Source organism: Talpa occidentalis, unplaced genomic scaffold, assembly GCF_014898055.3.
Source record: "Talpa occidentalis isolate TD23 unplaced genomic scaffold, MPIMG_talOcc4v2.1 talOcc4.7, whole genome shotgun sequence".
NCBI lineage: Eukaryota > Metazoa > Chordata > Mammalia > Eulipotyphla > Talpidae > Talpa > Talpa occidentalis.
The window spans coordinates 99638956-99777636 of NW_023605083.1; the positions used below are offsets into that span (position 1 = coordinate 99638956).

Here is a 138681-nt window from a genome sequence, read left to right on the forward strand (position 1 = left end):
CCTCTCCTTCTGGAATTCCTATAACTCTTATATTTCCTTTCCTCATGGAGTCAGATAGTTCCCGAAGTCTTTCTTCATTCTTTTTCCTTCGTACTTCTCTTTCCTTTTCTGTTTTGGTTCTTTTTATTTCTGTGTCTTCAAGATTACTTATTCGTTCTTCCATTTCATCTATTCTGCTTTCATTGCTTTTCCCAGAGTTCTTTAGTTCCTCCATTAATTCTTTGATCTCCTGCATTTCTCTTACTTCCCTCTTTAGGGACTCAATTTCCTTCTTCTGATCTATCACTTTTTTAATCATGGCAATTTTAAATTCTCTTTCTGGAAGGCTCAGAAGTTCTTCCAAGTTGCTGTCGTTGCAATCTGGGGAGTGGTTTTCTTTTTGTGGTGTGCTTCTTTCCTGAGGAGTTTTTAGGTTGCGTGTGGTTCTTCTACTCCCTACTGTCTGTTTTCTAATTTGTCGTATGCGTTGGGACACTGTGTTGCTCGGACTGACTGACATCTTGGGTGAACTTCTCCGCTCCCCTCTGGCTCTTCCAGGAGCCATCTCTGTCTTCTGGGGAGCTTTCTGCTGGTTTTAGGCAGTTTTTACTGAAGAAATGTCCCTGTTCTCAAATGGCGAAGCGGGATGCAGTCCCTGCGCCTCCGGTTTCAGGCACACTCTTCTGCGCACCCGGTCTGCCCCGGACGTGGGTGCCTGCTCCCTCTGTGGGCTCAGACTGCTGGTCGGAAGGGGCCTGGCGTGGAATAACTTCCCGGCTGGCCACTGGGTCCTCCAGAAACCTTCTGCCCTTTTCAAGCAGTCTTAAGAAGTGTCCTGTTTTATAGGGTGTTAGTGACTTTTTTTTTCCTGGTCGCTAGGTGGCGCTAGAGATCTCTCCTATTGTCCTTGGGGGGCTGTTTTTCGCCTCCCCCCACCCCGTGGGACAGAGAACAGAGCGGGAATGGTAGGGTACACCTCAACAGCTTTGGGGTGCTGTGTCTGCCTTGTGCCCCACCGTCGTGGAGAAACCACGCCCCGAATTTTCGTGCCCCGGGTCTCAGTTCAAAGCCCTCAGTTCCAGGACGCCGGCTGTAGCCCAGTTCAGTGGCGCGGGAATGGCGCCTTTTGCACCGCTCCCGTGCCTGGGCGCCTGGATCCTGCTCACTCAGGGAGGGATCTTCACCTCAGTGAGGACCTCCGCGCGTCTCCCCGCAAGCCTAGGTCGTCTCCCCGCAAGCCTAGGTCGCAGGCGCGGGGACCTGGGCAGCCGCGATCCAGGTCTGCACTTGCTTTTCAAGCGCGCCAAGCACTCCGCGTTTCCGCGCCAGCTTACCGGCAGCCCGGGCTGTGTGCGCGTCTCCCGGGGTCTTTGTTCTTCTCTAATGGCGCCGGGAGCCGTTCGGAGCCGTTCGCTCACCGCCGCGGCGGATCCTGCAGGGTTCGCCTCAGCTCCCGTTCACGGGGTGTGGTGGCTGCAATAGTTCCTTTCCGCTCACAGTCCCGCTTGCTGCCTCGTTTGTTCTTGTGGGCCGTTTTGGTTTGTTGTTTCCTCCTCTCTGCGGGTCGGAGAGTGCCGCCTCTGTGGGCGGGGGAGGGGAGCAGGGTTCTGCGCTTCCCTCCCTTCTAGTCCTCTTTTATGGCCACTTTCTTCTTCGGGTAGTTTGCTGGCGTCACCCGTTTATCTTCCGTGTCCCAGTTCTCACTGGGACCTGCCGCTTTTCCTCCCTATTCACTTTTTTTAATGGGAGATCTTACTCGCAGCGTCTCCTCGCCGCCATGTTCGCTAATACCAAGGGATGTTCTTTTATAATGTTCTCTGATAGAATTATTGTGGAAAGTATCACCTTGGGTCCAGATTAGGTTGGTCTAAGATCACTGATCCTTTCTAACCCCACTTCTAGCTGATAATCTTTTCTGACCCCACCTCAGATTCCTGGAAAATTCCATAGTCGTTTAATTCATTAATCATTAATATTCATGGCCTCCCTGGTGGCACATGGAGTTAAATCTCAGCACTATGAAGCTATCAGCAGCCACTGCAGCAAGAGTTCAATTCCTGCCAGAGGGCTGGCCCACATGGCTTAGCAGACCTCTCCTGTCTTGCCCACTGCTCCACTCAGCAGTGTATTCCAGCAGATCTGTCTTTCCTTCTCCCTCACTCTATCTCTGGTGAATCCTCTCACCTCCCCACACCTCTGGCCTACACCCCAGTTTTTGTATGCATAAATAAGTAAATCTTTAAAAAAAAATCATTAAAATTCATTAACTATCACTAACCCCCCCACCTCTGGTGTTTGTTCTTGTGAGACCTTCTATCCTGAATTTTTCTACTCTAAGGTTCTATCTACTCTAAGGTGTTGGTTTCTTCAGTATCCTTGCTTAGCTCTGTCTGATGCTTGTTTAAAGCTTGCTAGGGCAGATGTAGGTTAATTTTCAATTCCAGGGGTAGTTTAGACTTATTACTAATGTATGTCTCCTCTGGGTGCCCTGAATCCCCACTGAGGAATCTACGTTGGTTGCTTAGAGCTTACACATATTTCTGGGAATTTTTTAGCTTGCAATTCCCTGACTATTTTATATCTTTGTGGAATTTTACTCTATATATACAGGTCACACACTCGACAAAGAAGTGGACTTAGACTTCTGGAGGTCTTTTCTGCATAAACCATGCCCTCAGCTGCCACAGACTTCCCTGCCCTGATCTGCACCTCCTTTGCCCCATCAAGCCCACCAGCCTGTGTATGAGCCCCTCCTCTGCACACAGGACCCACAGATGCATCCATGAGTCCAGCAGGAGCAGTCCCAGTTCTTGCCATGTCATTTCCCTTTCCTCACAGCCTTGCCCTCTGCCACTGTTGCCCAATGTCTGCAAAAAGTTATATGTTTTGCCCAGTTTTCTAGTTGTTTCTCAAGGAAGATTAAGTCCAGTCCTTTCTACTATATCATGACTGGAAGTCCTTTCTACTATATAATGATAAACTTTTATCATTCTGGGAATAATGCTTTTTTACATGATAACAAGGGAAGTGATGATAGTGGAGTTTGATGTGGTTTTTGTTTATTTGTTAAGTTTTGCTGAGCAGTTAAAAGACAAAGACACAGCTGGAGCAGTGGACATCTCCTGTCTTGCTCACTGCTTCTCTTAGCAGTGTATTTCAATAAATCCATATTTGCTGTTCTCAAAAAAAAAAAAAGGGGGGAGGGCAGGCTGGTATCAGGGATGAAATAACACAAATGCCAACCATGCCTGCCTGTACCACTGCCCCTTGCCATTTTTTTCTGGAGAACTCAGAGCTGTGATTCAAGACACAGCTCACACGAGCCTGATGCAGTGCAGGTGTCCTGCCTCTCACAGGTAGTTAGTGAATTTAGAGTTAGTGAGTCTTCATTGCCACCCAGCTCTGCCCACCTTGCTTCCCAACCCCGGGATTAGTCTCTCGTTCTCTTCAATACTTGCCACACTTCCCAAGGTGGTGAACTCCGCCCTGGGACTGGACAAGTTGTTCTGGGGAGGTGTCTCGGGAGAACAAAGACCACAGATGGAGTCTAGAGAGTTTAAAGCCTAGAGGAAGACAGAGGAAGAGAGGAGCCCAAAGTGAACTTGATAAAAACTCAGACAGATCAAGCGACTTACTAAAGGCCACACAATGAATTCATTTCTCATGCCTCTTTGTTGCAAAATCAAGGCCAATATTAAGTCAGTTTGCACTGATTCGGCCATTCTTGTTTCTAGCTGGTGTCCACACTCCCTGACTTATGCGCCATCCTCTAATCGGCTAGTATCCACTACATACAGGTGATTAAACTACCATACTCCTGGGCAAGATAATATTTTGATATACTTACTAATGAGTGTTCTCCATCCCCAATACTTGCAGTGACTCCTATGCCCCCTCTACTACAGTGTCAATGGAAAGAGCAAGGAAATTTGTTACTTCTTGATTTTTAGGTCATTTGGGGATCTCCTCAAAGAGCAAATGGTTTGTGAGAAAGGGTTTTTGAGTTGCAAAAGGAGAGGAATTTAGAGCTACAAAGGTCTTTGCCTGGTGACAACTCACCAAATTCTCTGGTGAGCCAGAGATGATTTCCCATCTCATCTCAGCCCTTAAAATGAGAGGTTTCTCTAGACTGCAAAAGACGTCTGAGGGGAATAGTCATAGATGTCGGGTGCCCGGGAGGGGGTCTGCTTCTTGTGAGTGCGACTGGCAGGTGTGTTTGGGGGGGGTGGGGGGGGTAAATAGGGATGTCCAACAGGATAGAACAACCTGGAAGTGAGCAGGGGATCTGAGCTCAGGGAAAGGGTAAGACTCCGCACTCTGTTCAGCCTGTGGGGGAGAAAGTCAGGTGCTGTGACACAGCACAGCTGAGGTCTTCTCATCCACTAGCCTAGCACTGAGGGGTTGCGCACAAAATTCCCTAACACCTGTTTGGAGCACAGAGGAGACAAGGGGTGCCACGAAGCAGAAGTTGACTAGCACAGGGTACAGAGTGGACGATGGATGAAGGCCAGGGACAAGTCAAGAATGTGCTGTGGAGGGCCTCCCTGGTGGCTCAGCGGTTGAGGGCAGTGCTGTGAAGCTGTTACGCAGCCTCTGCAGCACGGGTTCGATTCCCGGCCAGCGAGGGAGATCCCCACATGGTGTGGTAGACCTCTTCTGTCTCGCCTGCTGCTCCCCTCAGCAATGTGCTTCGGCAATCGGCCTGTTCTGTTCCCCACTCTGTCTCTGATGAATCCTTGCACTCTCCCGCGCCTCTGACCTGTACCCCAGCTCTTATATAAATAAATCTTTAAAAAAAAAAAAAAAAAAGAATGTGCTGTGGATATGAATGTGCTTGGAAGTAGACATGGAGGCCCTCTCACCCCAGTCCATGCTGGCACTGTAACAGGGTGGTCCCCAGGAAAGGGGGAGGTTCCCTGCCCCACCCAAGGAAGGGTGGAGCTGAGCAGGGAGAGATGAAGCTGAAGAAGAGACTGAGGAAGGAAGCAGGATGGAGCCAGAAGGAGACCTGGAGGAGGCGCATGGAGCCTAGAGACACGTAAAGAAACTGCTTGTCTTTTGGTCGTGGACTGGGTGACACAGATGTGGGTGAGACCCGTGGGGAGGTGACAATGGCAGTTTTTATCTTGATGTTGATTTTGCTCTTTTCCTTCCGGGCTTGTCCAGTTGTTTGTGACCCTTTTCTGTGGGTCCCCACTGGAAGGTGCTTTAGTCTTGTGGCAGGCTTTGGGGCCTTGTTCTGGGCCGATCCCATATGGATGGACTTTTACCCACGAGGGGATAGGTAACTTTGGGTGCTTCATTTAGAAACTAGACTCTTTGCCTTACCTGTATTGTTTCCTAGTTTTATTAAAGTTCCTTCCCATTAAAGTCTCATGTGTTTTGTGTTGATGCGGCGGATGGCAGAACCCATTTAGAATAGGCAGGTTTGCGGGGCTTGGGCTGCCCCTCTCCCTGTCCTATAACAGCACCATGTAACCCTGGGAACTTAGAGGTAACATCAAGAATGGTGGGGGGATACCACAATTAACTGACAGCAAGCTCAAGAGGCTTGACAAAACAAAGGCTTAAAATGATTAGGTAGGGGCCTCCCTGGTGGCGCAAGGGATTAAGCATCAGCACTATGAAGCTATCCGCAGCCACTGCAGCACGAGTTCGATCCCCAGCCAGGGAGCTACCCACACGACACAGCAGACCTCTCCTGTCTCATCCGCTACTCCCCTCAGCAGTGTATTTCAGTCAATCCGCTTGTTCTGCTCCCCACTCTGTCTCTGGTCAATCTTCTCACCTCCCTGCACCTCTGGCATACACCACAGCTTTTGTATGCATACATAAATAAATCTTTTTTAAAAAATGATCAGGTATCAAAAAAGAACCAACACTACATTTTCCATGCATAGCAGGTCACATGACATTCAAGTTCACTGAATTCCTGCTCTAACACAAGTCCACCTGTGAGACAGCGGGGTTCAGGTCCAAAACAGTGCAACAAAGCAGCCTGAAATAAAGTGAGTGATACTCCATTTTTTGTTTCCCAATGCATATAAAAGTTATATTTACACTATAGTGTGATCTATTAAGTGTGCAACAGCATTATCCTTAAAATTACAATGTACATACCTTAATTTTACAATACCCTATTGCTAAGAAAATCATTAACTAGCATCTGAGCCTTCAAGTGAATTGTAATCTTTTTGTTGGTGGAGGGTCTTGTAAAAAAAAATGCAATAAAGTGAAGCATAATAAATTGAGTTCTGCCTGTATTCAAACTGTTTTTCTTTTGCACCTTTTTTGTCTTGTTCCTCTCCAGGGTGGCTACCTCATTTGCAACCAACACATGGTGATCACAGCCCCAGCTTCCAAAACATAAATTTGAATCCATTCTCCATCACACTATTTGCACAATTATGGGATGCCCAAGTCTTGATTTCCTCATCTATCAATGAAGCTAGTGACCAATTTTGTTGGGGAAATATAACTAAAACTGTTAGGGGGAAAAGATGTCCTGAGCTAATCCCATACAGGCTTTGTGGACTCCACTCCCACTCCAGACTAAAGCCATCAAGACATTGGGAAAGACAAATCCCATCACCACCAAAGGGAAGGTGGCTGGGACCTGAGGGTGGAGTTAAGCAGCCAGGTTGGGTATAAAAACCAAACACGTGGGCCTTGGGCTGGCTCACTGTCGCTCGCCTCCTGTCTACACAGCTCCTGGCTGGCTGCCAGCTCTCAGAGTGCCATTTGGGATTCCAGATCAGCGGATTGGGTAGGACTCATTTAAAACTTTGTCTCCCACTTTTCTCCCTGAGCTGTACATTTCCTCATTTCCCCTTCCCTTGTAAATAAACCTTTTATTAACCTTTCACGTGTGCCTGCAGTAGAGCATTGATAAGTCCTTTTAAGCGCGCAGGTGAGGACCCACAGTCAGGCACCCCGTTTTGTATTGGGGCTGCCCTATAACAAAACCACAATCTCCCAGTTAAGAAATCTCCACAAAGATAGTGAGAAAGAAAACACTTTTGTTACTGAAGAGGTATTAAACCAGAATGTAATGAACATCACAGAGGATCTGCTAAGAGATCTCTTAGCAGAAACAGAAAGGAATCTCACCCTCTTATGAAACCAAGCCAAACAACCCATTACAAGTTCTCAGGATAAACAGTGACTTGCCCTCAGGCAAGACTGACAGACTGCGCCACTGTCACACACGGTCCATCCTGACTTTACCTGTGTAAACACAATCTGTGTTAGCTAACTGGCTCTATGCAGAGGAAGAACAAACTGGAGGTAGTTTTGCAACTTGGAAGGAGGCATCTCCCTCAGAAACTGGGTACTTGCTCATCGATGTTTCTATTTTGAAAACATTTATTTATTTATGCATACGAGAACTGGGGTACAGGCCAGAGGTGCGGGGGGTGAGAGGGTTCACCAGAGACAGAGTGGGGAACAGAATAGGCAGATTGACTGAAATACACTGCTGAGGGGAGCAGTAGATGAGTCAGGAGAGGTCTGCTGAGTCATGTGGGTAGCTCCCTGGCGGGGGACAGAAATCGTGCCGCAGTGGATGTGGACAGCTTCTTCATAGGTTGCATCCTAACCCCTTACCCCACCAGGGAGGCCCAATGTTTCTATTTTGAAGAGATGGTGCCAAGGTCTTTGAAAAAGAAAAAAATATTCCTAGGCCATAAAGTTGACAAAAGACTTATCTATTCTTAAAAAGGATTTATATACATTTCCAAGAGAGAAGAAAGTATACACACATTTTCTAAAGTAAATACCTAAAGAAAACAAAGGGGAAGGAAATCTTTTAAATGGGGAATATGAGACCTTTTTCAATTTGTATTTGTTTTTGCAATCTACCTCCTGCTTGATGCTCTAAATTCCAAAAATCCATGGGGGAAGAGGGGTACAGAGATGAAGGTAGTCTCTAGGTTAAAAAAAAAAAAAAAACTATTCCACAAAGTCATTTAAAATATTTTTTCTTTTTTTGACAAAATAAGTTTGAGTCCTATATATAGTATACTACATATATATATATAGTATACCACATATATATAGTACTCAAAATTATATATATATAATTATATAATATATATAAATTATATATATAATATATAATATATTATATAATATATAATAATATAATATATATAATATAATATATATAATATATAAATAAATTACATATATATATATATATATATATATATATATATATATATATGGTAGTGTGAGGCTCATCTGGAAATAACAGTTCCTCTCTGACTTCTTAGGGGTCCGGAATCATTGTCTTTCTCTGGACCTTTCTGGATCTGTTTTGAACCAATTAACTGTCACACCAGGCACATTTGTTACACTTTTGAAAATGCTTGGTAGTGTAGTAGGTAAATTGTTGCAGTAAGCTGAGCAGTGAAAGATTAGGAGGTGTTAAAGGAAAAAACTGTTTAATGGCACAGTAAGATTTTATTCAAGGGAGGGGGGCTGTTTTAACAACATAGGGATTTCAGTTATGAAAACTTGCAAGGGGAAAGAGAAACTGAGCTCATCTGTGAACATGATATGGGTTGGTGATAATTTTAGCCATAGGGCAGGGTGGATGTATGTGGACAGAACACTACTGACAGCAAACATCAGGGCTAAGGGGGGATTCTGTCTAAATTGACCAGGCCAGGGAGATCATATATCACAGGGTGACGGTGGAAAATGAGGAGTCCAATTAGATTTGGAGGGTGTGTTTGTTAGGGAGTGTGTTCTGGTTAAATTGACTTTAGCAGGATTCTTGCTAAAATTGGATAACGCAAAGATAAACAAGGAAGTCCAAAGCCACGGGTTTAGCAGAGCTGGAGTTGAGTTTGGCCACGGACAGAATCTTTGCCAGTCCTTTCCCTTACATTATTCAGCCCTTGGTTTTTATTATTCTTAACAATGGTAATATTCATCGAGCTCTTATTAGATGCCAGGTGCAATGTTAACTGTTTTTTGATCTGCCTATTATCTTCCCGACAGCCCTGCCAGACAGAAATTATTTTCAAATACCAAACCCAAAGGGAAGAAACTTGAACTCAAAAAAATGGAGTGACTGGTCTAGGCTTCCTTATGCACAGAGTACTAGCGTGGGAGTTCGAACCCGCATTTGTCCTATTTAAACTTGGTCACTGTGCTAAACAATGTAAAAGTAAAATAAAAAAAATAATAAAATATTATTTTATTAATAACTTATTTTATTAATAAGTTATTATTAAAAAAATAACTAAAAAAGTAAAAGTTAAATACAAGGAACAAATCTCACCCCTAATCCCAGGCGGACCCAAGTTATCCGGGCTCCCTCCGCTGTCTCCCCATAAACCTCGCCACTCTGGCGTGGGGCAGGTGCCCGGCGGGCCTGCTGTCGGCAAGCGGAGCTGAGCCCTGCACCACGCGGTCTCCGCGAGTCTGGGGAGCCCGACCGTCCCCCTGCCTCACTGCAGCCAATGGCGCCGGCGCATTTCGGGGGGCGGGCTGCCGGCCTGAGCGCTCTGGTTGGGCGCCCCCGGGGGCGGGGCGGGCCTGGGCGCGGGCGCGCGGAGCTCGCCGAGTGGAGAGCGCACCGCCGCGCCAAGTTCAGGGCTCGGGGCTCCAGCTGCGGGTCACGCGGGCGGGCGCGCTGCAGGGCCGGGATCGGCGGCTCGTGGACTCTGGTCTCGCCCGCTCGGCTGGTGCACGGGACTCCGTTCTGGTAAGTGGGCGATTTCGGGGCCCAGGGCCTGCAGGTGCCGGTCGCTCGCGGGGCCGGCCGCGCTGTCCTCGCGCCTCTGGGAAGCCGAACTGGATGAAGGGACCCTTTATTAGCGCTTGGGGTGAGTGATCTGCAGGCGGCGAACCCAGAGCGCTCGGCGCCTGGTGCAGATCGGAGCGCCTGGTGCAGATGCGGGTGGTGGCCTCGGCCTTTGACACAGAGGCGAGGTTTATGGCTGCTCGACTAGCAGCCCTGTGCTCAACACTTTCCGCGTTGAGCATTTGAAATTTAAATGCAGCTCACCTCCTCCTCCCACGCCCTAAAGTCATGACAAAGCGACAGGTCGAGTGCAATCATCACTCCCACTTCACAAGTGAGGGAGTTGAGGCTCTGAGAGCAGAGCCTACCAGGTGCGACTGCAGCTGGCAAGTGGCACAGCCCCACACCAGCGCTCTGAACCTGTGCGGTTGTGGTGTCTCCACTTTCGGCGCGTGCGATCCGGGGAGGGGCCGTGCTTGTCTGCACACTGTTACCCTCTGTTCTAGGAAACAACTGTGGGGTTCTTGGCTCTGTGCCCTGTGTTTCTCGAGGTTCTGGAAGTTAAATGACCCCAACTCTTCGGTTAGGCAGTTGCTGGACTGGAAACACCGGTTCGGCTCTTATGGAATCATATTTTTAATTTCCTACTTGAGGGAACGTGCAGGGTAGTTGGTATCGCGCTTTTATTTTGTGTGGTGTTTTTAGTATAGTATCATAGGAAAGGGCTTTGGAGCTAACGGTAAACAAGAACTGAGATTCTGGTGATCTTGGCAAGTGGATTCACTTTTTCCGTCTATTTCCCAGGGGCTGTAGTGAGGGTCATGCCACAAGTGGGTGACATTTACCCCACAGAAAGATCCAGCATTGTAATGACTGTAACCAGTAGCTTGAGCTGTGAACCCCCTGGGGACTCAGTGGGGTAGCACTGAATGGTGATTAAGGTGCCCCTAAAGCCCCCAGATCCTCTAACAATAATAGTTGATAATTTTCAAGTACTTTGTGGCTAGCATAATTTGGGCACTCTGTCTGATACCCCTCATAACCAGCTTCAGAACTGTCACCACCTCTGGGTTATGTGAGGGGCCTCAGACATCGGAGTCAGTGACTGGGCTTGCACTTTAGGGTGTGAAAAGTAGACTTTGAACCCCGAGGTCTGGCTCTGTGGTGAATTTCTACACCATTGCATCTGCTGTGGCCTTCACCTTGAAAGTGGGAGAATCAGGCGTCCAATGTCCACCCGCTCTTTTACATGAGGAGCTTTAACATCCTCCAGTTGGGTTTCTCTAATTGTTACTTTCTGTTCAGAGATGGGTTTAAAAATAGTTTAAGACAAATGCTTCCAGGAAATAGTTTCAAACTTGTAAAATGCTTACTGTCGAGGTGAAAATCTCATCTCCCATCCGTGTCCTTTTTTTATTTTTAAAAAGTTATTTATTTATTCATGCATACAAGAACTGGGGTACAGGCCGGAGGTGTGGGGGGTGAGATGATTCACCAGAGACCGAGTGGGGAGCACAACAGGGATATGGGCTGAAATACACTGCTGAGGGGTGCAGCGGGCGAGACAGGAGAGGTCTGCTGCGCCATGTGGGTCACTTCCCTGGCCAGGGATCGAACTCGTGCTGCAGTGGGTGCGGATAGCTTCATAGTGCTGTGTCTAAACCCCTTGTGCCACCAGGGAGGCCCTCCCATCCGTGTTCTTACCCTTGGGACTTCGAGTCTCATTTGATGTGCCTCTGCTTTCTTCAGCCACAGACGCCCAATTTCTGACCCTTGAGATCAAAGTTTTTTCCCATGTTAGGAACATTTGCACTTGCTTGCTATCTGCCTGGAACACTTTAGATGTCATAGACTTGGTGCCTTTCCACTGTTCAGATCCCAGCTCAGACACCTCGCATTTAGTATGCTCATAGCAATTGTCACCTCCTAAAATTACCTGACCTGGGTCATAGGAGTTACACAATAAGTATTTGTTGAAGGAATGAATGAATTCATTGTAGGGTGCTAGCAGTGGAATAAAACTCTTCAATATCAAAATCTTATTTTGAATTAAACAATATTACTATGATCCAGCAATTCCACTCTTGGGTGTATTACCAAAATAATTGAAAGCAGTGACTTGATGTTTGCACACACATGTTCATATCTGCATTATTCATAGTAGCCAAAAGGTTGAAGTAACGTGTGTCCATGGACAAGTGAATGAATAAACAAAATATGGTATTACATACAGTGGAATATTATCCAGTGTTGAAAAGGAAATTGATATCCACATTAACATGGTGAATTTTGAAGAATTATTATGCTAAGTGAAATAAGCCAGACACAAAGGGACAAATATTATATGATTTACACGTGGTACCTGAAATAGTCGAATTCATAGAAATGGGAAGTATATTTGTTACCGGGATGGGGGAGAAAGGATTGGAGAATTGTTTAATGGATAAGCAGAATTACAGTTTGAGAAAATGAAAAACTTTGGAGATGGCTGGTCGTAATGGTTGCACACAAATGTCGATGTATTTAATGCCCCTGAATTGCGCACTCAGAAATGGACAGTTTTATGTTGGGCGTATTTTATCACAGTTCTGAAAAAAGTGAGAGAGAAGTTCAAGATGTGTTATTTTCCAGACAACATCCAGACCTGAACAAAAGATATGAAGTATGTCTCTCTTAGATAGAATATTAAACATGAATCTCTACCCTCAGTATCTTGAAAAGTACATAGTTTCAGGACCTTTGTCTTGACTGTTTCTTGTTCTATCAGAACTTCCCTAAGCCCAGGCAAGATGTGTAAATTAACCATTACAGTCAGGATTTTTGCCTTTTCTTTCTTTAATTCAGAACACCCTAGGATATGTTATGATAGCTATTGTTGACCCAGTAGACATAATAAATTACATCTGTAATTAATATAATCTATTTCATTGAAACAAGACAAAGAATCTTGAACTTTGCTTGAATAAAGAATTCATGGTTAAAAGGGAAAAAACATGACTTGGACTCAAGTTGGGATTTAATAAGGGTATGGATTAAGTACTACATTTGGCGGTGACTTGATCCTAAATGGTAATAGGATACAGGGTAGGAAACTCCACCAAGTGGGTAGGCAGTGAGAGCAGGAAGGCACTGCTGGCCTGGGAAGAGGGGCGACAGCAACTGACATGGGGGTGAAGAAGCAACTGACTCGGAATCAGCATCTTGGATAAGAAAATGGTTGGCAAGGGGTGGCAGGGGATGTGAGATGAGTGAGTCGCTGGCGAAGGGAGAGGTTTAATTCTTTTTCCTGAGCAGAGTAAACAGAATGCCTTTCACAGAATACTGTAGATTCCACTGTCCTTCAAGAGTGGGGTTCCAACTGGACTTTAATTATTTGGTGGTTAGGAAAGGAATATTTGTGTGTTGCTTGCCACCTTTGAATTGTCTTTAACCTCAACTAGTCAATATTTAAAAGAAGCTGTTTTTTTCCTTCATGATTCTAGGACCCAAGGGCCTATATTTTGATTTCATGCTTTTTTGTGGTTTACCACCTGCCAGGGACATATGGTTGGCCAATACAGAGGTCCTTGACTTGCACTGGCCATTCTTGAACATGGAGATCTATGTGGAGAAGCTATTGGGCACAATGCCCAGTCCGTGGACACAACTGGCCACGTTCAAGGTCACTGCCCTCGGCAGAGTGGTACTGCTTTTGCTGCACAAGTGTTCCTGGCATATAACTTAAAGTGCTTCCAATGTTACTTTGCATTTTGCAGGCATGGCTGCAAACTAATGATGTAGTTCTAATCATGTGCTTGTGTTAATATAATGGTTGCTTTGAAAACTCCAATTAGGAATTTTCTCATTAAAGGTTATTGATAGTTTCTTTTTATTAGCGCTACCAGAGATTAAGGAAGACTGTGATTTGGGGCTATTAGGCTATTTTATTTAAAAGTATATTTGGCTAGCAAATTATACTGTGTGCACTTGTACAGGGAAAAACTACACTCTTCCTGCTGTGTCTCTCCTTTACTCTCACAGCACTACCACACTTACACTGTTCTCACACCAGATGTGGGGGTTTTCCACATATCAAGCAGTTCTTTGACCCTGCTGGATGTCCTATTATTCAGCTCAGTTCTGACACTAACCAGAATTAGCATAGACCTCACAGGTTAAGGGTCAATCCTGCAAGATTACCTTCCACTTTGTTTTTCTTTTTAATCCCATGGTTTTTATTTTTATTTTTTTAAAGATTTATTTATTTATTTATACAAGCACTGGGTATGGTCAGAAGCGTGGGAGGGCAAGAGAATTCACGAGAGCCAGAGTGGGGAACAGAACAGGCAGACCGAGGAAATACACTGCTGAGGGGAGCAGCGGGTGGCAGGAAAGGTCTGCGCGCCATGTGGGACCCTTGCCAGCGGCCAGGGATTGAACCGGCGCTGCAGAGGCTGCGGGCAGCTTCACAACCCAGCGCTCAACCGCTACGCCGCTGGGGAGGCCCCAATCCCATGGTTTTTTTAAAAAAATATTTGTTTTTTATTTATGCATACAAGAATGGGAGTGTAGGCCAGAGGTACAGGGGGTGAGAGAATTCACCAGAGACAGAGTGGGGAACAGAACAGGCAGATATACTGAAAAACATGACTGAGGGGAGCAGTGGGTGAGACAGGAGAGGTCTGCAGCACCATGTGTGTCACCTCCCTGGCTGGGGATCGAACTCTTGCTGCAGTGGCTGGCGATAGCTTAATAATGCTGAGACTTAATCCCTCTTGCCACTAGGGAGGCTCTGGATGCCAGTCACAGGTATTAGGACCCCCAGGCTCTCCACATCTTCTGCCCAACTTGGCTACAAATCAGAGGTTCCTATATTCTCCTCTCCCTTGAACTGATTATTTGCTAGAGAAGCTCACAGACTTCAGGGAAACACTTAGTAATATTGACCAGTTAATTAGAGGATGTGATAAAGGATGCAGCTGTATAGCTAAATGAAGTACATGGCTGGAGATCCAGGGTGGGGGGTGGGGGGTGTGCGGGGTGGGTCGCATGGGAACTTCTGTCTCTGTGGAGTTGAGTTGTGTTGTCCTCCCAGTAAGTGGATTCATTCACCCATCTGGGGAGTCTCTGAACCCCTTACTAGTTTAGCTGAGTATTGCTCACGTAGGCATGATGAATCATTAACTCCATTTCCACCCCTCTCCAGAGAGTGGGACATGTGATTGAAAATTCCAAGCTTCTAATCATGGCCTGGTCTTTCTGGTGACCAAATCCATTCCACAGTCACCCAGGACCCACCAAGAGTCACCTCATTAGAACAAAAGACTCTGCTGTCCCCCAGGAAGTTCCAAGGGATTCAGGAGCCCTATATGAGGAGTCGGGGGTAGAGAACCAATACTAGAACAAGAGCTGTTCCTAGTTCCTTTATCATTTGAGAAATTACAAGGGTTTCAAGAACAGAAACCAATATATATTTCTTATTATTTCTCTGTATTCTTGAGAACTGTTTGTCTCCCTGTGATTGATTCTTTAGTGAGCCCTGCCCGGTCCCCCAACACCTTCTTCCTGTCCTCAATGGCACTTTGCTGTTTAGACTACTGCACTCAGTACATTTGTTTGTTTGCTGCTTAACTTCTTCCCCAGAAGGGCAGGACTTACTTTGTTTCACTCTCCACTGTATTCCCAGCACCATCTCCATGTCTGGCACAGGGGAGGACCTCAATAAATAGTTGTGGAATTAATGGATTTTAAATGAAAACTTAATTGAATTAATGGAAAATTACTGAAAAGCTGCAAGTGGTTGATTAAGGGAGATTCATTCCTGTAAATAAATATTTAAACTTTCACACTAGGGAAGGTGGCGCTGATCACAAATTCTTGTTCTTTGTGGAAGCCTATTTTAAGAAACATCATATTTCCATTGTATTTTAATGGTTGCAGTTTCTGATGAAAAAAAAGACATGCAAATTTGACCTATAATTATTTGTAATTTCAATCAAGCCTGTTCTTTCTCTCACTCTTTGTGCAGGAACTCTGTGGGCTGCTCAGGGCATGTCTGTTGGAGTTTTGAGTGTGACCTTCATGGCCAACTTACTATGCAGCCCTGGGGGTAACATAATACTTGACTTTTTAAAAGTTTCTTTAGAAATATTTATTGATCAAGATCACATTGGTTTCCAACACTGTGTAATGCTTTACTAAGGCCCATTTTCTTTACTTGAAAAGTAGAAAAACTAAGGCTGGTCCGCAATTCATTTGTTCAGTCATTTGGCAACTCTTCATGGATTGCCGTGCTGGGCGCTCCATGTCACCTCTATGTGTGGGAAATTTGAAAAAGGAAAATGATGCTTGGTCCTTAGCTCCAGGGAAGTTAGTTTAGTTAGGGAAATGAACTATCAACAGGAAAAGCTTTGTTGAGAAAGGGTGGTGCAGGAGTCCCCACACCGTGGGTCTCACGGAGGGTGACTCTCCTTCCTAGCACACTCAGCCTGAAGTTTCACACTGTGGTTTTGCAATAGAGTATCGTCCTGCTTATCAGGTAGTGCTGGGGAGATGAGCGGGAGATGAGCTTTGACTAAATTTAATGGTGGGCATTTTCCCATTTTCAGACGACTTCGAACCCGCACAATGGCAGTTCCAGTCAACGGGGCTCACAAGGATGCTGACCTGTGGTCCTCCCACAATAAGATGTTGGCGCAGCCCCTGCAAGACAATGACATTGAGGTGAGATGTGTGGGGACTTCACAGAGGTGCCTAAATCAAAGGTGCTGTTGCAATCTCTGGTTCTAATCCTGAATCAACTTCACTCAGGACAGCCTTGCCAATAGAAGAAATGTGACCAATTCAGTGCAGTGGCTGGCAAAGTGGCTAAAAGTCCTTTGAGGGTAAATTTGCATATTCCTTTTTTTTTTTAATAAAGATTTATTTATTTTTTTATTTATTTATACAAGCACTGGGTACAGTCAGAAGCGCGGGAGGGTGAGAGAATTCACCAGAGCCAGAGCGGGGAGCAGAGCAGGCAGAAGGACCGAAGTACACTGCTGAGGGGAGCAGCGGGCGGCAGGAGAGGCCTGCGCGCCATGTGGGACCCTCCTCCGGTGGCTGGGGAGCAGCCGGGGATTGAACCATTGCTGCAGAGGCTGTGGGCAGCTTCGCAACCCAGCGCTCAACCGCTGTGCCACCGGGGAGGCCCAATTTGCATATTCCTGATTCTCTACAAAGTGCAGAGCCCTGGGCTGGTGACCTGGAGGGTCGTTGAGATTGGAGCATCTTTATTTTTTAATTTATTTTTTTAAGATTTATTTTTATTTATTTATGCGTACAAGAACTGGGATGTAGGCCAGACATTTAGGGTGTGCAAGGATTCACCAGAGAGAGTGGGGAGCAAAACAGGCAGATCTACTGAAATACACTGCTGAGGGGAGCAGCGGGGGAGGTAGGAGAGGTCTGCTACACCATGTGGGTTGCTCCCTGGCCAGCCAGGAATAAAACTTGTGCTAGAGTGGCTGGCAATAGCTTGATAGCTCTGTCTTTAACACCTGCACCACCAGGGAGGCCCATAGCTGTCTTCTTGGTTTGGTTATTTGGGTTATGAGGTTCTTCTGAGGGCAAAATATGAATCTGTGATAGTGACTCTTCTCTTTACTAGGCTATCACTTTGGTCAGAGATAAATGTTAACCTAAAATGTCTAATGTTTGTTTTCTTCTCATCAGGTTTATAACCTCATTAAGAAGGAGAGTAACCGGCAGAAGGTTGGATTGGAGCTCATTGCCTCAGAGAATTTCGCCAGCCGAGCAGTTTTGGAAGCCCTTGGCTCGTGCTTAAATAACAAATATTCTGAGGGGTACCCAGGCCAGAGGTATGCAAGGGTTGGCAACAGCCTGCTTCTGACATAGTGATGTGAGGTACTGAATCAATATGAGATCTAAACATTTGAGATTTCTGTTCTGTTCCTGCTCTTTGACAGAACTCTTTTACGATGCCCAGCATGTGATACCACTAATATACTAGAGCAAATATTCTCAGTCCCACTGGGTCTTTCTAGAATAGCAGCTCAGTCCATCAGGAGTTTGAAGCTGCTGGACTGTTGACCCAGACCCTCTAGAAAATGGCTAGTCCTCTGAGTGATCCATTTATGAAAGGTTGTCATTGTCATGGGAAAAATCAAATCTATATCAGAAGAGCAAACTGAATCCAGGGTACTGGGGACCAGGGTTGGTTACAAGGCAGTGATTTCAACCTGAGAACCTCGAGAAGTTATATTTCATTTTTGTCCATAAAGCCAGGTAAAGATGATCACGGAACTTGCCTTTAAGCTTTTTCACACATGCATACATTTGTGTCCAAAGAACACAGAAAAAAGAAGGGTCACTTTTGGAGTTGAACTGTATTCTGTCCTGCGAGGCCCCTGAGGTTCTCTGGGGAAGGACTGAGAACAAGTGGAAGAGGTGGTCTTTTTCCTGCCCTGAATAACTCATGGTGGCATCATGCCTTGTAATGTTTCCACAGCTAGTATTTCATTTGATCTTGGCAGCAACCAAATGGAAGAGGGGGTGCTGGTTTCCACATTTTTTTCAAAGATTTATTTATTTATGCATATAAGAGCTGGGGTACAGGCCAGAGATGCGGGAGGGGTGAGAGGATTCACCAGAGACAGAGCAGGGAACAGAACAAGCAGACTGACTGAAACACACTGCTGAGGGAAGCAGCGGGTGAGACAGGAGAGGTCTGTTGCGCCATGTGGGTTGTTCCCTGGCCAGCCGGGGATCGAACTCATGCCACAGAGGCTGCGGATTGCTTCATAGTGCAGTGCTTAGCCCCTTGTGCCACCAGGGAGGCCCTGGTTTCCACATTTTAAAAAAGGGGGGCTCTGGTTCATTGACTCTTTAGTTTGCACACAAATAGCCCAGCTGGGAGTCATCCAGAGGCTCCCACACCCTGTTATAGCTGAAAGTCAATATCTGGTCCTTGTTGCTGGTTCCCAGCATTGTGCTCCTAAGGCCACTGGGATTTCACGGTGATAGGAGTGTCTCCTGTTATTTGTAGTGGGCCCTTTCGCCCACATCTGATTTTATGCTAATAAGGTAATTCAGAATGGGACCCCTAGATGGCTTCAGGATGGAGGCTGGTCACCAGAAAAAGACCAAATATGATTAGAGAGTCAGAATTTTTAGCCCCCAGGCCCTCACATCCAGAAGGGGAAAGAAACTGGCCAGGGGCTTGGACCACTCAAAGTGCTGGAGGGTGGCATACCTCCCCACATCGCTCTGTATGACTCTTCAATTTGGCAGCTCCTGAGTTGAATCTTTTATAATAGATGAATAATCATAAGTAAAGCACTTTCTGAGTTCTATGAGTTATTCTAGTGAATTACCAAACTTGGGAGGTGACTGTGGGGACCCCCATGTTTGTAGCCAAGTTAATCAGAAGTGCAGGTAGACTGGAGGCTGGGGACTTAGACTTGAGACTGGCATTTGAACCCTTCACCTGAGTGGGGTTTGTGTTCGCTCTGGGTACTTAGTGTAGAATTGAATGGAGTCATTGGAGACCCAGTTGTCAGAGAATTGGTTGTCCCCAGCTGTCTCAGAGGTTCTAAAATTTCTACTAACCTTGCAGAAAATCCTTTGATGATTCCTGGACTTTTTGTCCTTATCTAGTGAATTTTCTATGTCTGAAGAGAGATGAGGCAGATGATTTCTGGCCCTGTGAGGTGACAGAGTTTCATTGTATGTACTGTTGTGGTTTGAGGGTGCCCAGCAATCATTGGTGGTGTTTCTCCTCCTCTAAGAGTTTTGTTGAATGATTTGATGGCAAATTGTAATTGAATTGAAAATGCATTTTTCTTTCTGAGTGACTAATAGGGTAGCAGTCATCTTATAATTAAGGGTGTGTAAAGTGGAAGAAATGTAGCACTGTAGTCTAGTCACTGGACTAAGCATGATGATCCGTTCTTATTTATTCTACAGCCTTATTGCAAAGTCAGCACTGTCACCTGCCTTTTGAAGATAAGGAATTAGGCTTGGGTAGGTGAAGGAGGCTGCTACAAGTCCCATTGCTGGTAAAGAGCAGAACCAGGACCTGACTTGGCCATTTGCACTGCACACTGTCCACAGCTCCCTGCAAGCCCCAGCTTGCCTGTGTGAAGCAGGGCAGGTGGGGGCACTGGAGCCTCAGTGGGATCATGAATCCCCATCCTGTCTTTGCTCCCCAGGAAAATGGTTAATTGCTCTGGTAGTCCTGACATCCTGAGAGTCTATAATTCTGTTCGAGGCCTGCCTGCTTTAGGCTTGGGCAGACCACGTCCTTCTTTGGTCACAGAACAAAGGATGTGAGCCTGGAAGGTGTTTCTTAGCAATCAGCAGGTGTTCATTTCTTTTCTTTTTTTTTTTTTAAGATTGATTTATTTGTAGAAGAACTGGGGTGTATGCCAGAGGTGAGGTGTGTTTGAGAGGATTCACCAGAGACAGAGTGGGGAGCAGAACAGGCAGAATTACTGAAATACACAGCTAAGAGGAGCAGTGGGCAAGACAGGGGAAGTCTGCTGTGCCATGTGTCGGTTAGCTCCCTGACCAGGGATTGAACTCAGGCCTCGGTGGTGATAGCACTGAGACTTAACTCCTAGGCCACCAGGTAGGCCCCAGAAGGTGTTTGTTTCTGATTCCACTGTCAACTTCCAAGAGGCACAGAGAATTTTATTGGGGATGTAACACAATCAGTTTCCCAAGAATGGAGCCAGTTAACGGGAATAAAAGGTGGTTAGCGTTTAATTCCACTTATTCCTAATTTTTAGTTTAGGGGAGTTTTTTTGTTGTAAGATGGAGGGGATCTGGCTACAGTTGTGCAGCCACGCCCATAGTTCATCTCCAGAATGTTTTCATATTGCAGAAACAAAGCTCTTATTCATTAAGCAACAACTCACAGCACAAGCATATGAGAAGATGCGCAAATCATTAATCATTAGGAAAATGCAAATCAATACCACTTTGAGATATCCCCTCACATTCGTTAGGGTAGCGCCTCTAGAAAACAGACTATAACAAGCAGAGGTGAGGATGTGGAGAAACTGGAACCTTTGTGCACAGAGGTTGGAGCCAGCTGTGGATCACAGCTACCTCTTGTCCTCCCACAGGTATTATGGCGGGACCGAGTTCGTTGATGAACTGGAGGTGCTCTGTCAGAAGCGAGCACTGCAGGTCTATGGTCTGGACCCCCAGAGCTGGGGGGTCAACGTCCAGCCCTATTCAGGTAATTGTCACATCCCTACAGGCCTGTGCAGCCCCCTTTCTGCCAGTCTCCCATGGCTGGTTGATATTCCCTGGGAGGACTGTAAGGACTGCCCATAAATGAAAGTAAAGAAGTCAACTTGGCCCTCCTGATCTGTGCCGCTTTCTTCACCGCCCCTGATTTACAGCTGTTCTCACTTCTTCCAGGTAGTGCCATGTCTCTGAGTGTCCCCCTTACTCTCAAAGGGGGCGGGGAACTTCTGGGGGCTTGGAGAATGCATAACAGTGTCCAGCTTCGTTCTGGCTACTCCTGAAGGGTGGCCTCATGACCACACTCTGGGCAGAAGTAATGAAACCTCTGGTCTGCCCGTTCCAGGCTCCCCTGCAAACTTCGCAGTATACACAGCCCTGGTGGAACCCCATGGGCGCATCATGGGCCTGGACCTGCCTGATGGGGGTCACCTGACTCATGGGTTCATGACAGACAAGAAGAAAATCTCTGCTACGTCCATCTTCTTTGAATCTATGCCCTATAAGGTAAGAGAGTGCATCTCTGTATTTCCGTAGTCGGAACCTCAGAAAGCCTGCAGCATTTGGCTGTGCCTATAGGACTGAGTAGTTTTATTCATGTGGCACTACAGGAATTCCCCATCTTCCACCATTTGTCACTTCCCTCCCTGTAGACTCCTTCAGTATCTGGGGCATGCAGGAGGCAGCCAGGATGGAGAACTGAGGGACTAAGCTAAGTCGGGGAGGCAAAGACTGAGGTTTCCCCCATAGCAGGGCTGATATCTGCTTCAGAGCTATAGGGCAATGCTGGCTAGGGTAACTACTCCCAGAAACCAGTTTAGCTACAGCCAGACCTGGTGACAGTCCTGCTAGGGACCCCCAAGGCTAGCCACTGCTATAAGGACAGCCAGCAGCTCCTCTGTCAGCACCTAGCCCTCCATAGCCGAGTCAGCTGGCTTCTGCGGCCACAAGAGGTTGGAGCCAGGGCCTCATCCTCCCCATTCCAGACCTGCCCAGGCAGCCATAGCCAGTACAAGCCGCATGCCCAGCATGGGGGCCAGCACCATCAGAATCAGTGAGGCTGTGCAGGCCCCGGGCAAGTGATTTTTTTTTTTTTTTTTTTTTTTTTTTATAGAGGCATGCTTTATTTATTTGTTTGCTGGTTTGTTTGTTTGTTTTGTTTATACATGCACTGGGTACAGTCAGAAGCGCGGGAGGGTGAGAGAATTCACCAGAGCCAGAGTGGGGAGCAGAGCAGGCAGAAGGACCGAAGTACACTGCTGAGGGGAGCAGCGGGCGGCAGGAGAGGTCTGCACGCCATGTGGGACCCTCCTCTGGTGGCCGGGGAGCAGCCGGGGATCGAACCGGCGCCGCAGAGGCCGCGGGCAGCTTCGCAACCCAGCGCTCAACCGCTGCGCCACCGGGGAGGCCCCCCGGGCAAGTGATTTTTAATGGGGGCCCTTGTTGGTATAAATGAACTGGTCAAAAAGTCTGAGATTTGTGGGGTTATGGGGCAGGGGCACATAGTGACTTATCAAGGTCATTAGAGTGATGGGTAGGTATGGTACAGTCCATGCTTCTGATGATTTTCTCTTGGGTCCAAGACCATCTCCTTGTGGGTTTATCGGCACATGGGCCACTCCTTGATAGTTTCATATGTCCTCCCTGAACAGAGAGAGCAGCACATCATTATGTTCTGCTGAATGTCAGACACATCATTTTATTCTCTTAAGGCAGTCAGTATTCTATGCTGGCATTCCGTGGTCTTAGTTGCATACCCCTGGTTGCTGTTTATTTGACCTTGCCTCAGTCCTAGTGTTTGCACGTGTGCATTTGTTTGCTAGCGATGGTTCATTTCTGTTCATGGGAAGCCTGGGTGTTTCCAGTCACTGGTATCATCGTTGGCCAGCACTGACCTTGAAGATGAATTTTGAATGTGCTATTAGCGACACAATGCTCAGTTTGTGCACTTAGGGTGGAAAAGCTGATTTCTATAGTTGCTTTCACTATGGAAAGAATGAGGACTCTTGTTTTTCAACTTGGGCAGCCTCATGCTCTTTTTGCCCAATGTCTGCTATTCCTGAAGAGTCTCTTCTGGATTAACAAGCCTGGTGCTGCACCCCTGTCCTCTCTTATCCCCTAGCTACCCTCATCTTTGACCCTAACTAAGCAGGCCGCAGTGGGGAAGCCCACATAATGGTGGGCTGCAGGGGTGTAGAGGGCCAAGTCTGGCCACCTTGGCCATAGCTCACCTGTTAGAGGGATGCCTGTGGGTACTGGCCTTATGGGCAGAGACAAACCTGATTGGTCTCCATCAGCAACCACCAAGGCTGCTCTGCCCACCAGGCCGCTCCTTGCCCAGCTTTTCCCTGAGCATCTGCTCTTGTCTTCAGCCCCTGTCCTCTCCAGGGATTCTCTTCCATCCTCTGGGCAACTAAAGATCCACACAAGACCAGGCATGTCACCCTCTGGAGAAAGAGCAACCTGCCATCTCCTCTTCCTCTGTAACTCAGGAATCCCTTCTCTCTGGTCCTAAGTGAGGGAGGGGACTCCCTTCCAGCCACTGCCTCCGCACCTCTGCTGTGTATTACAAATGCTCACGAAACAAATGCCTGTGAATTCTTCTAGAAGCTGTTTTATTGTCATATTTTCAAAATTCCTTAAAAAAAGAAAAACCAAAAAATGCACAAGTTTAAAAGCAAAATGTGGAAAAAATAACAACAGATTTGGGGGTTACTATGTCCTTTTTATATATTTTTAGAGTAAAGACCATTTTTTCCTGTGGGTTAGCTGCTAATTTTTCATTGAGATAGCAGTTTCCTTGCCAAGTTCAGGTGACTGAAAAATAACCGGTTCACGCCCTGAAAAAAAACACAGAAAACTAAACCACAAACCGTCCTTCAACCTGCCTTTCCGGTGACGTCTTGGTTCCCATAAGCTTGCACACAAACTTGTGTGATTGTGTTCAATTGTGTGGTTTTTTTTTTCATTTGGAAAGGGAGACCACCAAACCCCAAGCCTTCCCTCCAGGGGTCCTGGTACTTCCTGGTGGGCAAAGTGGGGGGGAGAGGATGAAGTTTCCAGGTGGGAGTGTTTCGGACATGACCATCCCCCACCTCCTCAGAGGGCTCTCATATCGTAGACCCCTGGAGTTTTTCCTACAGGAATTCCTTTGGAAACCATTTTTGCTCCCCCTTGGCATGTATGTCATAGTGTAACTTTAACAAACTGAACTTTCTTAGACATACATGCTGTAAAGGTCAGGGCAGAACACAGTGCAGGTTTTCTGATCCCATGCAGACCGGGTAAAAGAGGAGTCAGAGTCCTCAGTGGTTTTGCAGGTTTTTTATTGGGGTTCAGCGGCTACGTGGCAGGTAGGGGTGCTGGCTGGGGGGCTGGGAGGCTGGCAGGCCTCCCAGCCCCCAGCAAGTCTTCACTCTCTCTGGGCTCTCTGGCGTTCGTTCTGCTGCTTCTTGGCTTTTCTTTCGGCTTCGGCTTCTACTGCTGCTGCTGCTGCTGCTGCTCCTGGCGTCCCCGTGATGCCGCCCTTAAAAAGCACAGTCTTAGCTCAGCTGAATCCCATCTACCTATGCCCACACCCTATTCCAGGTGCCCGCCATCAGGCATGCATTCAGGACAAGGATCCATCATCTATCCTGATGGCGGAAGGGCAGAAAAGCCTGATATTTTCTTTACCCTACAACGCGGTGCAGGTTTTCTGATCCCATGCTGACCGGGTAAGGGAGGAGTCAGAGTCCTCAATGGTTTTTTGCAGGTCTTTTATTGGGGTTCACCAGGCATATGGCAGGCAGGGCTGCTGGGGGGCCGGGAGGCTGGCAGGTCTCCCAGCCCCCAGCAAGTCCTCACTCTATCTGGGCTCCCTGGCGTTCTCTGCTTCTGCTTCTTTGCTTCTCTCATCGGCTTCTTTCTCAGCTTCTCCAGGCGTCCCCGTGACGACGCCCTTAAAAAGCACAGTCTTAGCTCAGCTGAATCCCATCTACCTATGCCCACACCCTATTCCAGGCGCCCGCCATCAGGCATGCATTCAGGACAAGGATCCATCATCTATCCTGATGGCAGGAGGGCAGAAAAGCCTGACATTTTCTTTACCCTACACGTGCCAAAAAGAAACACAGTTGTTTTATGTTTCTCATGTAGCGGGATCTGCAATCCATCTGAAATTGATTTGTGTGGGTGAGTTAAGGATCCAGTTAACATTTTTTTTCTGTGTGGATATTCAGTTGACCAGTTGCCATTTATTGGAAAACCTCCTCCCTGCAGGGCCATTGTCAGGGACCAGGTGGCTGTCTATCAGAAGGGGCTCTGTTTCTGGACTCCAGCTGAATCTTGGCTCCCACAGACATACTCTGCCTTAATTACTAAAATTAAAAAAAAATCTTCAGTTTCTCTCAGTAACATTTTGTGCAAGGTCTTATATGTTTTTCATTTGTTTAGGTTTTTTGACACTAATGTTACTAAAATTTCATTTTCTTTTTTTATCACTTACATACACGCATATAATTTGATTTTTGACCTTAAACCCAATGACCTGGCTGCATCTGCTTGTTAATTCTGACAGTGCTTTCTAGGTAAATACCTGGCGTCCCTGAGTAATGTCAGCTTTCTTTCACCTTCTAACTCTTTGCCTTTATTTCTTTGTCTTGCCTCCTTGTGCCTGGGCCAGGAGTGGTATTAGCGGGCATTTTGTCTCATTCTTGAAAGTGACAGCGTTTCAACACCTACATTACATGGGGCATGTTTGTCATACCTGTGTCATTCTGTAGTGACTTCCTGGTTCCTTCTCGGCAGGGTGAAGCCCAGGGTGCAGCGACCCACTTTCCCCATGGTAGCCCTTATGGCATCTGGGGTCTGTGAGGGCATTTGGTTGTCTATACCACTTGTGCAGGCTGCATGACCTGCCCCACCCCTCACATCCTGCTCTGGGACATCTTTCCTGTTTTTATGGTGTGGAGCCGACAGCCTGGACAGATGCAGGAGGAAGGCAGCTTGTCCTTGACAGCTGGTGCGAGTTTAGTGGGAGGGCGGGCACAGCCAGGCTGGAAGGTGGTCTGATGTCTCCATGGTGTTCCGCAGGTGAACCCAGACACTGGCTACATCAACTATGAGCAGCTGGAGGAAAATGCCCGCCTCTTCCACCCGAAGCTGATTATCGCAGGTGATGAGTGGGGGGGAAAGCAGCCACGCTCATCTGAGGACTCCTTGCTCTTACCAAATGGAGATGTGGCGATGTCCCCTGCCCTGTCCCTGCTCACTCCTAGTTTCCACCATGGATAGCTGATCTTCTTGGGTCTAAGTATATTATTTTCTTTCAGGACAAATGTCCGTCTTTGCCACGAGTGTACTAGGTGGTGTTCTCATTGAAGCATCTCGAAACGTTAATCCCTGGCTAATTGGAGGTGGTAGTAATACTCGGGGGCCATCCCAACCACCATGATATTGAAGAGGAAGATCAGAGTAGTTGCCTTTGGCACGAAGATGTTTTGGGAGGGCACCCTTCGATTCCATTTACAGAGATTTGAGAGGGAGAACTCTCCAGACTTCCACATATGCTTATCCAGAGACCATTTTGCCGATCTGCACTGTAGCTGACTCCTGGCTAACTGACCTGACTGGGTCCCTTGGTTATTTTAGGAACCAGCTGCTATTCCCGGAACCTAGACTACGCTCGGCTGCGGAAGATTGCAGATGACAACGGGGCATATCTCATGGCCGACATGGCACACATCAGTGGGCTGGTGGCTGCTGGCGTGGTGCCCTCCCCCTTTGAACACTGCCACGTGGTGTCCACCACCACCCACAAAACCCTGCGAGGCTGCAGAGCCGGCATGATCTTCTACAGGAGAGGTATGCTCCTATGTGTGGGGTGCAGGGGGGTGCCAGTGGCTGTTCTCCTCGGAGGACTCATGTTCATTCTGGGGAGCTGGGAAAAGCAGACCTGGGATTCCTTGATGGTGTTAGGATTCCTTAGAGATCTGCTTATGAAGGGCCAGTGACAGAACTTTAAAGAAGGGATCTAGAAGGAAGCCCTGAGCCACAACTCTTGCCTCATTCTTTGGGTAACCTGGTCCTGGGAAAGGATGCTGTGCTAGGCACCAGCATCCTTTGGCTGAACTAATCCCCACAAGAGGCGGGGAAAGGAAGATGACGTGACTGACTGGGACCTACCAGAAGGCTTCAAGTGCAGTGTTATTTTGGTGAAGTTATTGTGGTCCAGAGAACTCAAATCAGAAATCAAATCATAAGACACTAATGTATAAACCATAGTACCAGTTTCCTCATTTTAGTGAGGAATTTCTGTTGATTCACATCGAAAGCCACATTAGATATCCACTTCTTCAGCCCAGGGAGAGACCAGATGCACTCCCCTTGCATCAGCAGAGAAACTAGCTGAGAACTAGTGGATTCTTGCATCAGCAGAATCCACTGGTACTGGATTTCTTTTAGCCCTGAAGGGTCTCCTTGCCTAGCCCCTGGCCAGGTTGGACACACCACGTGCCCACTCAGGTGCTCAGTGTGCTGCCAGCTCTGCACTTTAGGTGTGTTGACCTCACTGAGGCAGGTAGCCATCCCCACCTGCCTGGGAGATGTCTGTTTCTCCCACTGTTGTAGATGTTGTTTGTTTGACCTGCTTGGCCAGAGCCGATCCTGTCTGTGCCATATATACACTGTGGGATCCCAGGACAGTTATGCAGCCTCTCTGTGCCTGAACCCTCACCTCCAGGGTGGGGATCTGGATAGTGCAGTCTCTTAGACTGCAGTTGTGAGGAGTAAACAAATTCATTTCTGTAAAGTGCTCCAAGAAGCTCTGTAGAGACACGAGCACTTACTGATGAACTTACTTTTTCTCAGAAAGAGACTTTATTCCCTGTTATTTTATAATTACACATAATTATACATTACAGGCAAATGAGTTTTGTCTCCTTCAAAGTTGTCATCCACGAAGACTGTTCTCTTGGACAATTCTTTGAGGAAATATGCCCGAGGCATATCCTTTGTCCTCTTCTCAGTGGAGGGAGATTTTTATTCTTACATTTCATCTATGAAAGGATGGTCGGCCCTCCTGGAAGCAAGGAGCCCCTTTGCTCCCCAGGATTTCGGGCCAGGCCTGCTAAGAGTAGGCCTGTGCACACACCCCGATGGCCAGTTTGGATTTGAGTTCAGATAGGGAGAAAACAAATGGGCCGCCTATCAGATGTTTGCATGCTACTATTTTTCTTCATCCAGGAGTGCGCAGTGTGGATGCTAAGACCGGCAAAGAGATTTTATACAACCTGGAGTCCCTTATCAACTCAGCTGTGTTCCCAGGCCTGCAGGGGGGCCCCCACAACCACGCCATTGCTGGTAAAACATCACCAAACCAAACCCAGAGCCCTGGGGGGGGTGGGGAGTACTTTCACCCATGTGCCCCCATGCAGTCAGGTGGTTGCCCCACTTTTGCTCATCCTATGACCCCTATTTCCTTCTCACGGGTTCACCAAAAGTGTGTCAGGATTTCCACAGTGGGAATAAAGTAGAGGAATGTCAACTCTGTGACAGTATCACAGCTGTCAATGATACCTCTTGCTGGGTGATCATCTTTGTACACCTGGCTTGTGAAATCTGTGATGATCTGAGTTCTTCCACTGTCTTCCCTGGAACAAAGCAATTGGGTAGAGTACATTCATGGGGGGAGCCCAGGATGAAGGTGTAACCTCTCCATCAAGAGAAGCATTAGAGAGTTCCAGAGAGAGAAGAAGGGGAAGCAGTGAATGGTAGAATTTTAGGCACCAGGGGGTGGGTATGTTCACAGAGGGTGTCACAGTCTCCCCACAAGCACAGCTTTACCCACAAGCTCGGCATTGACAGTTTCTGCCACTCTCAGATGTTGGAATCACCTTATCTGCAGCCACTCAGGCCTCTGCCAGTCATTTCCACAAACACTGATTGGAAGCTCAGACACAAGTATTTTGCATTCTCCTCCACTTTCTGTGCCCCTTAAGCAGCCTCAGGAGGGAACACAAGGCACTGATGAGTCTAGATGTGCAAGGCAGAGCTGGGCTGCCCCTTTCACCCAGGCTCGGGTCTGAAGGATCTGCAAATTGGGTGTCAAAGCATTAGCTTTTAGGGCAGCTAAGTAACCATTTCACAGATCTAGCTTAAAGGGCTGTAAAATCCATCTTGCTTAAGAACAGCTTTTCCATTTAACATTAGCATACCTTCCATACCTGGAAGTTTCTCTGAAGCATTTCCTCCAAGAGAAGAGGCTTCTTCAGTAAAGATCTGGAGATAAGCCATGTAATTGTAACTTTAAAAATATCCAGTGCTCCTCCTTATCTGAGATTTCACTTTCTGTGATTTCAGCTACCAAAGGTCAACTGTAGTTGGAAAATACTATGTATATTTTTTGAGAGAAACCACATTCACTTAACTTTTATTATAGCACATTGTTATAACTGCTCTATTTTATCATTAGTTATTATTGTTCATCTCTCACTGTGCCTAACTTATAAATTAAACTTTATTGTAAGTATGTATGTGTAGGAAAGAACAGTATATATAGACTTCAGTACTCTCCCTGGTTTGATGTATCCCCTGGGGGTCTTGGAATGTATTCCCCACTGATAAAGAGCTCTGTACCATTTTGGGGGTAACATAGTCCACTCCCTTCAGTAACATAGAAAAGCAAGGAAGGCTGAATGGAAGCAAGGGGTGCCCTTTTTTTTTTTTTTTTTTTTTAATCTTGGTCTGTCTTCTGATCCTGTCCTGTCTTCCTGACCCTCTGTCTCCTGCCAGGGGTTGCTGTGGCCCTGAAGCAAGCCATGACTCCGGAATTCAGACTTTATCAGCACCAGGTGGTGGCCAATTGCAGGGCTCTGGCTAAGACCTTGATAGAGCTGGGCTACAAAGTGGTAACAGGTACCCACAGACATAGTGGTTTGTCCTGTCAGGATGTGACCCACAGAGCGGTGGCCCTGGGCACTGTGGCCATAGCTGTGGGGCACCTGGGGACCACCTCACCTCCAGAGGAGCCGGTGTGCCAGCTGTCTCCTTGGCTAGGCCATAGGTGGTGGTGACACCCTTGACCCTTGAACAATGTGTGGGTTAGGGACATCGATCCCCTCCCCCGACCCTGAACAGTTGAAAATCTGCATATACCTGGATGTTGACTCTCCCAGAACTGACAACATAAAACGTTGCTTAACGTTTCGTATGTTACACGTCATATACCGCATTCTAATGATGAAGTGAGCTAGAGAAAATGTTAAGAAAATCACAACGAAAATATTTACAGTAGTCTACTGTATTTATCAACACTGTAAGTGTATGTTGTTTGTTTAAAGAAATCCAGCATAGAGGGGGACCTGCGCAGTGGAAATTCCTGTTGTTCAAGGGTTAACTGGGCTACAAAAATCTCTTGTCATCTTCCCCTTATATCCTGTGTCATCAGCACCACTCTGCACCCCCACCGTTTTTTCCCCCAAGATATTCTGCCCTTTCTGTCAAATTTGTAGACCCTGGGCAGGTGGGGTGCCTCCAGGATGTAGGTGGGGGTACTCACTTTCCCACCCTCAGCCACTTCAGCCCCCTCACCCTGCCCTTTTCGGGAGAGATTCCTTCATTTGGCATGCAATCAGCCTTCTGCACTCATACATGTTCAACTTTGTTTCCAGGTGGTTCTGACAACCATTTGATCCTTGTGGATCTTCGTTCCAAAGGCACCGATGGTGGCAGGGCTGAGAAGGTGCTTGAGGCCTGTTCTATTGCCTGCAACAAGAACACCTGCCCAGGTGAGAATTCTTGATCTTTTCTGCTGTTATACCTCTCCTGTCTGCATCTCCTCTGGCCACAGTTATAGTTGAAGATAATTTGGTTCTGGCGACAGACATCAAACAATTTGGAGGGGACAGACACACCATGCTGGGTGGGAGCTAAAGAGGGACTCTCCCAGCCCACTACAGGCATTTGGATGAGGGAGGGAGGGGGCTCTGAAAGACTGCTGGACTTTTCCTTGGGCTGCTAGTCAAATGTGGGCAACACATCTCAAACCCAGACAGGCTGGCTAACCTCAATGTCAGGAGCAAGGGCCTGTGTCAGTATTTAAACAGCAGACAGCTATAAAATGAGTAGCCAGAAAGTTTTGCTGATTCCAGTATTGAAATCAGCTCTGCTCTTCTCCCCTTTGTCTGCGGGCCTGTTCTTTTTGCCCAGTGGTGTGTTGGGTGTGGCCCAGGAACATAATCTGTTTATCTCGAAGGTGACAAAAGTGCATTGCGACCCAGTGGACTGCGACTGGGGACTCCAGCGCTCACCTCCCGAGGACTTTTGGAAAAAGAGTTCCAAAAAGTAGCCCACTTGATTCACAGAGGTAAGGATAAAGGTGTGGAAGTTTGTCACACTGTATTGCGTGCATGGAGTTTTTAGCTGAGTGGTTGAGACCCAGCCACAGACAGACATTTCTGTCGGGGCTGAGTCCCAGGGACAGGAGGTGGCCACCACCACCACCACATTAGCCTCCTGTCTGAGGCTTGTGCACCTGTCCTGCCCAAGGAAGAGTGCATAGAAGCAGCAGCTCTAAGGTGACTTTATATTTACAGCTATCACAGCCCCCAGCCACTGGAGGCATCTGGGAGTAGGGCTTCCAGGAGGTAGGGGGCCTGCTAGGTCACAGATTGATTCTTTGTCTCTTGCCCACACAGGAATAGAACTGACTCTGCAGATTCAGAATGACGTGGGTGTCAAGGCCACCCTGAAAGAGTTCAAGGAGAAACTTGAAGGGGATGAGAAGTACCAAAGGGCCATTAGGGCTCTCAGAGAAGAAGTGGAGAGCTTTGCTTCTCTCTTCCCTCTCCCTGGCCTCCCTGACTTCTAAAGGAGCCGGCTGGCTGCCCTTCCCCAGTGTGGACGTACCGATGCGGCATCGGATCAGCTGCCTAGGAGGGGCCCAGAACCTTTTGAGAAGAGAGAGAAGAACAGCCCCACTTGGGACCTGGTCAGCTGTGTTGTGCCCTCCAAGGTTTCTTTTTGGACTTTACACATGTAATCTTCAAAACGCAAAATTTGTTCAAGGCTCATTGTTAGTAATTCCAAGACAAGTTTAAATTTGAACCTGATTTTCTCACAAATCTATGTAATTTTTCTGGAAAAAAATGAAATGTTTTTTAGCCTTTTACCCATGATTCAGTTAGACAGTGTGGGGCAGGGCTATTGCAAAGATTCTGATGATTTTACTCCCTCTTCTCTTACAGTTACTGGGTTTTCCCCAATCCAATTCAAAAGATAAGAAGCCCAAGTTGTAGTCTGTAAAAGCTGCCCATTTCCAACCCAGAGGGATGCTGCTGAATTGTGACCATTACAATGGAAGAGGGAAATTCTCCTGAAGCTTCCGCTCTGCGCTTTATATCAGAATGACACGCCTTTATGAGGGGCCACCCAGTAATGCTGGGATGTTCTTGAGCGGCAGCTCGGTACACGTGAAAATGGTCTTCTCCTCCACCCCTGGGCCAGGGGCAGAGCCTGGGGCTGCCCTAGTCACATCCTAGCCTGAGAATCAGTGGGGGTTTCCTGGCCTGTCTGAGATAACCAACTCCCTCCTATAATCAGGAAACCAATGTCACCTTCCCAAAGAAACTTTATTTTTCACAAAGCTGAAGTGCAAAACATAGATGACCATTTTTAATAAGCACAATCAAGTTTTTAACCACAGAATGTCTACAAGAATTATAGCTTTAAAAAATACAACCAATTTTTATATTTCAAAAATATCTGAACTCAAATAAATTAATTTCTTAAAAAGTACACTTCTCATACTATTTGTTTGGCATTTACTCTGGTTAAATTCTTGTGCAGTTACACTTAGGAGCTGCTATTACACACGTGTGCGTCCCTACTCGTGCCCCCGGCCTGTGACAGTGACCGCAGCTCACGTGGTTGTCAGACTCACATTCACACGCACAGACAGGAGAACATGCAATAATAAAATAGCTTTTCAAAAAATAACATACAGGAACTTCTCGCAGACTATGCTTTTCACTGCAACCTTAAAGGTGGCATTTATTTCAACCCAGCCCGTGTCAGGCAGTTGGTGGATGTGGTACCCCGTGGTCCTGTCTGAAGTATATCCCTGGGGTCCAGCACACTCTTGGCCTTTACTACCGTACAGGTGGGGAGACAGTGCTGCAGTCTCCACGGAGTGTGGATGTTAAACCAGTCACACATCTGCCTTCAGTTTGGGAGCCATTATGCTGCCAAGACATTCTTACATTGGGGGGACTGACTCCCCACCCCCCAACTGAAGACAAAGGGATGCAGTGCACGCTCCCAGTGGGAGCTAAACAATCACCCCCAGGAAGTGAGGCCCCATACCAACAGGTTAATTCACTACTTGTTTCATCCCCTCCACTCCTGCTCCCTCCCTCCCTGGGGCCATAAAGAAGCCTTCAGGAATAAGGCCAGACTTGGTCCAGTGCCCAAATTCTATCAGGTGAGTCTTGTTTTGCTTCCAACTAGCAGAGATTCAATGTTTCTTCCTTTTTATGGTCTTTTAATACCACATTTCTTTTAAAGATTCCAGTTTTATCATTTTCTACCATCACAGTTTTGGAGAAAAGCCAGAAATGTAGCTGGTTGGCTTCAAAGCATGAACCAAATCACTTTCTTCTGCGCTCTCTAGGGAGCTGGAAGATAAAACCTGACTGCTAGCTTAGAGGATCAGTTCTTTGCAGGCCATCGCACATACCCATGGGGTTCCCCACCACCTGAGACAGTACTAGCAGCAGGACAGGACACTGATCTGCCACACACCAGCAGGCCAGGGGAGGGGGAACATGCATCCAGCACTAGCAGAAGTGGTCAGTGTGCATGCAAGATCTTCCAGGACTGCTCCTGGCCTCCAGAAAGACACTACTGAACTGCAGCAGCTGTGGCACTGGGGATTAAATCTGCTGGCCTTCCTAGGATTTTGAAATGGAATGTGTTACTTGTTTGGGCTTGAAATCTACTGTACTTTGAATATTGCAACTAATCTGAAACAAGTTAAAAGCTTGGTGAGAAATGAGAGGTGAGCCATTAAGGTCTGTTTTCCAGATTCTGGTGCAGTATGTGTAACTTTAGCCACTGCAGGATATTATGGAAAAGTGACAGCTTCCACAATCCAAAGATTCCACTGAAAGAGTGAGGTCCCTAGGGGAGCAGCGAGGTGTAAGGCAGCAGCTCAAGCCGTGTCCCAAGTGCCACAGGTACTCTGAAAGGCTTTAGCGGAGTTCTAAGATGGAGATTCTGGAAATCACTACTGCATAATTGCTAAACTGACCAGGTGTTTCTTAACCTGGACTGCTTTTAGGGGGGAATGGGAGGACTGGATTGGAAGTTGAAATAATCCTCAAAGTTATAGTTAAGTCTAAAATACTAGAGGCACTGATGTCCGGTTTGGGAGAAATGTCTTTAAATGTGCTATAAAAACTTACTGACTTATCACTAGAAGAAAACCTCAGATGAAAAATTTTGAAAAGACTAGTCTCATTGCATAGATCTCCCCAACATTCAGATTTATAGATATGAGACTTCTAGTTCCAGTTCTCCAAAGGGGGGAGGGGGTGTTGGGGAGGGGCAGCCTCACATCTCCACCACCTCTGCCCGTTCTGTGGCTCAGTCCCAGTACTTTTGCATCCCTTTGAAAAGAAATATAATTGGCATCAAGCAATCCTTTGAACCGGCCACAGTGAAAAGTTAAGATTTTAATAAAATTTAAATTCTGAAGTTTAAACTTTAGTCAAATTTACTTCCTAATGAAGAAACAACACTAGTGAGATACTCCTCTTTGCCTTTTCTGTGGCTGGCGCCCAGGACAGTCTGGTCTGTTCACACCCGACCTCTCTCTGGCCTTAGAATCCTTGGGGCCTTCTGAACCATCCTTGACGTAGAAGTTTTCGAGTAAACACACTCCAAAGTGGACTTCTACCTCAAGACCATTGTAGTCGTGGCTTTAGCTTACAGAAGACCAAATATGGTTGACCTTGTCTTTATCCATTTCCCAGGTGTTAACTATGGAGTCCATGTGGGTGTGAAACAGGAACAAATAGCAAAGGCGCTGCCCATGGTTACTTTCCACTTCTTCATTTGGACCCCACAGACCTTTCTTCCCTTGGAGATAAAATGTCACAAGGTCAAGTTTCTGGTGGTCCAAGTAGACAGCAATTAGCCACCTGATTAGAAAAGGAAGCATCTAGAACACGAGGGAGCAGAGGTGGTAACAGAAGGGGAGCCACAGACAGAAACAGGCTGCCTATGCAGCCTTCCCCACATACAGACACGCACTTCACATTTAAAAGCTGCCAAGATGTTCCTGGCGACGCGTGTGTGTGAACATAAGCAAAGGGCACAGGTACGAAGGAAATGGAGATGTAGGCAGCACCATCTGCCACAGAAGTTCCCAGTCACAGCCTCAGAGCAGACTCACACATCTTCTGCGGGGGCTGGGGGCCTGACCAGAGCTGACGACCAGGAGCCAACAGGCTGGGCTTTGTGCCAAGGACCTGGGTGAGAACGGCCCATGGGCCGACATGACACAAACCCTCCTTGGTCACCAGGAGTTTCTGCTTCCCCTCCACAATCTCCCTTCCCCAACTCCCTGAATTCACTGGAGTGCCACAAAGCTGACAGGCAGACCAGGTCTCAACAGCAGGATCCTAATTACACAGAACACGGTGCCAGCCAACGTGCACACGCGTGCCCACGAGCAACCACTTCCAGGTCTGTTTTATCACAATATTCTTAGAACAAATTAAACAGTAATACCAAGAGTTCTCCTTATTCAGAGGGGAAAACAAAACAAAAAAAGGAGTACAGGTTGGGATGAGCTGTGGCGAGGTGCCCGCACCTTGGGCAGGGAAGCAGGTGGGGTGGGGTGAAATATAGTGAGGTGTATACTTTGCAGACTCCCAGAGGTAGATCCACAAAGACATCCACACCAAGAGCCTTCCTCCTTCCTAGATCCCTGCCATGAGTTATCATCACCAGCTGTGCCCCCCCAGACCAACCAGCTGCCACATGCTCATGAGACCCTGTGAGAGGTAGTGAAGTGGTTGCAGAGGTTTGCTATGGGTGAGAAGATGGGTGTGACCTCTGCCGAGTCCCAGCGTGTCAGCAGACCATCCCCAAAAGGCCAGTGCCAACTCTGGTCAGAAGAGCTCTTCATTGCTCACACAGCGGTGATGGCCTCCCAGCACCTTGCCCTGCCTGGCCTCCCGAGCTCCCCATCTCTGGAGTAACCCTCATGCCCAACTGGGTGAGTGATGCTGTCACTCCCGCTGACCCCTGGGAGTCAATTCCAAGGCCGACTCATGGTACTTCTGTGCCTGGCGAGCAAGCAAGCACAGGGTGCCCCCGATCGCTCTGGAGTCTTGGGGCTCAAAAGGTTGTACATTCCTGCCACCCAGCTATGGCAGCCCTTTCTCCCTCCTTCCCACTCATTGAAGGGCATCTGCTGGGATGATGGGCTCTAGGAGGTCTAACAAAGGGCCCCCATCGGGGTCTGAATGAGGCAATGAATGTTCGTCTTCCTGTTTTCCACCAAATCATTCCAGTCAACTGGCTGCTTCCTGTGATTTTCGCCACTGAAGTGTCTGCTGGAACTGAATGTGGTCAGCATGCTCCTCCGTCTGGGCTTCAGCTTCCTGCCTCTCATCCCACCCCAAGGAGGCTTCATTCTGTCCTGGCCACCAGTCCTACAGAAGCCAAGAGCCCCAACCCAGCCCCAGGGCCACTCCTCACCAGGGAGCAGTGAGCTGTTACTATCCTTCTAGCTGCCTTCAGAGAGCACCAGGCTACCCCAACAAACCCTGTCCTGGCCCAAGTTCAACTCGCAAGCTGCCTGGAGCCATTTGTGAACCACAGCTTCCACCTTGGTTCCTTTCTCGTTGATGACACCAGAAGTCTAAACAGCTCAGAGGACTGCCTGGTGTTGCCAACCCCTCCCCTCCCCGTACCCTGAGTCACAGGTCTTGGTCACAGTGGCTAGGACTGACCTCAGATTTTGTACAAAAAGCTGGGGACATAGTCAAACCTGAGCGTGGGGTGGCTGGTCCCCGGAGACTCCTGCATATAGTACAGCTTCAGCAGCTCTGCCAGATACTGGACCACCTTGACATCCTCATTCACCAGACCCAGGTTCAGCTTCAGGAAGCTTGCCTGGCGGCTAGCAATCAGTTCCTCTGTCTCCTTTTCGTGGGCAGGCAGGTGCAGGTGGTGGCAGAAGGTGTAAAGGAACGCCTTGGAGCAGAGCTGGGTGAGCATGCTTTGCACGTGCAGGTAGTAGGTGCTGCCCCGCTTGATTTGAGTGCGATGGTCTGCCAGCCGGGGCACTAAGGTGCCTCTGTAGAGGGGGCAGCGCAGGGTTTTGTTGTCCAGGTCCAGAATGCTTGTGTAGCGGCTGTAGCGGCTCAGGGCGTGGAGGGTGCCAGCACTAGCAGGTGATGCCCCTCTGAAATACATAGACCAAGGTCAGGAGGAAGGGCGAGGGCAAAGAAGATGGAGGCAGAAGCTTGGTGATCGGCCTTCCTGTCTGCAGGCCAGCTCCCATCCTGCCAATACTCACTGACTCTAGAAGACAAATCTGCTCACAATCTTTGAAGGGCTCCTCACGTCCCTTATGACCAAGTTCAAGTGCCTGGATGTGGCCCACAAGGCTATTCACAACCTGCTTCCTGCTGGCCTCTGAGATCTCATCTGTTCCTTCCCTGTTATAGTCATGTCAAGCTTCCCGTGGGGCTTCAAAATCATGGGCCAATTTGCCCTGCCCAGAATACCCTGCCCTCCTTTTTGTGCTTGTTTACACCAATAGAAACCTTATACAGCAATCCCTGAGTCCCTCCTCTGTTCTCTTGCTATGTGACCTTGGTCTCTTCCTGAACCTCTCTGAGCCTCATTTGTAAGCTGTTATGACAGATAACAGCTCCTGCCTCATGAGGTCACTGTGGAGACAAAATGAGTGGTACCTAGGAGAGAGCCTGGCGCTGACCAGTGTGGTGACTGCTGTGTGACTTCTTGTTTCTCCCACTGGACAAGGAGCTTCTGCTGACCCAGGGCTATATCTGACTGTCCTCCTGACCTCATGCCTGGTACTGTGCCTGGCACATCAGGCAGGCTGGCAAGGTTTGTTCAGAGAGGAAAGGAGGGAATGGTGAGCCTTAGCATGCTGCTCCTTAAAACTTAACACCTCTAGACAGTTTTCCAAGGAAGCTGGGATTGCCCCACAGAGATTTAGGGCTTGTCAGACCTAAGGTACTGTGTTCAAGAAGATGTGGTATATATGCACAATGGCATATTACTCAGTCGTCAAAGATAAACTTATGCCATTTGCAGCAACATGGATGGAGTTGAAAGGGATTATGCTGAGTGAAATAAGTCAGAAGAGAGAAATATCAGATGGTTTCACTTATAAGAGGAATACAGGGAAACCATACAAGGGATCAGGGGAAAAAAAAAGACAAAACTAGCAGACAAACTATAAATCAGAGCCATTCATTAGGGGTGGGGGAGAGAGAGGGATCAAAACAGGGGAGGGAAGAGCACGAGAGAGTATGGTGATGGTTCACGGGTGTCCTGGTGGTGGGAACTTTATGGGGATTACACCCAAGAGGAGAATGAACATCAATGTAAAAAAAAAATAAATGAAATTAAAAGACTGACAGGCGCTTGGCACCAATGTGATCTCACAATATGTTTTCCTTCCAGGGAGTTACTTTCCTATATAGCTTACCAAGTTTGGTTGAGAAGAAAAGACAGAGCCTCACCACCTGTCCACCAGTCCAAGCACATCTAAGGGCCAGGCACAGTCACACACCTAGATACTGACTTTCCCTACAGTTCTGCATGGTAGGTGCTATCAGGCCGATTCACAGACATGAATGAAGGAGAGATGACTGGTCCAGATTGACACAGCTAATAGTGGCAGCACCAGGACTGAACTCAGACCACCACCACCTCCTCTCTAACTGCCATGGACCACAATCCAACAGGCTTCGTCTCATGATACTCCTTGTTCCCTGCTCAACTCCCAGGATTTCTCCAGGTGAGCTGTAGCAAATCTAGTCTCCATTCCATGTCACCCCTTCAGTGGACCCTGCAGTGACACATCCCCATGCAAACAAGGGCTCCAACCCATGCCTACCATACTCATGCCTGAGCAGGACCCTGTGGAGACAGATGTTTCCAATTCCCAACATCTGCACATCAGGTTCAAGGAGTAGTGGACGAGGTGATGAGACACTCTCCCACTTGGGATTCCCTGGAAAGATCTCCCCTGTCACTTCTGACAGACCAATGCTTAAAGGCTCTGAAGTCTGGCCAGTGAGGGCCACACTCAGCTCCAGCCGCCCAGCCTGCCTGTCTCGCTGAGTCCTGCTAGCGTACAGAGTGATGCTCACCCTTACCCGGCACTTAGACATCAGCTGTCACAGGGTAGCCCTCGTCAGCTTCTGTCTGCAGATACAAACAGTCTCACCGTCTTGGAGAAGTCAAGCTGACAGGGTGGTGACAGAGCTGGGGCTGGAGTGAGGGCGGGCCATGAAGGCTGAGCCTGCCCTGTCACGGGTCACACTATGGCTGACTCACCTTATGATTCTGGCACTGGGCACAGCAGCTGGCACTTGAGATCTCTCAGTAAATATTTGGCAAATGATCATTCAGTGATCCAACCTTCTTATTTTCTCAGAAGAGAAAAAATCTAAGTGATTTGCCCAGGGCTCACCATGGGCGGACAGTGGTAGGGCTGGTCTGGGACTCTGACTGCCTCACACACCTTTTTAGGGTGCTTCAGAGTGCCAAATACACTGCCCACTTTGAGGCTCAGCTCTCCCACATCCACAGAAACTTCATTAATTGATTGCAACAATCTTTGCAATGCAGCCCCACCTCAGAACCCTTCTCAACACAACACTCCAGTCAGTTTCCCAGCAGAGTGGAACCCTCCTGCCATTCTGGCATATTCTTAGGAGGGAAGTTCAGAGAAAGCCTCTGGAAAGGGCAAGACCGTTCCAAAGCTGGTCCTGGATAAGCCAGCTGATGTCAACATATTGATGTGTATTTAGGTTTTCTACCTTTTGACATTAAAAAAAAAACAAAAACAAAAACACAAGTCAAGGGTTGGGGTGAGAGGAGTGAGTTGGAGAAGAGAAGCTGTGTCTGAGGAGACAAACACATTATACCAACAAGAACAGTAGCAATGAGCAATCCCTACAAAGCCCTTCCCTCCCGGAGACAGACAGTTCAAGCTGAGAGCAGAGAAGCGGGCCTGGGCTGGCATCAGCCGAGGAACAGGATCCCAGCAGGAGGTCAGGGCCCACAGGGCTCTCCGTGTAGCCCTCTAACCCACCCAGCCTGGAGGCTGCATCGGCCTGCAAGGACTCCAAGGATTATCAATGATCTTGAGCACCAGACTGGCCCAGGGGTCTCAGGCACAACTCTCCAAATCCCCACGCCATCCCTTCCCCCACAATGGCAACCTCACTCTCCCAGTCACTCAAGCCAAAGATCCCAGACCTTCTCCAGGCATTTTATGATACAGTTCCAACGCATCATCAAACTGTTCCCTCCGTTTTCTTACAACATACGCGGCGTCCACTGCTAAAACTCTCATCTCGCTGTGGGACAAGGCTCTGGTCACTGTCCTCCTGGAATATGAATTCCTCCCAAGCAGTGGCCTTGCTCAGGTTCCTTCAGCAGGTGCCCCAACACCCCCAGCATGGTTGGGGCAGCGTCTCAACAAGTGATACAAGTCATGACGGGGAAGCTTCCCTTGCTGGAATCCTACTAAAACAACCTGGGCGGCAAGCCCACTGCAGCAAGAGTCACCAGGGCAGGCCCTGGTGACTTCCATAAAGAGGCAAACACAAGGAGACTCGGAAGATGATCTCCACACTGGGGACCTATGTAAAGGGAAAGGTGGAAAATGAGGAAAAACACAGATGCCTGATGGCAATGAAAGAAATCCCTTTGTATTCCTATGTAGCCAGAATGCAGGTCAGCAGGGACTCCAAAGACCACCTGGCTCGATGCCTCTGTTTTACAGGACAGCAAAGCAGGGTGAAGAAAAGGGAATGGGAAATAGGACAGGACACGTGTTGAGGGAGAGTCCCGTGAGCCAGACAATTTGCAAGTGTTTTTTGAAAAAATAAAGAACCCATTAAAGTACAGGTGACAAGGGGAAATGAAAGAGAAAGCATTCAAAGGAAAAAAAAGCATTCAAAGAGATGGAGAAGGACTGGCTCTTCCATTTCCCACTAAGACAGCCTCTAGGGCCAAAAGAATCAGCAAGGACCTTCAAGTCCAGTCGTGCCCAAACCTTGCTGTACACCAGATAAACTCCATGTCTTACCCCACACCAAACTGAGTGGGAATCTCTGGGAATGGGGCCCAGGAATCGGTGATTTAAAAAATTCTCCCACCTAATTCTGACCCAGCAGGGTGCAAACCAGGGTTGGCAACCACCTGCAACTAAGAACGGTAGCAAAAAACAATCCTAGAAAAGCATTTCCTTTCCGCAGACAGACTAGTTAAACCCTTGGTTGCAGCTTTAACTGCAGTCCTTTTGTGAGACAGACAAGGAAACAGAAAGTCAGAAATGGGGAAAATTTGGTTCAATTTAACAGCGAGTGGGTATTGGGCCCAGTCAAAAGCCAGACCTCCCGATCCTGGGTTCAAACCAACTGTTCACCTTACCCAGAAGGAGAGCGTTTGAAGGCCCATCTCCAACTGGACAGGACCCTTCCCACCACCTGTAAGCAATTACCTCTGCAGGCCAATAAGCTTCCACTTCTGGAAATCCGTAATGTGCAACGGGGAGGAAACCCAGTGCTTCACCGGTTTGGCACAGCGGCTGTAGTTGGGGACAAAGATGGACAGCGCAGACACGAGCTTCCTGACTATGGTCTCATCCTCCCCCAGGACCACCAGTGTCCTCCCACTGAGCAGAGAGTAGATGGCTGGATGGGCGAAGGGGTACTGGCGGATGAATTTTAAGGCGTTCTGGCCAGCTCTCTTTTTATGCCTCTCCGAAGAGGAGCCAGCAGGATGAGCAGAGGGAGTCCTGTCTGAGCTGGTGGAGGCTATGCTGCCCACATAGCTGGTAGTGTCTGAATAGTTATCCAGGCTGGTCTTACTGACATCCCTGCTAGCCAGCAGGCGGCTGGGGTCCAGCTCATAAGCAGGGAAGCCTTCGGAATTGTTGTCTCGGGAAGAAGGGTTGGTGTTTTCCACTGTGAAGTCCACATGGAAGCCCTGGTCCTTCTGCCTGTAGCGCTGCGGGGGAATGCTCACCACTCCATCCTCATCAGAGAGAGTGTGGGCTGGAGTGGAGAGTGGCACCTGCAGACTGTCGCTCTCCTTCCCAATGCAGCAGGAGGAATCTGTCTGTAAAGGGGGGTTTCCCAAGCTGCCCTCCTCTGCCTCACCCAGCTCCTCCTGGCTGATGGTTGCCTGGAAGTGGATGGCTCCCTCACTATCATCTATATACGATTCTTCTTCGTTAATGGCACTTGGGTAGCTGGCCTTAAAGTCCTCAGGGATGAGGGCCTCAGAGGGGCAGGTGCTGAGGACTTCAATACTGTCCTCACTGATGGTCCTGTGGCTGACTGCTTTGCTCCGGATCACCTGGGGGCTCAATGGCACCGTGAGACTCCCCTGGCTGTCAGACTTAGACAGCACAGAGGTGGACTTCTCTGTGCCTAGAACCTCAATGCTTTCACCACTGCTAATACTCCCTTTCATATCCATATCCAGGTAATCCAGGTTCTCCTGTGGGTCAAAACTGCTCAATTCTGGCACCTCTGTTTCCTTGTACTCCTCATCTCCAAGTTCCTGCTCCATCTTGATCAGCACAGACTCCACACTGGACTTGTAAGAGCCAACGCTAATCAACACTTGAGGAATAGGATACTCTTCTAGAAACCTGGGAGGTTGCCTATCTTGACTGGGATTAGGCGCTGCATTCTCTTGTTTCTCTACCACCCTGTCATCGATCTCCACAAAGTCTTCAAAGAGAAAATTTGTTACCTGCTGTTGTTTCAGCAGTGCTCTGTCAATTTGACTGGTCAGGAGGTAACAGAGGTCTCCTCTGAACATGTGCTCTATGTGGCTGAGCTGAGCCAGAGTCTGAGTGAAGTACTCAGTGTCACAGAGTTCTTCCAAGGTCTTTAGCTTCTTGTCGAAACACTTGGTGGACTTTGCTTTGATGAGTTTGGGGGTATAGGTTGGTCTGCAGGTGTAAAGGTCTGTGTCAACAGACTCATCAGGGTTAGAGGTAGTGACTGCCTGGTAGTCCTGCTCCTGCATGTGCTCTGTCTCCCCAGAACACAAATCAGACCCCTTCAACTTCCGATGAGGGTATGAGCGGATCTGCTTCAGCAGGTCTTGATGTTCAATGATGGACTTCTCTACACTGGCCAGTTCATTGGCTTTCTCAATTGCCTGAGAGGAGTAAAAGCCTTTGTCATTGGCTTTCTTTTGGATCTCTGTTTCTGTGTGCAGCACTGTCCTGGTATAATCCAAATCTTTCAGTTTTTTTTCAAGTTCCCCAGCAAATGCTTTCCTGTTGCCCTGCTTCAAGCATTCAGAAGCTTTGGAAAATTCAGCTGAAAGCTCCTGAAATTGCTGCATGATTTTGTGCTGGTCTGCAGAGATATAAGCCATACAAAAAGGCCTCACAAAGCCACGGGCCTCCAGATCATACAAGGTAAGGTGGTGTACATAAGCAAAGGCGCCCTCCTTGGAGTCTCCCAGCACCACCTTGGAGTCCTCCACGAAGTTCAGCTTGGGGTACGCAGAACCAGGTGGGTGGCCCACAAACGAGGCCTGATAATCCACAGACATAATCCGCAAGGAGAAGTAGTTGAGATCAAAGGTACCAAAAACTTTGGTGTCATTGGGGATGGTTAGCAAGGGTTGGGGTCCCACCTGTTCAGAGAACTCCGAAATAAGGATGAAGTCCCGAGAGAACTTGGCCCCGGACAGTTTGGACCAGGGGTTGGCTCCTTGGCTAGCGAAGGGGAAGAGCGGCACCGAGTACTCCTCGGGCAGGGCTGGCTCATTGTAAGGCTCCTCCTCATACTCGTCCTCTTTGGTGAAAGCCACCACGTCAGGGGCGCTGATCATATTTCCAGATATATGAAGAGAACATTGAGAGGAAGTGAGAATGAATGCGGGGATAATCAACGCGGGGAAGCCAAGCGTCTGAAGGAGGAAGCAAAGTCCTTGCGATCTTCTTTGCGAGCCCACAGGTACTAGGTTGCCTCTCACACATCCGAGGACTCCAACTTGGCAAACCCCTTCGAGGTGCAGCTCCTTCGGAGCCCTCAGGGGCCGAGAAGAACTCCGCAGGTACAAAAGAGCAAGGAGGCCAATTGCCCTCTTCCTCCTCGGGCGAGCGCTGGCGGCGAAAGGCACCTGCAGCGAGGTCACTGGCACTCCCCCGAACCCACCGCGACAGCAGCAGCCACAGCCCTAGCCCTGAACGACAGCTTAACGCAGGACTACGTGTCGCCGCAGGAGCCGGCTAAGCGTTGCCACTCCCACGGCCCTAGGGCAGAAACCGTCGCGGCTCCTAGGACGCCACAACCCGGACCAGCTACCGCGGCGCCGCCATCTTGGTATCACATGACTCGCATTAGCGGAGCCGCGTGACCCGGAAGTGTCTGCCTAGACTTCCGAGCAGGAGGAGAAAAGATGCGAGCTATAAAGAAGCTTGGGCGGGACTATCCCGTGACGTCTCCCGAGACGGAACAGATTGACCAACCACCGTCTTAAACGTCTTAAAGGGAAGGAAGTGGGGCGAGAGAGCGAAAACATGCTGGGAGCAGAGCTCCTGGAGCGCGGGGCGTTCTGGGAGTTGTAGTTCGCAGTCCTGTTGGGCTCCCGCCGAGCGGAAGTGGCTCGAGAAAGCGGGAGGAAGAGGGATAGGGAGGTGAGGGGTTTGGCGCCAGGACCGCAGGGGTGTAGAAAGTGTAGGGGCCGCGGCGGGCTGGTGGGAGGCGGCTGGAGCGCAGGTGGTGGTGCCCGCGGCTCTATGTAGCTCCTTTAGGGTGGACGCCTGGCCGATCTCACCGCCGGCGTCCCCAGCATGCGTAGGCACCCAGAGAGCGGCGGCGGGCGCCGGGCCTAGGGATGATCTTCCCTGTTGCCCGCTACTCGCCCCGGTGGCTGCAACGGCTCGGAAACCGAGCCTTGTCCCGCGCCGCCATGGAAGTGGCCTTCCGAGGCGTACGGAAAATCCTCTGTGTGGCGGAGAAAAATGACGCGGCCAAGGGGATCGCCGACCTGCTGTCCAATGGTCGCATGAGGCGGGTAAGGAGGTGCATTTCTGATCTGCTCTCCTCCTGAAGGAGGCCCGCCGAGTGAGAGCGACGGGAATAGAGATGAAGGCGACTTCTCCCACTTCTGGTTCCTCACTGCCTCGCTGGGACGGTTACAGTGGCCTTCGGCCTTTTCGTCAGACTGATGGACATTTTAAAATGTCGTTAGGACGCTTCACTCATTTGCTTGGAAACTTTGTTCCACTTTGCCCATAGCAATGGTTCCCAAACCTGTCAGATCTCTGAACCCCCTGGGGGCAATCCTACGGGTCTGGGTTGAGAGGGTGGAAGTCTGTATCTTAACATTCTTCCCTTGTTATTCTGAAACTCAGTTAAATTGGGAACCACTTACCAAACTCCTTTAATTCGGCATTCAAGCCCTGCCCAATCATTCCTAGATGAACAGCGCTCCCCTTTTTCCAAACCCACCTTCTGGGTTCTGCAGCCCCACTAACTTTATAGTCTGTAAGTCCCTACTGACAGGGCAACATGTGTAAGTTTTGGGCCCTGATCTTACTCATACAAACTAATTCTTAGAGTCAGTCAAGGAAGGGATAAGAAGGTGTTCCAGGCACTGGAAGCCCAAAGGAAGGAAGGTATGAAAAGGTTTCCTAAAGAAAGTGACACAGAGGCCTTAAAAATTGTGCAGGAAAATCAAATAGCAAAGGTGGATCCTGTAATTATTTACTGGAATCATTTCTAAATGTTAGGGGCTTAAGTTTCCTGTTCTATTTTTTTTTCTCCAAAGTCCCAAAACACTTAGATATCCCAGTATGTGGTTAGAGGGAGCAGCAGTCAAACTTGTATGGGTGCTAGCTGAGAACTTCACCTCTTTCCAGTCCTGAAAACTCTCACCAGACGCCTTGGTTTCACCTACATCTAGGGCTCTGGGCCTCTTGAGAATGGCCCGTTGACAACTAATTTCTTTATCTTTCAGGGTTCTGTTTATTTATTATTGAAAAAAATGATTGCTGTAACATTGTTTACATCATTGTTAGTATTTTGGAAGTATAGGATTCCCTCCTTCAGGTGTTGGTACCATAGCATACTCACCACCAAAGCACCCATAGTCCACCACCATAGTTAGGTGTGCTTCTTCTCAGGACTTTGTTTAAATATCTGTTCTCTGAGGAACCTTTCCCTCATGTTCCTCTCCCCCGCAACTGGGTGAGATACTTTGTGATATGCTGCTGTCCACCCTTTTCTAGTGGTAGGCACATCCCAATTACAGTTAAATAATGCACTGTACAGTTAATTCACTTGATGTCCCTCATCACCCCTTGAACTCTCAGTTCCAAAGGAAAGGGACTGTGTCTATTTTGTTCATTGTTTTATTACCAGTGCCTAATGTGGTGTCTGGAATACAGGAGAGTCTCTAAATGTTTTCTTGATGAATCTTTCAGCTAAGTCTTGAAAGATGTATAGTCAGGCTACATCTTTAGAGTATCCATCTTTAGAGAGGAAAGTCAGGATGTATAAAGAACAACCCAGTGGCTTGAAACAGCTTTATGTTTTCAAAAACTATGAAATTAAGACTGCAGAATGGTGAGAGTGGAAGACAGTGAGTTAAGCAAGAGGCAGTTCAGTCAGATCATGAAGGTATTGGGGAACTGTGTTTTTTACAGTAAGTGTTAAAATAATAGAAAACTTACCACTTTAACCATTTTGAAGTGTACAATTCAGTGACATTTAGTATATTCACATGCAACTGCCACCTCTATCTAGTTCCAGGTTTTTATCACACCAAAAGAAAAGCCCCATAGCTGTTCAACAGTCAGTCACCATTCCCCACTCTCCCCAGCCCCTGGAAACCACTAATCTACTCTTTGCCCCCATGGGCTTGCCTATTCTGGATATTTCATATAGAAAGAATTATACAATATGTGGCCTTCTGTATCATACTTCTTTCACTTAACATGTTTTTGAATCTATGTTGTAGCATGTATTGGTACATCATTCCTTTTTATGACTATCTCATTGTATAAATGACATTGTCTATCCATCTATCAGTTGATGGGCTTTTGGGTTATTTCTACCTTTTCACTGTTATGAATAGAGCTACTATAAACATTCAAGTTCAAGTTTTTATCTGAAGACCTGTTTTCAGTTCTTTTGGATAAATTCCTAGCAATAGGAATACTGGGTCATAAGTTAACTCTGTGTCTTTCTTTCTGAGGAACTGTCCAACTTTTCTATAGTGGTTAAAACATTACATTCTCATTAACAATATTCCAAGTTCTCCACATCATTCATATCTTTGCCAACACTTGTTATTTTTCTTCCTTCCCTCCTTTCTTTCATCACCATCCTTATGGGTGTGAAATATCCCCTAATGGTTTATTTTTATTTTTTTAAAGATTTATTTATGCATGTAAGAGCTGGGGTACAGGCCAGAGGTCCCCTAATAGTTTTGATTCACAATCCACAAATTTGAAATTTATTTATTTATTTATTTTTTAAATGTCATGTCTTCTTTTTTTTTTAATTCCTTTTTATTTATTTATTTATTTATTTATTTATTTATTTATTTATTTTTATGCAAGCACTGGGTACAGTCAGAAGCGCGGGAGGGTGAGAGAATCCACCAGAACCAGAGGGGAGAGCAGAGCAGGCAGACTGACGAAGTACACTGCTGAGGGGAGCAGTGGGCGGCAGAAGAGGTCTGCACGCCATATGGGACCCTCAACTGGTGGCGGGGGATTGAACCGGCGCTGCAGAGGCTGCGGGCAGCTTCGCAACCCAGCGCTCAACCGCTGCACCACCAGGGAGGCCCCACAAATTTGAATTTTTTCATGTACCTGTTGGTTATTATGTATCTTCTTTGGAAAAATGTCTATCAATGTTTTTTGCCCATTTTTTCATTAAGTTTTTTTTTGTTGTTGTTGAAGTTATACCTTCTGGACACTGCATCCTTGTTGGATAAATGATTTGCAAATATTTCCTCCTCTGTGCAAATATTTCACTTTCTTGGTAATGTTCTTTGGTGCACAATAGGTTTTAATTTTGGTGAAGTCTACTTTTTTATTTTTTCGTCTTTTGTCATAATTCTTTTATTGTTACATTTAAGAGACCATTGCAAAATCAAAGTCATAAAAGATTTGCCCCTGTATTTTCTTCTAAGAGTTTTCGCTTTTGTATTTGTATCATTGTTCTATTTTGAGTTAATTTTTCAATATGGTGTTTTTCCTGAGTGTCCTCTCCATATGTTACTTTCTTTGTGTCCAGATGCATTTTCACCTCTCTAGATGATCGCACTCATGGTTCAGTTATCTAGCTATTTGTCCATCTTGCTCGTGGTGCGTACCTCCCTAAGAACAGTGACAGGTCCTGTTCTGTTTATACCTCAAACAGGGCCTACTACATGAAAATCACATGGTAGATGTATATTGAATGACATAATCCCGCCCTTTAAGGGACTTAAATTCTGACAGAGGAACTGAGAAATACAGTCATAACTTAGAGTCAAAGGATACTCATTGCAACTTTATAATAGCAAATAATTAAATTCAGTAATAATGGAAAGAGAATGCTGAAAATAAATTATTTTGATAGATTAGTAGACATCTTTTCAGCTATTATTGGAAAAGATTTTTAAACACACAGATACATATATATGATGAAAGAAATTTACGAAAACATTAACAAAAGTCAGAACCTTTCCATTTTCTTTATCAGTAGTACTTATTATAGTTGTTCAGAGAAAACCACTGTATAGCAAAAAAACCACCCCACTGCACCACCCACAGTAACCATGGTGAATAACTTACAGATCTTTTTCTATGTGAGTACAGTTTCTTACAGTTTTATTTTTATATTCAGAATGAGAAATCTTTTTAAAAAAGAATTCTGTGTAGATTTAGTGGCAGCAATGTGGTCATTCCTAAAGAGTGCTTAGAAGAAATGGGACTTGTACTTAAAACACAAAAAGAGTGGATAGCATTGCAAAAGACAGCATAAAAGCTACATTCTTGGTCTTTGTACCATTTTTTTCTTTGTCTCTGCTGTCATTTGGGAGTAGCCCATCCCCCTGAGCGACTCTCCTAAGAGGTGGTCTCGCACATAGCTGCCTCCTGTCCTCAGATGTGAATTACAGGGAGACAAGTTTGAAATGTCTGGAAAAGCTTTCTATATCCTCAGGACTAATCATTGGTGGAGGAGACTGGGGGAACCCTGGACTTGGGGTCACAGAAACATTATTAAGTAGGTAATTTATCCAGAGAGGATAGGATAGCAATTTCTAAACTTGTGTTCCAAAGAGACCCAAGAGACTTCAGGAGCCACTCAGGCTGGACTCAGAAAGTTAGCAAGACTCAGCCTTGGTGCAGCCAGAGTGCTTCAATCTGGTTATACACCAGGGAAGGCTTCAATACTTTCTTTAAAAGAATTTAGAAATCATTTATTAGATGATTTCTGTTCTCTGTTTAAAGGGGCTTAACAAACAAAGTTTGCAGAGGGGAATTTCTTTTCTTAGCAACATTAGACCTGTGACTATTAAGTAACAATTAATAAAATAAGTTTCTTCTTAAAATTTGCCCTTGTGCTTCAGAGAACCTCATTAATAGTCAGAAAATCTGTCTTTGTGATGTTGAAGAAGAATCTTCTTGACAATAATCCTTCTTGGTCCTTGAACATTTCCCTAGTACCCCGATGGCCTCTTGTCTTCTGTGCAAAACTGAAGATGAAACTCACGTGTATTTGTGAGTTTTTGTGAAACAGAGGTTCTTGTCACCACTATTATTGCTGCAGTTGTGTGGCCAGGAAACAGTAGAGATGTGTGGGGAAGGAGAGCATTAGCTAGAGACTTGGGTTCTGATCCTTTCTCTGCCAGTAATATATCATGTGAACTTGGATAAATCCATTCTTATCTATAAGAAGATGCTTTAGGGCCTCCCTGGTGGCCTAGGGGTTAAATCTCAGTGCTGTCACCTCTATGGTCTGAGTTCAATCCCCAGCCAGGAGCTAACCGACATAAGGCTTAGCAGACCTCTCCTGTCTCACTCACTTTTCCCCTTAGGTGTATTTCAGTACATCTGCTTGCTCTGCTTCTCACTCTGTCTGGTGAATCCTTTTACCTGCTGCACCTCTGGCCGACACCCCAGCTCTTCTACGCAAAAATAAAGAAATAAAATCTAAAAAAAAAAAAGATGCTTTAGTAGCATCTTGTCAAGTTTACCCTTCTGCCATAAAAGCCTCATGAACTCTATTAGGCATAAGCTTATAACTGAGGGGCCACTTAATAAGTGGTTTTAGTAATATAGCCTAGTTTTTAATCTATAGGCAGTACTGTTATATTTTTAATCCCATTTATCAGATTTTTTTTCTTGACCTTGATATTGAAGACTCATTTGTTGTTTGTGTAATTTATGTATTTTATTTATTTTTTTTACAGAGGGAAGGACTTTCAAAATTTAACAAAATATATGAATTTGATTATCATATTTATGGCCAGGTAGGTGCTACATATTTCCATCATACGGGTGAAGTGTATTTTCAGATCCATGTGCTATATTAATGTACAGTCCTTGAGCTTTTTAGTTTCTGGCTAAAAGGAATAGCTATTTACTATAGGGTCTCTCTAAATTAGATTTTAGAGTTCTTCACTCAAGAGGAATTAGGACATGTCTGTCTTTTAAAAATAATTGTTGTAACTTAAAGATGCCTAGTTACAAGTCATCATTTAAAATTTATATGGAGATCTCTCTATAATATAGAGTCATCCAAGATTCTTATAAAAAGAAAGAAGCTAATATATAATAGTTTGAAATTTTAATGATACAAAAGGCATCGTGGTACTAGAATTCAAATGGTAATTATATTACGACACCTTTTGGCTTCCAAAAATTATATATGTATGTTCAGTTTCTTCCCAAGCAAGTAGTTTTAATTTTGTTTTATTTTTTATGGACTTAATTTTTTTAAAGAACAATTTTAAGTTCACAGCAAAATTGAGGGGATGGTACAGAGATTTCCCATCTATTCCTGCTCCAATACATATGTTGCCCTCCCCATTTCTTACATTTGATGAACCTACATAATCACCTAAAGCCTGTAGTTTACATTTTTACTAAACACATCGTTGTTATTTGTTATTGAAGCTGAAGAAATTTTCAATGCCCCAGAATTCTTGGTGCTACACCATTTCATTCATTCCTCTATCCCCTCTCCACCCCTGGCAGTCACTCACTTTTTTTTCTTTAATAGAAGTTTCTCCCTTTCATTTGAATGATTTGGCAAAATAGAATTGCTAAAAGACTAACTTGGACTTTGTTATTCAGAATGTTACCATGATAATGACTTCAGTTTCTGGACATTTGCTGGCTCATGATTTCCAGATGCGGTATCGCAAATGGTCAGTACAATTCCTGGGGGAAGAACTTTCTGATTATTACAGTAAGTTGTGAAATATTAAAGGAATTTTGAGGCATGTTGATCTTATCATATAATTTGTAATACCAGGATAACTGTCTTAGTCTATTCAAGCTGCTGTAACAAAAGACCAGAGACTGAGTAGCTTATAAACAACAAAAATTTATTTCTCCCAGTTGTGGACGCTAGCTTGAGATTGGAGTGCTAGCAGTGCCAGGTGAGAACCCTCTTCCAGGTTTCAGACCACTAAGTTCTCACTATGTCCTCTTACAAGGAGCTCTGTGTGCTCTCATTTAACAGCACTAATCCCATTTATGAGGGCTGCACTCTCACAACCTCATTACCTCCCAAAGGCCCCACCTTCTAACACTATCACATTGGCATTAGGATTTCAACATGGGAACTGGGGAGGGAAGGGACATAAATCATAGAAATCATAGCAAGGCTTAACTGATTCATTGTGAACTTTTAAAATAAACAGCCGCTTTTAGGTGTGTTCTCTCCAAGATCTTTTTACATACAGTCAATAGGGTGCATTTATCCTATGGTAGATATGTGTAAAAGGGTTCCAGAATTTCTTGCAGCTCCTGTAAATTGTTGTGAGTGGAAATCACATTGTGCAGAGGGTAAAGTCTCCCTTTGAATCCTCTGGCACTTTCATGTGGTACTTCTATTGGGGACCCATCCACAAGCTCACTGGAACAATTTTTTCTCATTAAGATGGAGGACTGTCACGTATTAAGGTAGAAATTTTTGTGTTATCATTTCTTTTCTAGGCAGAGCTGCAATCCCCTTGTCCTCTTTGAAGCAGAAATTGAAAAGTACTGCCCAGAGAATTTTGTAGATATCAAGGTAGGATTTTTTGGAAGACATATGGCACTGGAATTGAACAAATCCCATTCATTGTATAAATGAAACCATTAAAACTAAGTGACCAATGGACTGAAATAAGGCTTTTTGTGAACAGTAGTTGTTTAAATAAGTATTGTGAAATTAATTCTAGCTCCCACCCCTTCTCTAGTTAGAATGAAGAGACTATAAAGTGTAAGTGGTAGTTTGACAGCAAATTGCAAGTCCTTAAGCAGTTAGGGTGCCTATTGTTCTCTGCTATCGGGGAATCATGGGATGAAACTGTATTAGGGGTTAATATTTTTTAACCAGGTGTATCCAGAACCATTAGAGTTCTAAGTGTACATTGGACCTGAGTTTTAGGTTTCACAATTGGCACTGAACCCACAGTCTTCTAGAAGTTCATTCATGTGTCTGTGACTCCAAGATGCAGGATTATACTACAGCCACTCAGCATAGTTTTTTCTGATATCTTTTTCTCATCATGTTGGCATACTCCAGGGATATCATTAATGTTGAGTTAGGTCTCTTTAGTGTGGAAATTTCTAGTAATTACCCTATGGATTGTGTTCTTATTGCTTTTTCCCCTCTGGAAACTAGAAAACTCTGGAACGAGAGACGCAGCAATGCCAGGTCCTGGTGATCTGGACTGATTGTGATAGAGAAGGTGAAAATATTGGATTTGAGGTTATCCATGTGTGCAAGGCTGGTAAGTGATGCTGCTTCTGAGTTTCTATGCTTTGTGATCAGATAGATAGATTATTCTCCTGTATATGTGCGTGAGTAGCTGTGACTGCATTCCTCCCTGAATACTGTCCCTCCTGAATCCATCCATTCTCAACAGCTATGTGTCCTAGAACAAGTCACTGAACCCCTGGGACCCTTGACTTCCTCATCTGGAAAGTCAGGCCAATCTGATATACTCCCTAGGGCTGCAGGAGGACTAAACATATTAGCAAGTGGCATACACGCTGTGGTCCAGGGCTTGCTATGGGTCAGCTCCAGGTAGATTGCAGAGAGATGGGACTGAATACATTCTATTTTTTTAATATGTATTTAATATTTTCAAGAGAAGGTATACATTATATGTAAAGTATGAAGAATAATTCTAGAATGATCTATTTTTAATCTTTTATACTCTTTGTTTAATACCTAAACATTAACAAATAATTGTTGAAGTGAATTTAAATGGCTCTGACAAGTTTAACGATTTCAGGTAGTTGAAGGAAGTGATGCACAGACTATTCTTGGATTTCAAGGGGAGTGAAGTGGAGGTTGGCCGTTTGCCCTAGTTTTTGTCTTTGAAACCAGAATGAGGGCCTCCCTGGTGGCGCAAGGGATTAAGATGCAACCTATGAAGTTGTCCGCAGTCACAGCACGAATTCGATCCCCGGGCAGGGAGCTACCCACATGGCGCAGCAGACCTCTCCTGTCTCGCACGCTGCTCCCCTTAGCAGTATATTTCAGTGGGTCCGCTTGTTCTGTTCCCCACTCTGTCTCTGGTGAATCTTCTTACCCCCCCCCACTTCTCTGGCCTGTACCCCAGTTCTTATATGAATAAAGAAATAAATCTTTAGGGCCTCCCCGGTGGTGCAGCGGTTGAGTGCTGGGCTGTGAAGCTGCCCTCAGCCTCTGCAACGCGGGTTCGATCCCCGGCCACCAGCAAGGGTCCCACATGGCGTGCAGACCTCTCCTGCCGTGCCCACTGCTCCCCTCAGCAGTGTACTTCAGTCCTTCTGCCTGTTCTGTTCCCCGCTCTGGCTCTGGTGAATTCTCTCACCCTCCCACGCTTGTGACTGTACCCAGTGCTTGTATAAATAAATAAATCTTTTTTAAAAAATAAATAAATAATAAATAAATAAATCTTAAAAAAAAAAATGAAACCAGAATGACTCCTGGGATTTAAGAGCATTAACTTCAGGGACAATGTGTCCTGTACTTTTTCTGTGGCAGGATATAAAATTCCCTCCTAGGACCTTTTACTTGACCTTTACCTTTCAATTAGCATTTTTCTTTTCCCTAAAGGTCTAGGAGAACTAGTGATAGTAAAGTCTCAGAAGGTTCACCATTAACCAGAAGTTTCTCTGTTAGCTAAAATTCTCTCCACCACTATTTGTGACAACACTCAGTTTAGTGGTATAGTGAAGTTCCCCTCTTAGACAACTTGTCGTTAATTTAACCTAATCAGTAAAACTGGGTAGCTGGCAGCTTTCTCAAAGTGGTTTACCTTTCACTCAAGGGGCCTTAAGAAATGCAAGCCTTTTATAATCAGTAGGGCAATGTGATTTGACCTTAATCTCAGTGACTTTCTGTTCTGCAGTAAAGCCCAGTCTGCAGGTGTTGAGAGCCCGTTTCTCTGAGATTACCCCCCGAGCCGTCAGGACGGCCTGTGAAAACCTCACTGAGCCTGATCAGAGAGTGAGCGATGCTGTGGACGTGAGGCAGGAGCTGGACCTGAGAATTGGTGAGGAGCTGGGCCAACTCTGCTGAGGCTCCACATGGCACACTGGCTGTGGGGTTATGGCAAAAATGAGGTTCTGTGTATATATGTGCCTCTAGCTTTGACCTTGTAGCCCATCGTTTTGTCATTCCTTCTCTCTTTCCAACCTCACTTTCCAGGAGCTGCCTTTACTAGGTTTCAGACCCTGAGGCTTCAGAAGATTTTTCCTGAGGTGCTGGCAGAGCAGCTGATCAGTTATGGCAGCTGCCAGTTTCCAACACTGGGGTTCGTGGTGGAGAGGTTCAAAGCCATTCAGGCTTTTGTCCCAGAAATCTTCCACAAAATTAAAGGTAGAGCTGGGGAAGGGTGTTGTTAATGGTGTGGAACCTACGGGTCCAGAAATGACCCATTTCTGGGCACCATGGAGCATCAGTGGCACTAACTAATGTGCGGTTTTGTGTGTGTGTTGCTGCCCTTCGCCTCACCCCATTATGATTTTCAGAAATGCTTAAAGTTTCTGTAGTGATCTAAAAATCCTGTCTATTTCACATTCCTTTGTCTTTTGCTGTAATATACTTTCCTACCTGTGATATCATGTGTCTTCTCTGAGTCATGCCCTTCTGTTTGTCTTTCCCCAATATAGTAAGCCATAACCACAAAGATGGCATCGTAGAATTCAATTGGAAAAGGCATCGTCTCTTTAACCACACAGCTTGTCTTGTCCTCTATCAGATGTGTATGGAGGTAAGCAATATTTGGAAATCTTAAATCATTCAGAAAAACTATTCTGCATTTTATCAAGAGGTGAACCAGTCCCATTTTCCCACTCAACTGTAGCTTTGAGTTTGCATCTCAGGACATCATTTTGGGGGGACCAATAAAACCTGAACTCCATGAAAACAGCACTTCTTTTGAAATAAAGAAGAAAAGGATCTGTAGAAGTTTTGGATAATATCAAGAATTTTAAGAAGTAGATAGCTGAAAGCAGTATACTGTCACCAGAGATTAAGAATCAGCTAGACCAGTCAAGTTCACTGACTCCTAGAGCCAGAGGGAGTGTTAACAGCATCTGGCCCAACTCCCTCTTCCAGTGGTAAGAGGAGGAAGTCTAAACAGATGAGCGGATTAATTCTGTATAGTGATAAATACCTGGAAGTAAAAGTGGGGTAAAATAGTAGTAGTGAATGGCTTGGGGTGCAGGGAGGACTGTTCCAGGCATGACGATTGTGAATAACCTCTCAGGGGTAACCCTTTCAGTGAAGACAAGTGATGGAAGCAGTCACAGGAGAGGCATGTGCTATTGGAGCAGCTTATGCAAAATACCATGACCTGTTCGGGCCTATGGTAGTCAGTGGCTGAGCTGTGACCGTCAATTTGATTATCCTTTCTGTGATGCCACTTCCTGTCACTCCACACTTAATTGACAGCTTTAACCCAGGGGCTGTATGTGGTGGTACCTAAGTAAAAGCTGAGATCTCTAGGTTTGATGAGTCAGGCATGCTCCTCAGCTATAGCACACAGCAGGTTTATTGTTGATTTGCTAGGGGAGGAGGTAATAACTGTTGAGCACCTGCTATGTGCCAGTGCACTTTGTTTCCTCTATTTTATTTAGTCCTAATAGCATCCTTGAGAGTGGTGATACTCTCTATTACAGATGAGGAAGTGAAATAACTTGGTCACAGACACTACCACTAGAAGGGGTAAAGTTTGGACTAGACCCCAGGATAGCTCACTGTCCAGCTGCTTCTGCAGGCCATGCTACTTCCCGGGCATCCCTGTCTATCCTGGCATGTCTGTAACACAGCCCATTTATCTGTTCAGCAATGATCGTCCCTTTTTCTGATTCACTAGGAGATGATGCAGGAAATGTGGCAGGTGCAAAAAAAAAAAAAGTTGAGCTCCTTGTGAAATGCACCTGGTCCCCAGTCTATTTGGGAGGAGAAACTGGATTTTGATATATAAATTTCTCCATTAGCAAATCACTTAAGTTGGGTTTACAGTCTCTTAAAGGGTGAAATTGGTCTTAAGATTAGAGTTCTCCAGCTTATATTGTATAATTTTTCCTACTTCTCACTCTATTATCCTGACTTTAAAAAATAGCAGCACTATGCATTTGTAGATGGGAAACTATGTTTAGGAGATAATGGCTGTTGTATTTCATAGAGTAGACCAGACTCCTTAAGGTTTATGAAATTGTCCCTTAAAGTCTTGGTTTGAGCAGGAAGGGGTGATGGTGTCCCCAACACTGTGGGCTATAAACTGACATTACATGGGGTGCTCTCACGCACTGGAGCAGGGCCTCTGCTGGTGGTGAGCATGATCTGGAGCTGGAGAAGAGGCACCGACAAGTTAATGTGGTCTCTGCTTTTCCTGGCCTTCTAGGATCCCATGGCAACTGTGGTCGAGGTCAAGTCCAAGCCAAAGAGCAAGTGGAGACCTCAAGCTTTGGACACTGTGGTAGGTTCCAGGGGACTATCCCAGCCCCTGAGCTTCTCTGACTTCCAATTCTTGGACAGGTTCTGCTGTAGACGTCAACCTAGAGGCAGGAAGTGTCCCCCTTCACAGGCCTCCACAGGAAAGTGCTTGTGAAGAACAGAAACCCCGGAGCACAAAGGGGTTCTTCAACGCCACTTCATGCCTTTTTGTTTAACGTTAATAAAAGCAATATAACCACTTTATGTGGGCTTTGGGAAACAAAAAGAGGAAGACTTATCACTCATCCCCTAAGTAATTGCTGATATAATATGATGTCTTCTGATTTTTTATGTGTATTTTTATCAGTATTGTTTTTACAATAACTTGCTCTTTCCACCCAAGCATATTTTCTTAAAAATGTATAATTTGGGCCTCCCTGGTAGTATAGGGGTTAAGTCTCAGCGCTGTCATGCTATCATCGCTGTGGCCTGAGTTCCCCAGCCAGGGAGCTAACCCACATATGGCGCAGCAGACCTTTCCTGTCTCTCTCACTGCTCCCCTTAGCAGTGTATCTCAGTAGATCTACCTGTTCTGTTCCCCATTCTGTCTCTGGTGAATCCTCTCACCACCCCCTCCAGCTCTGGCCTACACCCCAGTTCTTGTATGCATAAATAAATAAAAATGAATCTTTTCTACAAATGTAAAGTCATATTTTAAATACCTACTTTATAAGCCTACCTTAGAACAGATTTTTTGACCCCAAGAATAGCCACCCCCATGTGAATAAGCCACCATAGGGTGCCCCTTGCAAGTTACTACTTTACAGAAAAATTCAGGGTGTCTTTACTGACGAGCCTAACTAGAGGTTGAACACACCAAACATACCACTAAGAACATGCAGAGACTTTTAAGGGTGCATCCTTTATCTCAGATGGTGTTGTGTGTCCATGTATGTGTGTGTGTGAAGGGATGTCAAGGGGCACGTGATGGGTTGCTTTCACACAGTAGGCATAACTGTTTTATTCCCCACTGGTTCAGTATACTTTGATGTGTTGTCAGCAGCATGGTTGTAGTATCACCAAGGAGAAGAATGGCTGATTATCTCCCAGTGGGCCTCTTGGAAGCAAAGGGCATTCATCATTCAGGCCAGTTTACAGAGACTCGGGCGTTGTTTACCAAGTGCTGTTGTCAGACTGCCTGTGTTAGAATCAGTACATTAGACTGCTTGTGAAAAATGCAGATTTCTGACCTCTGTTCCCAGCTGTACTCTGTCAGAATCCCTTGTCCTCAGGGACTGTGAATCTGCTTACTTCCCAGGTGATTCTTGCTTTTGTTTTTTAGTCTGAAAACTACTAGGATAGGATCTGTCTGGTAGGCCGGAAATTTTTCCTGGGAACAGTGTTTCTTCCTCAGTGTGATAGCAGCTGGCAAGAACCAGACATTGTTGTGCCTTCTGACTCACACACTACACCCTGATATGCCTGTTGCTTCATTTAACAGGAGCTTGAAAAGCTGGCCTCTCGAAAGTTGAAGATAAATGCTAAAGAAACCATGAGGATTGCTGAGAAACTCTACACTCAAGGGTAAATAGCCCATATTTGGGACTAGGATATTTTTTAGAATGAAATGTCTTAGAAATAGAGCTCGTGGAGAAGCACGCTTTCTAGATATCACCTAAGCTCTGAAGTAGAATTTTAACATTGACCTTTCTTTCTATAGGAAATGGTATTTCAAAATCACATCACAATTTCTAAAACACAAGCCCATAGAATGAATTCACATCCCATTGTTGACCCCTCAGCAACAATCCTTGGGGCCCTGACAGGTGGTGGGTAGCGCCTTAGGAGCTGTTGCCTGTTGTGAATCACCTTTGTCTCAAGGAGTCATGAGCCCCCCAACTTCATCCAGTGACAGTGTGTCCTGCACTGACCAATGTGGCACCCACTCACCAAATGTGACTGTTGGGCACTCGAAATCTGTGTTGTTCAAATTGGAGTGTGTGGCATGTGTAAAATACATACTGGGTCTTAACAACTTATTGAAAAAACGAAAGTAAATAGTCCCACTAATAATTTTAAGTGGCTGAAAGAATTTTAAATTATAGACTGCACATGACAGATTGTCGGACTGCATTGTGCTTTAAGCAGGATTGTAGGAGCACACGCTGCTGCAGCTGTCAGGCAGGGCCCCGTGGTAGACTGACATGGAGAGGCTGGCAGTGCCCAGGCCACAGGACTGTGGACAGAGCTGAGCTGTAGTATGTATCTCCTACTTTGTACTGCCCTCTCATTCGTCCTTTAAGTGTCCTAGCAGGAGGATTGCTTTTCTCCCCATTAAGGATCTTACCTCAGAACTTTTCTGGTATCTGCATCTAGCTTGCTTTCAGTTGAGTTGGGTAGATCAGATGGGTTATTGCAGATGTCACCATATGTTTTCAATCTAGTTATTTTTAGACCATTGAGAACAATTTCTTTTTCTGTTTGTTTGCCTTCATTTTAGGTACATCAGCTATCCCCGAACTGAAACAAACATTTTTCCCAAAGACTTAAACCTGTCAATGCTGGTGGAGCAGCAGACCCCGGATCCACGCTGGGGGGCTTTTGCCCAGAGCATTCTAGAGCGGGGTGGCCCTACCCCACGCAACGGGAACAAGTCTGACCAAGCCCACCCTCCCATCCACCCCACTAAGTACACCAGCAACTTGCAGGTTGGTCTCCCTGAATAATGCTGCCAGAATCCAGAGGGGTTGAGGGGTCAGGAATAGGATTTGTGTACCCTCCATGGGCTCTTACTTCAGGAAATGAATGACTTTGAAATATCTTTTCCATTCAGAAAAAAGAGCTTTGTGTCAAAATTCCACTCCACTGTCTTCTGCCTAGCTTTCCTAAAAAATCCCTACAATGGGCTCTACTCTGTCCAGCCCCACTTCCGCTCTCTGTCAGACCCTGCTGCTGCCATGATCCTGCCACACGGACTAGGCGGCTCTCCTTCCTTGTGCACTGCCCCATACCCACTCAGCCGATGTCACCTTCTTGGTCCCTTGTTAGCTGGAAGAATCCTGTTCATCCTCCCAAGTCTGGTGTCCATTGCCATCCTAAAACTTACACACACACACACACACACACACACACACACGTCATACTTACGTTACTTCAGGGTTTTTGCTTGAGCATCTCAGGTTTCAGTTGTTTCCTGGGCTGGGGAATAAGCTCTGTGAGGGCCAGAGCTAATGAGGCTTATTTTATAAGCTTATCACAAAGCTAAGTAAATGTTTTCCTTCTTTTAATAAAACATGTTCTTTCTGCTTTAAAAGTAATACATGTGGGGGCCTCCCTGGTGGCGCAGGCAGTTGAGCACAGTACTATGAAGCTGTCCTCAGCCTCTGCTGTGCCAGTTCAATCCCTGCCAGTCGCAGAGATACCCACATGGTGGGACAGACCTCTCCTATCTCACCCGCTGCTCCCCTCAGCAGTGTATTTCAGTCAGTCTGCCTGTTTCTGCTCCCCGCTCTGTCTCTGGTGAATCCTCTCACCCTCCCACACATCTGACCTGTACCCTGGTTCTTGTGTAAATAAATCTTTAAAAAAATAAATAAGGGCCTCCCCTGGTGGCGCAGCGGTTGAGCGCTGGGCTGAGAAGCTGCCAGCAGCCTCTGCAGCACTGGTTCAATCCCTGGCCGCCAGTGAGGATCCCACATGGCGTGACAGACCTCTCCTGCTGCGCCTGCTGCTCCCTTCAGCAATGTATTTCCTCACTCTGCCCGTTCTGTTCCCCGCTCTGGCTCTGGTGAATTCTCTCACCCTCCTGTGCTTCTGACTGTACCCAGTGCTTGTATAAATAAATAAATAAATCTTAAAAAAAAAAAAAAAAAAAGTAATACATGTGGGCCTCCCTGGTGGTGCAAGTCTCAGCGCTAGGGAAACTATCCATAGCCACTGCAGCATGAGTTCGATGCCTGGCCAGGGAGCTACCCACATGGCGCAGCAGACCTCTCCTGTCTTGCCCCCTGCTCCTCTCAGCAGTGTATTTCAGTAGATCCTCCTGTTCTGCTCTCCACTCTCTCACCCCCACCCCTGCATCTCTGGCCTACACCCCAGCTCTTGTGTGCATAAATAAATAAAATAAATCTTAAAAAAAATTAATACATGTTCATTATAGATAATTTAGGAAATATAAAAAGTTAAAGAATGATGTTTAATGATTGCAGTATTATACCATAATTTATTTTGCCTGATCTGTTTCTGAGGTTGTGTCCAGTTGAGTTTTTGACAGATGATATGCTAGTATTAACATTTGTATGCATAAATATTTTTGTAGATCTCAGTCATTTGAATACATTCTTAGAAGGAGAATTATTGGATGTGAGTGTGGATATCTTTCAAGCCTTTGATAGATTGGGCCTCACAAAATCCTTGATAACATAATTGGTGGGAAATCATCTTTAACCCTGTGTTCATGATGTTGGTCTAAGGCAGCTAGACACATCTTTTCTGTATGTGTCTTATATGCAAAGAACCTTTTGTTAACTTCTGCCCTTGCCTTATTTCCTGCTTAGGTTGGATTTATAGCAAAAAAATCACTACCTAGTCTTGTGGGCAAGATGACTCCCTTTGTTTACCTCTGCCTGGAGTATATCAGCCTAAACCCAAAGCACACAGAAGCTTAGGCTAGCACGTTCTTGCAGGCAGCTACAGAATATTGTGCCCTTTGTCTGCAAATATTAGGCTACAAGGGAATAGACAAAAGCTAAACTAAAAGAAATCCTGGAAATCTGACTGCACATAGGCAGGCTTTCAGAAGGGGAGGGCATAAGAGGGAAGTTAAGGCAGGAGGGAGCCCAGTGGTCAGTGGTGGAGGACTAGATGTGTCTTGGTGGTATGATGTGATGTGATGAGGGGTGAGGTGTTAACCTATACCCCTAAATCATAGTGTTATAAACCAATGTTTCCTCAATAAAAAATAATACCATTTAAGCAATAAATAAAATTCCAGACTTAAAAAAAAAAAGAAAAGAACATTAGCCTGAAAGGTGATCCAAACCAGGTTTCAACTACCAACAATGCTGAGATCCCTGAGAGGTAATGTTCTAGAGGGAACTTCAGGCTCTTTTCTTTTCTTTATAGGGAGATGAGCAGCGACTCTATGAGTTTATTGTTCGCCATTTCCTAGCTTGTTGCTCCCAGGATGCCCAGGGGCAGGAGACCACTGTGGAGATTGACATTGCTCAGGAACGCTTTGTGGCCCATGGCCTCATGATTCTGGCGCGAAACTATTTGGATGTGTATCCGTATGATCACTGGAGCGACAAGGTGATAATCAGAATCCATGTCTCACCCATGGATCTCAGGGAGAGGGGAGGACAGTCATGCTCCCAGCCTTCATGCCATCTGGTTGAGCAGAGCCATTTTGAAATGGAAGCTGTCTTGCCTGAGTGCCGTGGTAGAATTATTGACTGATGCTTCTGCTGCTCTCTGTAGATTCTTCCCATCTATGAGCAAGGCTTCCGCTTTCAGCCCAGCACTGTGGAGATGGTGGATGGGGAAACCAGTCCACCCCAGCTGCTCACGGAGGCAGACCTCATTGCCCTCATGGAAAAGCACGGCATTGGTCAGTGGCTTGTCATCATGGTAACGTGTGGCTCTTGGGCATGCAGTGTGTGCCAGATACTGCATCTCCTCTGATCTTCACAGCAACTCTAAAGTTAGCATTATATTTTCAATGCCTCTTATAGCTAAAGTGAGGCTGAGAGAAGTTAGGAACCTGGCTATGGTCACAAAGTGTGTGCGTGAATAATTCTGAATAACTCTGCAGTCATTGGTATTCTCCGTTGCATCACACATCTGAGGCAGGATGCAGACTTTCCCCATAACTTGGAAATCTGAACTGGGAGCACCCTGACCAGGTCCTGTGCATTCACTGTGTATTTTTTATCCACAAAAGGATTTTTTTTTTTTTAAGATTTACTTATTTATTTATACAAGCACTGGGTACAGTCAGAAGCGCAGGAGGGTGAGAGAATTCACCAGAGCCAGAGCAGGGAGCAGAACAGACAGACTGACTGAAATACACTGCTGAGGGGAGCAGTGGGCGGCAGGAGAGGTCTGAGCACCATGTGGGACCCTCGCCCGGCGGCCGGGGATCAAACCGGCGCTGCAGAGGCTGCCGGCAGCTTTACAACCCAGCGCTCAACTGCTGTGCCACCAGGGAGGCCCCACATAGGGATTTTTTTTCACCTTGCTTTATTTTGCATGGTGTACCAATATGTAGGCCTTGAGTGAGTCTACATAAATACCTTTATTTTCATCTTTTGAAGTATCAGAAGATCTGGCAACCCTGAGCTTCATTCCCATGTGGAAGCAGTTGGCTGGGTCTGAGTGCTGGCCACCTCTAGAGCGGTGTGTTCTCAGGGCTCACTCTTGGCGCCCTCACTGACTTGGTACATGCCAGGCCCCTGCTGGAGCTGGACTTTGTCACCCTGCTATTAATCATGGATGACTATATAACTAACTTTGTACTAAAGCATTCCTAATTGTTTAGAAATCAGAAATCAGATTTTTTAAAAAAATTGGGTTGAATTGTTTTTCTCAAAAAGTCCTGTAGCTACAGATTTACAGGTAGGTCACTTGTGACCTATCTGCTGCCCCTTTGTCATTTTTCCTCACATCTCTAAGGATTGTTTCTGGCTCAACCTCGTCCAAAAGGGCCAGTAGCATGATGGAGGGGGTAGTGCCATTCACTCTGGGGCATACCTGCCACAATACAAAGTGAGTTTTGTGGTTCTGTGACTCCAGAAGTGCTCCCATCTGGAGTCCACTGATGTAGATACAAAGCCTGTGAGTTTAGGTAAAATTATAGGTAGTTGACCCATCATGATTTACCTATTAAAAATGTGAGGCCCACAAGAGCTAGACCTTGGTTCAGGCTTATGACAAAAAGAAATAAGACCTAGTCCTCTTTGTTGTGGAACTTGCCCAGGAGGAGAAACAAACAAAATCAACACATACAGAGTGTAACTACCCTGCAGAGAGCAGGCAGGCACCTTAAAACCCATTGTAAGATCTCCCGGTGAGTGAAGGCAGGCATGGCAGAGGCGGGACCTGAGGGAAGATGCAGGGATAGAGAAGCACGTGCCACTGTGGCCAGAAAGATGAGCTGAGCCTGACTCTGCAGGGACTGGCAAGCTGCACAGGGGGCTCAGATGTTGGCTGTGATCAGCAGAGTCCTCTGAGATTTCCTAAGGAGAACAGCACAGAGTACATTTTAAAAAATTGTTAATAGTTTATTTGAGACATAATTCATAATTCACCATACAAGTCACTACATTTAAGATGTACAATTTAATAGTTATGTAGTCACAAAATTGTGTGACCATCACCACAAAACAATTTTAGAGCATTTTGTTACCTCAAAAGAGAAACCCCGTACCCAGTAATAGGCATTCCCTATCTCCCTTCTCTCCAATCCCCTCAGTCCTAGGCAAATAGGGTCAGAATTATTAGTGGTTGACTAATCTTTCTGACTCAATAGATTTGCTCATTGGAGGCATTTCCTATAAATGGAATCACATGTAGCCTCTTGTGACTGGCTTCTTTCCGTGTGTTTTCTCTGTTCATCTACATGGTAGCAACTCTTGGTGTTTCATTCCTTATCTTTACCAAACACTGTTCTGTTCAGTGAATATGCCACATTTTGTCCATCCATTCGTCAGTTGGTGGACTTTGGGTGGTTTCCATTTCGTGGCTGCTGGGAATGGTGCTGCAGGGCATGTTCGTGTGCGGGCGCTTCTCTAAACCTGTTCTCTTGGGTATGCACCTAGGAGTGGAAATGCTGGGGCATGTGGTGACTCTTTAACCTTTGGCGGAAACTCCAGACTGTTTTCCAATGTGACTGCCCTGGTGTACTTCCTGCAGTGTGTGAGGTTATGGTTTCTCCATATTGTCGCCTACATTTCTTATTGTGCATCTTTATTATAACTATCCAAGTGGACATGAAGTAGTAGTTCTTTGTGGGTTTGATTTTCTTTTCCCTGATGGCAGAGCTACTTTTTTTTTTTAAGATTTATTTATTCATGCATACAAGAACCAGGGTACAGGCCAGATGCGCGGGAGGGTGAGAGGATTCACCAGAGACAGAGCGGGGAACAGAACAGGAAGATTGACGAAATACACTGCTGAAGGGAGCAGTGGGTGAGACGGGAGAGGTCTGCCACACCATGTGGGAGTCTCCCTGTCAGGCCGGGATCGAACCCGCGCTGCAGAGGCTGCATAACAACTTCACAGTGCTGCACTCAACTGCCTGCGCCACCAGGGAAGACCCGGCAGAACTACATTTTAAAAGATCCCTTTGGCCCCAGCGTAAGGAATGGGTTGGGTGGAGGAAGAGACCAGAAGTGAGGGGACTGGGGATTTGTGATGACACAGTCAAAAGGACATGGCCTCTGGCATGGCTTTGACCTGTGACATGGTGGAGAAAGACTAACAGACGGGTTGACAGTTTTAGTAAGCAGATGTGAGGTTGCCATTGTGGTTACCAGACGGGCCAGATGGGATTTAGAGGCTTCTTGCCTAGAATAGGAAATCTGGCAGAAGAAGGTGCATGGAAACACCATGAGGAGCTGTCTGGATTAACCTGAGCATAACCTGAGGTGGCTTTCAGGTACCGACGCCACTCACGCAGAGCACATAGAGACCATCAAAGCTCGGATGTATGTTGGGCTTACCCCAGACAAGCGGTTTCTTCCTGGGCACCTGGGCATGGGACTTGTGGAAGGTAAGGAGGAGGGAGCTTATGGTGGGTAGTTGGGAGGCTGAGTCCTGAGCCCCTGAGGATGTGGTCCAGGGCCAGAAGAAACACTGCTCTTCTCCTTGCAGGCTACGATTCCATGGGCTATGAGATGTCCAAACCTGACCTGCGGGCTGAACTGGAGGCTGATCTGAAATTGATCTGTGAGGGGAAGAAGGACAAACTCGTGGTTCTAAAGCAGCAGGTCCAGAAATACAAGCAGGTCTTCATTGAAGCAGTGGCTAAAGCAAAGAAGTGAGTCCCCACCCTGCTTTTTTGTTCACGAGGACATTTAGCTGTGAGTCCTTGGCCATAACATGTCCCTAAGAAGTGGGGGCTCATGGAGTGAGTCAGCAGAAAGCTGGTGGTATAACTCCCCATCCCGTCCCTGCCAGGTCAGTGCGTCTTCACGGTTGTCTTCTCACCTGGCAGGGCTGCACACATGTACCCTTCAGGTTTTCCTCTTAAGTTTTATTTGTCCCACTGCATAGAGCTTTGTCAGTATAGAAATGACAGCTCAAAGAATCTGGTCCATTTAATCCAGGCTATTGGCTTTAAAATGCATTTCTCTTGATTTTAATTGTCTTAAGTAAGCAGACAGCACCTCCTTATGTCTCAGTAAACCCAACTACTGGCATCTGGTCCATTTGTTCCCTAAGTACTTGGGAGGTGACCATTTAGCAAGCAGCAAGTGTGCATTTTGTTAGAAATAGTAGTTTTTCTACACCGTGGTTTTTTTTTTTAAAGATTTATTTATTTATGCATATAAGAGCTGGGTTACAGGCCAAAGATGCAAGGGGGGGTGGGGTGAGAGGATTCACCAGAGTAGGGAGCAGAACAGGCAGACTGACTGGAATACACTGCTGAGGGGAGCAGTGGGCAAGACAGGAGAGGTCTGCCGCGCCATGTGGGTAGCTCCCTGGCCAGCCCGGGATCAAACTTACGCTACAGAGGCTGCGGATAGCTTCATAGTGCTACATCTTAACCCCTTGCACCACCAGGGAGGCCTCTACACTGCCAGTTTTGAAAAGAAGTGCATGAGCTAGTTTAAAATTAAACCCAGGCACTCCTGGAGTATGTACCTGGACCCTGTGTGGTTTTGTTCAGTGTGGGGCCAGTGGCGCAGCAAAAATATCTGCCTGTAGCTGGGTTTCTCCCAGGAGGTGCTGAGAGCCAGGCAGAAAGGGATGGCCGGCTGGGCCAGTGCAGTTCTCTGTCTTCCTCTGTTCCCTGCATCAGATCTGTGGCTGACCAGCCAGGGGTTCTCTAGACCACTCACATGTTACAGTAAGAATGTTGTAAATGTTTTCCTGTGTCTTCAGATTGGACGAGGCCTTGTCCCAGTACTTTGGGGAAGCGGCAGAGATGGCCCCGCAAGAAGCTATCTATCCAGCCATGCCAGAGCCTGTCAGAAAGTGCCCACAGTGCAACAAGGACATGGTCCTCAAAACCAAGAAGAGTGGCGGGTCAGTGTCTGGCTTGTGCTCCACTTTTGCGTGCCTAGCACCTGCTTGACAGCTCTCTGCAAGGCCATTCATTCATTTCCGTCTCGTTATTTAAAGGAAGACCCTACTAGTGCCAGCCCCTGGTCTAGGTGTTGGAGATGGACTGGCCAGCTAGGATCTGGCCTTGGAATTATGAAGAGCTGTGGGAATTCAGAGGGGGGAGGGCTCGAAATGGTGGACTTTATCCCCTGTGGATAAGGATAAGGTGTCATTCACCCAGTGTGTGGCAAATGGTATAGAAACACAAGCTTTACATGTAGGTGGGTCTGGGTTCAAATCTACTCATAAGTGAGCTTCATGCCCCAAAACAGGTTACTTAACTATGCTGAGCCCCACTTTCCTCTTCCATAAACTCAGCAACTAGATCTACTCTGGCATAGTTTGGGAAGGGTGGAGATTCAGTGAGAAGAGTAGAGCTCTGATATGTGAGAGCTTCTCCACAAGCCCTACTTCTCCTTCTGTCCTAATTTTGGCTCCAAGTTAGGTCTGAACAGCTCAAATCTCTTTTTATTTCAGTGCAGTAGGTCAGAGCAGGTAGCTTACCCAAAGGCTCAGGTTGCCCTGCCTGACCTAAAGGAAGTTCATGGTCAGGAGTGGTGATTGGTAGTGGCAGCCCTCATTTATCATATGCCATCCCTGGCATGATGCAAAGTGCTCTATAGACGTTGTCTCCTTCCATCATATAATCCCTCTCTAGGGAAGGTGTTTTCACCCTATATTTCTAAGGCGTGGAGGCAGGTGCTGCTAGCCCACAGCAGGCAGTCCTAGAGACCAGGAAAGACAGAATTTGAACTTAAATCTCCACAGCCTCTCTCCATTCTGTCCCCACTAGCTGCAGCACTGTTGCTTCCTTCTTGCTGCTGTGGGAGCAGGTGGGTTCCCCGACTCTCTCTCTCAGGAACCAAAGCTTAGTGGCCCCCCACCCCCACCCTGCAGCAGGTTGCAGGGCTTGTGTTACCCACAAATGTTATATAAAACCAATGCTGTTGCAGGCTTAGCCCAGCACATATGGCCATAGTCCTTTTAATAATTGCTGATGATGGTTTTTTCTTTGCCACCAATGGGTAAGTGGATTCAAAGCTTTGAAATGCAAGGGGAAAGAATACTTGCTATGTGTTAGTGCCGAGTTCTCCAAGTGCTTGGCTCACCTAGGATTGTCAGGTGGAATTTACCACACCAGGGTTTATCTGTTAATTTCTACTCCTGAGTTTGTGGATTTACTGTTTAGATTACTGGGGCTTGGGTTGGTTGGTTTTTGTTTTTCTTCTCCTGGTCAAGTCATACCCAGGCCCACTAAGAAGGTATATAAATCTTGTGCATATTCGCTAGTCCCACCCTAAAGTTTCATGGGTAAAAGGCATCAAGAAATGTTGGCCAAGAAAGCCATGGTGCAAATGTTAGGAATAAAGACTAGGCGAAGTTTTCGGCTTAACTCCCAATTCACTGCACGTGTGTTTTTGGTCAGGTTTCCAGGGCACTCCCAGCTGTGGTTCACACCAATGTAAACTAAAGGTGCTGGTGGTCCCCTTTGGGTTTATCATGAGGGGAAATGAGGGAAGATAAGAGCACAGCACAGAGCCCAAGCCAAACCCTTAGTACTCCCTGGGCCTCTGGCCAGGTGTTTTTGGGTGAGTTGATTATTTTAAGTCAAATGCAGAGTCCGCAATAGCTGTTTCATTTATTTATTTATTTTTAGGTATGTGGGAAATAAATGCAGTCTGCTTTTCCTAAGTCACTCAGTACGACGAGTGTCAGTGTATCCATTTAAGTGTAGTCCAGTAAAATTAATGTCTTCTTTAATCAGCTGAAGAAAAGCTTCCTTGCCAGATGGGTAGCAGCCTGGGAAGATTTCCTGTGGTCTGGTGACTGCTGCCTGACACTGACTCCCTGCTCCCCAGGTTCTACCTCAGCTGCACGGGTTTCCCAGAATGTCGAACGGCTGTGTGGTTCCCTGACTCTCTCCTGGAGGCCAGCAGGGACGGCAGTGTGTGTCCAGTTTGCGAGCCACACCCTGTCTACAGGTGAGCTGGGATCTGAGTCATCTGCAAGGCAATGCACAGGTGGGGATTCCCAAGGACATGAGAACCTTGGGTTTGCTGCTCTAAGCAGCAGCCAGGTCAGAATGCCAGTATGGTCATGTCCCTCATTGCCTTGGTGTGTGGGGGTGAGGGGATGACTAGGGTGGAGGCAGGCCTCTGTGGACCGGGAGGACCCTTGCACCTGGTAATTAATGTTTTTCCCTCACCTTCTGACTTTACTAGGTTAAAGTTGAAGTTTAAACATGGTAGCCTTCCCCCAACCATGCCTCTGGAGTTTGTTGGCTGCATTGGTGGATGTGATGAGACCTTGAGGGAGATCTTGGACCTGAGATTTTCACGGGGGCCCCCTAGAGCCAGCCAGCCAACCAACCAGCCTCCCGGATACCTGCAAGCTAGCCAGTCTCTAAACAGAATGGACAGCAACCAGCATGGCCACCCCCAGCCTTCTGAAAACAGCCATCCTAGACCCTCAAAGGCTCTTACCCAGGCCTTACCACCGCCCACTGCCGCTGGTGAAAACAATTCTGTGACCTGCAACTGTGGCCAGGAGGCCGTGCTGCTCACTGTCCGGAAGGAGGGTCCCAACCAGGGCCGACAGTTCTACAAATGCAATGGTGGCAGTTGCAACTTCTTCCTATGGGCTGATAGCCCCCATCCAACCTCTGGAGGGGCTCCTTCCTTGGCAACAAGACCCATGGGTGGCTCACTGGGACTCCCCGTAGGCTCACGGACCCACCCGGGTGGATTTGGCAGCTCTGGTGATAATGGTGGTGGCACATCCTGCCTGTGTAGCCAGCCGGCTGTCATGCGCACCGTGCAGAAGGATGGGCCCAACAGAGGACGCCAGTTCCACACGTGCGCCAAGCCAAGAGAGCAGCAGTGCGGCTTCTTTCAGTGGGTGGACGAGAACGTGGCCCCAGGTAAGGCGGGGCACAGGCTCCGTCCCCATGGCAGCATCAGCGGAAGCGGCACCTGAGCTGGCCTGAGGGGCATGCCATTCCCTTCTTGGGCCTGGCGTGCTGTCCTCTGGCTCTGAGATGGCAGGTGGCAGAGTAAGACAGGGCGGCCAGTGAGGATCAGGGCCTTGGTTGCCGTTTCCTCGCTTGGTCACTTTAAATAAAGTGATGAGTGGCACAATCTCCATTCCGGTTGATAGTGGCTGCTGTTAATTGAGTAGCTTGCTGCGTGACCAGCACTATGAACTATACTTTGCATCATCATGTATAGGATCTGTCATCACAACTGTACAGATGAGGAAGGTGAGGCCCAGACAAGTGCAGTGACTACTCTAAGTCACACAGCCACAGCCCAAGATTTGAATGTCAGCTGGCTTGTTCTCACGACCCTGTGCTCCTCTAGCCTGTGTGTAGCCCTTGCAAGTTCGGCATCATCTGCCTTGTTTCTTCAGATGAAGAAACTGGCCTTGGTGGTGTCTAGGAACCCACTCACTGTTATGCAGCTTGGGTCTCACCAAACTGGAGCTGGTGAGAACTGGCACCCAGACATTCGTTCTCAAAGGGAGATGGTACTTTGAGGTGGTTCCTATCCACCTGGTACACAGAAGAAGCTTAATTAAACATCTGAAAATGACAGAAAGGCCTGCAGGGAGCCTGTACAAAGCTAGTTCTAGAACTCAGCTGTATAACCTTGAACAAATGACTTGGCTTCTCAGCCTAGGTTTCCTCAACAATAACATGGTACTTACCTACCTTTCTTAGGGTTCCTGTTTTATAAAGGAGCCTAGTTAGTAACAGACTGTGATTCTAGCACAGGTTACCAGCTCTGCACATAGAGGAAGAGCCCAGCAGACTTGGTAAAGGTTTAGGACTTAGTCACCGGCTGCCAGCACGGTCATGGTGTTTGCATTTGAAGTGCATGAGAAGGTCGTCCAGCCTGTGCAGACTTCAACTGTGTGAGGGCCGCTTCTCCTCCCCAGTTGGAAGGCAGCAATATCTGACCTCCCAGCTAGCTGACCAGTTGTCCTGGGCAGTGGAGCAGTCAGCACTAAGAGGCCTATTGAAGGACTTCTTATGTGGAACAGAACAAGTTCCAGAGCAGGTTGTTGACCACAGCCTACTTGTCTTTGCTGCCTCCCCACATGACCTCAAGTCAGTTGCTGCTTGGTTTCTACTTCTGTTGAAATATCAGGTGTGAAGTGACAACAGCGCCTTCCTTACTGGGACAGTGAGAGTGGACTGAGGCTGCCTAGAACTCAGGGTTCTTTAGGGAGAGTTGCCTGGTAACAAGGTCTGATGCATTGTGGGTTGTCGTGGAGGCAAGGGACTGGCCTGGGGGTATACCAGACCACATCAAAGTTGGGATGCTGTCCTTTGCCAAACACACTAACCTGTCTTTCCTGCCACCTCAGTGTCTATTCTAAGCTCACCCTTCCCCTGACTCTTCCCACAGTGGATTTTGGAGCCCTGCCCTGGCCAGGAGGCAGAGGAAGAACTGGGGGGCCAGAGGCCAGAAGCAAACGAACCCGGGCCAGCTCTTCAGACACAGAGTCCACAGCCAAGAGACCCCGGAAATGCAGCCTGTGCCACCAGCCTGGGCATACCCGTCCCTTCTGTCCTCAGAGCAGATGAGGACGGGGTAGGAGGTTTTCCCCTTTTGCCTCAGAAATTAGTTACTTTCACCGAGACTAGGGGGCCCTTCACTGCCCCAAGGATTTAAGAAAAGTGGCAGGTTTTGGAGTCTGGCCTGTGTTAGAGAGTTAAGGTCCAGCCTGCTCTCTTGACAAGTCCACCTCTGGATGGGGTTCAGTGCCCAATGGGGCCACTGGTGAGAAGTCATGGGAGTGCCTCTCTGATCCCTCAGGGGGTATCACTGTCAGACAGCAGCTAAGGCCTAAGAAAATGCCCTCCAGGGGCCTGCGCTGGGCAGCCTGGAAGTTGCTTCTTAGCACAGACAACACAAGAAAGGAAAATATAATGCAAGGAAGTGACTCTTCCAAAATTGGCTCTACTGAAGACGCTTTATTGCTCTTTATCTAGAAGCCACTGTGACCAGGACAGCCCGGCTTGTGTGCCTTAATAAAGAATTCTACTCCTTTACTCTGGTGGTTTTGGCACCGTGTCTGGGGAACATTGGCAGGAGCAGCCAGTGCTTGAGGCACCACCGGCTGACCACTGGCCCTCAGGGTCTCCCTTGCCAGCCCCAGTCCTGCCTCCTCATCCACGTGGTAAACAGCCCAGCTTCTCCTGGCCCTACAGCTTGTCCCACAGAGCAGAGCATGCACTGATGGGAGATTCACACCACTGTTCACCTGCCACACTTCCAGAGGTTGCAACTCCTATTTGCCTTCACAAAAACCTTGTAATGTTTAATCATATTGGCTCTATTTGATGTCAAGAAAATAAAGAGGCATGGATTGGCCCGAGTCGCATTGCCAGTTGGTGAAGAGGTGATCTGCCCTCCGGTCTTGGGATTCCTGTCCTGGACCCTTTGGTGTGACCAGTGGCCCCGCCTGGGCTGGAGGGCAAGATTCAGGGCACATGGGTGTGTTTATGCCCTGCATTGTGGGTTCCCCCTGCCAGACCTTGGCAACCCTACATCTACATTCTCTCTGGTTTTGCCTATTCTTATGAGGCTTAGGTTAGGTGATCTTTTGTGTCTGGCTTCTTTCATTTAGCATATTATTTGCAAGGTTCATCTACATTTAGCATGTGTCAGTAGAGTAGGGTATTCGTGGGGGCACCCCAGCCCCCCACTGGATGCCTGAAACTGCAGACAGTACTGACCCTATTCATGCTGTGATTCTTTTCCTGTATGTGCCTATCTATGATAAAGTTTAATTTTTAAATTGGGCACAGTAGGAGGTCAATAATAACTAATAATAAAATAGAAAAATTATAACTATATACTCTAATAAAAGTTATGTGAGTGAGATCTCTCTCAAAATATCTTGTATATATTTTTTCATGCTATGGTTGACCACAGGTAACTGAAACCGAGGAAGGCAAAACTACAGATAAGGGGGTGGCAACTGCACTGGGTTTTTAGGGTCAAATAATACTCCATGGCAGTTGTTTCCACCCCGTGGCGGCTGTGAATGCTGCTGCTGTGAACATGTGTGTGCGAGTATTTGGACTCCTGTTTTAAATTATTCTGGGCACATTACTAGGAGTGGAGTTGCTGGGTCACAGGATATTTCTGTTTTAAGTTTTTGAGGGACTGCTGACCAGCAGCTGCACCATTTTACATTCCCACCAGCAACACACAAGGGTTCCTGTTTTCCTGTACCCTTGCCAGCACTTATGTTTTGAAAAAAAACTTTAACCATCCTCAGGGGTGTGAAATAGCATCTCATTGTAGTTTTAATTTGCATTTCCCTGATGAAAAATGATGTTGAGTGGCTTCTCATTTGTATATCGGCCATTGATGTGTCTTTTTGGAGAAATGTCTATTCCAGTCCTTTGCCCATTTTGTAGTTGGATTGCTGGTCTTGTGGTCGGTGAGTTGCAGTTCTTCATAGAACCTCGGTACTAGATGCATTTGTGGGTTTTGATCTGTGCACAGGTAACGTGTGTGCTGAGACCGAGATCGGCTGGGTGGATGGGATGGAGGCCAGCCCTAGCTCAGGTCCAGACTCCATCACCAGACTGCTGAGCCTGCACAGCCTTGTCTACGATAGGGAGTTATTTAGCTGAAGCTTTTTGGTGGAGTGTTGTAGTCACACCCAGTTGCAGTGAGAACTTCACAAAACCTCTGAGGGAATTTCCAAGTCTCAATGGCCCCTCAGGCTCACCTCATTCAGTGCAGTGAGAAACGGATCCTTCCCACCTGGCAGTGACTGGGAAGGACTGAACCCCCCATATACTGAACTCCATCTGCAGCATATGTAGCGCCAGACAGTGGCAGAAATGAGCTCTACTTGCTGAGCCCATACCTCGGCTGGGCACTGGCTGGCTTCCTTAGCCTCCCGTCTCCCCGGCCAGCAGTGCCTTCTGCCCATGCAGTGATGGAAACAGGCTCCGATGGGAAGTGCCTTCTACAAGCGTCTAGGCTGGAATTGAAAATTAGTCTCTGTTGTCAAGTCTACACCTCAGAGCTCTTGAAAAGTCTATTCTGCTCTCTGTGCTGAGGTGGGGAGACCCACCCTGGGCACTCTAGCCTTAAGAGCACCTCTGCCATCCCCATCCGACAAGCTGGGTGGCTGATCAGCTGACCAGCACAGCTGCTGATGGTGAGGGCCTCTGTCCCTCATCTTAACTCTTGGAACAGCTGGAAGCTAAAAATAAGTCATCTCCCCTGGCAGCTGGCTTTTGCTTCCAGTGTCTCCCAGCATGCTGGAATCAGGCATCAGTTCTCGGGGTGCCAGGCAGAGACCCTGTTGCTACCCTTAGGGGTGAATTCACAGTGCCTGTTGCAGCGCAGAAGTATTCAGACTTAAGAATCACAATGCACAGCATCTCAGTTCCACCTGAATACAAAGGTGGTGCAGGTTCAGCTCATATACTGGCTGCTCCTTGTGAGGGACAAATGTGGGTGCCCCACCTCTGCCTTAGACCACCAGTGTAACTGTGGGGTAGAGCTCAGGGTTGGACTGGAAAGTTGGTCATGATGTCACTGGAGTCTAGGAAACTGGGCACTGGTGATCCGAGCCAGCGTCCAGAGTCGTGCGTGATGTTCTCTGGGATACACTGCTGGGGGTCATCCACTGCAGCTGTAACTTCTCAATGCATTAAGTGTGCCCCAATTATAATGTTATTGGGCTTATTTAAAGACTATTTTCTGATTACAAAAGAAAAACATAATTTTGAAAAATGCAAATATGTGATTAATTCTAGGTTGGAGGTTCCTCATTTTAGAACAGGGCAGAGGTGGGGCAGGACCCTGGCCCTGACCCACGCGGAGCCCAGTGCCTTTCTGTCCCGAGGAGGCACACGTGTGCTCCAGAGCCCCTGCAAACTCTGAGTCTGTACCCCGGGGCTCTGAGACCCAGTCTTATGGCCAGCTAAGTCCTGTCTGAAGAGAAAGGACCCATTTGAGACCAACAGTAAGCCTTGCACGCTAGCTCAGGCAGTTGTTCTCAAGGTAGGTTCTGGTGCCTTAGAGTCTGGTCCAGATGGCTCCTCAGCTGATACTGAACCGCCTTCGTTTGCCCACGGTGATGTATTGCACCCCAGACACAGGTTTTGCTGGTGGGCACATGATTCGTACCCCATTTCTACTGGAAATAATAAACCCTTGTGTAAGACTAGTGAACAGTACGGCAGCGGGTGTTGGAGCTCACGTGCGCTTTCAACTCTCAAACATGGGGCCAGTTTCTCTTCTGCTCCAGGCCCACCAGTCACAGCTTGGTGCCTTGGAGTGATTTGCAGACCTGCTGACGTAAGTCCTTTTAGAATGTAGTTTGACAGGATCCTTCAGAATCTGAACATTTGAACACTCTCCATTCCTAGGACTCTCCTAATGAGAAATTTGTGTAAATATTATCTTCAAAACTTTGGGGGTTTTTTTAGTATCGAGATTGAAACAACTGGTCAGGGCAGCTCCTGGGGTTTGGATGGCACCCCCCCACTTCGCTGGAGGCAGACTCTCCTGCAGCTAAGTATTCATGAAGAGAAGGGCTTGAAAGTGGATTTCCCCAAATAAGAATGCATCTCATTTATGGTGAGGTTTATTCTTGAGTTAGTGTAGAGGATTGATGGGTGATGTCTTCCATGAGGAAGCTGTTTGCTATTCTTGGATTACTTTTGTTTACCTGCAGTGGTAGTCCTTTGTTCTGAGCAAGAGGAGTCAGCCATACCCATCACCAGAACTCCTGCTTTTGGTCACTTTGTAAAGTTAAACCAAGGAAGTAGGTTGCCTGTTTTACCACCACAGCCCAAGGGTCTAAGTACTAAAATGTTTAGGCCCTGGGCTGAGGCTGCATCTGGTGTACTGCAGGCAGACAGAGTTGGAACTGTTCTTGGGTTTAAAGGAGTGGAACTGAGCAGGGCTATGCCAGGGTGGCTGTGTGTTGGCACAGCCCTGCTCACAAGAGTCTGCAAAGGTTCCCGGGAAATGATTGGTTTCCAATTCCTTGACTAGAAACTGAAGCCCCAGACATTTACTTTTCTCTCCCTATTTACTCATACTGCTCTTTTTCATACTAAAATCAAGGTGTGAGGGGAACATCAGAGCCACCTGAAGCAAGAGGCTCCACAGAGAAGCTGCATCAGGCCTTGTTGGGGTTGGTTGTCAGGCTGTGAGCTGACCTCACTTCCCTGAGGCCAGGCCTCACTAGTAGGTGACCGAAATCCTCATGAGCAGACGTCACAGACGGGCCTGGCAGCCTAGTCCTTGCTGTGCTCAGGCTTTGTCGTTGGTCAATGAGCGAGGCAGCAAGGCACAACAATCTCATTCTGAGGGCAGTTAACGCTGTTCCCAGTAGTTACTAGCAGGAGTGGCTGCTACAACTGCCCCATAAAGTAGGTATTACACAATCCCTGTTTCATTGATGAGAACACCGAGGCTCAGCCCCTGTTCCCTTGCCAACCCTAATCTGCCATTACGCTGCTCAGTTATGAGTCAACGCTCAGGAGCAGCTCAACCACAGGATTGTGTGGCCCATGCCAGCCAGTCTCCCTTTGACCATCTATAGCCTCTTCTGTGGAGCACCAAGGTGTCTGGACAGCCCCCAACACCCTTCCACCTCCACATGGTAGTGAGGGCAGAGCCCTCATTGCCTCTAGAGGCCACCCTGGTCTTGCAGCCATTGGTGCACACAGCCTCTCTGTTCCGTGTGACCGCCCTGAGGACAAGGGGAGACATCCGGTGGATCCGCTTGTCTTATAGTCACAGTTGGAAGTGGTGTGGGGTTGCCTCAGGAAATAGAACAGGATGGGAAAGAGGCACAATGGGAATGGCACCCCAAGTGCACACGGCCCAGAGACTACCCCAGGCCTCGTGTTGTCTGTGAGTCCCACCTATGGCTTCAGCTGCACTTGCTCCCCTGTTTGTACAAGGTGGGGAACTTGCCCCCCACCTCTAGGGCTGCAAGGAGAGCCAAGGGAAGTAGAGAAATTACATCTCTGAAAGCTGATGATGTTGGCTGAAGGGCTTTGAGGCCACCCCAGAAAGCAGAGCGGGCACCAGAGTTCAGGCTTTTGGGAATGTGCAAACCCTAACCAGTTGGTTCCCATTATTAAAGCAAGACATCCTACCAGCACTCTCCACCTCCATGTAACCTGCTTTTCCAGTTAATTCCTACCACCCCCAGGTAGAGCCCAAGCCCTCTGGCCAAGCCACAGGCCTTGCAGACTCTAAACAACTGCCCCTGAGAGCCCAGCACAAGTCACATGTTCGATTTTTTTCCTTTTATTTGCATTCACATTCTCTGAGGCATAGCTTTGCTTCAGCAGGAAGGCCACCAGACAGGAGGGACACCTGGAAGGGCAGGCAGACCCTCCTCCCTTCCCCCCCCCCACCAGGTGTCAGTGAGAGCATAGGCACCAGCCAGAAGCAGTGCTGTTGGGCACTGTGGAGGCTGGCCTTGCACACCAGGCCTTCCCCAGCCTCTGTTCTCCAGCCAGGCCCACTAGCAGCTGGTGGGACTCTGGGCTCGGGGCAAGGGGGCTCATCCAGGAAACTGCTGCCCAAAGGAAGCATCCTAGCTGAAGGGAGAGGGGCCGTCCCCCGAGGTAGGCAGCATGTCAGGCTGAGCGCCTGCTCTAGCCTGAAGAGCTTGACAAGCAAACCAGACAGATGCCATTGGAAAATGCCATCCTTTAAATGCTGCATCCCATGGGTACCAGTTGACTCTGGCCCTGGGGGATGAATCAAACATGGTATTTCCCATTCGGCACCAGGGCCACGAGATGCCAGAGCTGGCACCTGAGGAAGCGCTAACCTACCCTCTCAAATGAAAAATGGAGGCAGCAGAAGTCATGTTCTGTCAGTGGTTCACTGCTGGTGGCAATGGACAGAGCCCAGGGTCCTGAGGCTGGAAAGGAGTGTGAGTGGCTGGACCTCCAGGCTGTCTAAGTGGCAGCCCAGGTGCACTTAGGTGACAGCAACCCAGGCTCTCCAGGCCCAGGGCTCCGCTGACTTTCACCCCCAGCTCATGCTAATCCTGTGGGCTTAGGTAGCACACCCTCATTTATTCTGGCTAAAAGCAACGAAAAAAAAACGTGCTCTCCAAACTCCTGGAAGGAGTGTGTACAGCTCACCAGCATCACAACATGTGCTGGCCTCCCTGTCCCTACCCTCTAGAGCAGCCCCTCCGGGGCTTGGAGGCCGCTGTACAGCGCATAGCCAATGTCATCAATTTCTACCTCACGCAGGCTGCCGAAGAGGTTCACACCAGGGTTGAAGTGACAGGGCAGGCTGGCCCGCTCCAGGCTTCCAATGAGCAGCTCCAGAGCCTGCATGAAACGTTCCCTCAAGGCTCCCTCAGCCCAGTCCACCTCCTCTTCCCCCAAACGCAGAACCACTTGGGTCAGGTGGCCCCGGCCTAGCCGGCCCAGAGCTGGGTGGCCACGGCAGATACTACACAGCAGCAGCAGCAGCCGCCGCCGGGCCCCAGCATCGCGCTCATCCAAAGCCCGAAGCCTGGCAGCCTCTGCCGGGTACAGGTCCTGCAGCCAGAGGTTCCCAGCCATCCCTTCCAGGGGCCAGGCCAGGAGGAGGCAGTCATGGACGTCGGTGCTGGTGACTGCCAGGAGCACAGCGATAGTGAGCTCCAGGTGCTCGTGCTGCACCTGGAGCAGCAGCTCCTCTGAGGCCACACTGGGCAGGATCAGGCACCCAAGGAGGCCACCAATGGCCGGCCAGTTGACAGAGGCAACCAGCACCTTGCGGAGCAGCTCCAGCAGGACACGGGAAGAGAGGTAGCCACCTACCAGGAAGCGGTCCCAGGGACTACTCCCACGGGGGCGGAACTCAAGCTGAGTCCTGCGCACAGCCCAGCAGCGAGGGTCCCTGGCCACAGTGTCCAGGCCAGGCACCAGGCTCCACAGGCCTGGCTCCAGCACCAGGGGCACCAAGATACGCACATCGTCAGCAGCTCCTGCCTGCAGCCCATCGTACAGTGGACCACTGGGCACCAGTGCCCCGAAGGGCAATTCTGAGAACTTGCTCCGAAAGTAGGCCTGCAGCTCAAGGGCAATGTCACCAGCCAGCTGTTTGGCCAGAGCAACGTGGAACGCTGGGATGGTCACATGGTCCCGCTCGAATGCCAGTAGCTTCTCCTGGAACGTCAGGCACGGTGGTGCTGGGAAGCTAAGGTGAGGCAATGTCTGAGGACCAGAATTTCTGGGCCTCCCTGCAGAGTGAAGGGGTCAGGGGCCAGGTCAGAAGGTCCATAGTGAGCCAAGGGAACTCTCCCCAATTACTAGCTATGTGATGTCTCTGGGCCTCATTTTCTTCACCTGTGAAATGGCCCCCTAAGGTAGCACTGGTTCTTCAGCTCCCCACAAAGCATGCATGTGATGACAAATTCTTCCACATCCCAACTCCCTGGGAGTAAAACAGTTTCATGAAGAGTGAGGAGATGGCTCCTGGGCTTCCATCTCCCCATCTGGAGCCCCTAACACTATGTTCTGCCGCCTTGCTCTGGTACCTCCCCCCACAGTCCATATGCCCAGGTGGTTGGAGCCGCAGCACCACCAGGCAGAAAGGAGGGCAGGCACATGCCGCCACTGAACATGCAGGGAGCGTGGGTCTTTGGTGGAGCAGGGACTTGATACGTCCACTATCATCGGTGGCAGAGCCTGGGCTGCATCTCCTGAATGTGAGCACTAAAGGGGGACCCACCCAGGTAAAAGGGGGAAGGGGGCTGATCACCTGCCACAGAGGACGCGGGGGTTGGGAGTGGCATGGGCTGGCTGAGGGCAGCAGGGGGAGGCCGGCGCCGTAGGCGTGGCTTGGGCTTGAGCAGGCTCAGTTCCTTCCAGCTGTCCTCCAGACGTGTGGTGTCCCCCTTGGCATCATCCTCATCCCTCGGGCTGGTAGCCCTGTCGATGAGCTGAGGCAGAGTGACAGAGATCAGAGCATCATAACCTGAGCAGCCAAGGCAAAGGCAGGGGTGAAACCAACTAAATCCTGGGTAGAGGGTAGAGAAGTAGGTGCCAGCCTTGGGTAGTCCCCACTATATTCCCGGAGGCCTGCGGGAGGTCCCAGACCTCCTGTCCCCCGGAAGCCCCAAGGCAGAGTCTGGCCTTACCCGCTTCACAGCCAGGGTGGCAATGCCCAGCACGGCAGCCCCGCCCACACCCAGCACTAGGCGGGCATTGGCCAAGAGGAAGTCCACAGCGTTGCCCAGCACCTCATCATCATGCCTCTTCCCCCGTTTCTGGGTGAAGTCTGCCATGGTCTGCCTGTAAGAGAGTCAAGTTGCAGGGATGGCTCAAGGTGGGGGTGGCCAGGATAGCAGCAGGACAGGAGCAGGCAGGCATTCTGGCTGCCATCTTGGGGTCTCTGAGAGGTGAGCCCAACAGGGGGAGTTCCTGAGAATTTCTCAGGAGAAAGGGGTCACACACACATGCTTTCTTGGGAGGAGAGGAGGTACTGCCATTGCCCCCTCCCCCAAAGCTACAAACAACCCACCCACCCCTTGGGACAGGGTTGCTCACACAGAAAAGTCCTGAACCCTGTGGCAGGTGAGAGAAGGGGGCCCATCTCTCCTGATCTCTCCCTCCAGAACACCTGACATCCTATCACCAAGGACCCAAGAAGTGGGTCCCCCAAATTATAGAGAAAAGCTGTAGAAAGAACCACACTAGGTTGCAGGCTATAAAACCTCTAGACTTCTGCCTACCCCCAGGGTCTGGCCAGTCCTCCTAGGTCTATAGCCAGGTCCCCAAGGCTGCCTTGTTTCTGTTCCTAACCAGGGCCAGGCACAGGAGGAGAAAACCAAGGCCCAGAGAAAACCACAATGTGGGGTCCCAGGAAGCCTGCCTCCAGAAGGCCTCTCAAAACTTTGGGAAGACCTCAGTGAAGAGCAGAAGCCCCAAATCCTAACAAGGCAAAGTCACTAAGTCAGAGAGCAGGACGAGTGAGACAACCCAAGGATGATGCTGCCTGTAGACAGGTACGTGCCAGTCAAGGAAGAAGACCCGCTGCCGGGGGCAGGGCGGGGGGGTGGGCAGCCAGTCAATATAACCCTAAACCCCGAACGGAGGATGATCCATGCCTCTCAGGGTCTCTTCAGCTTGGGACAATGGGGGCTGGGGGAAGTCACCGGGAGGCTAAACAACAGAGAAGGTAAGCTGAGGAAGACACACACACACACAAGCACACACTCTCGCACCCTCTGCTCAACTGTAAAACTGCACAGGTGGTGGTGAGGAAGGGTTAGAAGTAAGGAGCCCAGGGCCTCCCTGGTGGCGCAGGTGGTTGAGTACAGCGCTGTGAAGCTGTCCACAGCCTCTGTAGCGCAGGTTCGATCCCAGCCGGACAGGGAGATACCCACATGGCATGGCAGACCTCTCCTGCCTCGCCCGCTGCTCCCCTCAGCAGTGTATTTTAGTCAGTCTGCCTTTTCTGTTCCCCACTCTGTCTCTGGTGAATCTTCCCACCCTCCTGCACATCTGGCCTGCATCCCGGTTCTTGTATTAAAAAAATAAATCTTGGGCCTCCCTGGTGGCACAAGGGGTTAAGCGCCGCACTATGAAGCAATCCGCAGCCTCTGCACCACGAGTTCGATCCCCGGCCAGCCAGGGAGCAACCCACATGGCCCAGCCTCTCCTGTCTTGTCCACTGCTCCCCTCAGCAGTGTATTTCAGTCAGTCTGCTTGTTCTGTTCCCCGCTCTGTCTCTGGTGAATCCTCTCACCACCACCACCTCCCCCCAACATCTCTGGCCTGTACCCCAGTTCTTGTACGCATAAATAAATAAATCTTTAAAAAAAAAAAAAAAGAAGTGAGGAGCCCAGAGTGTGACAGAGATCTCTCCCTGGGCACAGCCCACCAAGCCATAGCCCCGGGTTCTTGGGGGGAATAGGGGGAGGCAATTCTGAGAGTTGAGGGTGTACGTGACCAAGGGGCAAGCTTAGAGGGCCAGTCCTACACCAGGTAGAGGAGGCTTGAGCAGATGACCATGCACTCAGAGCCAACTCAGGCACCAAGGACGTCTGCCCTCTGGGCTCCCCTGTGAGTGCCTGGGACTCAGTTGCCAGGTGACAGGATGCCTGGAGCAGCTGAAACCCGAGGCACTGGAACTCCATCTCAACACTCCACCCCCACCCCAACTCTCCCAGGCTAAAAATAAGACAAGAGGGCTCCTGGGTTGGCAGAGGCTAGCTCGGTGACCCGCCACGGCCCTACAGCTTAGTGTCCTCATGGGCAATCAATACTCCCACCTTCTCCAGCAGGGCCAGAACCCCCCTCCGCACACTGTAAAGAGCTTTAAACACCACCCGCCCGGAGTCTAAACTGGGACTCAACCCAGTCCCTTGACGGGGTCGCACAAGTCTCAACCTCCAGCCTTCCAAGTCGGGGAAGGGGGAGAGGGTGCGGGTGGCTAAAAATAACCCGACACCACGCCGGACGCCACCCGGCCCTGGGACGCCGCCCGTGCTCCCCCCCTCTGCCCAACCGCGGACAAGGGCGAGGGCTGCGCGGGGCGCTCCAGGAGGGCCCGTGAGGGCGCGGTTCACGGGGGGCGCGTGCGGTCCCGGGAAACCAGGCGATGTACTGACGGGAGGGGCAGGCTCGGGGACTCGAACTCTCGCCTCCCGACCCAACTTCCCTCTCTCTCCGGTCGTGACCGCGGCCCCCGGCGGAGGCCACGCCCCCGACCTGCGCCGCGGCGCGCCCCGGGCCCGGCTGCGTGACAGGGGTCGCCCCGCCCCGCTGCAGCCATACCTGGTCGCGCCTGCAGCGCCCCGACAGGTCCCTCGGGCCCCAGAGTCCGCGCCCGCCGGGGGATGGAACGCGGAGGCCCCGGGAACCGAACGCCGAGGCCCGGGAGCGGCCGGTGACCCCGCAGGCGCGCAGACGGCGAGCGGCTCAGCCAATGGGGGGCAGGCCGCGCCCCCTCTTGGGCCGCGGCGCTCCCTCGGGGGCGGGGCTCCCCGACGAGCTCCGGGTTTAAAGGCGCAGGGGCGCGTTCCCAGCCTGGCATCCGCGGTCCGCGCTGGTACCCCGCGGTGTGGGGTGACCCGAGCCCCCGGGCCGCGTGGTCATGTGAGCCTCCGAGCCGCAGACCGCGGCCCGGCCCGGCCCTTCCCGGAGGGGACAGGCTGGCGGCGTCCGGCCCCGAGGTCCGAGTCTGACCCTTCGGGTGCGCTTCTGGGAGAAGGACGCGGTGACCCCCCCTCCCCTGCTGACTCGGCCGGACCCGGCGCCCGCCCCCCGCTCCGCGCGACCTGGCGCGGGTCCCTTCACCCCCGCCTCAGTTTCTCGCCTGGGCAAAGGGACACCACAGGCCCCTGCAAAAAATGACTGTGCTCATTTGGCTTTTATAAAAATAAATTATTTATTAGGGGCGCTTACGTATTAGGCACTTATTTATGTTGAGGGTGTGTGTGGGGAGACGTGTTCGAACGAGCAAATACACGGGCAGAGGGTGTTGGTTCTAAGCAAGAATGAGAAGGGTCGCGGGCAGGGCCCGCCGCGTGCCCTGCGCTGCACTTGGGTCTGCGCCTTCGCTTCTGGAGGGAACCGCACACAGTTCTGAGACGGGAAACTGCGGCGGGAGCAGGCCCAGGGCTTGCCAGGACGCCCGGCGCCGGGGACCGGCTGTTCCTGCTCCTAGAGCGACCAGAGCGCGGACAGAAATGGCCTGGCCTCCCGCGCCCCGACCTAGGTCCAGAATCTCTCCCAACTTCAGCTGCTGCACCTGCAGCGCCTAGCGCACCCCGAATCTGGGGCGCTGGGACGTGGCGGGGGCTCCTGCGTGAGCACAGGGGCCGCCCGACTCCTCGAGGCTTCTCCGGTGGCCGAAGAGACATGGAAACCGAAACCCCGGGACCTCTCCAGCCCCCGCCGAGGCCCGGCGCCCCCAGCCAAGCGCCCGGGGTCCCCCGGATCTCGAGGGGCGCGGCCCGGGCTCGCGCTCCCGCCGCCCGGGCGGGGGCGGGTTAAAGGGGCGGGGCCGGCGTCGGCCCAGCCCGCGGCTCGCCCCGCCGCCCCCCGCGTCCAGTCCGGCCCGGCAGCGAGCGCGGCGCCATGGAGGCCACCGGGGTGCTGCCGTTCGTGCGCGGCGTGGACCTCAGCGGCAACGACTTCAAGGTGAGACGGCGGAGAGGCGGGCCGGGCCCCCCAGGCCGTCCCTTCCGCGCCGGCCCGCGCCGGCTCCTCTTCCTGCCCCGCCCGCCTCCGGGCCGGACGCCGCCGGGACTGCGGGCGGGGCGGGGCGGGGTCTCCCGGGGCTCGGGCCCCGGCCCCGGCCCGACCGCCGAGGTCTCCGCTGCGCGCCGGCGCCGGCAGACGAGGGCTGGCAGGGCCGGCGTGGGCGCCTGGGCCTGGGTGCAGCCAGCCGGCGGGCGGGGAGCCCCCACCCCGCGTCCGCGCCCCGGGGTCTGGCTTCACCCACGTTGGAGAGTCTCCCGGGGGTCAGGGAGCTCCAGCTTCTGACGCCCCGGCCCACCTTCCCCGCCTCTGAAGTCACACGCCCAGGCGAGGCCCTGACTCACGGTCTCCTTGCCGGCTGCCGGGGGCGGGTCCGAAGCGGATTCGCCACTGCCGGTCCCCACCGCTGCCACCCCCGCCCTGTGTGGTCTGGGGCAAGCCACTTCCCCCTTCCCTGCCTTGGTTTTCTTATCCGGTGAAAGGGCATAAAAGTAGCCCCTTGGAGGCATGGGCTAGTTGGTGTGGAGTGTCCAGCAGGTGTTCCAGGCCCTGGGGCCAGTTTTCTAAACAGCTGCTGGGCTGCTAGACCAGCCCATCCTTTCAGTCCTTGGGGGGTGAGGCAGCTCTAGAGTCAAGAATGAGGTGGGCAGTGCCCACAGCCAGAGAGGAGGCGGGGCGGGAGCAGAGGGGAGAGATGGCCAGGCCCTGACCTGATACAGGAGGCTCAACCTGGACCCAGGTTTTGGCTGAGGTCAGGGTTGAGACGGGAGCCAAGGAGCAGGCAAGCTCTTCTGCATTTATGCACATGCGGCACACACCTTTCCTTTCACTCCACGGCCAGGCAGCGCAGTACCCTTCTCTGCCCCCATCCTTACTGTCCTCACCTGGGGACTCACAAGCTGTCCCTGGACTGGAAGACTCTGAGTCACCAGTCAGGAATGCGACTGCAGGGGTGAGGGGACATCGGCCAAGGGCACTGAAGGCACATGCTGCTGGCCCCAGGCTCCCTGCCCCCAGGCTGGGCTACTGAGGTGAACATTCAAATATAGGGAATAAATGAATGAACAAGACTGTGCCTGTGCCTGAATGAGGAGTTAGGGCCTCATGCACGGGTTTTGGACCTTGCCACACAAATGACTGTGTGCCTTGGGCAGGCTAGGGGCACAGGCAGGCCTTGGCAGAGACTTAGTTGGTACCTCCACTCCAGACAGGGCCTGGAATGCTGGCAAAGGCATTTTGAGCTGAGCTAACCAGCTGAGCACTGGGGGTGTCACTTATATCAAGTCCTTTCTGTCCTGACCCTCCTGGAGCTTAGAATTCAGGAGGGAGACAGATCTTAGGCTAACAGTCATCCTGATAATTAGTTGGTCCTCACACCCGTTTTGTTGTGACTGGTCTAATATTGTACCTATTTTAGGGGTAAGGAAATTGAGGCATTGAGTGGCAAAATGACCAGTCTAGAGTCACAAAGATGGTGAGAGTTGGCTCTACTGCCCCCCAAAGGTTCCCAGGTGGGGGCCACAGAGCAGGGATCCCCGATCCCAGGCCAGCCTCACCACTTCTTACCTCCAGGGTGGCTACTTCCCTGAGAATGTCAAGGCCATGACCAGTCTGCGATGGTTGAAGTTGAACCGCACTGGCCTCTGCTACCTGCCAGAGGAGTTGGCTGCCCTGCAGAAGCTGGTAAGGAACTCTGGTGGGCAGGGAGTGTCCTGTGGGTTGGGCTGGGCCAGGTGGCAGGGCCTGCACAGAAGGCAGACACAGCTGCTGGAGGGGGTAAGCGCCCTGTCCAGGAAGTGTGCAAGAAAGGCAGGGTCTGTGAGGGAGGGTGGCTGAAGAGGTTAACTTGGCCGGTGTGACCAAGGGCCCTTCCAGGTGGTGTCAAGTTGTGGTGGCAGGTGGGGACTTTGTAGACACCCCACCCACACTGTTGAACCTCTTCTCCTGTGTCCTGGCCCAGGAGCACTTGTCTGTGAGCCACAACAATCTGACCACACTTCATGGGGAGCTGTCCAGCTTGCCATCGCTGCGGGTGAGTGCTGCTGGGACTTCACTGAGCTTGGGGGTGGGGGGCCAGAATCCAGCCAAGGTCATGCCCTCAGGCTGGACCAGCGCTTGTGCCCATCACTGAGTCAGAATTGGGGGCCATTCAGAAAGGGGAGGGGATACAGTAACGCCCTGTGTTAAGGAACTGAGCAACCTTGCAGGTTGGCATCCGTGGGGAGAGAAGAAAAGAACTGCAACCCACTTTGGAAACTAACTCCAATAATAAAATGATATCAACTGTTCTATAGCATATAATCCTGATCTCCACCAAATTCACAGGTGGGACACTTGACCACAGAGGCAGCTCATTTGCCTAAGGTCCCATTGCCAGGCAGTGGCAGAGCTGGGTATGGTGAGGTCTGGCCAGAAAGCGGAGATGATCAGGGTGGTCCTCTTGCCCTTCTGCTCTCCATGGGCCCCTGACATCCCAGAACACTTGGGAGCCATCCCAGAGCCTTCAGGTTTTAGGGTGATTACTGTCCAAGGCTGCAGCCCTGAGATGTTAAAGTCCCACCTCTGGATGTGGGCTGCCTGAGTTCAAATCTGGACTCTGCCACTTTCTAGTGGCATGACCTTCCACCTTCTAGGCAGCCACTGTGAAGCAGCGTTGTGGCTCCTCACAGACATTAGGGTTGGAGGCAAGTTGGTGGCTGCATTATTGTCATTTGCAATCAAGGCACCATTCTTTGGCCTGTCCTTTCTCTCCCTCGAACTTTCTGCATGTCTGTAGCATGAGGTTTCATCTTGAAAGGGGAGAGAGAACAGGTTTGCTCTCAGTCCACACTGGCTTCTCTACCTCTGTCCCTAGCTCAGAGCTACACCCCTATTTTTTTTAAAGATTTATTTATGCATATGGGAACTGGGGTATAGGCCACAGATGTGGAGGGGATGGTGAGGATTCACCAGAGGCAGAGTGGGGAGCAGAACAGGCGGATCTACTAAAATACACTGCTGAGGGGAGCAGTGGGCGAGAGGTCTGTTGTGCTATGTGGGTCACCTCCCTGGCCGGGGATCAAACTTGTGCTGCACTAGCTGCAGATAGCTTCATGGTGCTGATGCTTAACCCCTTTTGCCACCAGGGAGGCCCCTACACCTCTATTTTGCCATTTGGAATTAGGAAGAAGAGGGATTGTTTGATCAGAAAACATTCCCTGAGGACCCTGTGCTGATCTCTGGGGCACATTTGAACTGGGCCTTGAGGTCTGAATAGAAGCTCATCAGAAGGATATAAATGACTTTCCAAGTGGAGGGACTATAAGCAAAGGCCGTGGTAGGAGACTGCTCAGACTGGTGGGCTTCCTGAGGCTGTTTTCCTCCCTGACCTCTGCTTCTAGGGATGGAAGCCAGGACTCACAGGCTTTCATGGTTTATTCCCCAGGCCATCGTGGCTCGAGCCAACAGCCTGAAGAATTCTGGAGTCCCTGATGACATCTTCAAGCTGGACGACCTCTCAGTCTTGGTTAGTGGTTTCCCATTCACTCGGCCCCTGTGCTGCTACCACCATTCAGATCCCATCCGCTAAGTGGTCCCTGGAGTCATCATGAGCCCATTTTACAGATGGAAAAACTGAGGTTTAGACTGGCCAATGCCTTCCTCAGGATCACTCATGAAGTCAGGTCCCTTTCCCCCCAGGGTTCCAGCTGTCTCCCTTTGGCCCTGAACCCCTCTCATCTCTTCCTCAACCGGTGCCCTAATTGATCCCCTAGCTTGATAGAGGCTATGGAGGGGGCCATCCAACCCTGACACCTTTGACCTGGGCCTTCATCCTCTTACCTAGGACTTGAGTTATAACCAGCTGACAGAGTGCCCACGGGAACTGGAGAATGCCAAGAACATGCTGGTGCTGAACCTCAGCCACAACAGGTGTCTGTCCAATTGGGGCAGGGGGTTGGGGCTGGTGCAAGGCCGAAAAGGGGCCACGTGGGGCCTGGAGGTGGCTTGTTGCACTGACTAGGCAACCTTGACTGCCTGGCTCCCTCCCTCCCTCTTTGCAGCATCGACAACATCCCCAACCAGCTCTTCATCAACCTCACCGATCTACTGTACCTGGACCTCAGTGAGAACCGCCTGGAGAGCTTGCCCCCGCAGATGCGCCGCCTGGTGCACCTGCAGACCCTAGTGCTCAATGGGAACCCACTGTTGCACGCACAGCTCCGGTCAGTGCCTGTGGGGACACCCCTCCTGAACTCACCCCTGGGAATCTGACCTGGTCTCCTAATTCCCCAGTAACCCAGCCCTTCCCACCCTGGGCCTTTGTACTCACTTCCCCTGTGCTCCTTATGCCCCATCCTTCCTGAGTATCATGTCCCATCTATTCTGCTCACAGCTGCCCTGGGCCTGTCCCTTCAGGTCCTCCTGGCCCCTTGCTCTTGGGCCTGACTGCCCGTGTCTTTCTGCAGGCAGCTCCCAGCTCTGATGGCACTACAGACCCTGCACCTGAGGAACACCCAGCGCACCCAGAGCAACCTCCCCACCAGCCTGGAGGGCCTGAGCAACCTTGCAGGTTGGCATTCCTGAGGAACCCCCACTACAGGCTCTGGTCTCCTCAGGTCTTCCTTACAGAGAAAGGGGTTGAACCCTGCCTCTCTGATCTTCCGAGGAAAAAGATAGGGATAGGTCTGTGTTATGATTATCTTTGTCATTATTATGATATTATGATAACAGTACCGAGTTATATGCTTTCATTTTATGTCTAGACCTACCCAGTGTGAGATGTTCTCCAGATGGAAAATCTGAGGCTTAGAAAGGTTTAGTCACTTGCTTAAGACACAGAGCCTGAAATTGTTGGAGGAGGGGTTCACACTAGGCTGGCTGCCCCTAGAGCCAGCTGTGTGGCCCTGGCTGATGCACCCTACCTCATATCCCAGATGTGGATCTATCCTGCAATGACCTGACACGGGTGCCCGAATGCCTGTACACCCTCCCCAGCCTGCGCCGCCTCAACCTCAGCAGCAACCAGATCACAGAGCTATCCCTGTGCATTGACCAGTGGGTGCACGTGGAGACCTTGAACCTGTCCCGCAACCAGCTCACCTCACTTCCTGTGCGTCCAGGTCTGGAGAGGAGGAGGGACAGATCACTGGACTACTCTGGCTTCCACCCCTGACTCCTGCCTCTGCCTGTCTCCCCTCTAGTCAGCCATTTGTAAGCTGACCAAGCTGAAGAAGCTGTACCTGAACTCCAACAAGCTGGACTTCGATGGGCTGCCCTCGGGCGTCGGCAAGCTGGCCAACCTGGAGGAGTTCATGGCTGCCAACAACAACCTGGAGCTGATCCCCGAAAGCCTCTGCAGGTGCTGGGGCTAGACGTGGTGAAGGGGATATTCGACATAGAAACCCCAAATTACAGCCATGTGGTCCTTTGTGGGGAGACTCCGCCTGTCCCAGGCTTTCCCACCTTCATTAACACCCCACTGGCCTGGCTGCTCAGTTCCCCTGGCCACCTGCCTCCCCTGTGGGGCTCCCTGTTCTCCCAGCCTGAGGCCCCAGCTCTATTCTCACAGGTGCACAAAGCTGAGAAAACTTGTCCTGAACAAGAACCGCCTGGTGACCCTCCCGGAGGCCATCCACTTCCTGACAGAGATCCAGGTCAGGGCAGGCCCTGTCGTGCCCAGAGTGAGGGGAGGAAGGTCTGGTGGGGAGGGCACAGTTGCAGGCGGATGCTCGGGAAAGACTGAGCAAAGCAGTGTCATGGGAGGGGGCACCCAGCAGACTCTTCTGGAGGGTAGAGTCTCAGGGCACCTTTGGGGAGGTGAGCCTTATCGCTGTGTCCACATAACGCTCTCGGCACCATTTAAGCCCCACCACCAGCCTGTGAGGAGGGACAGCTCCAGCACAGGCAGAACTTGCTTCTCAGCCGTGGTGGCCGCAAAGAACAAGAAACTGGGTCTGGAGTGGCTGGGAGGTGGGACTCAGGCTCAGCAACTGTTCTGCTCACCCCACGTGGCAGATCCTGGACGTGCGGGAGAACCCCAACCTGGTTATGCCTCCTAAGCCTGCTGATCGCACTGCTGAGTGGTACAACATCGACTTCTCACTGCAGAACCAACTGCGGCTGGCGGGCGCCTCCCCTGCCACGGTGGCTGCAGCAGCGGCTGGTGAGCTGGGGCAGGTCTGGCCTGGGAGTCGGGGGCTCCCCACTGAACTTCACCTTACTCATCTTTAAATTAGGCAGGACACAGCTCTCTGGACCTCAGAGGGTGGGGTTGGCCTCTGGTTGATGAGATGCCCCCAGGGGCTCAACCAGGGCTCACTTTTTGCCCCTCCCATAAGCAGGAAGTGGGCCCAAGGACCCCCTGGCTCGAAAAATGCGACTCCGGCGGCGGAAGGACTCAGCCCAGGATGACCAGGCCAAGCAGGTGCTGAAAGGCATGTCAGACGTGGCCCAGGAGAAGAACAAAAAGCAGGAGGTAAGTTGGGCTGGGAGAGACTAGGTGGCCCTGGGCTGTACCCAAGACTGTATAACCCAAGTCAAGAAGAAAAGGGGCATCTGGGCAGAGAGAAAAGCCTGTGCAAAGGCCCTGAGGTGGGTAGGAGACCAGCCTGGGTGGCTGCAGAGTCAAGCCATCCATTGTAACTGACCCCAGGAGAGTGCTGATGCCCACGCGCCTGGGGGCAAGGTGCGGCGCTGGGACCAGGGCCTGGAGAAGCCACGCCTCGACTACTCTGAGTTCTTCACGGAGGACGTGGGCCAGCTGCCTGGCCTGACCATCTGGCAAATCGAGAACTTTGTGCCTGTGCTGATAGAAGAAGCCTTCCATGGCAAGTTCTATGAGGCTGACTGCTACATTGTGCTCAAGGTGAGGATCAGGCTACGTGACCCCCTATGACCTCGACTACAGGGTTCAGAATCCCCTGTTCCAGTTGTGTCCATTGAGGTGAGATGGGAGGGCTTTGCAAAGGACGCCAGGGTGGGATGACCCAAGCAGAGCTTGGCAGTGCCACCCCTCCTGGAACCTCTCTGGGGTGAGCAGGGAAGCTGGGACGTCCGGGCATGGGCTGACAGGGCCGGTGCCCTGGCCCCCAGACCTTTCTGGACGACAGCGGCTCTCTGAACTGGGAGATCTACTACTGGATCGGCGGGGAGGCCACACTCGACAAGAAGGCTTGCTCTGCCATCCACGCCGTCAACCTGCGCAACTACCTGGGTGCCGAGTGCCGCACTGTGCGGGAGGAGATGGGTGATGAGAGCGAGGAGTTCCTGCAGGTGCCATTCCGACAGAGGGACATGGGTGGCATGGGGCCAGGGCAGTGGGCGAGATGGGGGTGGGCAGTAGGGTGGGGGAGACGGGAATAAGAAGTAGGATCTAAGGAGGCAGTAGGGACAAATAGAGCAAGGTTAGGGGAGGCTGGGGCGAGGTGAGGAGCTGCAGCCTGTGGTGACTGGAGGGAGGGGCCGGGAGCTGAGCACCAAAGAGGTGGGTCCAGGGCAGGGCCCAGAGTCCAGTTGTGAACAGATTAACCCATGGGGCTAGAGAGCTGAGCCGGCCCACCTGCCCACTGGTTAGGCGTACACACCCACACACTCTATTTCACCCATGTTTGCCCTCTTCACAACACTGCTGCCTCCTGCACCCGTCTGTGCACATCCACACCTTCGTGCATGTACATCCTAAGGCCCCAGCACGTGTTTGTGTTTATAGACACAGATTTTTTTTTTAATTTATTTATTTATGCATACAGGAGCTGGGGTGTAGGCCAGAGGTGCAGGGGGTGAGAGGAGTCACCAGAGACAGAGAGGGGAGCAGAACAGGCGGATGTACTGAAATACACTGCTGAGGGGAACAGCGGGCGAGGCAGGACAGGTCTGCTGCGCCATGTGGGTAGCTCCCTGGCCGGGAATGAAACGCTGCAGTGGCTGTGGACAGCCTCATAGTGCTGCAACATAACCCCTTGCACCACCAGGGAGGCCCCATAGACACAGATCTTATGTATTTTTTTTTAACATCATGGATTTGTGGCACTGATACACTTGTACACAGGTGGTTTTTGGTGGGGGACAGCTCACTGATGAGGGACCTTACCTTCACAGGTGTTTGACAACGACATCTCCTACATTGAGGGTGGAACAGCCAGTGGCTTCTACACCGTGGAGGACACGCACTATACCACCAGGTGAGGGGTGTGCAAGTGGGCAGCACAGATCTGCACTCGAGTGGGAAGGATGGGGAGGGTGTTCGCGGTGGACTTGGTGCTCATGCCAGCCACACTTGCTCTGGCCCGCAGGATGTACCGCGTGTATGGGAAAAAGAACATCAAGTTGGAGCCTGTGCCTCTCAAGGGAGCCTCCCTGGACCCAAGGTGAGCACCTGTGACACGAGATAGGGGCGCTTGACCCCCAACCTCCTCCTCCGCCATAGGGGCAGGTTTGGACTCCAGAAGAAGAGGCCTTCAAGCAGCCCTTGTACCCTCTGTCACACGTAGCTTGGGGCGGGGGGAGTCTCTGAGGCTCAGGAAGGGGCCTAAACCTATAAGGATTTTTTGGCATGGTCAGGGGTATGGGGCAATGACTGCCCATCACAGCACCTCCTGCCCCTTCTGCCCAGGTTCGTTTTCCTGCTGGACCGAGGGCTGGACATCTATGTGTGGCGGGGGGCCCAGGCCACGCTGAGTAGCACCACCAAGGCCAGGTATGAGGACCGTGCCCCGCTCAGATGGGCAGGAGGTTCTGTGCAATGGAAAGCATCACCCGAGGAGGGGAATGGGTCTCACTGAGGGTCTGTCCTCTACGCTCAGGCTCTTTGCAGAGAAAATTAATAAGAATGAGCGGAAAGGGAAGGCGGAGATTGTGCTGCTGGTGCAAGGCCAGGAACCCCCAGAGTTCTGGGAGCCACTGGGTGGGGAGCCTTCTGAGATCAAGAAGCATGTCCCTGATGATTTCTGGCCCCCACAGCCCAAGCTGTATAAGGTGAGCAAAGGTGCCGGGGTGGCCGTGAGCACCACCTGACTTCAGTGGGGAGAGGGTGCCACCTTCTGGACGGGAAGAGCCCGGGCTGAGGTCTGAAGCCTGGCTCTGGGAGGGGCCCGGCTGTGTTTCCAGGAAGGTGGTCTGAAGAGGGGGCTGAGGAGCACCTGGGTGCCAGGCCTGAGAAGCTGGCCTTGGTTCTGTAGGTGACAAAAAGCCACGGGGGTGCTGTGAGCAGGAAAAGGGCAGCTCAGAGAATCAGAAACAATGAAGAACCCGGTGAGGGCAGGCAGGGAATACATGTTAAAAGCCTTGCTGCTGATTGAATTACCCCAGCACAACTGTGGGTGGAGAGACGACGGAGATTCAGAGACACTAGACCTGAGCCCACAACTGCAGGCTGGAGGCCAGACTCCACGGCTGTTGTGGGTGGGGCTGACATCCCTAGATACCTTCCCTGTTACACCCACCTCTTCGCCTGCAGGTGGGCCTGGGCCTGGGCTACCTGGAGCTACCACAGATCAACTACAAGCTCTCTGTGGAACATAAGATACGGCCCAAGGTGGAACTGATGCCTGGGATGCGGCTGGTGAGACCACAGGGAGGAGGGCTTGGGCCAGACTCCCTCCCCAGGGCGAGGCACCCGCATTGACCTCTAGCCTCTGACCCACAGCTGCAGAGCCTTCTGGATACGCGCTGTGTGTACATTCTGGACTGTTGGTCCGATGTGTTCATTTGGCTGGGCCGCAAATCCCCGCGCCTGGTGCGGGCAGCCGCGCTCAAGCTGGGCCAGGAGCTGTGTGGGATGCTGCACCGCCCGCGCCACGCCACCGTCAGCCGCAGCCTCGAGGGCACCGAGGCACAGGTGTGCAGTGTGGCCCTGCTTGCTGAGGCCCCCTCACCCAGCCCCTGCGAACCATTCCTGCCTCGAGCCCTCAGGATGAGTTACTTCTACTTCCCAGGCCCCACCCCTGTGCAACTGGCTCCTCCCACCCCGTTGCCAAGTCACACCCCTTCTCCAGTCCCCATCCCCAGCTTCCTGGGCCTCCTCAGTCCCCAGCCTCACCTGTGCCCTACCCCCACTCCAGCTGTGTTTCACACCCTTGGGCAGGTGTTCAAGGCCAAGTTCAAGAATTGGGACGATGTCCTGACGGTCGACTACACGCGCAATGCAGAGGCCGTGTTGCAGGGCCCGGGGCTCACTGGGAAAGTGAAGCGCGACGCTGAGAAGAAAGATCAGATGAAGGCGGACCTCACCGCACTCTTCCTGCCACGGCAGCCGCCCATGGCGCTGGCTGAGGTGAGGAGGGGTCTCGGGAGCTGCGGGAGGCGCGTTGTGCATCCAGGGTCGTGGGGGACCCCTGCCTGGTGAGGAGGACCAGTCCGCTGGTGGTTGCCTGCAGGCCGAGCAGCTGATGGAGGAGTGGAACGAGGACCTGGACGGCATGGAGGGCTTCGTGCTGGAGGGCAAGAAGTTCGCGCGGCTGCCAGAGGAGGAGTTCGGCCACTTCTACACGCAGGACTGCTACGTCTTCCTGTGCAGGTGCTGGCAGAGGGCCCCGCGCTCCTTGCCCTGCCCTGGTGCCGGCGAGCCCAGGTCCTGCTCACCTCCCCCTGACCCTGCAGGTACTGGGTCCCCGTGGAGTATGAAGATGAGCAGGACAAGAAGGAAGATAAGGAGGAGAAGGGGGGTGCTGAAGGCAAGGAAGGCGAGGAGGCAGCGGCTGAGGTGGAGGAGAAGCAGCCCGAGGAGGACTTCCAGTGCATCGTGTACTTCTGGCAGGGCCGCGAAGCCTCCAACATGGGCTGGCTCACCTTCACCTTCAGCCTGCAGAAGAAGTTCGAGAGCCTCTTCCCCGGCAAGTTAGAGGTGCGCCTTCATGTTGTGGGGAGGCGTGGCCCACTAGCAGGGTGGGTTCCAGAGAGCTGCTCTTCACACTTTCATGCTCCCAGGTGGTGCGTATGACACAGCAGCAAGAGAACCCCAAGTTCCTGTCCCATTTCAAGAGAAAGTTCATCATCCACCGGGGCAAGAGGAAGACGGCCCAGGGTGCCCTCCAGCCCAGCCTGTACCAGATTCGCACCAACGGCAGTGCCCTCTGCACCAGGTACCTGGCTGGGGGAGGTGGCTCGTGCTGGGCAAGCGGGGTCAGTGAGCCACCCTGACTCCTTGCCGACACGCCCTCCCCCAGGTGCATCCAGATCAACACCGACTCCAGCCTCCTCAACTCTGAGTTCTGCTTCATCCTCAAGGTAGGATCATGGGTGTGGCCAGGACCTTGGGTCAGGGTCAAAGGCTGGACCTGACCTGAGCCCGTCGCACATTCCCCAGGTTCCCTTTGAGAGTGAGGACAACCAGGGCATCGTCTACGCATGGGTGGGCCGGGCGTCAGACCCTGACGAGGCCAAGCTGGCGGAAGATATCCTGAACACTATGTTTGACGCCTCCTACAGCAAGCAGGTGCCCGGGTGGGCGGTGGGTAGGCGGGGAGCGAGGCAGACGGGGGGGCCCTGGGTTGGACGACTCTTCCTCCCGCAGGTCATCAATGAGGGCGAGGAGCCGGAGAACTTCTTCTGGGTGGGCATCGGGGCCCAGAAGCCTTACGACGACGACGCGGAATACATGAAGCACACTAGGCTTTTCCGGTGAGGCAGGGCCCTGGGCCCTCCCTAGCCTCCCCTTCTGTCGGGCCACTGCCACTTACGGCCATCAACTGCTCCCTGATAATCTTGACTCCCAGGTGCTCCAACGAGAAGGGCTACTTTGCGGTGACTGAGAAATGCTCTGATTTTTGCCAAGATGACCTGGCAGACGATGACATCATGTTGCTAGACAATGGTCAAGAGGTGAGCCATTGCTGACCCTGCCCATCCAGGGAGCCTGCGCACTTGTGGAAAGGAATTCTGAGGCCAGAACAGGGGTATTCCTGAGTCACCTGTGAGACCATGTCCCATTGTCTCCCCAGGTGTACATGTGGGTGGGGACCCAGACAAGCCAGGTGGAGATCAAACTGAGTCTCAAGGCCTGCCAGGTGAGTGGTGGAAGGGAGCTGACGGGCCCAGTGGACTGGGAGGGGGCTGGAGGCTCACCCCATGTCCTCACAGGTCTATATCCAGCACATGCGATCCAAAGAACATGAGCAGGCCCGTCGCCTGCGCCTGGTCCGCAAGGGCAACGAGCAGCACGCCTTCACCCGCTGCTTCCACGCCTGGAGCACCTTCCGTAAGGCCCTGGCTTAGGGCATCTGTCACCTGCCTGCAGTGCCCCCATCACCACCCCAGCTGGGATCCAGGACCCTTCGCCCCTCATATAGACCCACACCTGCTACTCTGGGTTCCAGTGGGACCCATCCACCCCTGGTCCCAGGGCAGCCCCAGGGTGTGGGCCTGGATATCACCCACACACTGGGGATGGGAGAGGAAGGGCCTCTGTCCCTCCACGCCAGCCAGTAGAGACCATGCACAGATGGCAGCTCCTGCTCCAGCCACCTGCAGTGCCACACTCGCCAGCAGCACCGCTCAAGCAGCACCAGGTGGGGGTGACCTTGACCCCTGACTGGTGCCCTCAAAGGTCTGAGAAGTTGGACCCTCTTTCCTGCTTGGGATAAAACAGATGTGATTGACCTGTATGAGATATTAAATGCTTTTATTTTCAATATTAAAAATCAGTATTTTTAATATTAAAACCACTAATTTTAACAAAATGACAAAAAAACCCAAGGTACAATCTACAGGGAAACCCATCCTGACCACACTCCTCCCCCATACACACACACACACGCATACTTGACTGAACCTGGCAGGGTTCTCCCTGCCCTCTGTCACACACACAAACGCACGCACGCGCCACACGGGAAGAGGGGATGCTGGCCTAGGAGCAAGTACCAAAATAGTTTTAGAAATGACTGTCCAGCCCAGCACTGGCGTTAGAAAAATACTCTTTGCAAAGGAAGGGGGAGGACTATGTGGAGTGGAGGTGCATGGGCTGCCAGCCCCAGCTGTGGCACCCAGCCTCCAGGGTAGCTAACTGCCTATGGGAGGGGCCCATCAGGCCCTGAGGCTCTGGGTGGCGTCCAAGCCCACACCCTGGGGCTGCCCTGGGCCCAGGGGTGCACAGGTCCTACTGGAACCCAGGATAGCAGGTGTGGGTCTGTATGAGGGGCCAGGGGTCCTGGATCCCAGCTTCAGGCAGAGCAAGTGGTGGTCAGGCAGTTCTGGCCTTCCTGGTAGAGAAAGAAGAGAAAAAGTTGGCAGAAAGGCAGCCCAAGGGTTCAGTCACCGATCTAGGGCTCTGCACTGTCAGCCCGAGGCGGGGCTTGCTGAGTCTTTGAGCACTAACCACATCCAACCCACTGAGGTCAGAAAGGGGGCAGTGATGACCCCAGCAACAGTTGGAGAGAACTGCCAGCTACAGGGAGGGTGAGGCTGTGTGGACAGGGGCACTCAGTGGCAAGTACACTTGGCAGAATTGTGAGCCCCAGATCTGAGACTGGAGCAGTGGTCATCAGTCTTGATCTAGGCCCCCTCTTGGGGCTCACCCAGCAGGGCACAACCACTCCAAGCCACCACCACTCCTAAGTTTGGTCTGGTCTTGGTTCAACCACCACCCATGGTATCCAGGGTAGAATGGCTGACCCTGTTTTCCTAACAACAAACCCTGAGAATCCTATCTGTGTGGGCCCTTGGAGTCCCACTAAGACACCCCTAGAAGGCCTCCAGGCTTCAAAGAGCACCTCTATCACAGGGGCCTGCCAAGATTTGAGGTGTGAGACCAGAGCAGGGATGGGAGTCCCCCCTGAGCAGTAGAATCTGTTGAGGGATAAGGACCAGGTGGACCCAGGGACGCCCCGCACCTACAGCACCTCATTTAATCAGAATGGTGCAGGCTCGAGTCTCATCTTCTACCAGGTTTCTCAGATTCCTCTCCGATTCCTCTGAGGAGCTGGGGGGAATGGTAGTGATCAGAACATTCTCGGGCTTCATGCCACAGGGCTGAGGGATGGGCAGCCCCCCTCCCCGCCTCACCCCAGGAAGTCATTCACATCCTCTGCTGTGACATCCCCTGTGGTGTCCAGCGTGGTATCAGCACTGGTGGCAGAGTCAATGGACATTGGCGAGAGGGTGGCCTCAGGGGGCTCTGGGTTACCTGCAGGAATACAGGGAGGGTTTGGTCAGGCCCTGCTAGACTCTGGACAACCTCTGCATCGAGAGACCTGGGGGCCCAGTCCCAAACCCAGCCCACAGAGGGACATGGCACCTACATAAAGATCCTCCACCCTGCCTCCCAGATCTCTTCTCCCCAGGCTTCCAGCTGCTGCCTCCTGTAGGGGTGTGCCCCATGTCTGAGCTGTGTGGTATCCTGCCACCCCTTTTTCACAACCAGTCCCCCTCACCAGCTCCCTTGCTCTGGACAGGATCGGGGCTTTCATCACGATTCGATGGGGCCAGGACAACACCTGGGGTCCCATTCGCCTGGCTCAGCTTGGGTGACCGGTGGAGCCTGCAGTGCAGAGATGGGACCATGATGGGGGTCACTGGCAGGTACCTAGGGCTTGAGAGCCGGATTGTTCCCCTCCTACTCCTGTGCACTGCACCTGAGTGGCTGACACCAGGGGGGCCAGGCCTGCTCCATGCAGTATCAGGGTGGGGACAAGACTGGGCCTCTGGGTCAGGGACTGACCCCATTTATGCACCTGGAATGAGCAGCATTGTGGGGCCAGCTAATGTCCAGAGAGCAGAGTGGTTCTGTGATGTTCCGGGCACTTAGGGAAAAGCGTTCAAATTCAGACGGGGAAATAAGGTAAAAACCTGGGTAGGAAAGGAGAGTAGTGAGGCCGTGACTCCACAGCCCTGCAGCTGACTCCCCCAACCCTACCCCAACATGCCTCATGCCCCCCGACCTGGAACACCCTTTCTGCTGACCCTCCCTGGCGATTCTCCTGGCCTACTTGGGTCCCTTGGCCCTGGGAAGCTTTGCCTCACCCTGGCCGTGGCGCGTGAAGACACAGGAGGCAATGCCACTGATGTCCTCCTTGCGGATACAGGGGTAGTGCACCTGGGGCCGCAGGCCGGGCACCGAGAAGACATGCACATCACCTAGGTTGGTGAGGCAGGCCAGGCAGGTCTCAGTATAGTCCTCACAGGTCACGCTGGCAAACGTGGCCAGGGCCACCTTACGCACACGACAGCCCTCGTGGGCTGTCAGCTTGAACTTGGTCTTGGCGCTCACTTTGGGCAGTGTGAACACCTGGCAGCGAGAAGGCAGCAGTGAGCAGAGCCGGGCCCTCTGCATAGCGCCAGGGTCCTTCCCTCTGGGATGCCAACACCAGTCCCCACCCCTCCCGCAAGCCCAGCCTGCCAATCAGGACCTCCCGCCCTTTACTACCATTCTTCACATTGCTCCCAGGAACCTCCCAGAATCCCTCCTCTGTGGCAAAACCAGGTACTCTGAGTTGTAAGATTCAGATAACTGATGTCCCCCTCAAACCATGAGCTCCTGCCAAACGTAGCACCAGGGACTGGTCTAGGGCACAGGTGGGGACTTTGAGGGAGGAGGTCATACAGGAATGCAGGAGGCAAAAAGGGAATCTGTGCTGGCCAGGGGTATCACAGGGGTCTCAGAGGATAGGGGGTATAGGCAGAGAAGGGGTTCAAGAGGGCCCAATGGTGTCCATGAGAGGGGAGCTGTGAGGGAGGTCTCCATGGCAGCGTACCTTGAACTGCTCCTCAGAGGCGATGAGCACAGCATGGCCACCCTGCATGTCGGGTGCCTGTGCCAGGTCCCGTGAGGCCTCATAGGGCTCAGGCAGTGGGCGGCCGCGCCCATCCAACACAGCAATGGCCACCACAGGTGCACGATGCATCAGCTGCACCTCCTTGCCCAGCACGGCCTCCACTGCCCGATCAGGTCGCTTCTCACTGCCTGCTGCTGTCGCAGGCACCTCCAGCGCATAGGCGAACACAGAGCCAGAGTTGGTGCCTGCCCACATGGTGGGCCCATGGTGGGCCGCTGAGGAGCAACGGGTTGGTGAGGGAAGGCATCTTCATGATGCCCTGGGACCAGGACTGGTGTTCTCCTGTCTTATGCCTCCCTTGACCTCAGTCAGCCTTGGGCACCACCTCTATGTTGCTGACAGCAATCTGGCCTCAGATGCAGCCCTCCCTGGGAAGCAGGAACTATCTCTGGGGAACCACCATAAGAACATCAACAGCACCCAAATTGGACCCCGATCCCTCTGGCTCTTTCCTTAGCCCCAATCTCAGTAATGCAGCCTCATCACTAAGCCCCAACTCCCCTCCGCCTCCTCATCACTAGTCCTGGCAACAGACTGAGAATCAGGTGTGGTGGAAGGTCAGCAGTCAGCTGTGACAGGTGTGTCACACCCCAGGTGTGACCTTCCACCAACCCCGTTTCACCCCACTTGCCTCAGTGTGGTCCCAGGCCTGTGCTGGAATGAACTGAGCCAGTCCTGAATGCTGTGCAACCCACCTTCCCTGTGTGAGCTGAAGCTCTGGGGAAGGTTCCTTAGTGAAGAACCAGAGCTAAGAATGAGGGAGTGTGGGCGGCCCCAGTGGGCAGCCCTGTGCACCTTGAGGAATGATGACCTCAAGCAACGAGGGCCAAATGCCGGTGAAAAGTTAGTGAGCAACTCAAAACATGGCCCGGGACACAGACGCCTGGCTACGAGAGCCTACACCCTGCTGGACTTCCCATGGGGAAAGTGGGACAAGGTGAAGACCCCTAGGGCTGGCACATCCAAACAGCAGAAAAATCCACCAAGCAAAGAATTCTCAGTAGAACAATGACACCAGAAGGGGGCTCCCCTCAGACTGAGACTGAAGGATACGCCCGTGAAGCACCACGTGCAGACGAGCTGGCTGCTGGCCCAACAAACACTAGCCATAGAAAAAGGCAAATGTGAGCCAAAAGCACTGGATCGGTGGCCACTCACGGGCTGCGGCCTGGGCCTGTGGCTGATTATCTCTGTTAGACACACGCTGAAGTACTGAGTGTGGGTGTTCATTTAAAACACTCCAGCAAGACACACAACAGTGTGTGGGACGGGGACAGTGCAGCAGCAAATGGCTGACAGCCCAGGTGAGCTGTGACGGCGGGTGACTGTAACCGTTTTTGTAGGTGGCCAAAATTTTCCATTGTACAAATTAAAATCAACAAATGAATCAGTCAGTAAACCCAGTCACACCACTTTTCCAAGCAGGACCCTCCTGGTGCCCCATCCATGGGGCCGAGAGTAGCTGTGCCAGGGCCTCCTCGAGCCCTCTGCCCGTACTCAGACACCAGCCTCTCAGCCGTGGCCAGCCCTGCACTCCTGCTCTTCAGCTCTTGGGCTCCCTCCTGCCAGTCCGAGCCTCAGAAGCCAGCCCAGCTCACTCACCAACACACCACGGGAAATTCCCAGGGCACTGTTTGGGCAGGCAGGACACAGTGTACACTGTGTAACATTTCCAAACCTCACTGAAGGCACAGCCCCATCCCTCCCCCAACTCTGCCTATCTCCCAGAGGGCCAACTAAGGCCCACCTCCCAGCCCTTGCCCCTCACCATCTCGAAGGAATGTGTCAGCAAAGTATAGGCAACGCACGACACCCGAGAGGGAGTCGTCGGCCGAGCGGGGTTCGATGCGGCGCTGCACGGGTGTCATCTCCACATCGTGGGGGCAGACCTGCTCTGCCAGATGTGCGTTGGCCTCCTGCAACTGGAGGGGCATTGGGCTCAGGAACCCCACCTCCCCCGTACCCCATCTGCTCCCACAGCCTGGTACCTAACATCCCACACCCTCCCCATCGTGGGAGCCCAGGCTGCTGAGGGATGGATGATAGGAGGTGAGCAGACGTCAGGCTCCAGGTCAGGATCTGAGTCCCACTCCGTTTCCCCAGCACAGCCTGAAGAGGTGGTCCCCAGGCAGCCTGGCCCCATCTCACCTTGCTGTTGGCATGAGGAGTCCGCTTCTTGCCCGAGACCCGGCTCTTGCGAATGCGCCGGAAAGACTGGCGCAGTGACTTCTTGAGCGATTTCACCCGAGAGAGCGGCCCCTCCATGGCCAGGGAGTCATTGGGGTGAAGGGTGCACCTGGAAGCAGTCAGGTGCCAGTCATACTATGGGGCGGCCTTCTGGGGCAGCCACTGTGCTCCAGCAGGCCTCAGGGCAGGGAGCCAGAGTCTTCTGACACTGCCCCACTGTCAGGTGAAGACAAAGCTGCCAGATGCAACAGTATTGCCCTCACCATTAAATCTCAGAAAGGGCAACAGTGAGGTCCCACAGGAGCAGGGGGCTAGGCAGACGTGTAGACCCCATCTCTCCAGGCTCCAGGACACCCCTTAAATACCTGGCCAGAACAGGGCTCTTGCGCTGGTAGTCGAAGAGGCCAAAGCCATGACTGGTGCCAAAGGCGACGAGGCTCCACTCAGCATGGAGCGTGATGGCTGTGACAGCGGCTGGCGGCAGGCACTGCACTAACACACGGGGCTGGAAGCCAGCAGGCCAGGGCAGCGGCCCTGTGCGTGGGCTCAGTCGCTCATGGCCCTTCCAGGTGAAACCCTCGCGGTCCTGGAGGAGATCCACACTGGCCATGCTGACCGCTTGCTCTGATGGCACATCGCTTAGCTCCAGCACCAGCACCTGAGCCCACAGAGGGATGGAGGAGGGTCAGCAAGGGAATGGGGCTACCTGTGTCCTACCTAAGTCTGCAAAGTCACTATCACGATGGTCCCTGCATTGTCTACAGTTCACCCAGTGAATAAGCACTTACTTAATGCCCACTGTGTACCAGAGACCTCACTGGGGGCTGAGGAACACAATGGTGCCAGTCCTAACCCTCCAAGAGTGAAGTACCCACCTTCACATGCCTGTTTACCATTTAGCAATAAGTACAAATTGAGCACTTTCTGTATACTGTGAGTGCTAGATCATGACAGTGACCAAAACCCCACTGGTTGCTGCCCTCCCAGGATGCATCTCACTAGTATTCCCACTGTGTCCCCAATTCCCCAGGGTTCCCCAGAGGCAGATTTTGGACTCAAAACCCCCAGAGAGACCCTAACTCCCTGCCCGGCCTTATCCCAGCCAACCCCTCATGGGGTCTCTCATTCCCACCTCTGAGCTTTTGCCTTCTACTACTTCACCAGATCCTGCAGTTCAGGCTCAGCTCCTTCAGAAAACCCTTTGAGACCCCCAAGCCTGAGGACACTTCAGCCCTACCTGGCCTGCAGTGCCGGCCACCACCATGTGGGCTGTGTACTTGCAGAGAGCGACCTTCTGCACACCAAGCCGGGGATCATCACTGTAGGGGTCAAAGCAGCCAACCTGGAGGTGGGATGAAGTGATGACACGAGGCAGACTCTGTGGGGCTGGGGGAGGGGGCCAGCTTGGGGGAGCAGCCCACCTTGCGGAAGGGTGGCCAGTCATCCTCAGCGGCCTGGGCCTGGCTGTCAGCATGCTCACAGTCCGTCTGGAAGAGGCCAGCTGTGCTCAACTTGTAGAGAGGCCGCAGTGCCACACCAGAGGCATCCCAGAACCTCACAGTGCCATCCTCATGGCTGCAGGCAGGGAGGGTGATGTCAGACCATCCCATGACCTAGCATACACCCCTCCATCCAGTCATCCAGAGACCACTCACAGAGCACCGACTGCACACGACTCTTAATGCACACAGCAAACAGGAAATCTCTGCTGTGTAGGCCAAACTCGTACTAAACACCTACTGTACCACATGCACCCGGGCCTTTCAAATAGGGTAGGGAAATAATGATAAGCAAGAGATGGTAGTGGGGGTAACACAGGGAACAGAGGATCACAGGGGTTCTGCTACTACTGGGGTACCCAGAAAAGATCAAGAGTTAGCCAGTCACAGAGCAGAGGGATCAGCTGGGGCAGAGGCGGCTATGTAGGCAGAGCAGCATGGAGGAGGCCAGGAAACAGCAGGGAGAGGACATGAAAGGGAAAAAACAGTTAAATCTGGGGTGCAGCCATGAGACACAGACCCCAAAATGAGGAGACTTAGATAGTGGTAGGAACCCAGAGTCAAGGTATGAGAAGGTTCAGGAGTCTGTGAGGCTGGTTGGAACATTTCTAGTGGCACTTAAAGCCACCATTAATTCTCCAACAGAGGATGAAACGCTGGAACCAAGGCCCAAGGGTCCCAGTACATGCAGACAGTCGGGCAGGGCAGGAAGTTGGGGCCTGAGTCACCGGGCACGTCAGCACCCGCCAGGCCCAGGCCAGGCTCTCTAGCACCTGCCCTGGGCAGCTCCGCGTGGGCCAGCCCAGATTTTCCGGTCCCAGGGCAGGCTGGGTAGGTGGAGCTCAGTTCCAGGCCAAAAGGCAGGGCAGGGCAGGGACCTGCACCAGGGTCTAGGAAGGCTTCATCCCAATCCACCCTGCAGGAGGGGGCAACCTGGTCCCACCGGGGGCCACGCCTGAGTTACTGGGCAGGTCAGTACCTGCCAGGCCCAGGACAGGCACTTCCAAACCTGTGTGGGTCACATCAGGCTCTGCTACCCCACATACACACACACACACTCATCACAACTATGCCTGCCTGTGGGACATGTCTGCCTACCCAGTCAGCAGCAGCCCTCGCTGTGACGGCTCCTGGGCCAGGTTTCGACCCCCGGTGATGGGCCAGCTCTGGCAGAGAGAGGCAGAGATATTAGCAAAAGATCAGGACAAGTGTCTTCTCCCTCTCACCCTGGGCACAGCATACCGAGACCATCTGCCTCTCAGTTCCTCTTGCCACAGTCCTACCCCCAGGCCTGGGCCTGGGCAGTGCCTTCCATTAGGAACACCCTCCCTCCTCAAGACCCAGCCTGCAAGGATGCTCTGGGCACACACCAAGGCACTGGAGGCAGGTTGGGGACTCTGCTGCTCGCCAGCACTCAGAATGCGGGCCCACAGCTTGGCAGGGACATTGGTGACATGGGCTGAACAGGTGATAGCGGACGAGTGTAGAGGGGCCAGGTAGGGAGCGGGTATGGCCGGCCAGCCAGGTGTCTGCAGATCTAGCACCACCAGTTCCTCTTCAAGCAGCACAGCCAGGGCCTGGGGCTCGTCGAATTCTGTGGGTCAAGGAAGGGATGAGCGCAGCCACAGGTGGGCAGGGCACAGAGTAGGGAGGGGAGGGCACACACCGTCCTCAGGCCGTGTGCTGTGCACTGTGAAGAAGTCGATGATGCGGGAGGTGAAGTCCAGCGTCACCAGAGTCTCAGCCCGGAGCACACTCACACAGTGGCGGTCGCCATAGCTGGCACGCGGCATGCCACCACTGAAGATGATAAAGTGGCCCCTGCATTGGGGTGAAGAAGCCACATGAGCCACAAGGGCTGGGAACACACAATGCCCAGTCCAGGAAGAGTATCACAAGACATCCTTAGAGTCCCAGGGCACCCCCCTTCATCTCTTCAGCCAGAAGCAGGCCCTGACCCACATCTGGGAGCCAGCTCCCCACTTACCCAGATTCACAGTTTCGCCACAGAATCTTGTTGATGGCTTTACAGGGGAAAGGGCCTAGAGAGATGAGAGAGTATTAGACTCACTTCCCAGGACCAGCATTTCTCATGCTTCACCCTGCCCTGCATTCATCACCACCCCCTTGCAGCTACGAAGGGAAGCACCACAGCCCCAACCACAACCCTGGGAGCCTCACCTTCTTGCATTTGACTTGGGACTGTCACCTTCCACAAGTCCTCCTGGATACCCCCACCAAGGCCAGGCAGCCCCAGCACCCAGGCTTGGCGTCATCCACCTACCCCTCACTCAGAGAGCGGGGGCTGCCCTTGGCCTCCCCTGCACTCACCATAGGGAGTGGTGGCTACCGTGGGCTGCGATATTGGGGAGCTGCCAGTGTCCACAGACCAGACGGCATAGCTACCATCACTGTGTGAGCTGACCAGCGTGCTACCGCTGCGCTCCCAGCACAGGCTCTCCAGCTGCTGCAGGGGGAGGGGAGGACAGGCATAAGCTAGGCAGCTGTGAGAAGAGGGCCCTGCTCCAGGCACTGACCTCACCTACACACCTGGTTCCCCAGGAAGACTCGGTCCGCACACTGCGTGACCTGGTTCCAGATAACTAGCAGGCCCCGGCTGTAGCCGATGAGGATCTTGGTGGGGTCCCGTAGGTGTCCCTGCAGTGACTCCACCGGACCCAGCGCCTTCCCGCACCGGTAGTCATCTGGCACGCTGCAGAGAGTCCAGGTGAGCTGGCAGGAGGACTGCCCAGGCACAGAACTGGTGCTGGGAAGTTTGCCTGCTCTCACCTTCGCAGAATCTCGTCTGGACCAAGCGTCTGCCCCTCCAGCAGCATCAGGTTGGGAACATCCAGGAAGAAGACACTGCCACCCTCGGTGCCCAGGGCTGCAACATCACTGGCAGCCAACAGCAGGACCACGGTGACTCGGGCAAGGCTAGGTGGGCCACTGCAAGGGAATGGGGGAGGCAGGTAAGGGTGTGAGCCCATCTACCTGCTGGGGAGGGTATGGAGGAGTCTGGGCTGTCTATCAGCTCAAATCAGCCCCTCTGTACTTGCTGGGGCCTAATTATCAAGTGGGCTGGTGTGAGGGGAAGGTGACAGTGGCGCTGTGGGCATCATAATTAGCTAATTCAATTATTCATCAGGATGTCAGCAGGGAGAGGGATAAAAATAGTTTTCCAAGGTCTTGGTGATGGGCTCCTGAATTCCTCCCACCTATGATGAGGGGAGGCAGAACCAGGCCACCTGAGTGAACCAGGACCCTGAGTTCCAGGACACACTCAGGAAACACACCACCAGCTCAGAGATGTTTCCCTGACTTGACAGGAGAGTCCCAGGTCACCCCTGCCCTGTGCAAAGGCTTGGAGACACCAGAATTTCACCCCTGCATCAGGGCTGGAAGAATGGGGCATCATCCAGACCCTGAAGAAGCAAGACAGGCCTCTCACTGAACCTGGAAGGCATCCTATGGTATGAAGGACTCTCCCACTTGGTCATTTCAGCATTGGCTGGCAGGGCCAGGAGAGTTCCCTTATGCTCTCACCTAGGGGTCCAGGCCCACTCTGTTGCCCCCTGGGATATTCTCCGGCACCTCCTTGCCCCCAAACCTCTCCTTCCACCCATGCATACTATGGCCTGTCATCCTACCACCAATTCAAAGGGGCCAGGGGACCCTTGCTTATGTCAGCTCAGCTGAGACCTGTTCTACAATCCAGATACTCCCACTGTTGCAAGAAGTACCGTGTCATGTAGCAGGTGAGGATGCACAACACATGCTCTCCTATCCTGTGTCTCCTGGTACCCCACCTGTTAAAGGCCTAGCAGTCTAGAACATGGACCCTACCAGTTTATCTCAGACTCAGTTGGAAACTTCCATCTAATACCACAAAGTCCATGTAGAACACCTCAAATGACCCAAGCCCTGCCTTTTGGGACTCATGACCAGCTCAATACCCGCCACCCTGAATGCAGCCCCAGGGGCAGCTTCTGCCCCCACTGTGACTTCACAAGGATATCCTGTTGCCACAGCCATGCAAGGCTCCCCTGTGGTGGGGGCGGTCCTCCAGTACCTGGCTCCATCAAAACCTGGCCGGCTAGGCAGCTGAAAACTATGCGCTTCCTCCAGGTGGGCACAGCCGTTGTGGTGGACAATCTCCCAGAGATGCAGGCTGCTATCATCCAGCAGGGTCATGAGGCGGCCCTAGTAGGTGAGCAGAGACCAAGACTGGGCTGGCCTGAGGGGGTGGGCCACAGGAACCATGGGAGCCAGGCGGAGGGGGTAGAGGCTCACCTGCCCAGGCAGGAAGTGCATCTGGGTGACAGTGGCTGTGTCTCGATGCAAGCCTGTGAACTCCACGCCAGGGGCACCGTAGCTGAGGGCAATAAATCAAGGGCAGAAACAAGCAGGCATGGGCTGGGAAAACGACAGCACAGGAGATGTCCAATTCTCATCCTTCCCCAGGCCCATTCAGACGGGCCTCAGTTGGTCCTGCCTATCTTGGAGTCCTCCAAGGTCCAGGTGGTGGGCTATGTAGCTGAAAAAGCACCATCCGTGGGACCTCCCTGGTGGCGTAGGTGTTAAGACTCAGCACTATCACTGTGATGGTCGGAGTTCAATCCCGGGCACCTGTCTAGCCCGCTGCTCCCCTCAGCAGTGTATTTCAGTCAGTCTGCCTGTTCTGCTCCCCACTCTGTCTCTGGTGAATCCTCTCACCTCCTGCACCTCTGGCCTATACCTTAGATCTTGTATGTATAAATAAATCTTTAATAAAAAGCACCATCCTATTCTCCCAAAGTATACTCAATGCAGGCTCCTCGCAGCTCCTACATGTCATGTGCTGCTGCATGACTTTCACCTCAGCTGCAAAATGGGCTAGCGATTTTCCATTCCCACCCTCACCCTGTAGGGTTGATGCAGAGCAAATGAGAATAAAAGGACACCCAAAACACTTGGTCCACACCTGGGGATCTTGTATGTGTCTGTGGGCCTAAGAGTTTGGCCCACAGGGTGGGATCACACAAGTCAGAGATGCCAGCCCAGTTCAGGCAGGGAAGTTGGGAGCACAGAAGAGTCCAGGCTACCTCTTCCCACTGCTCCAGGACAAACTCTAATTGTGAACAAGGAAACCAACCTCCTTCAGGGTCAGGCAGGCAGCCAGCAAAATCCGTTTGAAGGAAAGGTCCTAGCAGGTCCATTTTACAGATAAGCACACAGAGATTTGGAGAGATTGTATGACCAGCTGCAAGCATCCAGCATCAGTGCCAAAGTCCCAACAACTCCCACAGTAGACCAGTAAGGCCTGAGGGGCCCCAAGAGGAAGGGCTAGGGAGGGGTCATCAGCGTTGCCCAGCGACAATGCCTGTTGCCTGGAGCTGGAGTTGGGATTCCCTGCAGGAGCCGTGGAGAACACAGAAGATGGGACAAAAGAAGGGGCAGGAGTGGCTCAGCAGGAACCAGGGTCACCAAGGAAACAGTCAGCCCTGAGGGGGAGGGGCGGCCTCTGCAGGCAGGGCTGTCCTCTCCAGCCTCAGTTTCCCAGCCCAGGTGGTTTGGAGGAAGCAGGAGAGAAAGAGGGCTCTGGCCTCCTCTTCAAGGCTGTCTCTTGCCAGTACATCAGGTTCTTTGTGAGCCTGAGGAGCCAGTGCACAAGAAGACAATACCAAGGGGGGCACTTCAGTTGTTAACACATGCAAAGCATGAGGCACTTCCGTGCAACGACTGCTGTGGCAGAAAGGTACTGCAGAGACATGACCTGTGTGGAGCAGGAGAGCCCCTACATGGAGCAGGAGCGCAAAGGCCAGGAGGGTGGTGCCTACCAGAGCAAGTGGGGGCCAGGGGTAGAAGGGCCCAGGCCCCTCTCCACCCAGCTCCCTGCCCCATGGGTACCTCAGGAGCCACAGCCACACTGCAGAGCTCAAACCATAGGGCCACATGTCCACTCTTGCCTGGTCAGTGGCATCAGCCCCGGTGTAGGGAGACCCCTTATCACCATCCTCTTTCCAAGCACTGACTCATTTTCCACTAACTGATGTGCTTGAGGATACTGAGACCCAAGGCGGTGGGCAACCTTTACCAAGCAGCTGCCATCCAGACCTGAACCTCAGTTTCCCCGCCTGTGGGGTTTCACCACAAGCAGTGGGGGTAGAATTCTCCACAGCAGGCAAGGAGGCATTCAGCTGCCTGCCTGCCCCCACCCCACCCCCACCCCGCGCCTGCAGGGAAAATGCCCGCTTTGTGCAGCTCATACGGCCTATTGTACAGCCACCAGCAACCAGGTGGGGGCCGTACTGTGCTCACCACGCCGAGCCTGGCACAGCCCCCCGCCCTTCCACTAAACACACGTGTCTGCACATATGCACATGTGTGTGTGTCCAGTCACAGGGCAAGGCCCTCTGTGTGACCCGAGCCCACTCACTAGCCTCGATGGGTACTGAGCACAGCCCAGCCCCCTGGCCTGGCCTCCTCAGTCACAGTTGCTGGGAAGATCTCGCAGGGTCGCCTAGGTAACTGGCTTGTTGAAATGCATCAAGAGACAGCTGTGGTCAGTGCAAGCTGAAGCCCTCCCCCCCAAACACACCCCCGCCCCCGCCATTATCTCTGTGAGGAGGCATCTGGGGCAGAAGCTGAGCCAACCCCCACCAGGATCCTGGCACCTACAAAGGCTTCCAAGGTTGGGCCCTGCCCAAGGAGTCCAGCACACAGGGAGCTGCACGCAAGTTGTTCTGATAGACCCTGGAGGCCACAGCCACAAAGGATACATCTTGACGGCCCCAGACCTGGTGCCAATGGCCATGATTCGAAGCTCAGGGTCGAAGGCCAGGGCGCTGGGCTGGTTGGGGAAGCCATGCTCCACAGTCTGCAAGGAAAGGAAAGGCACTGCAACAGGCAGGCTGCCCCTAGCTTGCCCTGAGAACTGCTTCACTGCAGCCTCCAGCTTTTGCTGCTATTGCACAGCAGGGCTGGAGCAGGAGGAAGGGAGCTGAGGGGTGATCCCACACTCTGTACCTCAGTGTCCTCAACTGTGAAATGGACAATCACACCTCTGTTGTTGTGCAGGGACCTGAGCCCTTAGGGCCTGCCATCCATAGCCTCCCCTGGCCAAGCCCCTCCCTTTCTCAACACCCAAGTCCACCCTACTATACTCAGGGCCCTGGCATCAAACAGGGAGAATAAGGCTTGATGAGATGCTGGCACTGAAATGACCCTGCCTGCTACATGGGGGCATCTACACCCTACTCTTAGAAGCACAGGTGCCTGGTGAGGCACCAAGCTACCCAGGGTCCCTTGTGAAATCCACGGCACTTCCCAAACATAGTCCCTGTATGGAAGTCAGAGGCCAACACCCAGTCAGGCAGGGGCTCTTGACCCTCCCCCCCCACCCCCTCCCAACCACAGGGCTGCCTCTGCCCAGAGATAGGGAGCTTCCGGCCCAGTCCCTGAAAGGATGACCCACCTCTCAGACTCGGGTTCGCCACTTGGAAATTGGACAACATGATTTCTACCCCATCTGTGCTAGGCTGGTGTGAAGGGGGCTTGTGCACAGGGGATATCAGTAGAGCAGCTCCCACTGGGTCCTTTGCTCCTGGCAGGGCCAGTCCTAGTGCAGAGAGCATTGCCCACCCTCCAGATTGCATTACTCCACCTGGCTTGTACTTTCCCCCCTTGGCCCACCCACCTAAGGATCATCCCCCAAGGCCTGAATAGGAGATCCTCCCTGGGGTACCTGCACCCCTGTCCTCAACACTAATGTAGGTCACTGTGTCATAGTACTTGCTGACCACTGTCTCAGGAAGAGACACATTCTGTAAAAAACCCTGGTCCCCAGGCCTGACACCCAACCTCCCTCCTACCCCGGCTCATCCAGGCAGGGACTAAGTCACCTGGACAGCTGGCTTGGCACCCAGTTGTGTGGCTAGTCACAGCACCCTGCAAGCCTCAGTTTCCCATTTGGGTATTGGAGGCAGTGAGTCCACCTGAGGATAAAGCTGCCTATTTGGTCAGGGTTGGGGGCAGCTTCGCTTTCCCACGAGCATGGCAATCCCCATGCTGGACCTGACCACGTCTGGCCAGCTCCTCCTCTTCTCAGGACCCATCCAGCTATCTCAGAGTCAAAGCCAAGTCTTACCATTTGAGCTTCTTCCTCCCACTCTCCCCCTGGCCCACCTGACTCCCGGTCCAGGGGCCTTCTGTTCTCCAATTTACTAAAGGCCTCAGGGTCTGTGCATCTCCTGTCCCTCAACTCCCCACAGCAGGCTCCTTCCCTGCTTCCCTGCACTAGGATCTCAGCTAGTCAACTCCTCCAAAAACTTCATAAACCACCCCCATTCCCCAGATATAGCAACTGTGCATCCCCACACTTGATGCCCTCATCCTGCTTTATCTACAGCACTGGCTACCATCCAAACTACTGCATATTTTACTCTTATGCTTTCATTTTTCACTGTCTCCCCCACTAGTACAAGCTCCTGAGTAAAGAAATAATTGTCCTTTGGTCAGTGCAGAGTCCCCAGCACCTAAAAGGAGCCTTCATACCCAGTAAGCGCTCAGTATTTGTAAACCTGGCATAAACTAGATATCCCACAGACGACCTGTGGTCAGGGCTGGGACATGGACAGAAGATTGAGTCCAAAGTCTTTGTTCACTCCTGATGGGCCACTCCACCCCACCCCCAAACTCAGAAATCTGGGGCCTTCTCTAGTGAGCACCTGCTATTCCCTCTGGTGACCAAAACCCTTGCCCAAGAATGGGGTCTCATCTTCCTTAGCTGAGAGTTGTTCTGCCAACCCAAGGCCAGTCAGGGGGGCTCTCCCCATCATCTGTCTCAGGTCCCCATTTCACACCCCAACTCACTGGCTGAGCAGTCTTAGCACACCCGCACCTTTATTCCCCTCTCACCTCCCAGGAATTCACCCTCATAACCATCCCAGCACAGGAAGGGGGCCATCTGGAAGCCCCTGGGTAGCAGTCTCCCCTTTGGATCCCTGGCAGGTTCTTGGCCACTAACTATGAGGGTTCGGGCAGCCATCCCCAATCAAAAACCCTACCTGCCCCAAGAAACATCCTGGTGCCTCAGCCACTCCAGGTTCAGTGAACCCAGAGCAACCGCCTGGACAAATCTCTTTGATTATGGCAGATCCTCCAAAAATTCCTGCCCTTCAAAGCTAAAGTCAAATCTTAATAATAAAGGGACACTGGGGCAGAGTCCCAGCTCACTCAGTGACTTGGGAAGGTTGTCACTCCTCTCTGAACTTCAATTTTCTCACCTGTGTGATGGGGCTAACTAATCTTAAAGAGCAGTGAGGGACTGTGCTGTCAGAGGGCCTTAAGGTTCGGGAACCAGAACCTATAGCCAGGGTTAGAATTAGCCAGTGAAGCCTGTGACTTCTTGCTGCCAAACACAAGTGCATGTGGAGTTGGGGCTGAAGGCAGCCCCTTTCCCTATGTGCCCTACCCAGAGAAGGAAAGGAAGGAGCAGCCCTTCACCCCCATTCTAGCCTTGGCCCATATGACACAGGGAGTCAAAGCCCACAGCAGGGAGGAAAGAGGTCCCATGTCACAGCAAGGGACGCTGTGGCCCCATGATTTGAAGCGCACTTGGGTATAGAGCTAGGCATCTCCCCTAAAGCCCCCAGTAAGGAAGGGCGGAGCAGGGGAAGACAGAGCCTAGGGAAGTGGGGGAAGGGAGGAGAGGAAAATGGAAGGGATTTCCTAGCCCTACCCCCCAACACATGTCTCCACTCCTCACCCCTCCTGTGGCCCTGGGTGCAGAAGCAAAACAAACAGGGCCCTGAGCTGTCCGAAGGGGCTCGCATGGGACCCCAAAGAAAGATGCAGCAACAGAGTGTGATACAGAGTGAGAGTTCCAGAGACACCCCCGCCCCCGAGACACACTGAGGCAGAGACACGCAGGAAGAGACAGGCAGAGACAAAAGTGAGACAGAAATGGAGAGGCAGAGCTGCAGGGAGGCAGCGAAGGGCCACCCCGCTGACACAGGGCCGGGGCAGACACCCCTCCCGGGGCGCCGGCGAGGGCTGCGCTCGGGCGGCCGTCGAGGCCAGAGAGGCGGCGCCCCGCGCACTGCGGGGCGCGAGAGGCCGGCGCCCGGAGCCCGGCAGGAGAGACCCGCGGACCCGGCCGGCGCGGCCCACACGCGCAGGAGAGGCGGGCGCGGAAAGTCGGCGAGAGCCCCGAGCCCGAGCCCGGGCGCAGCGCCCCGAGGCGCGCGAGGCGGGGCCGCCGAGAGGGCGCCCGGCCCGGCCCTCCCCGCCGGCGCCCGCGCCCCCTCCCCCCGGCCCGACGTGGCTCCGGCCCCGGACCCCCAGCCCGGGCTCGGGCCCGCCCCCTCCCGCCCAGCCCGGGCCGCCGCCGCCGCACCTTGTTGAAGGCGAAGAGTTCCTGCTTCAGCTTCTCGCGCTGCGGGTCGGCGCCTTGCCGCCGGAACCGAAACTTCATCATCTTGCGCTCGGCCGCCGGCGCCGCGCCCGCCGCCACCGCTGCTGCCGCCGCCCGCAGGATGCGCCGCGCGGCCCCGCCGGTCCTGAGGCGCGGGCGGGGCGCCAGGCGGCCCGGGCGCGGGCGCGCGGGGCGGGGCCCGCACGTGGGTGGGCACGGGTTGCGACTGACGCGCCTCCCAGCCAATGAGCGCTCCCGTGCCCCTCTCGCACCGCCCCTTCTGGCTAGACAATGGGGGAAGTCTGGGCCCCCCGGGCTCGGCCGGGCTCGCGAAGGGATGCCCACGGAGCATGCGCCTCGACGCAGGGCCTGCCGGAACTTGTAGTCCATGAGGCCGGGCCCCAATGTGGGTGCCTAGGGACGGGCTGGGGGGTGGGGGGTGGGGTGCGCCCGAAGCGTGTTCCTGAACTTGGAGAAAACTTTTTACTTCCTCCAACCTGCAGGCGAGGTGCATACTCAGGTTATGGGGAGTCCCTGTCCCGAAAGCCAGGGTAACTCTGGGCAACTGACTCCCTGGCCCCTCAACTTCATTTTCCTGATCAATACCACTGACCTGGTGATTGCTAAGTTATTTTACTATTGATAGTTTCGCGGGACACCACTTTGACCGTTCTCCAGCATGTCAGAGGCATCTCCAACCACCACGCATTTGTCTTGGCTGTGTGATCAGTAAGGAATACTTTCCCCAGTCACGAGCCCATGGGGAACTCCTACATATCCTTCAGGAACCAATGTAGAATGTGTAGAAGCCCGAGTCTTAGAAGTGCCATTAGGCAGTAGAAGTGACAGAAACCCAGCAGAGAGAAAAAGGCCTACCTCAGGAGGTGGGACAACAGATCATGGGATTGGATTTGGGCTTTCCAAAAAGGGGGAAGAGCCTCCCCTGCAGGGAACAATGTATAAAAAAGCTGCACCCAACCTCCACTCTGAAGGATAATCACTCTGTCCCCATCCACCTCCCAGGTCTCCTATTCTCATCTGGACAAAAATTTTTGAAGCTGAACTACTTTCCAGGCTGAGGATAGGCTGCCTAGGCTCAGGGCTGGACACCACCAGTTCCCAGTTTAGGTGGGCCAAGCTTCACTCCTACTGGCTGTCAAGGGAGGTGATTTGTGACCCCCAGACAGTTGCCAAGCAATAGGGGCCTAAGTGGCCCCCACTTTGCCATACCCAATTCTATTAATGTTGAATCTGGAAAAGGAGCAAATAGATTGAGGGAGCAAGAAGGTGAGAGGAGTGAGGATGTTAACAAAATTAAAGTGTGTGGCAGCACTACTCAAACCTTTTCCAAGTTTCAAATGATTTAACAATAGTTTTTTTTTGTTTTTTTTTTAATTTTTTTTTTTTTTATAGAGGCATGTTTTCTTTCTTTCTTTATTTGTTTGTTTGTTTATACATGCACTGGGTACAGTCAGAAGCGCGGGAGGGTGAGAGAATTCACCAGAGCCAGAGCGGGGAGCAGAGCAGGCAGAAGGACCGAGTACACTGCTGAGGGGAGCAGCGGGCGGCAGGAGAGGTCTGCGCGCCATGCGGGACCCTCCTCCGGTGGCCGGGAAGCAGCCGGGGATCGAACCGGCGTCGCAGAGGCCGCGGGCAGCTTCGCAACCCAGCGCTCAACCGCTGCACCACCGGGGAGGCCCGATTTAACAATAGTTTTATGGGGGGAGGTTGTTCTATAAGAAAAATAGCAATGTTATCCCAGTTTTACAGATGAGGAAGCTAAGACAGATGAGCAAAGGCAAGAGAGACTTAGACCTGAGTTGTATGCAGGCTGGCTGAATTAAGAAGGTTCAGACCCCTCCAGCCACCCCACACCCAGCACAGGCACCTCAAACAGCTTTGGGTTCTAGTCCCCACCCTGCCACCCACTGGCTGAGTGATTAAGGGCTTGAACCCTAGTTGCTTCTACCATAAAATGAGTGCCTCACACAGGGAAGTTTTTCATTCACATCCAACTTCATCATTTAGAAGCTGAGCAGCCTAGCGCAAGTTTCTTAAGTTCTTTGTGCCTTGGTTTCCCTTGTCTGTAAAAATGTGGATAATACCAGTACCTATCTCAAAGGTTTGTGAAGATGAGTTGAGAGTTGAATTAGTACTTGTAATGTCCTTCGAAGGTATATTGCAGACAGGAAGAGCCACGTGTTAGCTGTTATTATAGTTCTTGCTAATTGCTATCTGAGCCGTCCCCTCTCTCACCCTGGGCAAGTTCCTGCTCTTCTTCATTCTCTCTTTCTCTGTCTCTGAAATGGGACTTAGTCATCAAACAGTAAGTAGCCATGCCTCCTGCCCCACACCCCCTAGTTCACCCCCAGCTTGTGGGACAGAGCCACCCAGAGTTTACTGTGCTGTGATGGGGATGACTGGGGACTGTGGGAATACAGAAGCGGCATCTCACCCGGGGCAGGTGTTCTGGAGGGAAGGGGTTGGGGGGGAGGCGCAATTCAAGCCAGGTTGTACTAGGTAAGGAGTTTAACAGATCGAGAGGGCCTGAGAGCAGAATCCCATGACAAACATGGCTCCTCGAAGTGTCAGAACTTCCCCCCGCCCCTATATACTGTTAACAATGCAGAGTCTAGGTCCCCCAAATGTGAATGCCTGTGGAGTGGGGCACCAGGACCTAGATTTTAATCCAGGCCTTTCCCAGGTGACTCTGAGGCCCAGCTTGGTCTCATTCCACTAGGTTGAAAGGCATTAAATTGGTATACCAGATATAAATAGGTAAACTGAGGTACATGCAGACAGGCCCAGCACATGCATAGAGCCAGATAAGGTTTAGGAATGTCACTGGGGAGGGTACCAGCTTCCAGACAGGAAGGTTCTGGAGCACTAATGACTATTTGTCTCTCCCCTCCTCAGTGATCCAGGGGCAGACCAGGCCTATGATTACCCATGTTAGCCCAAGGCAACAGGGCCAGACTGCCAAACCAAGTTTGCTCATTGCTGGAAGCAGGAAACTGAGGCCCAGAGGAACCCAGACAAGGGCGTGAACACCAGGTTTGCAGTGATCTCAGGCGCCCCCACACCTATCCTGGGAGCCGGGGGACACAGGAGGGCACCTGAGTCAGTCAGCAGCACTGGAAAGTAAAGCTGGTTCTTCCTTCAGCCTCCCAGGCTCAGGTCAACCTCAGGCCAGGGAGGGGTTGCTGCCTCCTTGGCATTTCCTGGGTGGGGTGGCCCCTCCTTCCGCCTCCTCCTAGGCCACCCGGAGCTCAGTTTTGGGGTGGGTCCCAGCTCTGGCTTCAGATTCCAAAACATCCCTTGGCTAGCTAGGTGACCTCAGATAAGCCACTTGTCCACCTTGGGCCTCAGTTCTTTCATCTGAAAATTCAGTAAGGACTAATTGAGATGATTCAAAATACAAGTTGAACACAGGGCCTGTACCTAATGAGCCAGTTGTTTTTAAGACTCTCACCCCGGGACATACTGGGCGCCTCTCCAGTCTTCAAGAAATGTACCAGGTAAGCTTCTGCCTCAGGACCTTTGCACTTGCTGTTTGTGGTTTGACCACTTTATCCCAGGTTTTGTCTTAGCCAAATCCTTTATCTCTTTTTGGTCTTGGCACTTGCTCAAGGAAAACTCCCTGACCTATTATCCCCTCTCCTGGTGTCCTCTTCTGCCTGGTTCTTCTCCCTCTCTCATCAACCATTTATCCACTTCTTCATGTATATATTGCTTGTTCTCATTTTGAAAATGAGCTCCCTATGGGCTGGGTTTTTAATGTTCATTGCTGTATCCCCAGTGCTTCGAACAGTGCCTGGCACACTGTAGGTGTTAACACCACACACACACACTGTCTTGATCTCTCTCTCTCTCTCACATTAAAAATCAAGCAAATATGCAAAATATGCAAAATGTTAATGTGTGTGGGTGATGGGTGCTTGTATGGTTTCTGTTAAGCATTTTTCCATCTGTTTGAAATATTTTATTAAAAATAATAAAACAAAAATATTAATCTGTGCTGTTTAGGAGTCAAGTCTATAAGAAATGGTGGTTGGGCCTCCCTGGTGGCGCAGCGGTTGAGCGCTGGGTTGCGAAGCTGCCTGCAGCCTCTGCAGCGCCGGTTCAATCCCCAGCTGCTCCCCGGCCACCGGAGGAGGGTCCCACATGGCGCGCAGACCTCTCCTGCCGCCCGCTGCTCCCCTCAGCAGTGTGCTTCGGTCCTTCTGCCTGCTCTGATCCCTGCTCTGGCTCTGGTGAATTCTCTCACCCTCCCGCGCTTCTGACTGTACCCAGTGCTTGTATAAATAAATAAATGAATAAATAAATAAATAAATCTTTAAAAAAAAAAAAAAAGAAATGGTGGTTGATAGAATACAGGGGGGCAGGTGGCTATAGAGGTATTTCTGAGCCAGAGTGGCATGCATTGAGGCTATCCTCATAGGCTGCATCCCAATAAATGCTGTATTTGTGCTTTATCTCCTTTTATCCTTAAAATGGTGCTGAAGGCAGGTGCAAGGACACTCTCTATCAACTGTAAATGGAATCTAAGAGTAGAGAAGTGGCTTGCTCAAGGTCACCTAAGGCAAGAAGGGGTAGCAGGGGAAAGCCCCAGAGGGAGGCTGAACAGCAGTGAGTCATGGGAGGAAAATCAGGAGAGCCTGGCTGAAAGAGGCAGGTCCTGTCTTCCGGAATTGGCACAATTCCTGGCTGAGGTCACAACCCTCCACTGCAGCCCAAACCACACATGTAGCTTCTTCCTGGAGGCCCAAAGATTAGAGGAGTGGAGTCTGGCTGGGGTGGAAGAAGATGGAGAAAGTGAGATGCAGGCTGACTAGGAGACCGCTGAGGAGCCAGAGCCTGGGAGGAGTGGGCCTCATCGAGTGATGTACAAAATGAAGCTGGATCTAAAGGTGTTATCTGGGCCCCTTAGTCAACAGGGAACAATATGCTAGGCCTCCAGTAAAGGCCAGACAGGTAGGGGGAGTGTTGGGGCAGCCCCAAGGCTGTCATTTTACAAGAGCAAAATGACACCCAGGGTTACATGAAGGGTAATCCTTGGGTCTCTGTACCTCCTGCCAGTGTTCCTTCCCCAGGTGCAGGACTGATACTTGCCTTGAGGTGTGCTTTCCAAGGCTCATGCTGGACCATAAGACCTAGGGATTTGGGTGCACCTGCCCCCTGCAATGTGTCAGGTTTGATGCTCCCAGGCTGGGGAAGTAGATACTGTCACAGGTCTGCTAGAAAGTGGGGTTCTGTTACCTTCCTGTGTCCCCAAATTCTAATCCTGCCTCTGCCATTTCATCTCCTCTGGGTTTGTTTCATTATCTATAAAATGGGGCAAATCTTGGGCCTCCTTGGTGGTGCAGGCAGTTGAGCGCAGTGCTGTGAAGCTGTCCGCAGCCTCTGCAGCACCAGTTCGATTCCCGCCGGCTGCGGAGGTACCCATATGGCAGGGCAGACCTCTCCTGTCTCGCCCGCTGTTCCCCTCAGCAGTGTATTTCGGTCTGTCTGCCTGTTCTGTTCCCCGCTCTGTCTCAGGTGAATCCTCTCGCCCTCCTGCACATCTGGCCTGTACCCCGGTTCTTGTATTAAAAAAAAAAAATCTTAAAAAAAAAAAATGGGGCAAACTTTAATTGCTAGCATTTGTTAATACTGACCATTTGGTGCCAGACACCATAGTCATTCCTTTAATCCTATGCTCATTATACAAAGGAAGAAACCAAGGTGAGAGAGGTGTGATAATTAGCCCAAAGTCACAAATCTACTATGTAGCAAAAGTCAAAACTGGAGTTCAGACCCAAGTATGGTATTACAGGTCATAGTGAGAATTGAAAGGCCCCCCTCACCATGGAAGATGAAGAAAGGATGGGAGTTAGGTCCTAAGTCTCCGAACCTGGCATGGGAGCACTGGACCCACAAAGCACATTGGAATCCAAGGGTCTGGGAGAGTCCAGAAACAGCCCTGAGGACATTGGATGGAGGCCAGAGAAGTTGGTTTCCAGGAGGTGCTACTCATCTTGAAATCTCCAGGTGCCTGCACTGGACACATCCCTCTCTGTGATCTCTTACTCTTACTTGTTATAATTTCAATATCTTCAGATTAAATATAAGTATTATATGATGAATTAAATCACTTCCAGCCTGATCACTGAGGTAGAGGGCATTGCCCTTGGAAAGGTTTATAGGGGAGAATGCCCAGTGGGTTGGGGCAGAGAGGTAGTATGGGGTTCAGGCTGGAAGCTGGTGGTCTCAGAGAGCAACTGATAGCCTCAGCTTGTCCCTCAAGTCCTAGTGCCACTTCACATATCTATTATCTGGCTGAGGAATGCAGAGGCAGCTGGGAATCTAGGTTCCTACCTCTGGGACCCAGTTCCATATCCAATCTAAGGGGCTGCTATGCTGTCCCTGAAGCACTGCTACTTGGATTCTGCTGCCACACTGTGGGCACAAGGGGGAAGTGCACCAAAGCCCAGCCCTTAAATGGACCAAAGACTCCAACTGGCTGCCTGGAGTCCTTTAATCTCTTGTCAAAACAAGGGGTTTTGTTATTGATTTTGACTGTCCTCAGCACACCAGCCCCTGGGATTGTAGGTCTGCTCCTTTGTCAAAACTTCCTATTGGGGGCCTCCCTGGTTGCGTAAGGGGTTAAGAAACAACCTATGAAGCTGCCTGCAGCACGAGTTCGATCGCTGGCCAGGGAGCTACCCACATGGCACAGCAGACCTCTCTTATCTCGCCCGCTGTTCCCCTCAGCAGTGTACTTTGGTCAATCTGCCTGTCCTGTTCCCCACTCTGTCTCTGGTGAATCCTCTCACTCCCCACACCTCTAGCCTATACTCCAGCTCTTGTATACATAATCTTAAAAAAAAAACAAAAAAACACAACTTCCTATGGGAAGCCACCTGTAAGAGCAATTGTCAAATTTTAAGAATTTTTGCAAGTCAGTTAATAGCCATTATTAAAAATTTGATTATATCCAATTAAAATACACTAAAAACAAAGGTAATATTTAAAATTAAGCACTTCCTATTTCACTGCTGCCAAGGCTCTTTAATTTCATCTATTGTACACATCTGTACAGTGGAAGCACAATACAATGACTTGTACTTCTGCATCTCTTCACAACTCTGGTGACCTTATGTTGGTATCTTGAATGATGGGCATATTTTCACCATGGAAATTGGCAAACACCACCAATTAGGTTTGACTTACTGTTATTTTTCTAGACCAGTGCTATCCAATAGAAATATAATGCAAGTCACACGTTAATTTTAAATTCTTGCATAGCTAGATTTAAAACATTAACACAAAACAGGTGAAATTAATTTAAACAGCAATTTTATTTAAATTGGTATGTCCAAAATATTATTTTAACATGTAATCATTATAAAGGAATATATTTTACATTTTTTCAAACTAACTCTTTGAATTCCGGTGTGTATTTTACACTTAAATTAGCACTTGCCATTCAAACTAGCCACATTTCAATCAACAGCTGGATTTTCATGTGACTGCCATATTGGACAGCACAGGTCTAGATTTAAGAAATCGATAGAGAAAATATTAACAATGTAGATTAAAGTTGAAAGCAGTACTGAGGAATTTCAATCCAATTCAGAATTTATCCCAACATGAGAAATCAGGTCATTTTATCAGATTTAATAACAATAAACTTACTGGGAAAAAAAGCAGTGTAGCCACCTTAACAGTGACCCTCAAAGATATCAGGTTCTAATTCCGGGAACTCGTAAATTTTTTTATGGTACAGTTTTTTATCTGCAGACCTGATTAAAGATCTTTACATGGGAAGATTATTTTGATTATCTAGGCAGGCCTTAATCCAATCACAATTGTCCTAATGAGCGGCAGAGAGGGAAATGATGTGGCCCTAAGCCAAAGAATGTCAAAAGCCTCCAAAAGAGGCAAGGACCAGAGCCCACACAGGTCCCAATATTCCATTTTCAGCCCAGACATAGTGATTTTGGATTTTTGACCTCCAGAAATGTGAGGAAATAAAATGCTATAATTTTAAGCCGCTAAGTTTGTGTTGCTTTTATAGCAGCTCTCAGAAACTAATACAAACGGATAGGATACAACTTCATTTATGCATTGTATTATGGTTGGAATGTCACCATGGGTAGGCTACAACTATGAAAAATAAGCAAAAGAAAAAAAAATCAACAAAAGCATTCTTTAAGAAATGACTATACAGAATTTATAAGACTACTGTATATTTTATTATTTGTAAATTATGCGCTACATATCTTTTATCTCAGTACAATCTATAACCTTCTATGTGTGTATGTGGCATATACCAGGTCTGGTTTGCATCCTCAGCACCTAGCAGAGCTTAGTACACAGTAGGACACTCAAATATTTTTTAATGAATGAATGTGACTTTGGGCCTCAGTTTCCCCAGCCACACAACAGGGTTGGAGGAATGGGATGGGGTCCCCAGATGGTAGGGCTGATGCCAGATGTTAAAAGCACCTACTATATACAAAACTGGCCTGGGACAGGGATTGATAGGACTCACCACCTGGCCCAAAGAGTTGGTGCCCAGGTAGAATCAGATTCAGTGAGTCAGTATGGGACCCCCAAATTTCCTCCCCTGGTAGGCTTGGGGACTGCTCAGAGAACTACCACAGTCCCAGAGGAGGTGCCATGCAGTCACTATACAGGTACAGACACTGAAGCCAGTGGCTGTAGAAAGGTTGGATTCCCTCCCTCTAGTCTCTCCAGTCCCTCAATCCTGCAGGCAAAGGGCCTCTTCCACCCAGGGCCTGGGAAGAGCCTATCTGGTTTTGACAGCTACAGGAGTTCCTCCCAGCTTCTCAAGGAGCCACATGAGGCCCCACCCCATGTCCCAAGAATCAAGGGCTCAGGAACAGAATCCAGCTGCCCACCACTGCTATGTATAGTTTGGATGACCTCAGGCAAGTCATTCTCCCTCTCAGTTCACTCTCGGGCATCCAAGGCCAAGTCTGCCAAGTCCAGAAGATATCCCTGTAGGCCCAACTGGCTACACGCATGGTCATTCTATAACTGATTGGTAGGAATGAGTCCTGACCCATTACTTGCTCCCTCTCTACTTTTCTCTTTTAAATGGACAGAAGTAGTTTGCCAGGTTTCCACAAGAATTTGACTAAGCAGGCTTGCTTTGGGCACTGGAAGACCACAGATAAAAGTCCAGTCTAGGATCTGGAAGGACTAAAACCCCACCCCACCTCAAAACATCTGCCTCATACCTTGGTCCTTATCCTATACCCTGTACAGTCCTGAACGCAGGGACCAGAAGGGTTTTGCTACAATTGGCACCACAGTGAGGACTTAGTGCATCAAACAAGAATTAAATGAGCAAAATCACTTGCCTATCTCCTACAAAGTCTAGGCTCTTCCCTGCCATTGCTCATGGCTACCCCTCCTTCACTGGCACATAGCCTCTGTGATCACCCCCAGGAAGAGGGGCTTCCAGAACTCAGGAGGATGTGGTCCTGGCTCCTTTCAGTCCACAGCACCCTGGAAACCTAGATACACAATTGATGAAGTCATCCTCCCTGGAGTGGGGGAGGGGGCAGTGGGCAAGTCCACCTCCTGTCCTCAGTTGAAGGCTGGGCACATGGGAGGCCTGTGTCAGCAACTGGTGGTCTCCTCTGGGGCCCTGGTATGCATGGAGACCTGTCACACCACCCCTCCCCCCATCCCAAACCCTGTTCAGAGTTTAAGTTCCTCTCTTATGACAGCATCAGACACCTGTTTCAAAATATATTAGATTTGGTTTTTATTGTAGAGCACACATATCAGGGCAAAGTGCTGCACACACAACTACAAATCATTTTTTGGGAAAAAAGCTGTAAAAAAAATAAAACTGCAACTTGCTTTAGTTACGCAGTCCCGACTTGAGGAATCCACGTTGGCAAAGGAGTTCTGACCCCTGAGAGGGGCTTGTTGATGGTGGCTGCCCCAGATTTCTGCAGCCTCAGGCCTGGGCCTCTGTAAGACAAGGTCCCCTGGTATGGGCCTCTGTTCTCAGTGGCCTGGGTCTTGGCCCTGGCTAGCAAGGAGATATTCCTAGTGAATCTAGATCAGCAAAAACTTGCAGCCTTCGAGGATCTGAGTAGGTGGAAACTGCCAAAAACTTTTTTTTTTCTTTTATTGTTTTTAAAAGCCTCTTCCCCAGCTCCCACACCCCTGAGGCAGAGGAGGCACCAACCCAGTCTGCAGGCCTGAGCTTGGCCCTGGATGCATGCTACAGGCGGACAGAGGGGGTGGGTGCCTTAATAGAGGGATGAAATGGGAAGAAGGCCCACGCTGGTCAATGTAGGAGAAAGGAAAGGGACAAGAAAAAGCCAGGAGACCCAAGAAAAATTAAAAACTCAAAACAAAAGCAAACAAAATCCCTACCACATACCACAACAATTTTCCATACCCCAAACGCTAGACTGGAAGGACACCAGTCCCTCTAGCTAGAAACAATTCCTAAAACGGCCCCAACATGGCAAGTCTAACTGTCCCATACAATAACACGGCATATGCTTAAAAGGAGCAACCCAGCAAAAAGGCGTGCTCTTGGCAAGAGAGGTCAGGACCACTGGAGCCAGCCCCTCGGCACTCCATGGGCAGAGCAGGCCAGTGGGTGTGGAGGAAGCCTGTGGGACTGACAATAGCTCTGGGGTGCAGTGGCTGGCATAGTTTAAACCCTTGCCCAGTCATCCTGAATGACTCTGCTGCAGGAGGAAGAGGGTATCTGCATGAACTTTGGGGGACTGGAGAGCAGATAAGAGGTGGAAGGACAGTTGGCCTCTGTGGAGCCTGCAAGGCCCAGGAGGAGACCTCAACCCAGAGCATTCATCAGTGGAGACAGGGAGGCAGGAGACAGAACTTCCTTTACAACACTGAAGGATTTACATTTAAAGCAAAACAAGAAATTTCTTAGCTAAAACATTTTGTTGCTTTTAAACAAACCCAGTCTGACATAACTCCAACTGAGGACAGCTGTCCCCCATACTTCTACTGGTCACTCCAGCATGAGCTTCCATTCCCTAATGATGCCAACAGCCTTTCCATCCAGGAGGAAAACCAAGAACATGAGAACCAGGTCCTGGTCAATCTGTTCTTCAGCCGTAACAGGCAATAAACCGAGGTGCAGTGAGGAAAGAGGGGAAGGATAAAAAAACAAAAACAAAAACAAAAAACAACTAAACAAAACCCCCCACAAACAAAACAGAAACAAAAACCCTCGAAACAAGAGGGGACAGCTAAGTGAGGATTAACCAGAGTTCCCAGGAGGGCGAGGCAGGCCTTAGTGCCTCCGCATCTTCACCTTTCTGGTGGGGCTGCCTGCCGCCTCTGAGCAGTCCTCCCCAGACTCGTAGGACTTGCGCCAGTAGTTCTCAGAGCTGAAGCTACCCCTCCGTCGGTGTGTGGGCAGCAGCACTGAGCGCCGGTTCTCTTCCTTGTCCATCTCCAGGATCCGAGGCCTGCAAGGAACGGGGGTAAGATGGGGGTGTTACCCAAAGATTGGCTGAGGGGCTTGGCCTCTCACCTCTGTGTGTGGCTCTGAAACTCATCTGAGGGATGACACTCTTCTTGGTGGTTCTCCATGGGGAATGGTATTGGTAGAAACACCAGCATCACAGTCTTTGCCCACTAAATGTTAGTGGCTGTTCTTTGAGACATTTCCCAATTATCCCATGGGGTCTGCTTGGCTCCAAGTTTGGTATCCCAGCACATTGCCAAAGCTGCAGAACAGAAGCAGCCCCCACCCCCCCACCCCCGCCCCATCACAGGCTCAAGACCCTACAAGGTCTTGCATCTACCTCTACTTCTTACTCCTCCCCTACGTCCACCTTCTATCTCTCCACCTACCACCTCTTTGCTCACCAACCATACAAGGCTCCTGAAATCACTAAGTTCTTCTTGCCTCAGAGTTTTAGTATGTACAGTACCTCTTGTCAAGAATAAGTTCCCTGCATGTCTTTCTCATCTTTCCAGTGTGAGCTGAAACAGTATGTCTTCAAAAAGGTGGAAATGCCATGAACCCCAGGGTTGATTGATTTGATTACCCAGGGTAATCAAAAAGACTCTGGAAAGGTGAGAAATGCCAGGCTCCTAATCACTTATCCCAAGTCTCCCCCACCCATCTCACCCTACAGCCAGGCCATAGGGTGGCTTTACTGGCTTTTATTAAAGGTCTTAAACTGAGTACCTGTGGGCAGCATCAGGGTCTGCCTTGCGGTGGGACCGTTTGGGTTTCAGAGCAGGATCTCTGTTGTTTCCTGATAGGCGATCTGAAGCATAGCTGGGTGGTAACAGAGAGCTGCTCAGGGACTTTGTTTCCAACCGGGGTGCATCTAATCTTGTCCTGCAAAGGGAAAATGCATGGGTTGCCAGTGGGCCTATGGTGAGAGTAGGCTCCATCAGACCAATTCTTGTTTCAGTCAGGCAGACAGAGGCCAGCAGTCTCTGCTCTGTGCCTTACTCTCTCCAAGTTTCAACTAGGAACTTCCTAAAACTCTCCATTTTAAGTTCAAATTTAGTAGTAGGTAACAGGAATACTTCTGCTTGTAGACTTCTAATGATATGGGTCTGTTGCCCTAGGAAAGGTATCAGGGCGCTTTCTCAGCGGCACAAGGCAGCTCCACCCTATCCCACTCAGGTCGAAAGGTTTTTCAGGGGCATCTACTATACTTGCCAGAGTACTGAGGACCCCACTGGTGGGCACCAACAGATACCTTCATCTTTGCCTGAAATACCAAGACAGGACAGTTCTCCTGGTCCAGGCCTGTGGAAAGGCTGGAAGTGAACAGAGTAAGAGCCATCCTGTTTTCTCACACAGGTACATTGAGACTGTAGCAGAACCAGGAGGAGACACCAGGCATAACTGCATCTTTACAGGCTTGGCTCTCATCCTGCTACAGTCACCTGGCAACATTTGCTGGTTCCCAGGATGCTGATTGAGCCAAGGTTAAGAGAGCTTTTGAAGGCAAAATCCAACTTACACTGGGTGTGAGTTTCAAGGAACATAGTGAAACACCTAATAAAGGAAAAACATTCAAGTATGGATGGGGAAAAGAGGAATGGGGAAGCTGAGTAGGGATAGTATCTAGGACAGTGGTCCAAGTCCTTTATGAAGCAAGGCCAGAAGGAGCTGACCTGGGAAACCTCAAAAAAGTCCAAGGCTTTCTGCTGTGGTAGAGAGAAGGCTGGCGAGTCAGGTTGGTGGTAGCAAGGAGCAAGAGGCCTGAGGTAGGGAGGGTGGGGTGTAGTTAGCTTCTTTACCTTTCCTATAGGCTGCTAGGCACAAAGTAATACTTCGGTTCACAAGGTGGGACTCAGGATATCCTAAAAGGACACCAAGGGGACGAGAGCAGGTTGAAAATCTAAGAGCTGCCTTGACCTATGTGGGTTGGCATTATTGGTAACAACTATATTCAGTCCTCATAGCACCACCCCCCCCCCATTCCCTACTGGCTAGCCTGCTGTAAATAGATGAAGAAATTGGGTCAGAAAGGCAATAAGTCACATGTCCTGGAAGTTGTGAAAGAAAGGCTTAGCCTAGGTGAGACCACAGACCTCTCAGGTCTTCTGAAATAGGAACCTGATAATTCCAATCTTCCAAGGCCTAACATCCTTCCTAATGTTTATGTATAATCTATGAATGCATTTGTTTGGGTGGGACTGAACAAAAGAAAGTCATGAATCTTCCCTGCTTCCCTGCTACAGGGCTCTGAATCTGGAAAGGAATCTTTCTCCTGGGACCAGCAGGGGGCGCCTTCTAACTGGGAACCAATGTTTGCCCACCTCAGGCCTAAACTGGTGAGCAGCAGATAGGCTAGGCCATAGTCCATGCCCTTTAGCTTTGGCCTCACAGACTGAGAGGCCTGAGGAACCAAGCTACACTGATTGGTCACGAGTCTCAGACTCCACCCTGGGAAGAAAGACCTAGTGGCAAAAGGAAGGCAATCCAGCCCTAATGCTGCTACTCAGGATCCCAGGCTAGTCATCAGGCCCCTCGAGTCTCAGTTTTCACACTGAAGCAAAGAAGGGAGAAATGTGATTGGCTCTAGGGCCTCTTTCCATTCTAATGGTCTAGAAACTGAAGAAAAGTCACCTCCTCCAAAGCTAGAATTCTTTAGAGGGGCTCTGGGAAGACATGGTGTTAGGTAATATGCGGATATTTAAGGGTACGTAGACTCACCCAAGATCCAAGGACCTTTTCCTTATTTTTAAAAACCAGGTCAGGTCTCATATATCTGCACTCAAGAGATCCAGGTGGCACAGACCAGACCAAATGAGCCAGCCATAAGCCTGACTCAGGAGGACTCCTCCAGGGGTCTGCAGTCTCATGGAAGAAAGACCCTCCTTAGCACCATGGAGCAATATCCAACACTAAGACTCCAAAGGCGCCAGGGAACAAGTGCTCAGGGCAGGAAAGCCCCAGCAAACCAAAAACCCCAATGAAATCCTAGGGGGTAGGACCCCACACCCTGGAGTTGTTTCCTCAGGTGAATGACAGATGGCAAGAAAAAAGCAGAACAACCAGGGGGAGAACCTGTGCCTCCAGCTGGACCATACACCCTGGGGCTGACCCCTACTGGCAGAGGCCGAACCCTAGCCCCACATTTCTTGAGAAGGTTATTACACAGGTGGCCTACCTGGACAGTAAGGGGCAGTGGTGGTGACTTATCACCATTTTCGAGGACTACTGGAGTACCTGAGGAGACTAGTGGGGCCGGCTAAGACTATACAGACAGGCCAGGGAGCCGGACTAGCTTTGTTTCTCTCTAGCTGCTAAAGGAGGGAACAGGTATTCTCCACATGACAGCTCTGCTGCTGTCAGGGAGACGGGAAATCTACCAGGAATCCAGCCTCCTGTATCCACTTAGGGGACAATATGAACTCTGAGGTACAAAAGGGCTCCTGACATGGATCTCTCGGGCTGCTACAAATACATCTCAGAATAGCTGGAAAAGCTCCTGACCTGCCTCCAATTCCAAAACTGACTGCAAGAAGCCAATCTATAGCCAGATCCAAGCCCAGAGCCCACCTGCAGCTTAACCTCAAGAGCATGAAGACAATGAATTTCCAGGGAGCAGGCCAGGCTCCTCAGGTTGTGGACAGAGCCACAGGTTTGGAGTCAGAAGTCCAGTTCCAGCAGAAAGGTCTAGGTAGGGGATGCCTCAGGTTGTAACAGGAACAAAGACCTGTGTTACAGATCTGAGTCAACATACAGCGGTCACAGCAAGGCACCCCAGGTATGCAAGGTAAGTGTTAGCCAGGCAGACCACCACACCCATATAGGTCACTCAGGGTGTTAGGGCAGCCCTCAGGACAAAGCAGGAATTGGGCACAGGTACAGGGAAAAGTCAACAAAAAAGATGACCAAGCACCTAAAGTAACATATTAACATGTGACCTGAGGAGAAGGAGGAAGCTGACTTGGTCCCAGAGGTCCCCTCATGTTCTTTTTCACTCATGGACTCCTCCAGAGAAGCTCCTGGGAAAGATTATTTCCCCTGTGGGAGTGGGAAGCAATGATAAATCAGAGGCCAAGTCATTGGCCTAAGTCACACAAGTACTACTCCACAATGGTTTCTTCTGATGGGCAGGTGGGTCCCTTCACTGCAGCAGAGCAGAGCTTTCCAGGTATACCGCCAGGTATACTCCCTTTCTGGGAGACAGGAAATCAGGTTGTACCTTCAAGCCCCACTGCCAACCACCCTCCAACCTTTGCTCCAACCTCACCATGTACCCTTCTCATACAAAGCCTGACTTTCCAAATGGAGCAACTAGCGGGCAGGGAGCAGTGTGGCAAACCTGTCTGAACACCCACTGTCTGAGTGACCTGGGCCACTAAGACTAAGCTCCAGCACCTCCACTATCAAATTCCCACAAAGTACAGACCTGCACTTCTGTCTCTCCTGCAACAGTACCCCCGTACCCCTCTTATACCAACCTCCCTCCAATTTCTGCCCTGCTCTCCTCTGCAAGACAGTTCTGAGACAGATAGAGAAGCATGCTATGGTCAGGAGATCCTAAGAGACACATGAGAATTACCAAAGAGAGAGCCCCTGAAGCACACAAATCTGGACTTTTGGCAGACCTCCCTGCTACTTCCCCACAGCTGCCCCAGGCCTGCAAGATACCCAGACCCCAAAATGTTCAGTCTGGCTACCATTGTGTCATACCATATGTATAACCCAGAGTTCCAGGAGCCAACACTCCACAGATGGGCATCAGACAACAAGGCCAGCAAAATGGATACCTAGAGACCCACAGTTCAGATGTGGTAAGATCTCAGTGTCATCCTCCAGGATACTAGAAGATCAGACACCAAGCTTGCTTTCCTCTACCTTGCCACCACACAACACACCGCTGGGGTTTCCCTTTCCTCCTGCACCATGTGCCTCTGTTCCCACTGTACCTCAACTGGACACAGCTTTTCTTAGCCCCTATACCTGACCTGTCAGAATCAGATCGGGGTATGGCGAGTAAAAGGCGATGAGAAACACTCTACATTCTCAAGTTTAGCCAGCACCACTATGCCCCCAATTTTTAGGGACAAATACAGGGCTCAGGTAACCTACTTATACTGGGGGAGGGAGGGACAGAGCCAGACAAGGAATCAAAACCAGTCACATTCCCTGGTGGTCCGACTTCGCCCTATTCCTCAAGAAAGGTTGCGGATTCATCAGGACAGTCAGGCTCTCAAATGAGTAAGGTTTATCCACATGGACACATACACTGAACCACAGAACAAAGAAAGACCAATCTTTGGCACAGGAGACAAGAATCAAGGGGAGAGGAGCAAAGGCAGACGTCTCAGCAGGAAATAAAGCCTCAGGTCTAGCCAGGGTCAGGGAAACCAAGTGCTGGTCACTTCTCCCCTAGGGCACAAAGCCCAGAGTCTGCCCTCCATCTCACCTGGATCTCATCCACTTACAGGGTCTCAATTAAAGCTGCTCTGCTGTCAGACAGGGTCTCACCCTGACCCCTGGGGCCCCTTGGCTTAAATGGCCAAACAAGCCTTTTAGTTTAGTCACCTGTAATCAGTCTCTCACTTGCAAATTCGCATCCCACATTCCATTGCTCACACACCTCAATGGCTTTCCAGTACCCTGCAGATGTCTCTGACACTACACGAAGTCTTCTCTTATCAGCTTAGGTCTTATCAAGCCCTCTACCCCGTCTCTTCTCTGTGTTCTAGAATGGACTACCTCAGTGTCCCTACAAAAGCCTCTGTAAAAAACATCTCTTCTGCCTCAAGTTTGTAAGAAGCATCTTTGTCCCTGAATATCTTCTATCCCGAGGTCCACATCCTTGATCACCTTCAGATGGCACTTCTCCAGAAAGTCTTCCTGGTTGACTAGCACCTAGTAAGGTGGTCAATGTCCCCCTCAAAGGTCAAAGGGAATAAGAGACCATACAATCACACTGATGGAACTAGCAAAGCCTGGCACACACCAGCCATGGTTAACATTTGGCAAATTAATCTCTAGCTGCTCTTTCCAATTTCAATCCACTCTTATCTAAGTTCCACCTGACCGAAGCAAAGAAGTGGTCTATTTACTCTGCCTTGAGCCACTTTACTTAGTAGTTACTGGTCAATGACTAAGAAGGCCCATGAAGACCCATGAGTCCTCCTTATGATCAAATGTTGATACAAGGCTTCCTTCATCCATCAACCCGCAACTACTGAGGTTCCCTACACGCCCCTGCCTTCCAGTCTGTGAGAACACCATTTCTGCTTGGTCAACAGTTTCTAGTTCAGAACTGTTTCATAGCCAGAGTTACCAAGCCTCTCCAAAACACCCTCTCTAAGGTGGATATACTTATCTGTGTTTTTTTTTTTTTTTTATTTATTTACCTGTTTTGTGCATTCAGGACATTGCCCACTCCGCTTGTGCTGTGCTGGCATGCAAAGTATGTATCAAGCACCAAGGGAGCACTATTTCCTTTATGTCTGCCTCAGGTGCCTTGTGCATGGTGGAAAAGCTTGTTTCCAAGTCAGTTATCCCTACTCAAAGATCATTCCAAACTAGCTTTTGATAGGATGACCTGAGGTAGTTCACTTTCTACCCAAGACCCTTTTCAAACAGAGTTCATACTCTCTACTCTCAGGGTTGATTTGTGGGCGGCACTCTATTCAACACCTGTTACTTAGTAAGTGGGGCTTAACATGGGACAGCATGCGGATTCCCTCAAAAGACTGAACGTCAGGGGATTATGGGGAAAAAAGGAATACTCCATCCCCTCCTCCCCAGCCTCATCCCACTGAACTGCTATACCCCAAGTTGGTCAGTCTCTTGCTTTTCTAGCCAGCAACCTAAAACTTCAACCATATTTTCAAAAACGTTAGGTTCCGATTCCCTGACTGAAATGATGTGTGTTGTGGGCAGCTTGCCCTGGGTGGGCTGGAAAATGGGGACATTCAGGAAAGTTGGGAGGATCCTGAGGTGCCTCAAGGAACTGTTTGGTTTGCTGCAGTTGCGGCCCACACTCCTCCCCCACTGTCTGTATTGTAGCCCCCTTGCCACTTAAAACAATCTCACCAATCAGTTCTATACTGGCACAGCAGAGACAAGAAAGCCTTTCAATATCTAAGCTCATTTCTTAAACTAATACACCCACCTCAGAGCATGCTGGGAAAGGGACAGTGTTTGGGGTACTCCACTATGGACAAGAGACCACAAGACCCAGCATCAGGAGACCCAAATTCAAAGCCTTACTCAGCCATTTACTGGTTGTGAATACAAATACACCATAATCTTAAGCCCGAGGATTCCACTCCTGGGGAAGCTTTCAGGTCACTTCCCAGTCTCCCAGTGAGAAACAATGGCGCCGTGTGTATAAAGCCTCAGCACCATGCACATTCCACGGAACCACATTTTTCCCCCCTAAAATTTATTTATTTGTTTGTTTGTTTATTTTTAAAAGATTTATTTATTTATGCATACAAGAGCTGGGGCACAGGCTATAGAAGCAGGGGGTTTAGAGGATTCACCAGAGACAGAGTGGGGAACAGGACAGACTGACCGAAATACACTGCTGAGGGGAGCAGCGGGTGAGACAGGAGAGGTTTGTTGCGCCATGTGGGTTGCTCCCTGGCCGGCTGGGGATCGAACTCATGCTGCAGAGGCTGTGGACTGCCCCATAGTGCGGTGCTTAACCCCTTGTGCCACCAGGGAGGCCCAAGATTTATTTATGCATCTAAGAGCTGGGGTACAGGCCAGAGGTGGGGGGGGGTGAGAGGATTCACCAGAGACAGAGTGGGGAACAGAACAGGCAGTGACTGAAATACACTGCTGAGGGGAGCAGCAGGCAAGTCAGGAGAGGTCTGCTGCGCCATGTGGTTAGCTTCCTGGTCAGCCGGGGATCGAACTTGTACTGTAGCGGCTACAGATAGCTTCATAGGTTGCATCGAAACCCCCACGCCACCAGCGAGGCCCAGAACCACATTTTATTAAAGGAGAAAGCGCTCGGCAACCAGTCAACTGTTGCCCTCCATGAAGTCCTTAGAAAGACCATCCCATCTCTGACTGACCTGAGCAGTGACAAGCGCCCCAGCCCTCCCTCAGCAATCTATGTAATCTTCACCTGAACTTAAAAGAGCTAGCAGGGCTGGTGCCATCCTTTCTGCTAATGAGGAACAGGGCAAGGCTCAATGCCCAGACTCTACCCATATGCACATGATCTTACCAGAACACATCCTATCTTCCAAGCACCCACCAAGGCCACATCCTTGATGTCTGGTCAGTACCTGGGCCAAGATAGTCCCCTTTTAATCTTGTCACCAGGTTGTCGTTTTCCAAGACAAGCCATGACAGCTACTATGAAGCTGTTCCTCATCATCTCAACTGTCCTCCTCTGATGTCTCCTCTAGACTGGGTCTCAAGTAGATGAACAATGATTTCCATACCCCTAGAGAACTGGGTGGGATTCTGAAATGCTCAATGGCAAGTATATGGGCTGTGATAGTATAAAGGAGGGTGGGGGTGCACACTGAGATGACTACAGATTAATACTTAAGCCTTGAAAAATGGCTAGGTTAGTCAATCACTTTTCAACGTGTATATATGTGGGTCCTTTAGGGGTGAGGTGTAGATCAAAAGATGAACATGTTAGATAGGAAAGTATTCCCATTATAGACCACATTACTGTAAGAGTCAAGGATAAAGACCTACCAGAAGCTGCAGTTCTTATATAAATAAGGAATGGAAAAGGGAAAACACCAAGAGAACAGGCTAGATAGATAAGCAAAGCCCCGACAAGTTCCAATGAGAATCTTGAATTTTATCCCAAGGTAAGAAATGCCTTTCCTCAGGTCCTCTGGGTTGGCTCCCTATAGCTGGGTACTTTCCCCAATTGAGCTGACCAGGGAAGTTTGGAGACATTTTCCCATTTTTCACACCAAAGACACACACTTATCTCTAGCCAATCCCTGGCTGGCTCCTGGGCCCACTCAAGCCAGAAAGTCAAAGTCTCAGCTACCTACATAGCCACTCTCTAAACTCAGACTATTGCCAAGGGACCAGTTAGCCAAAAAGCTTGCAGGGCAGCTGATTAACAGTGTAGGGTAGATGCCTACCTCCACTGAGAAGCATCTGACTCATCCAGCCTGGACAGCCAGATATTGAAAGATGAATAGGAAAGAAATAGCTTGAAGGGTGACCTGAAATTCTGGCTATAGACATCTCCAATAAAGATTTCCCTGGGATAAGCTTACTGTTGTGAGAAGCTGGGAGAGACTACCTGGCAAGTTACTGTTCTGGTCTTCTGTCACCCTGGGAGTTTTTCTCCAGGTTCTTGGCTTGGTAGGCCCCTGTCCCTGTGTAGTTTGAGGTGCCAGGTAAAGTCCAATTAGATATGACTAGAGAGGAAAGGTCAGAACGAGCTACATCCAGGGCTCCATCACTTATTGATTCTGAGTCTTGGCCTATGCTGCGAACCACAGGAAAACAAAGTGGAAAGGTAGTAACAAAAAAATCTTTCTGATAAATTCTGGGAAAATTCTTAGACTAAGAAAGGCTGCCTGCTGCCAAGCTGTCTCACGTCTGGAGCTCCCGGATGTGCTCAGAGCTACTCTCCAGCACAGGTCTGGATCATCTCTACTTTACAGATGACAAAACAGAGACCGAAAGTTTTGACTTCACAAAGTGGCAGAGCAAAGCCAAAGAGACTTTACAACTACATTATTCTGGAGTTCTGGGCCCAAAGTGCCAAGATGCCAAATTATCAGCTGAAGTTAAAATAGATGGTAAGGCAGAAAAGAAAATTCAACGTTAGAAGTTGTTAAGCATAGGGCCTCCCTGGTGGCACAAGGGGTTAAGCACCATACTATGAAGCAATCTGCAGCCTCTGCAGCACGAGTTTGATCCCCGGCCAGCCAGGGAGCAACCCACATGGCACAGCAGACCTCTCCCGACTCGGCGCTGCCCCCCTCAGCAATGTACTTTGGTCAGTCTATCTGTTCTATTCCCCACTCTGTCTCTGGTGAATCCTCTCCCCCCGCCCCCCCCGCATCTCTGGCCTGTACCCCAGCTCTTGTATGCATAAATAAATAAATCTTAAAAAAAAAAAAAAAAAAAGTAGTTGTTAAGCAGAAAATAAATTCCCACAAGTCTATACTGATATAAGCAAATGACTGCATATAGAAATAAATGGGAGAGAAGAGAAAATAACCTGTGCAGAATCCCAAATAATGTGTTACTATATAACCCTTTAAAGGGGTTGGTGTTAACTCCCACTCCTTATGTGTGGGCTGCAATTAGGGACCTCCCTCCCAAGAGAACAGTATATGGAGAAGGGAAAGTAGCAACTTCACAATGCAGAAACCTGATGGATGTACCCTTAGCAAGGTGATCATGGTCAACATCAACACTGGTTAGTTAATTCCTGTGCCCTGGATATGACTTGAGATGAACACTTTATCTTGGTGATCTTCTTCCCAAAAACCCATAATCCCTGCTAACGGGGAGATGATCACATAAATCCCAACTATGAGATTATCTATGAAATACCTCACTAATCAATGTTATTATGAACAATGCAAGACTGAAGAACTCATAGTAAAGAGGTGCTTAAGATGACATGACAACTAAAATTAATGTGGGGTCCAAAAACAGAAAAAAGTACAGGAAAGAAGACAATATGAATAAAGCATGGGGACAGTTAATAATAATGTATTAACATTGGTTTCTTGCTGTAATAAACACTCACATAAGATGTTAACAACAGGGGAAATGAGGTGCAGGGTACTGTTCTAAAAATAAAAAACAAACTAAAAAAGGTGGCAGTTATAGGACATTCTGCTCTAGGCTAGGTCTAGGCACCAGTCCTGATCTGCCTGTCTATGCAACCCTGGGCAATAAGCCTCTTGGAACTCCATTCAAAAAGCAGTCGTGGGCCTCCCTGGTGGCACAAGGGGTTAAGCACAGCACTGTGAAGCTATCCACAGCCTCTGCAGCACAAGAGTTCAATCCCCAGCCAGCCAGGGAGCTACTCACATGGTGCAGCAGACCTCTCCTGTCTCGCCCACTGCTCCCCTCAGCAGTGTGTTTCAGTCAGTCTGCCTGTTCTGTTCCCCACTGTCTCTAATGAATCCTCTCACCCACCCTGCACCTCTGGCCTGTACCCCAATTCTTATATGCATAAATAAATAAATCTTTAAAATAAACAAACAAACAACAACAACAAAAAAATCAAAAAGCCGTCTTGTCATGAGATAGTGTCTTCTCACTTTAGTCCAGTCACACCATGAGCAAAAAGAAGTAATGGTGAGACCATGTTTGGCAATGTTGGGTCAGTACTCCCCTGACTCCCTCCCCAGAAGGAGGGAAAGCCATAAGATATACGTCCCTGCTGAACACTGCAGCCTACTCACCCACCTTCATTTCTACTTCTCACAGAAATGAAAATCCAGGCATTTTTAAAATCATACTGCTATGGCACAGTCTGAAAATAATCATTAAGAACACATGCAATAAATCAGAATCAAGAAAGTGCAGAAAAAGGGGGGGAAGGAACTGGAAGAAAGCCCCCCAAATCATAAGATTGTACTCATAAATACTGGGACCTTGTGTTTTGGCTCAGCCCTAAATTAAATTATAGCATTTAATAGTCTGATGAAGTGAAAGACAACACAGCATTATCCTCATAGAAGTCAACGAAAAAGACTTCATAGTCTTTTCCTCGCCTAGACTTTGCCATGGCAACCTATTGACACAGAGGAGTCAAGTTCTAACAGGACCCAGACCTGTATCTCCAGACAGGCCTGCAGGTACCAAATTCCAGAACACTTACTTCCTGAGGATGATGACTGCTCTGCGTTCCTTGATATCCTGAGGCCGTATGCAGTGAGTGATTTCATCAGCAGCATATCCACTGAAAATAAACACAGAGCAAGTGAGCATGGAGAGCAGATAGACAACCAAAGTCAGGGGTTGGGGGGTGGGGTGGGATGGTAATAAGACAGAACTATAGTCCAGGTTTTATGGCTGACCCTCTGTCCCACTGCTGAAAGGTTCAAGAATCTACATGGATGAGAAATGTTAAGCTCCAGGACACTTTTATTCAGAAAGCACTCAAAGAAAAACCTGGGACAAAGCAAAGGCAGGCCTTATAGCAGAAGCCAAAGCAGGAATTTTCATGCACAGGCCATGAGTCCTCCTTTTAAAGAGTCCTTTTCTTTAAAAGAAGGACTTGACCGTATACCTCTTGCTATTTTGGAAGGAGCTGGAGTAACTCAGTTCAGACCTTAGTGAGAAGACAAGAACCCATGTCCTCTTCTTCCTATCCCCCTTACTCTTCAGCATGCAGAGAAAGCCAAGTGAGATGCTGACAGCACGGAGACACCGGAGAGACCTAAGACTGCTATGGTTCAAAAAAGAGAATCTGGCAACTTGAAAAAAAAAGGTTTCCCAAAACTTCCACTTGGGGGATCCAAATTCTTGAA

The 138681-nt window shown here is 50.4% G+C and overlaps 7 protein-coding genes across 9 annotated transcripts in view; 3 read left to right on the plus strand and 4 right to left on the minus strand.

Moving 5' to 3' along the window:
- The first annotated feature begins 9593 nt into the window (after window positions 1-9593).
- On the plus strand, window positions 9594-34494 carry SHMT1 (serine hydroxymethyltransferase 1). The gene is made up of 12 exons (XM_037491607.2): window positions 9594-9694; window positions 16321-16435; window positions 17426-17571; window positions 20842-20957; window positions 21312-21472; window positions 26039-26120; window positions 26597-26809; window positions 28190-28306; window positions 29738-29860; window positions 30616-30732; window positions 31200-31310; window positions 31642-34494. Exons 2-12 carry the CDS (start codon window positions 16340-16342, stop codon window positions 31812-31814), a joined length of 1455 nt encoding a protein of 484 aa, XP_037347504.1. The 5' UTR covers window positions 9594-9694; window positions 16321-16339; the 3' UTR covers window positions 31815-34494.
- Window positions 34495-36955: 2461 nt separating this feature from the next.
- On the minus strand, window positions 36956-44599 carry SMCR8 (SMCR8-C9orf72 complex subunit). Its single transcript, XM_037491609.2, has 2 exons — window positions 41730-44599; window positions 36956-37421 (listed from the first exon to the last, which is right to left on the minus strand). Exons 1-2 carry the CDS (start codon window positions 44087-44089, stop codon window positions 36968-36970), a joined length of 2814 nt encoding a protein of 937 aa, XP_037347506.1. The 5' UTR covers window positions 44090-44599; the 3' UTR covers window positions 36956-36967.
- A 292-nt stretch (window positions 44600-44891) lies between these two features.
- Window positions 44892-74727, plus strand: TOP3A (DNA topoisomerase III alpha). The gene is made up of 19 exons (XM_037491781.2): window positions 44892-45277; window positions 50675-50734; window positions 51561-51634; window positions 52428-52503; window positions 53101-53209; window positions 54821-54964; window positions 55120-55290; window positions 55584-55684; window positions 57323-57397; window positions 58856-58938; window positions 59855-60062; window positions 62479-62664; window positions 62833-62962; window positions 66011-66124; window positions 66226-66391; window positions 67459-67602; window positions 69540-69662; window positions 69903-70600; window positions 72090-74727. The coding sequence occupies exons 1-19, from the start codon at window positions 45098-45100 to the stop codon at window positions 72266-72268; spliced, it is 3021 nt and encodes a 1006-aa protein (XP_037347678.1). The 5' UTR covers window positions 44892-45097; the 3' UTR covers window positions 72269-74727.
- Window positions 74728-77036: 2309 nt separating this feature from the next.
- Window positions 77037-83556, minus strand: MIEF2 (mitochondrial elongation factor 2). Its single transcript, XM_037493697.1, has 4 exons — window positions 83474-83556; window positions 80833-80986; window positions 80454-80634; window positions 77037-79932 (listed from the first exon to the last, which is right to left on the minus strand). Exons 2-4 carry the CDS (start codon window positions 80977-80979, stop codon window positions 78878-78880), a joined length of 1383 nt encoding a protein of 460 aa, XP_037349594.1. The 5' UTR covers window positions 80980-80986; window positions 83474-83556; the 3' UTR covers window positions 77037-78877.
- A 1192-nt stretch (window positions 83557-84748) lies between these two features.
- Window positions 84749-97515, plus strand: FLII (FLII actin remodeling protein). Of its 2 annotated transcripts, none has more exons than XM_037492725.2 (30): window positions 84749-84841; window positions 86474-86584; window positions 86862-86933; window positions 88326-88406; window positions 88725-88810; window positions 88942-89103; window positions 89347-89450; window positions 89815-89990; window positions 90082-90239; window positions 90450-90534; window positions 90896-91043; window positions 91219-91355; window positions 91533-91745; window positions 91973-92152; window positions 92978-93060; window positions 93172-93246; window positions 93492-93575; window positions 93682-93853; window positions 94335-94439; window positions 94524-94715; window positions 94962-95150; window positions 95254-95393; window positions 95477-95720; window positions 95804-95958; window positions 96043-96103; window positions 96183-96311; window positions 96390-96496; window positions 96592-96697; window positions 96817-96882; window positions 96956-97515. In XM_037492725.2, exons 1-30 carry the CDS (start codon window positions 84779-84781, stop codon window positions 97088-97090), a joined length of 3819 nt encoding a protein of 1272 aa, XP_037348622.1. In that variant the 5' UTR covers window positions 84749-84778; the 3' UTR covers window positions 97091-97515. The 2 variants fall into 2 exon arrangements, with proteins under 2 accessions (XP_037348622.1, XP_037348623.1); XM_037492726.2 differs by having other exon boundaries at window positions 91222-91355.
- LLGL1 (LLGL scribble cell polarity complex component 1) lies at window positions 97240-114827 on the minus strand. 2 transcript variants are annotated; one of them, XM_037492021.2, is made up of 23 exons: window positions 114709-114827; window positions 111092-111189; window positions 108624-108705; window positions 108403-108533; window positions 107121-107279; window positions 106881-107043; window positions 106662-106794; window positions 106318-106372; window positions 105997-106151; window positions 105701-105924; window positions 105429-105496; window positions 104253-104406; window positions 104069-104173; window positions 103197-103489; window positions 102793-102940; window positions 102413-102566; window positions 100564-100859; window positions 99833-100097; window positions 99544-99658; window positions 99244-99350; window positions 98876-98996; window positions 98713-98792; window positions 97240-98073 (listed from the first exon to the last, which is right to left on the minus strand). In XM_037492021.2, exons 1-22 carry the CDS (start codon window positions 114787-114789, stop codon window positions 98714-98716), a joined length of 3186 nt encoding a protein of 1061 aa, XP_037347918.1. In that variant the 5' UTR covers window positions 114790-114827; the 3' UTR covers window positions 97240-98073; window position 98713. The 2 variants fall into 2 exon arrangements, with proteins under 2 accessions (XP_037347918.1, XP_037347917.1); XM_037492020.2 differs by having other exon boundaries at window positions 97241-98073; window positions 106662-106797.
- A 10063-nt stretch (window positions 114828-124890) lies between these two features.
- ALKBH5 (alkB homolog 5, RNA demethylase) overlaps window positions 124891-138681 on the minus strand; it is a 22956-nt gene continuing 9165 nt past the window's right edge. The window contains exons 2-4 of the mRNA XM_037491665.2: window positions 138030-138110; window positions 126935-127090; window positions 124891-126206 (exon numbers count right to left, since the gene is read on the minus strand). Coding sequence (XP_037347562.1) covers window positions 126029-126206; window positions 126935-127090; window positions 138030-138110 — 415 coding nt within the window. The 3' untranslated portion in view covers window positions 124891-126028. The remainder of the gene's footprint in view (window positions 126207-126934; window positions 127091-138029; window positions 138111-138681) is intronic.

Bases quoted from the DNA above. Each gene is read 5' to 3' on its own strand.
- SHMT1 (XM_037491607.2), top strand. From the start codon at position 16,340: ATGGCAGTTCCAGTCAACGGGGCTCACAAGGATGCTGACCTGTGGTCC. The intron at 29,861-30,615 runs GTACCCACAGAC...CTTTGTTTCCAG, and splicing joins GGGCTACAAAGTGGTAACAG to GTGGTTCTGACAACCATTTG. The intron at 31,311-31,641 runs GTAAGGATAAAG...TTGCCCACACAG, and splicing joins AGCCCACTTGATTCACAGAG to GAATAGAACTGACTCTGCAG.
- SMCR8 (XM_037491609.2), bottom strand. From the start codon at position 44,089: ATGATCAGCGCCCCTGACGTGGTGGCTTTCACCAAAGAGGACGAGTAT. The intron at 37,422-41,729 runs GTAATTGCTTAC...TATGTATTTCAG, and splicing joins AAGCTTATTGGCCTGCAGAG to AGGGGCATCACCTGCTAGTG.
- TOP3A (XM_037491781.2), top strand. From the start codon at position 45,098: ATGATCTTCCCTGTTGCCCGCTACTCGCCCCGGTGGCTGCAACGGCTC. The intron at 45,278-50,674 runs GTAAGGAGGTGC...TTTTTTTTACAG, and splicing joins CCAATGGTCGCATGAGGCGG to AGGGAAGGACTTTCAAAATT. The intron at 50,735-51,560 runs GTAGGTGCTACA...TTTGTTATTCAG, and splicing joins ATTATCATATTTATGGCCAG to AATGTTACCATGATAATGAC.
- MIEF2 (XM_037493697.1), bottom strand. From the start codon at position 80,979: ATGGCAGACTTCACCCAGAAACGGGGGAAGAGGCATGATGATGAGGTG. The intron at 80,635-80,832 runs GTAAGGCCAGAC...ACTCTGCCTCAG, and splicing joins CCACCCTGGCTGTGAAGCGG to CTCATCGACAGGGCTACCAG. The intron at 79,933-80,453 runs GTGATCAGCCCC...TTCACTCTGCAG, and splicing joins CCCCGCGTCCTCTGTGGCAG to GGAGGCCCAGAAATTCTGGT.
- FLII (XM_037492725.2), top strand. From the start codon at position 84,779: ATGGAGGCCACCGGGGTGCTGCCGTTCGTGCGCGGCGTGGACCTCAGC. The intron at 94,716-94,961 runs GTGTGCAGTGTG...ACCCTTGGGCAG, and splicing joins TCGAGGGCACCGAGGCACAG to GTGTTCAAGGCCAAGTTCAA. The intron at 96,104-96,182 runs GTAGGATCATGG...CACATTCCCCAG, and splicing joins AGTTCTGCTTCATCCTCAAG to GTTCCCTTTGAGAGTGAGGA.
- LLGL1 (XM_037492020.2), bottom strand. From the start codon at position 114,789: ATGATGAAGTTTCGGTTCCGGCGGCAAGGCGCCGACCCGCAGCGCGAG. The intron at 102,567-102,792 runs GTGAGATGGGGC...ATGCCCCTCCAG, and splicing joins CTCCTCATGCCAACAGCAAG to TTGCAGGAGGCCAACGCACA. The intron at 99,351-99,543 runs GTGCATAAATGG...TCTGCACTGCAG, and splicing joins CACAATGCTGCTCATTCCAG to GCTCCACCGGTCACCCAAGC.